At 47.1% G+C, this 101,837-nt stretch overlaps 1 protein-coding gene and 1 long non-coding RNA gene across 2 annotated transcripts; one reads left to right on the top strand and one right to left on the bottom strand.

Moving 5' to 3' along the window:
• The first annotated feature begins 1,733 nt into the window (after positions 1 to 1,733).
• On the top strand, positions 1,734 to 13,453 carry LOC146353129 (uncharacterized). Its single transcript, XR_014787985.1, has 3 exons — positions 1,734 to 1,800; positions 2,558 to 3,028; positions 12,530 to 13,453. It is a non-coding gene; the product is annotated as an uncharacterized LOC146353129 (long non-coding RNA).
• Positions 13,454 to 22,744: 9,291 nt separating this feature from the next.
• On the bottom strand, positions 22,745 to 85,247 carry LOC146353128 (phospholipid phosphatase 3-like). The gene is made up of 8 exons (XM_084835756.1): positions 85,133 to 85,247; positions 51,598 to 51,862; positions 50,755 to 51,266; positions 35,465 to 35,622; positions 34,490 to 34,770; positions 31,908 to 31,965; positions 27,511 to 27,687; positions 22,745 to 23,689 (listed from the first exon to the last, which is right to left on the bottom strand). The coding sequence occupies exons 3-8, from the start codon at positions 50,936 to 50,938 to the stop codon at positions 23,588 to 23,590; spliced, it is 960 nt and encodes a 319-aa protein (XP_084691882.1). The 5' UTR covers positions 50,939 to 51,266; positions 51,598 to 51,862; positions 85,133 to 85,247; the 3' UTR covers positions 22,745 to 23,587.
• Between the last annotated feature and the right edge of the window lie 16,590 nt (positions 85,248 to 101,837).

Raw genomic sequence — 101,837 nt, 5'->3', positions numbered from 1 at the left:
CTAGCTTCATTCCCACAAGTACCTCTTTTTAAAGCTGCCATTCTCTTTAGGCCACTGTCACATCTGTGTTTCTTAGATTAAAATTGGAGGAAAACTTTACTCCAGCCTTCTCCAACCTAGTGCCCTCTAGATATGTTGGACTGCAACTCCCATCATTCCCAGCTAGAGAATGGTGGCAGTTGCATAAGCCCCTCCTACTCTGCCACTGGCTCTGTTCCAGCAGCAGCAGGAAGATTTTTCTTTCCTACTAATGGGGGGTGGGGGGGGAAGACCATTGGACCAGACCAAAAGGAGTTTGGAGCTAGGATGCCTGTGCTGGTTGCCCTTAAGTTTAAACAGATAACAGTGAGTTGGGAGCCGGGATTCTGCCATAGGGATTATTCTTCAGGGGCCTTCCAGACTTGTAATTCTATACCTGAGTGCTGTTTGTGTCTTTGTACAATCCCTGGCAAGTTGCGTCTACTCTGTGTGCTGCTGGTTAGCAGCCAATGATGAGAGCGGGTGTTAGACTTTGCTTTGGGGCCATCAAATGCCTTATGCATTGTGTACTTCCTGTTGTCTGTCCTGAACTTACTGCCACTCGGCTCCGTTGGACAGCCTCCCAGTTGTAGCATTCTTTCTCTGTGACCTTTGTTTCAGCCTGAGGCCTCCCTCCATGAAATGGGGATTACATGAATCCAGACTTCCCCAACCGGCTGTTCTCCAGATATTTTGGACTTCAACTCCCATCAGCCCCAGCCAGCATGACCAGTGGTCAGGAATGCTGGGAGTTGTAGTCCAAAACTTCTGGCAGGCACCAGCTTGCAGAAGGCTGCATTAACCTGATAGAATTGCAGTGAGATAGAATGAGATAAAAGCCGAAGACATTTTGGTGGGTGAGGTAGAAAATCCCCCCCGGACACCCCCCTCCACTACTTTATGCAGAACACAGTCTCTAGGGATTTCTCCTGTACAAGTCTTACTGAAATGAATGAGAGCTCTGCAAGAACATAGTCTGGGGTTTGTGCAGGAGAACTACTCAATGGCTCTGCCTGTCTCCTACTGTGACGGAAGACAACAGTTTTTAATCAGACTTGCAAGGGGTCTGAGGGCTCAACTACACAATATGTTGAAGATGTAGCATGCAGCTTTTGCTCTCTTTACTTACAAGTAAGTGCATGGGGACATGATGCACACCAGGACCACCATGTGTGGCTAGGGAAGGTTTAAACCTTCCCCTCCCAGCTCCCTGTTTTCTAAATCCCCCCCTTGGTGCCCCCCCACATATGCAGAAGCTAAAGTGAGAAAAAAAGCCTCCATCCATGACTTCTCATATCATACACACACATCTCTTTTGTCGCACTGTCACTTCTGGTCAAACACATTTTGCAGGTTTTTCAAAAATACCAAAGAAACAAAACAAAAAATAAAACAAAATCTAGCATAATCTGTTTACCACAGGTGAAAGTGAGAGGAGTCCCCACACTGTATGCAGCGAGCCCTTTTTCGGATGGCCTCCATATTCTGTGGCCCTTCTGGTGCCCCCTGCTTCCCTCAGGGCCAGCAGCCTCTGTGCTCTGCACGTGAAAAGGCCTATGAAAACGAGTAAGAGACAACAGCGAACACCAGTATTGTTTGTCCCTGCCAGGAAGGACCTGGTGGTGCCAGCTTGGGCCTATTTTCCCTCCAGTCTTGGCCCCGGGAGTCACATGTCTTCCAGCACCCACACAAGACAACACATAAAGGAGCCATTCAGAGCGGCCTTGAGTGGAGTCGGCTGCTATCCTGGGAAAGGCTGCTCTGAAGGACAGACTGGCCAGGGTCAGGGAGGATGGCTAAGTAATTTTCATGGTGGTGATGGGAGAGTTCGGCTGAAGCAGGTGGGGGAACCTTGCCTGTGCTGCTGATCAGGATGTCAGATGTGCTCCTGATGAAACCGCAGGCTGGGTTGTGTGCCCTGTTTGGGAATGCAGCCCCTGCTTGGGGGGGGGTGTGTAGTGGCTGGATTGTAGCAGTGGGCCAGGACAGTGCCTTTGTGCCCGAGAGACATAAGCCAGCAGAACAGCCCCTCATAAGCAGCAAAGCTGCAGAGGTCATAGATACACACATAGAGATGCACGCTCTGGAAGAATGCTCTCTAGCAGCCATGCACAACCCATGGCCAGGAAGCTAATAGTGGTGGGAAAACAGTGATCCTGGAGGGGATCGCAGGGGGCTGGGAGAGGCTTTAATCTCCCCACTCCCCAATGATCCTGGCACTGCTGAGATTGCCATTTCCCTGCTGCTAAGAAATGGTATCTCAGTTGGGATGGCTGGGCGGGAAGTTAAAGCTTCTCCCACCTCCCAGCAATCTCTGAGAGTTTAACCTCCCCACCCCGCTCCCGCTATCCCATCTCAGCAGGAGGGGAGGCAGGGCCAGCCTTAGGGGTGGGTGAGTTGCACAGTCGCCCGGGGCCCCGAGCAGAAGGTGGCACCAAGGTGAGCTCAGTGGCTGTGGGTTGTTGTTTTTTAATGTACTGTCTGCCCTGAGCCAGGGAGGCAAAAAGCAAGTGTCTAATCTTTTTTTTTTTTTTTCAAGGTTCTACAGGTTGTTTGGGTATTAACTACAAAAATGATCTTCCTTCAATGAGCTTTCAAGTATGCCTCTTTTCTAGTGTCCGCTTGGATGCAGGGCCCTGCTCTTTAGCTAGGCCTGCGGCCCAACTGTAAGGGAATCTAAACCAATTGCAGCACAGTAAAAACTTTCTTTACGGTTGGCCGGGCAGGCTTACGATTGGCCCAGGCCAAGTAGCCCCGGCTGCAGAGTCTGTTGTGAGGAGAGAAGGGACAGGGAAGGCCTTCCGGAGGGGTTCTGTGGCAGAGGAGGCGGCCTGTTCCAATCACAGGAAGAGGTTCAGGCCCGCCAGGTGAAGAGTCCGAGAAGTGACTGAAGGCGCAGCCAGAAGACCTGTGAGACTGAGCCCCAGGAAGCGGAAAGAAGCTCTGCCAGAAGGGGTTTGGGATTTGGAGGGGTACTCGGGAGAAGCACACCCCAATCTCTATTCCCCAGGTAAGAGAAAACAAAGCACGTCTATCATTCTGCTTGGTCCCAGGGCAAGGAGGAGCTGCACGTAAGAATTCTCAGATGCAGTCTGTGCATGCAAGAATTCTCGCATGTGGCTTTGGACACATCTGCAGGGGTCCTTGGAGAGGCAGGACCCCCAACATCATGCCTGCACCAGGCCCCATACATCCTCTGGGTGGCCCTGCAAAGCTGGGGGGTGGGGCTAGGGCACCAAAGGCATTCCTCACCTGCCGTGTTATTTATCCTAGGGCCGGCCCTTAGGGGAGGTCTAAACATCTGCATCCCTGCATGCTCAGATGTGGCGGGTAGGGGTGGGGGTGGGGAGGAAAAGCGTGTGTTTGCATATATGTGTGTGTGGTCCCCAACCCACCCATTTGGCACTGCATTTGCCCTTGGGGCAAAAAAAATAAATAAAAGGGTGGCCATCGCTGATCTATACAATCATTTACCACAACCACTTGGTATTTTTAACCATTAGCAAAATGCCTGTCGGTATGGTGGGCAGAAGGTCGATCTGGATCTACTGGTAGATCTCTGGTTGATTTGAAGTAGATCAGCAAAGATTCCTCCCTCCCAAGTGTTTAACAATAGCAGGAACAAAATGACTCCCCTCCTGTCTGAAATTATACTACTGCAACAAATTTTTATTCATTCATTCATTCATTCATTCATTTATTTATTACCTTTATATCCCGCCATTTTTCCTCCTTAAGGAACCCAAGGCGGTGTACATAATACTCCTCTCCATTTTATCCTCACTACAACAACCCTGTGAGGTGGGTTGGGTTGAGTCTGTGGTGGGCCCAAAGTCACCCAGTGAGCTTCCATGGCTGAGTGGGGACTAGAACTCAGATCTCCCAACTCCCAGTCCAACAGCTTCGGTGTAACAAGAGTGGATTTTTGTGTGTGGAAGGACTGTGAGCTCGATTCAGTTCTGGTAGTCAGAATGAAGCTCAGAATTCTTTCAATTCTAAGTTTATATCTTTTGCATCAGACTCTGGTTGGTGGATCCTGGGGTTCTAGTAAAAACAAACTAGATTCCACAAGTCTGTCCATGCTTGGCCTAGGTGTTTGGGTGTAATCTTTCAGACCACAGGTGGCAGCTCACATGATTTAATGCTACTTCACACACATATACAACATCCTCTGTGCTTAGAAAACTAGCATCTCAAGGAAAACACTAGACTAGAATCCTTCTCCCTGTAATCTAGTTTTCTACATGGCAGGTACTGTTACTAGTCCTTTCTATCCAGGCTGTCTCTTCTGCACACCTCCCCTAGGAACCTGTATGGTGATGGGTTAAGAATGATTGTGGACCATGAGAGCAGTTCTCAACATATGGAGACAGTGGGCTTGTCCACACGGGGCTTTTATCCTATTATTGAGATTGGTTACTCATAGAAGCTTGTGGGTCCTTTACATGACGTCGTCAGCCTCCAGGGCGTCTCCCACACGAAATGACCTTTATTCCATTTTTTAAAAGATCGGAGATAATGAACTATCAAATTACAGCGTGTTGAGTTCCCTTGTGAAAAGGGGAAATCTCGCAATAAGAGGAGCTTAACCACAGCACCATCTAGTGGCTATATAATGAAACATAGAGAACAACATAGAGAACAATAAGGGGGGAAATGGGGGGGGGCACGTGTAAAGGGAGCCCATCGTGATTCTGCAGAATCTGCAGGAAATGGAAGCAGAAAGCCCCGATGAAGTTGTGGGATTTTAGCCTGGTGTAGAAATGCTCAGAGTACCCCTGCTCACATGCTGTTGCGCAAAAAATTAAGACAGTTGCTGCTGCCAACATGTCTCTGATTTTTCTCCTCACCCATGAATCTTGATGGCTGAATTTACTTTACCGTATTAGGTGGCGGGGGAAGGGCCAATGGGAAACTATAACAGTGCCATAGCCCCTGGTCTGCTGCCCTTACCAATCCTCCAAACAAGCTGGTATCTGCCTTTCCATCTACCTTCTTTTAAAATGTTATTTTATTAGAATTTTTATTGTTAACAATTCCACAAAGTACAACATGGTTTAGAACTCAACCACATATAGGTGCAGAGAAATTTGTTCCAAGATCAGTTCAGAAATGTATCTCCAGAATTTACATTGTGTGTTAGGAGGACCTCTTCTTTCACAGTCCTTATTATCATATGCCGTGAAAGGGAACTACGCCTCAATAAATTTGTCAGGAGTTTCGACCCCTCTTGTTATCCTTATTTTATGCATTAATTTCTCTGAGAGTGCCAACATCCACCTCCGTTCTGAGGGGCCCTCACCTGTTTTCCCTTGAGCTGCCACTTCCATTCAAGCTGCAGCCAATAGTCTCATCAAGTCTTTGTCGATCAGCTGTTTGTTTACTTTAAAGAAGATGGCCAATTAAAACAACGCACCACAAAAGTTAACTGCTTGTCTCACTGTTTCACTAAGAACTCAGAGCACAGCCCACCAGAACATCGGGCAATTATACCACATACATATTAGCATGCCCCGCTCCCCACACCCCCTCAAATGCAAAGAGGACAACCCCAGAATAATTACAGAAAGCCAAATGGGAAAAATGCTAATGCTGTACTCTATTCATAGATGCTTCCTTGGGGCTGAGCACACAGAGGCGCTTTATGATGCATTTCCATTTTAATCTGGAGTTTCATCAGTTCAGGTTTGCTTTTCCCACGGCACACGGTAGCCACTGAAGTGATGTGTACATTAAAAAAAATAAACCCACTTGCACGTGCCAAATGGCATCTGAAACCACATTAATTCGAGGTTGGGTGGCGTCCTGCGAGAACGTCATGAATTACATCGGTGCGGGAGGGAGCTGGCTCCCCGCCCCATTCCTCCTTCCCGAGTTACTTCTGAGTGGACCCATTTACCCAACACCTCTCCTCGCCCCCGCCGTCTCTTGGCAGCAGTAAGGGTTAAATGGGGATATCAGCTTTAAAAATCAGCCAAGTTCTGTGGTTGCTGTTCCGTATAAACACACACTGAGAACAGCAGGCCAGCTCCTTGCCCCTTTCCTCCTCGCTGTGCTCAGTGAAATGCCCCTCTTCTTGTCTCTACCCTTCCTTGGGAGAAGGAAGGATCATTTGGGCATGACCAGGTTTTTAAGGCGACCTGCCTATGTGTGCACACTGAAACCGATAGGCTTCCTCCCCGCCCTCACTCTTTGCTCCCTTAGTCCAAAGTGCAATCGAAGGCAACGTGTTACTTCAGTGTGGGCATGCTGAGCTCAAGTCTACCCTTTCTCAGAGGCAGTGAGGCGGAGTTGGGGATGATCATCCTTTAGACTGCGGTTTCATAGGAAGATATGAGCAGACATTCAAAAATAAAGCCCCCCCCCCCCCCCGCCTCCACCCTTTGCTCTGGTACTCTACAGTGCAATCAAATGCAATGTATTACGTAAGAGCATGTTGAGCTCATGTCTTGAAACAGCAATGTGGAGATTTTCTCAATGGGAAAAAGAGGCTAGATAGTCTGAGTGGGAAAACAGCTAGTGCTCTACTGTGAAGGCTCAAAACAGCGCTGCTGCAATTTTCTCAATTGGAAAGCAGGCTACTTACTGTGAATGGGGAAAGCAGCAACTGCACTACTGTGAACACTTGTGAATGGGAAGTAACGCTAAGTGGGAAGAAGTCTGTGTCCAAAGTCTCCCTACTGTGAATGGGGAAAAAGAGGGAAGGGCGGCCCCACCCCTTGACCAAGTCACTGCCAGGTCACAGAAATAGGCACACCCAGGATTTAATGCAGGAGGATGAGACACACTGCAGCGGAACTGCTTGGGAGCCACTTTTAAGGAAAAAAGACGCACGCAGGGAGTAATCCTATGTGGATAGGCGGCCACCTCCAAACTCGGAGGCGACTACCTATCCAATGCAGGGTGGGCGAAGCGTGCAGGGGATCTTCTCCTCCATGCTCTGGCCACCCTGCATTACCAGCTAGATGGCCGATTTCGGCTGTCTAGCTGGAGCAGCTTGAGGCAGGCTGGGGGGGAGGATGGACGGCACATAGGAAGCCTTGTAAAGAGGCTTCCGCCATCCCCGTCCCTCCCCACCTCTGGGAACACCCCCTTTTGCCCTGCTCTGTGCTGCTCTTACGAGCCCAGTGCCTGGGGACGTTCCGTGCCGCCTATGAGACGGGAGGGAAGGGAGTGGGGAGGCGGTTCTCTGGGAACCAACCAATCCTATGGCCGTCTAGCTGCTGTCTAGCGGCCATAGGATTGCGCCCTAAAAGGACTTTCCAAAAATGCACCTTTTCCAGAGGGACACTCCGGGGTTGCTGCGGATTGGTGACAGCATCATCCATCACCAGTGTCAAAGAAATTGTTACAGCGTGATGAGGCTTCACCTCTTTATTCAAATAAAGTTAAAGAAAGAAAAGGAAGCATACATATGCAAAGATTCCTACAAAAATCCTGTAAGGAGGTTCTCCCTGGCTACATTTCAAACAAAGCTTTTATAAATGAATGACAAGACACAGCTTTGGTGAACACTGATTGGATACAGAACTCTACAGAGGCAGGACAAGTTGTATAATACTTCTGATTGGTTAATAACTGCCACATAGCAAAACAATAAGCTTAGTTGCCAGCGTGATAAGCAGTTCTTACTGTTCCAGTTTTATCTGGCTTTTCAGGTGGCATTGAAGCCTGGGGCATGGATTTCCCCGTTTACCCCCACATTGCTTTTTACCCAGACTTTCAGTCTGCATGCTTTGTTTACTTTCACTTTGCTACATGCAAGGTTAGTGAAATGCAGGGTCAGTGCAAGCATCAGTCTGATTAATGGCTCTTGGAATTTTCTTCCACACCAGTGACCCTGATGTGCTGTCGTTCCACACTAAATTGGCTGTATAGAGGGGGACGTGACTTGCACTGAGATGGTTGTAAATGGGGATAGTGGACCAAATTTGATTCCATTCAGCTTCTGAAATCTGCAAGTCAAGATCTGGTTCCCATTGATGCTTGATCCCCAAGGAGTTGGTGTAACTGTTTTAAAGTAACCAATCACATACCAATCAAACCGTTCCCTTTAGGATGCTGCTTTGACCCACCCATAGATTCTCAAATAAAGCGAGTGACCTGGGTGCACCTCAATCTCCATGTGAATGTACCAACCTGCAGTCCTTGCATCCAAGCCAGTCCATCAAGGAAAATCTGAACTAGAGATGCCATAGAGATTGGTTTGCCATCGGGATCAAGTCCCTGAGATGAAAAATACCTTGGGTTTTCCACAGGCAATACTGTGATATTTTATGTGGGTCCCAAACTTGGGGATGAAGGACAAAAGGAATTAGAGGAGTAAAGGAGGTGCCAGTACCTTGGCAAATAAACTTGGTCTTCATAAACCTAATATGGCTCTATGAAAAGGCTTCTCTGTGTAGGCCATGGAAATTTTTGTAAGTTTTATAAACAGAATAGCCTCTCAAGGAGGGATGTTCTGCAGTATCTGCATTTTCACCCATGGGTTGAGGCATCTCCTTTGATAACAGGAATCAGCTGATGAATTTGAAAGACTGCAAGAAATAATTTGAAATTAGGAATGGACCAACCCCTTTTTTTCTGTTGTCTATACTTTGCCCTTTTGAGAGCCTGTTCCTTTTCACCTGTCTTCTTGAAACCTTGCTCGATTATACCTGGCTGAAAAGAAAACATCACATAAGTTAATGTTATTTTAATAATTGTCAGTATATCAGATGCTGTTTGATGTTCACTTTATGCCCTTGTCCAGGTTGGATCCAGGGCAGGTGCCCCTATTGCGTTCAGTGTCAGTGTCAGGTTGAGCTGCATACTACTAAAGCAGTGGTATGCAACTGGTGCTGTGGGCTGAATCTGGCACCACTCTGAGTTGGTTCACCCTTTCCCTTCTAATGCCACATGGGGACTTCAAACCCCAACCTGGCTTCAGGCAGGAAAAGAAGCAGGCTATAACCTACTCCCCTCTTTACCCAGGTAATGGGCTGATCTGGGGCTCTCGGCCAACGAGGGGTACATTACTAGCAGTGAATGAGTGAAAAGAAGGAGGGAGGTGGAACCACTAGGCCTACCCATATAGTTGCCAATTATTACACCCCCATTCTTGGGATGCCAGAACCAGTGGAGGCCGGTGGCTCCAATGTCAACGGGGTGGTGAATCCACTCTGGGTTGCAGTCAGAACCAGTCAGAATTCTAAAGGAGCTATCCAAGGTGCTTCCACATCTTGGATAGCTCCTTTAGAATTCTGACTGTTCTGATTGAAACCTGGAGTGGATTCACCGCCCCACTGACATCGGAGCCTCCCGCCTCCACTGACCAGAACCAAATCTGAGACCAATGGAATGTTTTTGAACTGTTTTCTTTACATTCCATGAAACCTATGAAGTTCTGGGCTAAGGAACATCTCTTAAAACCAAGGATATCGGGCATCCTCTACTCCCTAAAGCCACAGTACAGCCAGCCCAAGGCCAGCCTGAGAAGCCGACTCCCGTGCCCTGTTGGCTGTTCTGGGCATGGCTCGTCTCTCTCCAGCTGAACCAGGCAGCTCCCCTCTGCTTGGCCCCGAGTTTGTGCTCAGTGTTTCCAAACAGGCCCTTGCAACGACTCGTCCGAGCTCGGCTGCCCTTGAAGGCCTAAACTCAGGGAAGCCAAGGTGGGCTCTCCCTAATCTCAAGGCTGCCCGAAGTCAATAACACCCACATGGCAGGCCTCAAGTCCTCTCTGAATCCAGCCAACTTAACTTGGGTGGAGGCAGAAGGAACCTTTTAAGTGCAGTGGAAGGAGTTTGGACACACATTCGCTGCATTTGTTTTGAGAGTAGAGAATGGTGTACTGAAATTGAAACCACTTCCATTGCCCTTTGGAATGTCTGACTGACTTCATCCTTTGTCCTGGGAGCTGAGGGTAGAAGGCCAGGAGAAGGGACAAAGAAGGTTTGGCAGAATAGCGGCAAGGAGACAGATGCTGTTACAGCAACAAGGAGATAGATGCTGTTCAGGAACCTGGTTCCTCCCGATATGTTGGACTACAACTCCCAGCATGACATCATCTATTATTTCTTGAAGATCCATGTCTGTCGATCTCATGACACGTCAGCTATACCTTGCTGTTAAAATCTCTCTCCCCACCCCCTGCCATCTTTAACTCAGGCCACACAATTTGTGGCCCGCAAGCCATAGAGAACCCACCTTTGTGGCCCACCTAAAGAACATTCAGTCTTTATTTTTATGGTCAATGACCAGCATGACAAATAAAGACACACATGAAATTCATAAAACACACCTAGGGTACATAAGATAAAATGAAATAGGAGAAAAAGCATACAATGGAATAAACATGAAGAAATGAAAGGCAACAGTATTCTAAAATTCACCCAGGAAGATCATCCAGAAAGAGAATTACAGAGGTCTTGAGTTCAGTTCCTGGCGAGATTTGCGTAGTGCTGTGTCGAACCTTGCCCCCTGCTTTCACGAAATTCTTCACTCTCTGCGAAAGAGGCTTTGTTTTTCCTGCCTCTTTCAGAGGGAGGGGGAGAGTTTCGGAGAATTTTCTAATGCAAGCAGCGGGGAGGCAAGGTTCCGTCTACCTCTAGCTGCACTCGCAGCTTAATGGAGGTCTTCACAGTCGGCGTTTAGCTCAGCAGCAGTTCCCGCAATGGCCAGCTTCACATGGCCATTCCAGGAACCGCTGCTGAGCTGAAGAAGCCTGAGAAGGAAGAGTACTTCGAAGAGCAACCCGCCAGCACGAATGGGACTCGTTTTACGGTTCTTTGCAAGGAGGAATGGGACAAGCAGCAATGGGACTCGTTTGCGAGGGGACATTGCAAGCAGGAATGGAACCTTTTAAAGCTCTGAAAAGTAGAGAAATCCCCCATTCCTGCCTGTAAGGTTGGAAGCGCTTGTTTGCTTAAGGTTGGAAGCGCTTGTTTGCAGCATTAGAAACCCACCAGTTTTCATTTCCACTGGTTTTGCCTGTCAGGCAAGGCTGCTAACAGAGGATATGACTGACAGTTGTTTTTTTTTAAGTGTTACACCTCCTTTCATGAATCTCATGCGAGGACTCTTGCGCGCGCACACACACACACTGCAACCCCCCCTCCTCCCAACTCAAGTCACAAATCACCCAAAGCACATTCCCTGCTCAGGAGGGAAGCAGCGGTAGCTACCTTGCTGCCAGAGTAGGGACAGCAAGGCAAGCAACGCTGGCACCTACAGCCAATATTTATGTATGTATGTATGTACGTAGAGCATTTTTACCCCACTCTCTGGCCTAAGACGGCTCCCAGAGTGGCTTACAAAGGCTAATATTAAGACACTCCCTGCCCTCGGGCTTACAGTCTAAAAGACACGACGCAAAAGGAAAAGGGATTGGGAGGGAGGAGGGGAAAGAAAGCAAATCCATCGCTGGCCAGTGTATTGGGCCAGGTTGGTCTCCCCCTTGTCATGATGCTCTTCCTGGAAGGCCGGAGGTGCAGCCTCCCAGCGGCCCTCGGGTCTCTGGCTGAGGGATGAGGCCAGAGTCTGCAGACGCAGACACAATACATTTTCATTCACAATAATTTAGTCCTGTTAAACGCCCATATCCACAGCTCAGGTCATCTACCTGGCCACCTCACTGAAGTTCTTCCAATGTGCCAGTGCCCTGCACCTCCTGAAGCCCCTCTGTGAAATGCAGGACTCAAACATTTCCATACAAATTTGGGCAGCATTTAACACCCTGCTAGCTTCCCTTCAGCATTTATGCAGCTGGAGAACAAGAGCAAATCGACCTATATTTAAAAGTGTCCAGAAAGGCAGCCATAGATGACTTGAGCTCAACATGACTTGAGCTCGCAAAGCACCCTCCCAAGCCAAGAAGCAAGGTGGCTGCAGCTGCTTTTTTCCCAAGCAGGGAGAGAGGCGCCTTTGCAAGCACAGGGCCACCAGCTGATGGCCGGCGTACCTGCGCTTGCAAAGTGCTCCTCCTGCTCAGGAGGCAAGTGGCAGCAGCCATCTCCCTGCCTGAGAAGGGAGCGGTGACACTCCATGCCTGCAAAGCACTCTGCGCTATTCTCGCTCGGAGGGAAGCAGCAGCAGCCACCTCCCTGCCCGACAGGGGAGAAAAGAACCTTTGCGAGCACAGGGGCACCTGCAGGGCCGGATTAAGACACGCGGAGGCTGTGAGCCATGTCGAGACGCAGAGGCCCCGTACCATAAAAATAAAGAGAAAAAGTGTATTACATGGTAACAGAAAGGGTATCGGAAAAATAAATGGTAAACCATTCTATTTGCATATATACATAGGCAAAGATGCAATGAAAAACAACTAAATAAAACATACTTCTTGCAAAAGGCTGTATTTGCACTATCAAATGCTTTATGGTATCTTAATTAGCATATATGAAACTGAAGTTTATTAATTTATAGCAACACAAGAGCAATTACAGAGGTTAGAACTTAGTTAATGGAAGTAGCAATGTAGCTTGTAATGAAAAATTAATTCTGGTGTTCTAAACAAATATGGTATTCCCCGTAGTAACCTATGGCTGCGAGAGCTGGACCATAAGGAAGGCTGAGCGAAGAAAGATAGATGCTTTTGAACTGTGGTGCTGGAGGAAAATTCTGAGAGTGCCTTGGACTGCAAGAAGATCCAACCAGTCCATACTCCAGGAAATAAAGCCAGACTGCTCACTTGAGGGAATGATCTTAAAGGCAAAACTGAAGTACTTTGGCCACATAATGAGAAGACAGGATACCCTGGAGAAGAGGCTGATGCTAGGGAAAGTGGAAGGCAAAAGGAAGAGAGGTCGACCAAGGGCAAGATGGATGGATGATATTCTGGAGGTGACGGACTCGACCTTGGGGGAACTGGGGGTGGCGATGGCCGACAGGAAGCTCTGGCGTGGGCTGGTCCATGAAGTCACGAAGAGTCGGAAGCGACTGACTGAATAAACAACAAAATTCTAAACAAAACATATACAGACTTGCAGTAATTGTGTATGCATTATTTTATACCTTTAAGTGAAAATACCTTATGATTTCTTACTTAGCATATATGAAATTGAAGACTTTTAATGTAAAGGAATACAAACATTACATAGATTAGCACATGGGTCCCTAACTTTTTGGACCCATGGCACATTTGAGAATTTGAGAAACTGCTGTGGGCACCACCACAACATGGCTACCACGGTGGATGTAGCTAGTCACATAATGGCTACCATGGAGGACTAGCTAGTCAAAAGTGAGCTAAAGAGGTGAGGGGGGGGAGAGCAGAAAGAGAGAGAAAGAAGGCTGCTTAACATTTTCCAAGGTTTTCCTTAAAATAAAGTTTTTGAAGGGGGCAGGGATGGGAAAGATTCATGGGTGCCACTGGAGGGCCCAGTGGGCGTCATGGCTCCTATGGGCGCTGCGTTTGGGACCCCTGGATTAGCAATCAGCCTCAGTTTTATTGGCACTTAAAAAAAAAAAAGAATAATTTCAATTTCATGTTTCGTTCTTTTTATCTTTTGTCCATTTTATCACTTGTTGTTCACTGCTCTGAAATCTGTTTAGATGTGGAGGGGTATACAAATGTAGTAAATAATAATAATGATAATGATAAAGTTACTTGCACAGTCACTTCTCTTTGCACATCAGTTTTTTTAATTATTTTTAAATGGATTTTTATTGTGTGTTTCAACAGAATAAAACAAACAGAAACAAAACAAAACATTGGAAGTATAACAACATATTGGAAACCTGTTTCATTACAACAATAGTACAACATTCAGTTTCAGATATTACGACATTGTAGAAAAAAAGGAAAAAAAATAGATTACACATAAACTTCAGTAAAAGCAGACCAAAAATCCAAATATAAGTCCATTCGCAAGTGACACCTGTATACCACTCTGTCAAATGTTGCTAGTGTTAGGTCTTCAATCTACTGCATTACAGGTGGTATGCTTTTATCTTTTCAGTTTTGTAATATCAGTCTTTTCTCAACCAGGAGGTTGCAAAGAATCAAATTTAAATTTAAAACATTTTCTTTTGTGGCTTTAAAAGAGCAAAGTCATGAATGATGTCATCAAATGATATGCTATGAAGCTTATCATTTTCTGTGCACATAATGCTTATTGCAGACAGATTTTCTTGCAGCACTGATGTCCACAGTTCATTCTTTTTCAGCTGCAAAAATGACCTTTTTCCTGAGTAGTTTGTTACCATTAGACTCAAAAGTAGCCGCAATAGTACTTCATTAGGGAAAGCCAGCTGAATCCTATCTTGGAAGATGACCTGATACAGATCCTGGTGGTGTAATTTATAATCAGTCCTTTATCTGAATAACTTTTCTTGATATAAGCATGGAAGTGCCTTATTTCCCCAGTGAGGTTGATATCAACATCATCAGAATAGTCTTTTATCAAAAGGTTTACACCTTCACACAGCTGTTCTTCTGAGGCTTCTAAATTAACCCCAAATTTAATTCTTTTTACAACATTATCGTATATGATTGCTCTTTTCCTCAAGTTGGCTTCAAGGGCATCCATTATAGGAATAAAGGATTTTACGTGGAATTTGCCTCTTGGAGAAAGCCTTTCATCAGCATTAGGTGCCCCACCATCATTGACTTGCTTGTTCTTCACTCTTTTTCTTTTATTCACATACTTGCATTCTACATCAAGCACGTTTCCTTTCTACGAGTCCAATTTCATCAAAACTCTATCTGGTTTCTTTCACGAAGTGCTAGAGCAAATGTGGAAAGCTTTCCCCACGTGCTAAGGCCAATCTATGGATCCTGTAGGGCCCTGTTGGTTTTGTGGAACTGATCTAACAAACGATTCCAAAGTTCTGACACGAAGACAAACTCTAATTCTTCCATTTTCTCCAGAAGAATGCAAGCTTCTCTTCTTATATAACCTTCTTCGCAGTTGTTAAGTGTGGATATGAGTAAAAGCATCCAGAATTGAATAATAAGTCATAGCTATAGCTGAAGTAGCCTTTGCATGTACTTCCCACCTAGTGTCAGGGAGATGTTTTGGTAGTGCGGATTCTGGACCCAAAAATGTTTTGAGTGCTGCCCAGCATTTAGTAGAGGCTGAGAAGAAAGTGTTTATGTGTTGTACAACAGCAACAAAAATTACTGCGTCTAGGCAGCAATCAACTGCAGTACAACCAAGAAGATTGAGTGAATGTCTAGCACATGGAATATATACAGCATATTTATTTTTCTCTAGAAGTTTTTGAATAACCACTTCAATTCCTCAAATGAGCTATTCCAGTGTTGACACTCTGAGGAACCTTTCTGTGTCCAGAATGCAAGTCTACCCTCAGTCAAGATGTTTAAAAGTTCTCTTCATTGTTAAAGTTACGTTTTTGGCTTAGCCAATGATACTATAAAAGTTGTTGTTAAAATGGTTTTCAGATTAAATAAATAGGTCTCTAGCCCCCTGTGGTGTTGTAGTGGGGGAGTTGCATGCTGGGAATTGTATTTAGAGGCACGGAAGGGAGCTGGGAGGAAGAGGAAGTGAGAGGGTGGAGCCAGAGTTGTTGGAGTGGGGCGGCATGGATTAGTTTTCCGTTTTGCTAAGCTCCTGAAAGAAAGAAGCTTCAAGTCTTTATCTCTGGTAGTTTGTAATTCCTACAACATGACACCCTCTATATTTTTGTGGCCCTCAGAACAGTGAGGCTGGCTACAGGCCTGTGTGGTGGTATACGGAGGGGTGGAGGTGGGAAAGTGGTGAGGAAGGGATTAGTGGAGATGATGCCTGGTGTGGAATGGGACTTGAAATTGTGTTGGTAGGCCAGCTCCCATGATCTCCTCTTGAGGTCTGATGTGAGACTGGGCAACCTGTGGATGATGCAAACAGTGCAGCAGCCTTGGAAGGGATGTTGATGGGATTGGGTGTGGATTGGGATGGGGAGGTCAGGGTTCAGAATTTTGGTGGTGGATTTTATATGAAAGGTTATTTTCTTGGATAATTGGAACAACTCCGCATGCTTCCAGACACTAGGGGACGATAATGTCCTGTAGCTTGATCAGTTCCTGTTTCCTGCTCTCTCCTCTTCTTCTTCCTCTGCCTCTGCAGCAGGTGCCATGCAGTCTCACCAGAGAGGAAGAAAGTAACCAATATCACTTACTTACACTCACACACCTAGCGTTAGGAGTTGCTTGCAGTTCAACAGTGTTAGTAGCCTTCTCTGAAAATGTGTATAAAAGTAATAAAGTTGATTTGAACCTCTTTTAAACTCGCTCTAGTCTGCACTTATTGCCTCCAGTACTAAACATTGCGTTGCCACACTTTCTGTACATAAGGCAACTCTGCTGTAAGTCACACCAGACTTTCCAACATATTTAAGCCAAAGCGATTTCAATATTAATACATCTTTGTTATCTCCATCATATTTAGAGACCCCTCGTAATATGAGGCCCTAAGCCATGGCTTCCTTGGCTTGTTCTTAAATCCGGCACTGGGCACCAGCCAATAGCCAGCGCTTCCTGCACTTGCAAAGTACTCTTCCTGCTCAGAAGGGAAATGGCAGCAACCACCTCCCTGCATAACAGCGGGGAGAAGAGCCTTTGCAAGCTCAGGTTATATGGTATGTGGAATGTAAAAAGGAGGAACACACATGCACACACACACCCCTCAGCCAGCTCCTAGTAGTAATGTAAGTGTCAAAGCCACCCCCCAAAAAATTTCTCACACTTTCCCACCATGTTCGTATGTGATTTCTTTTCGACCCTCTCCCCACTTGAATGGTCGAAAAAAAATAGATCCAAAATTCTGGCACAGCACTAGTTTTGCATGCTACAGCACAAAATTTGGCAACGCTAAAAGTAATGGATGCATTTTGGTCAGAGGAATGGAAAAACAAAAAAAGCATCTGATCGCCCTGGCAGTTTTAATAGAAGAGGTTCAGTAATTTTTTAACGTAAATTGCAATAAAAAGAACAATGCAAAAGAACATGAGTCACCGATTCGACCTCTCCAGAGCCACAGGGACACTTGCGTTCGCAGTCGGAGGTTTTACTATTATCTTCCATCCAGAACGGCTGAGGGAAGAACTTTGACGTGTGCCAGTGTAAAGGCTGCACGATGCTTCTGGACCGAGATCACAGAAAGATAGCCTAGAGAACATTAGTTATTGGGCTGATTAGAAATGTAATCACACACACACGCGCACACACACACACAGTCCTGTGTACCCCCACTCCTTTGTGCTTGCAGTCCCAAGTGAACAACAGAAACGAGAGGTTTGTCAACCCCCTGATGGGCAGCATTTGGCCTGATGGGTCACCCTCACAGGCTTTTCAGGCTTAGTTTAAAATGGCTCTACTTCATCTTTTGCACACATTCTGCATCGCCAACCATCCAGAACTGCTGCTTGCAAACCACCTAGCTTGTTCAGCCTACTCCCAAGATTGCTCCCACTCTGGGCTGGATTAATCATTAAACTAAGTACACAGAAGTGCAAGGCCAAACCAAGGCCCCACATGCCAGCTCTGCAATAGTGTCATGCTGCCTCCTGAGAGCCTCTCAAGAAACAAGACTCTGTTTCCGCTCTCAAAAAGTCCAAAAAGAACCAACAGCTTGCGGCTCTGATGATGTCTTCTCTGGCTTGATTCTTGCTTAGGCCGCTTTTACCCACTTATCTGGGAGCAAGTCCCATTGACTTCAATGGGGCTTACATCTCAGTAGACATGTATAGGGACAGGGCACACTGTTTGAGTGTCAGATGTTTCGGTTGAAATCTGAGGGGGGGGCGGTGTGTGAAGAGGGTGGCTGTATCTTTGGGGAACACGTATTCTGCATAAAGAACACCCGAGGCCCAATGTGCAGGACCTCCTGCTAAACTTTAGCAGCTAAGAGGATCTCGAATGGAGAGCTGCTTCCAGCCAGGTTGGCAACACGGGGCAAAATGGACATGATTCACATGTCCCACCAAGCTGTCTCCTGTGCCCCCTTCAGATGAGGGCTGGATTGACACACCCTCCTAGAAAACAGAGATCTGGCAGTGAGCTAGGCTTGAGTGTGGGCTCTGGGCAAAGGAAGAAGCTGGAATGGGGCTGTGCAATGAGGATAGGGAAGACAGACAAGACATAGCAGAGAAGGGGAAGGGGGGAAGGGGCGGCAGCAGGGATGGAAATTGAACATGTCCATGTTACTTCCACATGAAAGGCATAAGCTTGCGCTCACCTGTTGGGCAAAGGGTTTTCCTAATCATGAAGAGCCTCTGATTTGAAATCTTTGGAGCCAACATTGTACACCAGCCTCCAAATTCCCAACTGGCATAGATCAAATAAAAAGATTTCTTCTGAAGAAAGGTCAGTACTTACAGTGGTCCGGAAGTAAAATGCCTGCCTGCCTTCTGACAGGTGTGAAGGAGGATCCACCACAAGCAGATGCTATCTGGACAAGCCAGACCTCGAAATCCCAAAAGCACTCTCCCTTGTGGCTTTGAAGGGCAGCTGGTTGAGACAAGCATTAAAAAAAAGATAATACGCTGCTATCACCTGTCCTGGTCAGAAGCTTAGGGTGCTTCCAGACAAGGCTGTTAATGAGCAATCGCCCTGCCTTGTTCATGGAATTTTACAGAGGATCCAGAAAATGTCATCTTCCTCTTATAAACCCCCCTCCATGTTTTCCCACTGTGGCATCCACCCTTTTTCTAACAGCAAAAAAATCCAGTGAAATGGTTTAGAGAACGGCCCTGGGTTGGATCCAGATGTAGTTATACTTAGAACAGACCAGGAGTGGGCAACTTTTTGGGCCCATGGGCACACTGGGCAATTTGAGAAACTGTCCTTACCACAAAATGGCTGGCATGGGAGGTATGGTTAGTCACAAAGGACAAGTAACCTGCCCTAAAGACTGAGTACAAGGCAGAAGTGGGGGACTGAACACTTACAACTTCTTTGAACCCACAGTTTTTATCACAGAAATCTATGTTACAGGAATCCCAGCTGCTAGTAAAAAAAGGTGTTATTAAAACAACAAAAAGTGGGAGGTGTAGGGTGTCTGGGGCACATTGCTGCCCAGGGGCAGCATGTTGTCTACCCTGGAGTGGACAGATTAAAATCAATGGCATTTGAGTTAGTTATGGCTAGCTTAAGTACCGTTTATTTCAATGAGTATTCTGCAAGAGAAATCTGAAACTGGTTCAAATGACTTCCAATTTCTATGAATCTGACCTGTGGATTCCACAGCAGACAAGCATCTTCTGAGTCATGCACATTCCCTGGACTTGTGGACTGTTTTTTCCTTTCCAGAATTGTTTTTGAATTTAGTCATACAAAAATAAGAACATTGCTGGAAAATACACTAATATATATGCCATTCAAACACACATGAAGACACAATGTTTTATATCTTTCTCTTCAGCCTCTGCTGTGTAGCAGCCTTTTTCGTGGGTATGTGTGTTCTGCTCCTTGATTGTATGCTGAGCTAAGAAAAATACACAATGTTACCTGCCAGCAAAAGTTCTGTAAATTGTGGCGGGCTTTTTGGTGGACTTTTCCGAAGCGCTGGGGGGGGGGGGGATCAAAATCTGTCAATGAGTGATGGAGTGAAAGACACCTGACAGTCCACAAAACACAGATGGAACAGTTAAAAACAAAATCTGTACACCTCTAATTCTTAAGTATGACTTAGCCTGGAATGAACTCCTGCCATTTTTCAGCAGGTGTGGACAGGAAAATGCGCAACTGAAGAAGGATGGGAGAGACTGGAGGGTATGTTAAGGATGCCCCTTCTTTCTCTATTGATTACTCTACACTTCCATTTGCAAGATGTTCTGAGCTTACAAAGCTGGAAGAGATCCCATTTCACCAGCACTACTAACCTCCAAGTAAACATCTGTTTATAGGCTGCAGTCTTCTTACTGGTGCTCAAATAATTTTTTAAAATTAACCCACCCACCCCCAGTTTCACTGCGCTGGAACAGGACCACTCTGCAATTGAGCAAGAGCTGACTATTTTATTATTATTATGTTAGGAAGGTTGGTGTGTGTGTGTGTGTGTGTGTGTGTAACTGACACACCTCTTGTCTATTTCAACTTCTGCCTTCCAGTCTCCCTTTGAAGAAATCAGGTTTGGAAACAATGAATCAAAGGAGCCTCTTCAAATGTCAAGAGAAGGGAGGTGCGGTTGAGGATGTAAGGAAATCCTGCAGTTTTCTAGCCTGCTTGTGAAACTCTCCATAAAAATCAAGAGATGAGTTTGACACTGACCAGAAAAAAGAGGCAATTTCTTAACTGGGTTGTGAAAGTGAATAACCCTCCTTATTCAGACTGCAATCCACTTGTCCCGTGCTGCAGGCGCTCTTTTTTTAAAAAACACACACATCAGAGTGCAAAAAAGGAAATGAGAACCACCCACTTCAAAATGTTGTGAGAAGAGGTATGTGTCAACCATAACAGGTCATAAAAGGGGAGAGGACAACATGGCACATTTGTCAATGTCATGTCCAGTGTGTGGAGATAACATAGTGAGATGCACGCACTAAAACAAGCATCAGACCTCTTGAAGTGTATGCAGTCAGTGGCAATTGAAGGAAGGGCAATGACTGGCAACGTTGGGAGCCCTCTGTCTGCAAGCACCCTTGGACTGTGGGTATCATTTCCCACATATGCTGTTCCCATGCAAAGACTGGAGAACTTTTCCTTTCCTCCCCCTGTCCCCTTTGCCTCGGGAAGACATTTTCCACCATATGCGTTAAATGGGTAGCCCATTTCCCAGGCTAGGAATGCATCTTCAGTGACAAGGCACAAACACCTGATTCTAAATTAGAGCTGACTTTGCACAAATGGCATTATAGGAGATCTTGGAGTTGCAACTTAGCTGTAACATTTGCAGATCTGAACATATACGATCCTGCACTAAGAAACAATTAGTTCAGTCTGCAGAGATACAATTCATGGCTACACCTTCCCTTTGGCCTCTCAGGACACCTGCTTTTCTACTAATAGCTTCTTAAAATAGTTTCCTGCCTTAGGGCGTAACAAATCACATGCAAATGTGTATTAACAATAGCATGATGGGCTCTTCTTCCAAGAAGGAAAAGCAGCTTTGGGAGGGGGTAATTTGGAGGTGGGGGGAGGGAGGGATGCTTAACCCTTCCCCCATGTACACCGGTGGCAACTCCCCAGCTGCTTCCAGCCCCCTGCCCCCTCTGCAGCTGTTCCTAAGGTGGTCCCTTCACAAATGCTCCTTGAAAACCTGTGCTGAGAAGAGTGTTGGGGATGGGGAATTTTCAGTACAAAAACAAGGGGTGATGGAAGGGTTACGCACCTCGTCCCCTTGCCACTTCTCCACTCTAAACAACCCCCTTCCAAAGGTGCTTTGTTTTTCCCTAAAGAGAGGGGCTGTTGGGGTTTTGTTATATGGCTTTATGTATAATGCAGAGTGTGTGTGCTTGGGGGAGGGGGGTGTCCCTCCACTAGATCAGTGGCAGCCAACCTTTTATGCAAGAGTGCCTCAAGTCAAGGCCAAAGTCTGAAGTAGCAGGTGCGCCAGCAACACCGCAGTACAGTCCCTCTCCTGTGGCTGTGCCTTGCAGGGGAAGGTTCGTCACAATGGTAGACAAGCCCTCTTGGAGGGGCGTCTCTACCATTTTTCTTCTTATGGGGGAGCTCCCAATAAGAGGCGGAGGAACCCTGGGGATCCCCCAGAACCCCTCTGAAAACCTAGTGACTCGCTGCACCCCTTTCAAAGACACATACAAACAGAAGGAAGCAAACCAGTTAAGCCTGAACTGGATTTGGCACTTATTCTATAGATTCAGCTTGCAGTTCTGTGTCCAGTTAGACCTGCTTCACTCCAGTGGAATCGAGCATCTGTAACTGTGGAATTACAGTGGAATCGAGTGACTTCAGCACTGCAACTTAAGAGGGACTAGCAAACTCACTCTTTCACAGTGATACCATTGTACACAAGGTTGCATTCTTGGCCTCAGTGGCAAGCTAGAGAACACATTAAAGTGGGCACAGCTATGGGTTCCTCCCGATTTCCCCTTCACTCCTTAGGAGCCCATTTGGCTTCATATTGTAACAAGTGGGACCTGCAACAAACTCTGGCAATGTGGAGCGCTTCTGTTCAGGATCCTCCATTTCCTGAACCTGGTGCCCTCCAGGTTTCGGACTGCAGCTCCCAACACCCCTGACCACTGGACATGCTGGCTGGGACTGATGGGAGCTGAAGACCCAAACACCTGGGGGGCAGTAGGCTGGGGAAGGCTGCTTCATCTCATTCTCTCTTCTACTCATTTTCCCATTTCTATCCTGTTCATCAGCATTCTGTGGCCAGTTTTGTGTTTTTGTCCTTGGGGCTCCCCTGAGCCTGCCAATACCTCTATGTAATTGGCTACATAAGGACGAACATTTGGATAATTGAAATCACTATCAGTATATATGATTCTGTTCACTGCATCTATTCCAAAACCAGTATCTGCATTTTTCAGCAGCTGGAAGATGGTTTCAAAGAGAGGTATGATTGGATGGAAAAACACAGCTGGAGGGAAAGGAAATATCTGTAAGGACTGAAAGCCTACTTTTGGCTTGAGGTGCAAACCATGCGTCTCAAGAAGCCATTCTGTGTCAGATACCAAACTCTGTGTCAGATACCAAAGTCACAGAAAACAAGAGAACCATGCCAGGAGTTTGGCACCACGCACACGTAGCTCGTGGAAATGTTCTGAAGCCCAGGTGCAGCCTATTTGGCATTCCCAACCTGCTTGCCCACCTTCCACCAAATAGCAGCCATTAAACTGGATGATTGTCAGTACCATTTATTACAAAAAAAATACAATTCACATTATGGGGTGGGGGTGGAAGCGGTGATGGGGTGGAGGTCTGAGGGACCTGGCAGCATCTGAGAGCACCAGTGTACTGGTACAAGTCCACAGGCCCGCCCTGATTTTGTAGAGACTCTCCTCCTCTCGTCTCCACCTTCAGAATTTGTGGTTTATTCCTTCATGTGCATGTTTTGGCAAGAAAAACAACTGCCTTTCAAGCAGCAGAGGTGCATTGCTAGAATTCTCCACGATATCAGTCCTCCTCCTAGCAACACAGTCCAAGCAAGTAATACTTTCATGGTGAAATCACCCCAGTACCATTGCGGAGGAAGGGTCTATCTTCCTGAATAATAGTAATAATTAAAAGATGGGATTTCCTTCTGGAGCTTCCTCTGCAAGCACAGTCTAAAAGGAAGCCCAAAGTCAAAGTGGTGATGTGGACATCATGTCCTCTGACAGAGAGGGAGCTCATAAGGAAGTGAAGAGTGGGTCTCGCATGTTAAAATCCAAAGGTAAACCAGACTGCCCTGTACACACTAGGAGGAATCTTTGGTGCTGGCACAGAGGTGCCCTCCAGGGACATTATTCTCTTGCCCTCTGGGTGCGTCCAGCAGTTGGTGCAGTAGTGGATGCTGGCACTGCACCGCGTGGCCCCTAGCAGGCAACAAGGCAGCGGCTGTCCCACCTGATGGCGATGCAATCAGCATGGCAGTGAATGCCAAGCCGCTGGCGCAACTGGCCAAGGCCCCTGCAGCCGGCAAAACAGAGAAGGCCCCCGATTGCCAGCGAGCGTCCCCGAGCAGCCTGTTCCTGGCATCTCCTAGCAATCCGTGTGGCAGTCTAAGGTGGGAGTGACCTTGAGGGATGGAGACAAGGGGTGAAGCTGGTGCTTGCACTGAAACATGCTGGAAACGTGGAAGGCCTGAAAATGGGAGGAAGAGAAAGGCGGTCTGTGAGAGCTGGTCATGCCTCCCCACCTGCTCCCCAGACATGACAGCTCAGAGGTCACTGCAGATGGGATACGCCCTTCCCGCCAGCTCTGCCAGTCCTGGCCCTGAGTCCACAATGCAGAATGTAGCCTTCCCCAACCTGGTGCCCTTCAGATGTTTTGGCCTACAACTCCCAGCATTCTTGACCATTGGCCATGCTGGCAGGGGCTGATAGGAGTTAAAGGCCAGAGGGGCCTCGGTTGGGAAAGGCTGGACTAGTCTCACTAGGGAAACTGCATGTGGCTTTTTGGGATACCCTCCCTGCTGAACCCACAGAAGAACTGGCCTAGTATAACAGCTAAGAGGAGAAGCTATGAGTCAGGAAGTCCTCAGTTCAAATCTTAACTTGGCCACTAATAAGCAATAGATGAACTTAGGAAAGCCACTGTTCTCTTGCAGCCTCAAACCCCCGCCCCCCAAATCTTCAGTGAAGATAATAATACTGGCCTATTTTGTAGGGCTGTTCTACGGCTTACAACGAGACAGTGCATGTGAAACAGTTTTGAACACTAATAAGCAATATATAAATGCTAATGATAAGAACAGCGCTAATAATGCTAGCAACAAATGATCAAAATTCTCAGCTACCAGTAACATAGCTCAGACTTTCATCCCAATTCCAAAGCTGAGGAAAGAGCTCACGAATCTTTCATCAGGGATGCCTGTACTGTGTGTGTTTTGTTTTGTTTTACAAGGAAAACCAAATTTCCAAACAAGTGCAGACAAACCCTTTCGAAAGACATCCAGAATTGAAAACCTGGCAGAAATGTGCTCATTTTGCATAAAACCAGTCGAGCAAAGTGATTGGATTTAACTTGACTGTCAGCAGCCTTCTTGGTTTGTTTGTAATGTGATCTCTGTCATGTACACTGGGATACTAGAATGAAATCTGGTACACATGCTCAGGACGCAAGTCTATGCTGAATACCAGTTCAACCTGTATACTTGGTTTAAAGGATCAGAAAAGGTGCAACACACAGTATAATGCACTGTCACCCTTGGCCTTTAAGTTATTCCCATTGTCTTGAATATTTTTCTTTTCTGTATTTGGATTTTGATCCTGCCACACTCATTGCTGCTGAGCACCTTTCCTGATCTGCCCCATGCGAGGCCGGTTATGCAAATAGAAACAACCTGTTGTAGATACCTCCTCCTTTAGCTATGGCCACTTAGCATCCACCCCTCCCATCTGTGACCTTGCCTCTTCTTTAAAGAAAACATGATTATTATAGAAGAACACCTACAAGCATGTGCAGACCGCCATTCCCTCCCCACTTAACAACTGCAGCCTCTCCCTCACACGCACAGATTTAAGGAGCAGGGTTTCTTTCCAGAGCTCTAGCTTGCAACTTTCTTTTTAGAAAAGAAACACTGGCCTCGCCTCTCTTGACAGCATCCTATGAACAGGGCCCAAAAGGATTAAAAAAAATGTTTTTAGAAATACTGAATGGCAATATTTCCATCACATGGATGAACCTTGTGTGTGTACTACGTATATAATTCGCCATATCCCACTTCCTTTCAACACCATTCAAGAACCCATTCTTCCTTCATATACGGATAAGATTACTGATAGCTGGGACTCCTTGATTCTATTCCCAGCTCCCATAGTAAGAACACGTGGCGGCAGCAAGAAATCTCAGCTCCTGGGTTCTACATCCGCCCCCCCTTGCTGTACTGGAGGCCGGCGGGTGGGGCTGGAATCCCACAGCCAGGGTAGGAAACTGAAGGATTTCCTCCCAGTCTCCTGCACACAATGCTGCCGAGGGTGTGTGCTTCCTTAGTTATTTCCTGGCAGAGCTCTCCAAACCCCACTCCCTTGCTCACCTCCACAGAGCCGATCCTTCCAAATCACCTAGCGTCTCCTCTCCCCAGCCCCCAACCCGACATCCCAACAGTAAGGCAATAGAGCTTCTGGCAATGCTGTAGAGCAGGAAAAATGGTCAAAAGGCTGGAGCACCTTTCTTACAAGTGTTTGCAGCATTTTCACTTAAAAGGGGGGGGGAGATGACAGAGGGGTGGGGGAAGAGTAAAAGAGATCCTTCTCACTTGTCCATCTCTTAGAGCCATTAGGTAGGCGAGTACACGAGACAGGGCCTTTTCTGCAGTGGCCTCACACCTCTGGAATAAGTTGCCATCAGGGGTCTGCCAGGCCCCATCACAGCAGGCTTTTAGGAAGGCCCTGAAGACTTATTTGTTCACTCTGGCCTTCGCCTGATTAAGTTTGAACAGACCGGGTTGTAGCTGCAGTTGTGTTGTAGGTTCTGTCTTATGCTGGTGTTTGTTGTTTCTTGAAACCTTTTCTGAGTTTTATTATATGCATTTTATGCATACACATTTTATCATTGTACACTGTTTTAGGAGGGCCCCTGCCCTGAAAATTTGCCTAGAAATATTTTACATAAAATAACAGAAGTTTACAAAATGATGACTGGTGTGGATCAGAGGATCCCTCCCCCCCGCCCCCCGTAACACTGTAACAGAACTCAATTCAGAATCTAACCCCAGCTAGAAGCAGTGCTCCCTGGATATAAGTTGCTGATGTGCAAAGAGTGGAAAAGGGCTGTTGTCCTGATGTCCTGCTTGTGGGCTTCCTGGAGGCATGCGGCTGGCCACCCTTGGAAACACGATGCTGGGCCAGATGGACCTTGGGTCTGATTCAGAAGGGCTCTTTTCATGTGGCCCAGCAAACACACCATTTAACACAGACATCAGCAGCGCTTGTGGCCAGGTCAGAAGCACAGATGGCATCTCAGCACTCCTCCCCGCAGCTAGAACGAGGCGTGGGAGAGCTGTGCTTCGATGCCAGTGCAGAACAGTCACACAAAATGAGGTCCACCTGGCGCCAACACGGCCATCATCCCGGCGCCAGCTGAAGACGTTCCCCTCTGCCCGGGCATCTGACGGCCCTTTAGAACCTTAGTTTTTTATCGGGTCCTGGTGATTCTATTGTTAGATGTTTCTGACTGTTTCAAACTGTTTTACATTTTTGTACATTAAAGGTTCTATATTATGTTTTATCATGCTGGGCTTTCATTTTTGTGAACCACCCAGAGAGCTTTGGCTACTGGTATAGAAATGCAATCAATGAATGAAATGAATGAATTTGCTGCAGAATCCATGCAGCTCTCAAGGAATCCCACCTTGCTTGCGTGAAGCAGCTTTCTGGCCCCCAAGATGCTTGATCGGATGAGGGAAATGCCTGCTGAAGCCACACAAGGAGGGGTGTTGAGGAATACCTGCAGTGGTCAGAGGGCGGGGCATCAGCACCTTGCCCTTCCCTATGACCCACGGAATAGATTATGCAAAGGAAGAGGAAACTGTACAAATTTGCATAATTTATTCAGGCCACTGAGTCCTGCTTTTCTTGCCACAGACTTTTTTTAAAAAAATGCAGCCAGGCCCCCGCCTACAAGCCACAGAAAACTCCTTCTCCTCCTCTGGGGTTAGAAGAATGCAGTGATACAGGCTCTTGCTGCTCCTACTGCAGCCCTCCCCAACCTGGCGCCCTCCAGATGTTTTTAACTGCAACTCCCATCATCCCTGCCCATTGGCCATGGTGGCTGGGGCTGATGGGAGCTGTAGTCTAGACCGTCTGGCGGGCACCGGGGTAGTGGAAGACTATTCTGACTGAATAACCCAGTAAGGATCTGCCTAGATTTCTCCCCCACATTCTTCAACCAAAAGCCAAGTGACATCCTCCTTTCAGCCCAGACAGCATCAGCTGGACAGGCAAGTGCAGGCTGGAACTCACCACCCAGTATGCCACGACCGCCCCTTGTAGCAGCCCCACGACCACGTCAGAGGGATGGTGCCGATAGTCAGAGATGCGGGTCAGCCCCGTGTATATCGCCAGCATCAGCAGCACAAACTGGACCAGTGGACGTAGCGTCCGAGCACCCCGCCAAGTGAACCGTGCCTGCAGGTAAAACTGTGTGGGGAGAAAAAGGGCGTAAGCGCGCAGAACATTTGCACAAAGCTGTGCCCAGCCTTCCCCAGCTTGGTGGCCTCCGTCATTCCCAGGCAGCCATGGCCAACAGGCCCTAGCCTAGATGGAGCAACAGGCCTTTCCCCAGTTCTCAGAGAAGTGTGCAAGAGGGCGCATGGGCCAAAGGGAAGGCTCAGGCTCAGGTTCAGGCTCCTGGATACAGAAGGGAAAGGGGGCTGTGTGGGATTCTTGTTTAGCAAGGTAGCCTAGAGAGGTCTAGCCAACAGTGTGTGGACAAATCCCAGAAAAGTAGCCACCTTAAGTCTAACAAAGGATCTCATGGCACTTTAAAGATGAACACATTTATTGTGGCACGAGCTTTCATAGGTAGCAGAGAATGACAGGCTAAGACCAATCACTGTACAGTAGACAGGAGCGACAGATTTGGACCAGGGGAGACCACAGCTTGGATTCCCACTCAACCATGAATCTCACTAGGTGACCTTGGGCCTATGTTATAGTGTTGTGGTGGGGATAAAATGGAGCAACCCCTACATACACTGTCTGGAATTCCTAGAAAGAAGGGCATAGAATAATAACCAATTGCCTTGCTTGTCAGATGCATAGAGGATCTATTTTCTAGATGTGTTCCTTTTAATCTCATCTTGTAAAACTAACTGATCTCTCACTAGGCCTGTGTGTATATATTTCCTAGGCTTTCACATTAAGGTCTTGCGGACTACTATCATGCAGTAACTAAAAGACCGAGCTGTGAGCCAGGGACGTCTCCAGCTCAAATCTTGCCTATGCCATGAACTCCCCAGTCAAGCCACTCTTGGCAGGCTCTCCTGGAGTCTATCCACTCCTTTCTTAGGGCCCATTCGCACATAACAGTGGCAGATTATGAGTTACTTAATCCATGATTTGCTGGGGGATGCGCTGCTGCTGCTTTCTATAATCACCCTCCAATGGGCCCGACTGGAGGTTGTTTCTTTCTTTTTTTCTTTTCTTTTGAAACGTTATTAATTTTTTTTCTGGTTACATAATGTTACACAAGTCAAACAAATCTTCATTCAATATCTGACATTTCAATTTCTACCTGGTACTTACATATTAATCAATTTATTACTTTTATTACTCCATGATTCCTTGCTCATAAAACTTGATTCCTGGGTTACCACTGTCACATCAAATTTCATTTCAGACTATGTTAAGAGGGGAGTCATGTTCCCTTATATCTACGCTCTCCAAAGCACTATATATACTAATGGAGGCATAGGCCCATGTTCTACTAAGTTTACAAATTCAATAAATTTCATCCATACCCCTTAAAACTTGTCTGTCTTTAATTGCCCTCGGGCTATCTTTAGCTTGTTTCTTGATGTGCAAACCTGGACACTATGGTTTATTCATGGGTTAAACAACCCACAGTTAATCTAAGGACTAATCGGAGGTTAACAGTTTAACCCAGAAATAACCCACAGTGTCTGGGTTTGCATATGACGAAACAATCTCCAACTGGGCCAATAAGAGGTTGATTATGCCAAGTGGAATTGGCATGTGCTGGACATGTGACCCAGCAAATTCTGGGTTAATTAACCCATGATTTGCTGCCATTATGTGCAAACTGGGTCCATCTGTCTGTTCCACAAACTTGGGTGGCTGGAATTACTTCACAGGTCAGAGGTTTTAGGACAGCCTTCTCCAACCTGGTGCCCTCCAGGTATTTTGGACTACAACTCCCAGCATTCCTAACCATTGGCCATGCTGGATAGGGCTGATGGGAGTTGGAGGTCCCAAATATCCAGAAGGTCCCGTCAGGGAAGGGTGTTTTAGGGAAACCAGCCAGACAGACTGGACCCGAGCCTCACATCCAATCTCTCTCTCTCTCTCTCTCTGTCCTCCCCAGCCACGCCCTGCCACTAGAGCCTCCCAGAGGGGAAGAGGCTCTGTTAGGATGCCATGTCCATTCCTCTTCTAAATATAGGATGATAAACAAAGCAGCATGCGTCAGATTCTCAGAAGCGACAACAGCAGCAATGAGCGGAAAACTAGGAATAGGCGAAACGAGTCAAAGCCCCAAGTAAGCGCGCCAAAACAACTTGCTTGCACAGTATTGCTCAAAGCACTTTCCCACAGGCTACTGGGGCTGAGCCATGCCCACCCCCAAAAAGCTCATGGAGCCAACTGCTCCACAGCCATTAAGCAATTACGCCATGCCCAAGCCCTCGGGAGGAAGACAATAAACAAGAACTTCCAGATTGCAAAAGAGGAAATGGGGGGGGGGTACCAATGAACTGCACTCAGAGCCAAAATCCCCGGATCCCTTTCCCCTTCAGTCTAAATCAGACTTCCCCGACCTGGTGTCCTCCAGCTGTGTTGGACTGCAACTCCCATCATTCCCAGTATGATCATTGGCTAGCAGCTGGGAATGATGGGAGTTGCAGTCCAACACAGCTGGAGGGCACCAGGTTGGGGAAGGGCAATCTAAACTGTTCATATTTCATTCCCCGCCTACCCCCAACCTGAAGATAGATGCACACGTCCTCCAACATTTCACGGAAGAAAATAGAGATGGCTCTTGTGTCCGGTTTGGCACACATGTGCTCAGATAGACAGGGTCCATACTCACAAGGGGCAGGGCACAAGCCCTCCCCCACGCCATAGTAGAAATTGCTGGAGGACCTTCTCCGTTGCTATGCGAAAGGACTCTACAACAGAGTCCTCTGCGCCCCTTTAAAAGCAAAGAGGCTGTTTGTTCTCTTTGGTTACAGTTATACTAGGTTCGAACAACATAATTTTAGCACCAGGGTGTTTTTCAGCAGTTTGAAATGAACCAAACATTTGAAACAGCAGGCTGTACATCCCGTTGTGCCCCGGCGTTCGATGTGCATGGATGTACTTGCATACGAGCACTAGAGACAAGACACAGCTGCCCTCACTCAGGTACTGAACTTTGGAAAGCCAGGAAATGGGCTTAACACCTGAACATGCCTACTCTTAGCAACTCACCCTAACACATTTGTAAAGGGCATCCCCCAAATGTCATCACCAGGCAAAACAGGCTCAGTGATTCATCAGGTACAGCAGGTACCAGATAAGAGGGACCTGTCCCTGGTCAACCACCAGAACGTATGACAACATGGAGCTCTGGCTGTTAAAATGAAGACACCTCCTGCTCTTAACTGTTCTGCTTTAATTAGCTTCATAATTCTTCCTGACAGAAACCCACACAACCAGTATTTAACTCTAGGTAGCTTGGCCAGCAGTGGAAATTAACTGCCCCAACCACCTTTTCCTGCCTTGACGGAAAAGCTCCAGAGTTTCTAGAAGCCTTCCTAGGCTAGTGGCCTGGCACATTTCCCCTCCATGATTCTCCACTGGTAATTCACATCTCAAGTTACTCACACCACAAACATACAGGAGCTCAAGAAATAACAAATCAAATGCATTGGCATGGTTTCTCCCCAAACACCCTGGGAACTGCAGCTTGGTGAAGGTGTGGAGTGTTATGTTGGTGATCCGCAGCTATTCCCTCCAATCTTCAGTTCCCAAAGGTCCCTGGGGACAGTGAAGAACCATTAACCCAGATTAACTTTGTGGTATGGATGTGCCCCACAACCAGGGCCGAATGGGGGACCAAAGAGCACTGGTCAAGTCCAGAAGGGCAAGGGGAAGCCTCCTTCACAATTTCTAGCCAATAAAAGTCTAGACCAGCCTTCCCCAGCCAAGCCTTCCCAGAGCTGCTGCTGCAGCTTTGGGGGACTTCTCTCACAGTGCCTTTCCAAACCATTTTTTCCACCAGTCTGTGGGAGTTTCTGGTATCTGGAATGGCTTGTGCTGCTAGACAGGGCTCTTGGGTCTCATTTCACACACCTAGGCAGCCCAATTCCCCCCCTCCCCAAAAATGGAACTCTGCAGAGGCTGCTCCATATGGCAAGGCATCCATATGATGTGGCTCCTGGTACGATGGCAGCAAGATCCACCATGCAAAGCAAAGCGCCGTATGAGCGCACAGTGATGGATACTGCTGGAACTGTGTAGGGATCAGCTCCCCACAACAGCATAAGGCTGCTTCTCTGCACAGTTGGGCTTTATGGGGCTACACATGTGGCTGCTTGCATGTATGCATCAGGCCTTGTGGCTCACAAGATGGCCAGAAACATGGCTGGCATGACCTCACTGAAGACTTTCCCTTGTCAACTCCAGCACAGGGAACTTACCACCAGGTACATCATGGTATACATGGCAAAGGAGGCATGGCCAGAGTAGAAGGACTTTCTGGAAGAGAAAAGGATGCGCTTTGTTTGAGTAGAGAGCAGGGGAATAATAATAATAGCAGCTAGACTGTACTGATAAAGGTCGGCTCACAGAGCCTGACAACCCAGTCCTCCTAATCTGCTCACTACACCGGTTTCCTTTAGACGCCCCTCACTCTACCTGCCCGAACATGTCGGGGGGGGGGGACATGTGGCCCATCATACCTCAGCCAATAGCCAGGGATGATGGGAGTTGTGGCCCTCCAGACGTTATTGGCCTACAAGTTGCCCACCCCTGTCCTATGTGATGCCTGCTTTGTGGCTCAATTGTATTGTGCCCTTCCTGAACAAGCAGAGAAAGCTATCCACGCCCGAGTCCCACTGAATGAAACACAGCATGACACACTTGCTTAAATCTCTTTCATTTCAACGAGGCCTAGATGCCTCTAACTTTCACTGGACTGAGACCAGAGTTTGGGGAGAGGGTTTTGTTTGGTTAGGACAGCCCCCCTGAACAAGGCATGGCCAGGGATGCTGGGGGTCCAACTCAACTGGAGGGTGCCAGGGTGGGGAAGGCTGGAGTAGGGTGTGAAGGCTGGACCCCTGGGTCCTGGAGCTGCATCTCTAGCGAGGGCTGAGTGGAGGGAGAGGGGCCGGTGCTTAGGGTTGCCCATCAAGGCTGACGAGCAACAAGACCCTGCGGTACAATGTGCACATTATTCTCTAACGGAGGCCTAACTTTGATCTTGCTTATCCAGCCAGCACTCCGCCCTTCCTTTCATCTATCTATCTCCTTCACTCTAGTCAGGGTTAGGAACCACAGCTAGCGGATAGCAAACCTGCATAAATCAGTACTGGCAGTCTCCTGGCATGGAGATAAGGGCTGGGAGAGAGAGGCTGGAGGGAGGGCTCTGCACTCCATACCCACATGTCCCTTTTGCTTTGAAAATGGAACCCCTTGTGCCACACCTGATGTGTGATTGGGGCCGTTCCATCAGACCTGCCACCGTCGCTTCTAGCCTGGATAAACTGTCTCCACCCTCGTTGCACCCTTCGCCTTGTCAGCCAGGATGCCTCCATCTTGTCTCTACGCCTCCAGAGTTAAGAAAATAAATTAGCGCAGCATGCCTGGCTATGCGCCAGAGGGAAGGACTGGAACCTACAGATGGAAGTTCCAGGGGAGGAGATCTTGGCTGAATATTAGGAGGAACATTCCAAAGTTAAGAAAAGTCTCTTCCAAGAGCTCACGCAGGGCCGGTACAAGACATTTCAGCTAACACAGGGCTGGCTTCCCACTTTATCAGCTTGGCCTGTGGGACTGACAGCAGCTGAACTGTGCAATCTGAGATTTGCCCACTCCTAGGTTCATGCCATTGCACGGGGCGCACAGGTTGAGTCACATGCTACTTTACTGGTACGCCCAAAAATTCTGCTGCCGCACACGACTGCTTGAGCAGGCCCTGGCCCCAGGGATGCATAAGAACTGCCCTACTGGGTCAAGACCAAGGTCCAACTAGTCCAGCATTCGCTTTGCAATAGCACCAAGCCAGATATCTCAGAGAAGCTCAGAATTGAGGTGTGAAGGTGAAAGCCCTCCTCTTGGGTTAGTCTCTCTCACATCTGGCACTCAGAGGTACAGCACTTCTGTTATTGGTTGCCAGGCCTCTCTTTGCTAGTTCTCCAAATTCATTTGATTTTCATCTCTAATGCACCAGAATCTTTTCCCTTCCAAGACCTAGCGAAGGTACCCAGATACCCTGGCTCACCTTCACCATTTCCCCCAACTTCAGTTGCTCCCTCCCTGCAGAGAACATCTCTTGGTGAAATCCACTGGGTCCCTCCACAGCTGCTGCTGGGCTGGAAATTGGACTGGTGGCCTCAGCTGCAGCAGAGGCCTTAACAAACCCAGGCCAGGCGTAGGCAACCTGGTAGCCCTGGTAGATGCTTGGGCCTACAACCCCAATCAGACCCAGCCAGCATGGCCAGTGGTCAGGGACGATGGGAGTTGTGCCTTCCAGATGTTTTGGACGACAAGCTTGTCTTCCCCTGACCCAGACAAATCCCTGGTACTCATGCCCCCACAAGGCACCTCCTTGAAAGGGTTTACCTGTTTTCCCGAGTCCTGCTCCCCCTCTTCAAGGTCTAGACTGCCCCAGTAACTCAGCTAACCAACAGAACACACCCTGCTAATAGTGGCATATTTAAATATATTGACATGCAATGCAGCCCATGAAAGACAGACAGACAGACAGACAGACAGAGGTGTGCTTGCAGCACGTAATGGACATAATTACAAAAATGTGTAAAATGAAGGAAACTCCAAACTGCCAGAAGTATGACGTCACACTGTTTGTGATTTCAAAAGCACAGTGAGAGGCTAGTCCATTCTTCTGTTTCACAAGCATGCAATTTCTGGTAACGTATGTTGCATCAACCCAGCGGGGAAAATCATACGTTCTATTTCTAGGGAGCGTGCTGTTTTTTTGGTGAGCCACTGTCAGCAAGCACCCTTTTTCCGGGAGTGGGGGGACTTCCACAATACACACCTAGCCTCTCTTTCCATAGAGGCGCTACCGGTGCAGACGTAGTTCTCCAGGTACCCATCAGAGCAGTTGAGGTGGGTGAGGTTAGGCCGACACGCAGCCAGGAAGTATGGGCGGAGGCGACCCACAGCAACCTTGGTCATGTTGGTGAGCGACTGGCCCACAGTGCAGCCAAAAAGGAAGGCACCAGTTTCCTTGTAGAGGGCGACCACATAAGGGTTGGAGAGTGAGGAGTGTGAGCCCTGGGGCAGGTTGTGCACACGGTAGCTTTCGCCTAGGATAATCTGCATTGGGAGAGAGAACAGAGAAGCTGGCCTGCAAGCGATTCCACCATTGGTAGGGGGGCATTGCACTTTGATGGTGAGCGGCAATTCCCACTGTCCCAACCAACAAGGCAGGAAGCTGACCCTGTGCTTGCCAATGGGAAGTAAGGAAAGGAAAAAGCTTCCCTAAACTAGCAAATGGGTATAACAAGCTTTCGCAGGGAATAGCTTTTGGACTAGCCATGACGAAATGTTTATGGTCAGGAGGAAACTTACCCCTCTGAACCAGGTTTAGCTGCAGCGATGGAGAAGGGGTTGTTTACTGCATGAAAGGGAGATGGGAGATCAATCTATACTGGAGGAAAATAGAATGCCCCCCTGTAGGGAATAGTAAGGGAGCATAATATTAAGGGGTGCAGGGAGTTGGCCAAGCACCCAATAGAAGGAATCAGGATACAGGCATTGTTATGCTCTGCAGGGCAGCCTTCCCCAACCTGGTTCAACTCCCATCAGCCCCAGCCAGCCAATGATCAGGAATGCTAGAAGTGGTGGTCCAAAACATCTGTAGGGCACCAAGTTGGGGAAAGCTGCTGTAGGAAGGAACTTTGTATGGGGATTTTTCCACCTTCAGACTTCATTCTCTAAGCATGAAAGAAAGGGGTATTTAACAGCCAAAGGGGGAAAGCACCTGCTCCCTCCCCCAGCAAAGACTCACCACTAGAGCAGCAATAAGGATCCCCACTGTGATGAGCACCAGGTCACTGATGGTCTCAGCACGCTGTAGCGGGTAGCTGATGCTGCTGTCATTGCAGAAGAAGCCGTGGCGTATAGGGGGGATGACGTTAACCTCACAGATCAGGAATGGGATGGAGGCTGCAGCAACAGGATGAGACAAAACCAGGTCAGTTGTGAAAAGGGAACAGCTCTCAGGTCACCATGCTCTTTCTGGTGGCAAGGCTGGAGGACAAAGGCTAGACAAGGTCCACAAAACCCAGAGCTTTGTAAAGCAGAGAATAGTCATATATATAAAGATTCTAGTCCTCAACATCTCTCATGAGCAAGAAACAGAAACCAGGAAGAGGCTATTTTATTTATTTATTTCATTTCTATACCGCCCAATAGCCGAAGCTCTCTGGGCGGTTCACAAAAATTGCTATGCAAACAGGGGCTGGCTTGATTCTTAATGGCTAGGTTCACTAATGGGCAAGAAGCAGCTTTAGGGGCTATATAAGCAGCTATATAAGTGAATGGCTACCATTCATTTCTATGGGGAGATGTAAAATACTGCACACTTCTCCTCAACCCTTGAAACTGCATGGCCAGGCCCCCACTGAGAGAGATGGAGTGCTGTGTGATGCTATCCACAGAACATACAGAGATGTACTGTACACACACAGGGGTCCTTGCAATACATAAGCCCTTCCTCCACATGTATAATGTCTGTCATAATGATGGGCTAGTAAATAATAATACTGCTATTCCATATTTACACAGCACTTTCCCTAAGTGTTTAAAAGTAGTTTATATACATACATATATACATTTGCTGCATTCACATGTAATACTAAACCACGGTTTAGCACTAAGAGGATGAGCTGTAGCACATCTAGGGCTTGCACACTCCCCGCTCCTCTCCTCTCCTCTCCTCTCCTGGTGCAGCCACAAAGATATTAGAGGCTTCTGCTTTTGACTGACCACAGTTGAGCATGTCTTCCAATCCCTAAACCGTGATTAATCTTAACTATGGTTTATTGAAACAAACCAGCTTCATAAACTAAGGTTTGAAGTTGGCTTGTTTCAACAAACCATAGTTAAGACTAACCACAGTTTGTCTGGGTTCGGATGTTCACTCTTGGATGGATGCTCCATCCAGAGAGAAAGAGAAGTTCTCTCAGCCCATCCTGGATTCAGAGGTATCACTTGGTATGGCCATATAATTCTGCAATTATTTCCAAAGCCATAAGGATACCATTTTTTTTTAAATGAAAGCCAAGATACTCAGGATGCTGAATTCTGTATCAAATTCTGCATGTACACTGCGCAATTGTCTCTGGATGTGATACAGACAACCCTGTTCATCCCCCGCTTTGGAATACTTGAAGGATTTGGCTTTTGGGCCTCTCTGCCTTCTGGGATGGAGTGATAAGTCTCTCTCCTGCTGCCCCCTGCTCATAAACCAGCTGCCTCTGTGACTCATGCGTTTGTTTTCACTCACAGCTAACTAAGCAGATGTAATCTTTTTCGAGTGGTAGGTCTGGCTTGGAAGCAGCCTCATTACATTCAATCCAAATGTACCTTTCCCCCACAGCTCTGAGGGGGGAAAACTGTTTCTTCAAGTTTGCCGTAGAAAACAGCTATACACAGTACCAATAGGCTGGTGCCCATGGTGTCACCAAGAAATCTCTTACTCCAGTGCCCTGGAGCAACGTTATACACACACAAAAAGTAAATAAGGCACAAATGAATGAGTACACATTGTGCTTTGAAAAAGAAAACCATTAAAGCAGGCAGCCAACCTGAAGCATGGGGGAGGGCGAAGGGACAAGACTGAAGGCTGAACAGGCATTTGATTGGTTGGTCTGTACTACTGGTCGTTCAGACGGCAAAGCTGATTCACCCAGCAATGGAGGGACCCGCCATTAAGTTCTCTTTTTATATGATGTCTGTCTTCACCCAGTCACTCTTTCCTCCCTATTTTCCAACACGCTACAGAAAATCAACCTCAGTGACCAAATGCTGCTTAAGGCTCGCAAGAGCAGCACCCTGCAGGCCTCCAAGCTGTTGGAGCATGAACCTCAGCCATCTGAAGCTGCTCCTCCATTTGCTAACGCTAGGCCTTCTTCTACTACATGTCTGTCGGGAGGACTGGGCTGCAGGGAACATGGGCGTGCGAGGAGAGGACTGTGGCTCTCATCAGAAAGATTTCAGAGAACCAGCTACGGGAAGAAAGCAGATTTGGGCTTATCAGTCTCGGCCAAAGGGATGAGCATTAAGCTCCCACATCACGGCTCTGAAAAGAAACAGCTGTAGATAGCCAAGCATCAGCCCAGCCCACAAAAATAAGAGTCTTCTTTCCATGCTCACCAGATTCGGGCAAGTGGTGCCTCCCTGCCTGCCAGCCACATACAGGGCATTGGAATGTGAAACCAGGCATGGGAGCCCTGGGGCATGGAACAAGGCGTTTCAGTTGTGGCTCTTTCTACTCGGGAACCTTGGCATGTGTTTCCTGGGACACGGCATGTCATTGGCCCCAGTGCTGGGCCTTGGCACAAAGAATCCACACCCCACCCCAAAGGATATACCAGTTACCCCACCCAGGGCTGGTCTCAGTGCAACATTTAGGAACCAGAGAAGGACTTTCGGAAAGGATCCCATCGGTTCATGCACGCGGAAAAGCGTGATCAATATCGACTACACATGTAACTTTGCCACATAAATGAAAGGCAACAGGCCTCATTAGTGAATGCAATGCCCAATTAGGTAGTATTCAGAGGCACACTGCCCCTGAGCATGGAGGTTCCACTTCACTGCCGTGGCCAACAGCCGCCAATAGGCCTCTACACATTTGTCTAATGTAACGTAGAGGTTTACACAGAACAACACTTGTAAGTAATCTTGCGGATCATTGCTGATTCATCATGACAGTTTTGATATGTTTCTTCTATAGCTCCAGTGTGTACAAGCATAGGACCTCAAATTATTATAGAACATGCTGCAAGGCAGCCTTTCCCAAACTGGTGCTCTCCTGCTGTGTTGGACTGCAACTCCCATCATTCCCAGCCAGAATGGCCAATGCCCAATTTATCTATTTCTGTCACTGGATAACTCAACTGTTTTTGTGCTCCCTAGACTGACCGGTTCCAGCTTTACCAGCCATGCATATAGGACAGGATCACCATGTGCTCAAATCGCTGCGCAACTGGGCCACTGGTATCCAATTCTCTCCCAAGCTGCTGGGTCCATTTTTCAAGCAGGCAGTGCTGGCCAAACGATGCAACAAGAGTGGCAGTGTGGGAAACCTCTGTGCAAATCCCTCGTTTGGCCATGCTGTTCCCTGGAGGGGCCTTGGGCAAGCCACCGTCTCCCTTGCCCTCAGCCCAAGCCTACTCCCCAGCTTCCAGGGGCACAAGGAGAAGGTGAGTATAAGAAGCCAACCAACCAACCAATGTCCCTGTAGGTGTGTGGATGACTTCTGTGGCTCTGCAATGGGCACACTCACTAGGTCAAGTTGCATGGACAGCTGGGGCAAAGGAGCCGCCAAGGCGGAGAATGCCACAGGCCAAGACAATCAGGGTTTCTCTGTCAACCGTCTAAGCCCTGCGGGGACAGCTGAGCTGGGCACATGCACCCAGGGACCCTGGATGCCGGCCTCCCTTTCCAGGCTCTCTTTGAGAAGGCTCCAGTTTTGCACCGGAAACTGCTGGAAGCCAGCCACTTGGCCCTTCTCAGGGAGGCAGCAAGAGGTACATGGGGCAGGAGAGAAGCAAAGAGAACTATATATAGATGGTAACACAAAGAGCTCAAGGGCCAGAGCCATAGATCAGTGTGTCAGAGATGTTCGAGGAACATGAAACGTGTCCCTTTGGGAGTTCCCTGCTTACCGGAGCACGTTCCTTCACAGAAACTCAGGAAGCCATGCAGTGAATCAGCTCCCATCTGGGAAGGGATTACATAAGGCGGCCTCCCCCAACTTGGTAGCCTCCAGATGCTGGTTGGGGATGATGGGAGTTGCAGTCCAGTGCATCTGGAGGGCAGTGGGTTGGGGAGAGCTGATAGATGGCGTGGCTGGGATTAGGAACACAAGGACGACATGCACTCAGGCAGCTATGAGATCTGGGGGCAGCGTTGCCCTCGCCATAGGTCCTAGAGAACCATGTAGATGAAAAGCGTGCAAGAACATGCATCACTAGTCCCAACTGTGCAAGCAGAGTAATCTCAGTGCTATTATTATTCATGATGATTATGTCTAAGATGCCACATATTGCTAGGTTAGTTAGTTACACACACACACACACACACACACACTTTTTATAAGAAGGTCTTAGTTGGCAGCTCACAGCACTTTCCAGGTTCCCACAATTAGCCCCCTGCTTGGAACCATCACCCCCTCCCCCCAGCTCACCTTATATGGTGCCTCAGCCCTCCCATGCATGCAGATATTCCCTGGCACTTGAAGAGAGCTATAAATATACCCAGCTCTTGGCTGCCTTGAGGCATTCCCACTGCCTTCCTTGGCCAGTTGCCCAGAGCCCAGGTGTTGTGGTCCAGATAGGCAGCAGGACTGGCAGAGGGGGACAACCAGGCTGCAGGCCCCAGTGACAGAGTGACAGAGTTCGGTGACTGGGGTGGCCATGTGTCCTCTTTTGCAGAGGGCCACCTGGTTCAGTTCTGGCTTGAAGAGCACCAAAAGAACTGTTGCCCATCACCAGCGAACACCTGAGATGAGGAATAGATTTCAGGGATTAGACCTGATAGACAGAGTGCCTGAGGAACTATGGACGGAGGTCCGTAACATTGTTCAGGAGGCAGCAACGAAATCCATCCCAAAGAAAAAGAAATGCAAGAAAGCCAAGTGGCTGTCTGATGAGGCTTTACAAGTAGCTCACGAAAGAAGGGAAGCGAAAAGCAAGGGAGAAAGGGGAAGATATACCCAACTGAATGCAGAGTTCCAGAGAATAGCAAGGAGGGACAAGAAGGCCTTCTTAAATGAACAATGCAAAGAAATCGAGGAAAACAACAGAATGGGAAAGACTAGAGATCTCTTCAAGAAAATTGGAGATCTCAAGGGAACGTTTTGTGCAAAGACGGGCATGATAAAGGACAAAGAAGGCAGGGACCTAACAGAGGCAGATGAGATTAAGAAGAGGTGGCAAGAATACACAGAAGAACTATACAGGAAAGATCTGAATGTCCCTGATAGCCATGATAGTGCGGTCACTGAACTTGAGCCGGACATCCTAGAGAGTGAAGTCAAGTGGGCCTTAGGAAGCATTAGTAACAACAAAGCTAGCGGAGATGACAGTATTCCAGCCGAGCTATTTAAAATCCTAAAAGATGATGCTGTTAAAGTGCTGCATTCAATATGCCAACAAATCTGGAACACTCAATAGTGGCCACAAGACTGGAAAAGGTCAGTTTACATTCCAATTCCAAAGAAGGGCAACGCCAAAGAGTGTTCAAACTACCGCACCATTGCGCTCATTTCACATGCCAGCAAGGTGATGCTCAAAATCCTACAAGCTAGGCTTCAGCAGTATGTGAACCGAGAACTACCGGAAGTACAAGCTGGGTTTAGAAGAGGCAGAGGAACTAGAGATCAAATCGCCAACATTCGCTGCATCATGGAGAAAGCAAGAGAATTCCAGAAAAACGTCTATTTCTGCTTCATTGACTACGCTAAAGCCTTTCATTGTGTGGATCACAACAAACTGTGGCAAATTCTTAAAGTGATGGGAGTACCAGACCACCTTACCTGTCTCCTGAGAAACCTGTACGAGGGTCAAGAAGCAACAGTAAGAACCAGACATGGAACAACCGATTGGTTCAAAATTGGAAAAGGAGTACGACAAGGCTGCATATTGTCACCCTGCTTATTTAACTTATATGCAGAATACATCATGAGAAATGCCGGGTTGGATGAATCAGAGGTCGGAATTAAGATTGCTGGGAGAATTATCAACAACCTCCGATATGCAGACGATACCACCCTAATGGCAGAAAGCGAAGAGGATCTAAAGAGCCTCTTGTTGAGGGTGAAAGAGGACAGTGCAAAAGCTGGTTTGAAACACAACATTAAAAAAACGAAGATCATGGCATCTGGCCCCATCACTTCCTGGCATATAGAAGGGGAAGAAATGGAAGCAGTGAAAGATTTTACTTTCTTGGGCTCCAAGATCACTGCAGACGGTGACTGTAGCCATGAAATTAAAAGACGCTTGCTCCTTGGGAGGAAAGCTACGGCCAACCTAGACAGCATAGTAAGAAGCAGAGACATCACCTTGCCGACAAAGGTCCGTCTAATCAAAGCTATGGTTTTCCCAGTAGTAATGTATGGCTGTGAGAGCTGGACTATAAGGAAGGCTGAGCGCCGAAGAATTGATGCTTTCGAACTGTGGTGCTGGAGAAGACTCTTACGAGTCCCCTGGACTGCAAGGAGGTCAAATCAGTCCATCCTAAAGGAAATCAACCCTGAGTGCTCATTGGAAGGACAGATAATGAAGCTGAAGCTCCAATATTTTGGCCACCTAATACGAAGAGAAAACTCCCTGGAAAAGACCCTGATGCTGGGAAAGACTGAAGGCAAAAGGAGAAGGGGACGGCAGAGGATAAGATGGCTAGATAGCATCACCGATGCAATTAATATGGACTTGCGCACGCTCCGGGAGAGAGCAGAGGACAGGAAGGCCTGGCGTGCTATGGTCCATGGGGTCACGAAGAGTCGGACACGACTGAACGACTGAACAACAACAAGTCTAACACATCACGCCCTGGGGACCAGGTTGGGGGAAGCTAGCTTAAACATTGGCCTGCGCTCAGTCCTGCCTTTGGATCAATCCCCCTGCGTAGCCCCGATGCTTTCGAGCTTCTGCCTAGCTTTCCCCACAGACCTGGTCACTGTGCTCTATCCCAGCACTGGTTCCAATCCTGCAGGGAGCCATACTCCGGTTGCTCCCAGGGCAGCGCTGGCACAGGCAAGGCTGGGAAGGCCTCTGAACGCCCAAGCATCCTCAAGGCAGATCCCTAGGCGTGATCAGCCCCACTTCCAAGCCTGCCCGGGCTGCAAATCAGCTGTGGTCATGCCTTCCACCTGTACCTGTTTCAAAGGCACCTCATTCTTTGATTGAGGCTGAGGTCTATACAAACCTACCTGGGAGTAAGTCCTATTGAGCTCAATGGAGCTTACTTCAGAGTAGACATGTATAGGACAGCATTGTGAGTATACCAATTGCTGGGGTGTACTGAGTTTGTACTGGATACTGCAGCGTTCTTACAAAGAACAACTAAAAAAATTGGGGATTTTGAGTTCAGGAGGAAAAAAAGGACATCTAAAAAGACATGGACCCTAAGTTCATAAAATCATGAATGAGGGAGGGAAAACTGGGCAGAGAGACATTTGTGTAACATTCTCTTATAATATTTATTTGTATAACATTCTCTTATAATATTAAAATTTGGGATCAGCCAATGAAATTGATTGGTAGTAGATTCAGAACAGAGAAAAGGAAATATTTCTTCACACAACACACATCATGTGGAATTTGTGGAACACAGGGTGACAGCCATTAGCTTAAATGAGTAGACAAATTCATGGAGAATAAGGTCTATCAGTGACTATTCACCACAATGGCTAACAATGGAACCTCCATGTTTAGCAGCAGTATACCTCCGTATACCAATTGCTGGAGGACAAACATTGTGCAAGAGGTGTTGTGCTCATGTTGTACTTGTAGGTTTCCCAGAGGCATCTGACTGGCCACTGTTGGGTGCAGGACAATTTCCAAAACCCCTTAGTAAAAGGTTGCCCATGGTAACAGCTCCTAGCCTTCATGGTGCACTAGAGGGGGACTATTCCCTCATGAAACATAAAACCAGCGTGCCTATTTTCATCTGACATATGTTGGAGAGTGTGAGTATCGTTTCCTAACTCTGTGTTTATTAAGGATCTATTCCAAATTCCTAGCTGGGACACAAGAGAAACCAGCTTAGTTAATAATTTTAGAACAAATAAAGTCCAGGTTATATATGGGGCCTGGGGACAGAGGATCTTTAGGGAGACACTGGCGCTTAGCTAATTTATGCTCTATGAAGGTGCAAGATGTTTTGGTGCCTGAGGTGGAAAATCCAAATCCCCTGTGCGTGCGCGCACACACACACACAGAATCCACTAGACAGAAGTGGACAACTTCTGGCCCTCAAGATGATTTGACCTACAACCTCCATCAACAATATTAGCCTAGCCAATGGTGAGGGATGTTGGGAGTTGTAGGCCAAAACATCTGGAGGGCCACAAGTTGTCCACCCCTGTCCTAGGATGTCCTCCTGACAAATGTCATCAAAATGAACAGGAGCTGCCCTGAACGTAATGGATTATGCCCCTTTGTTCAGATTTGTTTCCCCACACACTCTGTTGCTATCGAAGCTTCCCAGACGGCTTCCTCTGCTTTGTGGCTGGGTCCCCCCGGTGGTGCTGTCCTCTGAGCTGCAGTTAAAGCTGCTTGCCGGTTTGGGCCCATCAAGTGGAGCATATCCAGAGTGCTCCTTTCTGTAGCTCTTAGTTGGCTGAATCAACATGCCCAATACTTTTGCACAGTCGGATACTACTCCACCCACGGTGTTCATGGCCCTGTCAGTGCAGGCTTTCAGGTGGGCTTCCAAGACCTGTCTACGTCGGGTTGTGTTTTCCTATTGCCATGAACTGGCATGGAAATGGTACTACACGTTTAGCTGGCTTTATTGGCATTGAGTTGGCTTGATATTGCTATTTTTACTGCTATGATCATTTTTACGGTTGTTAGATCTTATTGCTTTTGCTATGATTTATTTATGTTGTTTGTAATTTTGATTTGTGTTTTTTTTCATGGAAGCTGCCTTGTGAGGGCATTTGTCCCAAAAGGTGGTCTATAAATGTCTTAAATAAATAAATACTCACAAGCCACAGTGGGACTATAATGATACCCGTGCCACTCTTTGCTAATTTAAACTGGGGAGCAAAATCCTTTATGCATAGGCAAAGTGGAACCAGTGACTATTGTGTCCTATTCTAAGTGGGCAGAAAAGACAGCCACCTTCTGTCTTCCTTTGGAAAATAGCCTTTTGTTCTTTGGAAGGCAGGTATCCCCTCTCCCGCGCGTGCACACTTCCTGACTTTCCCTCCTTTTAGCATTTCCAGCACATGTGCCAGAGGCCTGATTGCACTTCCTGGAATCAACAGCAAATTGTTATGAACATTTGAAAATGCCTTATACCTAGTCAGATCACTGGTCCAGATAGCTTGGCACTGTCTGGCCCGATCTGGCACCCTTGCTGGCTGGGGATGAGGGGAGCTGTAGTGCAACATGCTTGAGGGGAGCCAGGTTGAAGAAGGCTGGTCTACCCTGACCAGCACCAGCTCTCCAGGCAAGCTTCTTTCCCAGGCCTGCTATCCAAGATCCTTTGAACTGGATTTGCATGCAGGGACCTTCTGCTTGCAAAGCATGTGCTCCATGAGGGAGCTACAGTCCGTCCGTCCATCTCCCCTCCCACCCCGCCTCTAAAAAAGGGGTGTGTGTGGCATTTGGACCAGGAATCCTGCGAATCTGACACAGGCTCCCACAACCAGCACAGCTAAAAATGATCAAGCCAGACAACTCACAAGTCTAAAGTAGCATTCCAAAATGGTTTACACACAAGCCAGCGTACACACAAGGAGGACATAGTTATGCCAAGAAATCTAGAAACAGACTGGCAGAAGGCTGCCTCTCTCACTGGCAGTTATGTATATGAAAGGCTGTTAGAGAATTTTTGGTTGATTGTCTGCCTTTTAACTGGTTCATTGATGAATTAACATTTCACATTTAGATAAATTTATACTTGGCCAAAAGCCTAATAAAATACACGCTCTTTTGAGAAGAAAAGTGTGAGATAACATTAATGAATTAAAACCTTCCACTGATAGGTAGAAGGAAAGGCTGTCATAAGTGTTATCATTCCTTATTACATCAACTCACCAGAACCAAAATAAACCAACATGGTCTTGAGTCTCATGTATTAGTTCATTAATTTCCTAAGTAAAGTTTCTCAATGAATTCTTCCTTTCAAGGCATGATTCTATGTATGTCCTTCTCTAGTTGCCCCCCCTCCAAATGAGGCAAGGCAGGTACCTATAAGAAAGGGGGCCTTTTCAGTGGTGATGCCCTCTTTCCTGGGCATTTTAGGGACCGTTTGTTGTGTGTGTATGCTTTTAGATCTTAGCACTTTCATTTTTCTGCGGGTTTTATTTTAGGTTTCATTACATGCTGCTCCTGGTTTTCCCTCATTTCTTTTATTGCTACTTTGCGTTTTAGATATTTAATTTGTACGCTGCCCAGCAAACTTTGGTTACTTGGCAGTTTAAAAATGTAATAAATAAATTGCTGCACAGAGGCAGCAGCTCACAAGAACAGTGCAAGCATCTAAGCATCAATGTCATGAGATCCAACCATCATATAGCACAGCTGTGCAAAGCATACCCCATTATGCTACTCTTACTCCTTGCATTCTGGCCCTTTGAGGGCCCAAAAGTACAGCCATGAGCCAGGGCTGGGGATATTCTGAAATTCTACTAAGCATCACAGAAGCACAGAATTTGGGATCCTAAGAATCTCACCTTCATGTACAACCCTTCCCATTGCTGCAGCCGCCAGAACCCATAAAGACAGGAAGGAAGCTTAAAAGTTTTTAGGCAATCCTGGAGAAATGTCAGAAAAAAGGAGAGCTGAGCAGGCTTTCTAATGGTCTGTGGACAGCACTTCAGTGGTGGGGTTTTGTTTGGGGGGTTTGTTTGGGTTTTTTGCCCTCCCAATGACTACCACACTCCCCCCAAATAAACCAAGATATATGCACATTTTGCTTAGTTTGCGTAACATCGCCAGGTTGCAGAATTTAGATTTCCTTGGTGCAGAATTTTGACTACTGTTGGGTAAGCACTCCCCTGGGGGTAACAGCAAGGCAGGGGGGCGGTAGTGGTCCCCCAGCAAACAGGGCACAGCCCATCTACTCTGCTTCATTCATAAGGACGGGGTCACATTTCTCATGTAGCAATACAAGTTCTAACTTGCACTGCTGTGGCTCTGGATTGCCGCGATCCCTTTAAAAAATGAACCTACAGTTAGCAATGAAGACTCTCACCCCTGCCATGAACTCACTCGCTGGGCTTAGGCCAGGCATGGGGAAGTGTGCCCCCACCTCAGAGGCTGTGCAATGGCAACTCCCATCAGCCCACAGCCAATGGGGGGGGATGATGCAAGTTGCCAGCCAACAACACCTGGAGGGCCACACGGTCCCCATCCCTGCCGTAGGCAACCTGCTTTCTCATCAGCAGCCCCCACATCTGCACTACTGGAATAACAAGACTGACCTACCTTGCGGGGTTATTGTAAGAATGACAAAAAGATAATGGACGTGCAGCTCTCTGAATGCTCTAAAGCACTGTATAACTGCTAATTATTAGTATTAAAAACAGATTGCCTTTAACAGACAGATGTCTCCTGAGACACAGCCTTCCTTGAACTCACTGTATCCTTACAGTGGCAACAATGGTGCAAACAGTTCCTTTTCTTTGTCCCAATCTGTCCTTCTCTCTTTTGCTCTCTTGTACATGCTCTCATGCTGTCTTGTACATGCTTTCATGCTTTTGCTCTCTTGTCCCAATCTGTCCTTCTCTCTTTTGCTCTCTTGTACACTCCCTCTATTGCTTTCTTGGTCTCCGTTATAGCTTACAGCGCAGCAGACTGTTCAGTTTTTAGTGTGCTTTTTACAGCAAACAAATCTTTTAAACATTAAATACAAAGAAACGATGGCTCCTTTTGAGACAGTCAAGTACTGGATTTCACTCAAGGGCTAGAGTAGCTTTCTCTGTTCTGGTGCCCTCCAGATTTTTGGGGGCCTTCAACTCCCATCAGCCCCAGCCAGCATGGCCAATGGTCAGAAATGCTGGGAGTTGTAGTTCGTAGTCCAACACATCTGGAGCTCTCCAAGTTGAGGAAAGCTGAGCTAAAGAAACAACAGAGCACACAGGGGAAACTGCCCAGAGCTGCCCTCCTTGTGAGGCACTCTGCCTCAGTGTTTTATGTTTTAAAATATAGGCCTCTAGTCCTCAGCACTGTAGAACAGAACTTGGTAATAACATGGCTGCATCTTTTGAAATGAGAAACTGGATTGTTTCCAGTGATCAGGGGATGGGGATGGGGATGGGGATTCAGCATTCTGCCCATCTGGCCCCTCGTCCCACCCAGTTCAGTGCTGGTACAAGCTCTCCTGCCACCTGAAGCAAGACAGCACATGAGCCGCCCCCCATTGCTGCCACTGTGCCTCCCACTGCTGCCGCCCCTCCCCTCCCTTCTCGCCTGCCATGTCTGTCTCCCCTCTCCCTGCATCTGTCTCCTTTCCCCCCTCACCTGCCCCATCTCCCTTCCTCCTCCTCCTCCCCCATTAGTGCCACCGCCACCCACTCCGCAGATTCTCTCAGGGTGGGCAGCCAGGCTCTCTGAAGAGCCGCATCAGCTGGAGTGGCCAGTACGCCTCTTCAGACAGTCAGGCCCAAATGCCTAGCTCTGTGGGGGTCCTTCCTTAGAGCCAGGGATTGTGTGTGTGTGTGTGTGGGGGGGGGTATCGCTGGAGATCACCCACTGTACAGGACCCCCTCAGAGCCAGGCATTTCAGAGAGCTCAGCTGCCCACCACACACTCTCAGAGGACCTGCAGCAAGCAGCAGCAGTAATGGGGTAGGGGGGTAGGCAGGCAGGGGGGCAGAGGTGGGAGGTGAGATGCGGCAGTGGTGGCTGAGGGTGGTGGATGGGTGTGCACGTAGGGGGTAGAGTGGTAGCACTCAATCCACTGCTCCTCCCACTCTGCCGCCTGAGGCGGGGGATTCACCTCACCTCATAAGAGGGCTGGTCCTGTTCCAATCCCCACTGCCTTAGCATCCCATCTGTCCCCCCTATCCAGACACTTTCCTCCCTTTGTGCTCAGCACCCCCCTTGTCCTTCTCTTCACCTCCATTCCAGGCTGCTTCCTCCTGGAACAATGCCAGAAGGTGATTTAAAGAGACAGGAGCCTGAGTGTTCTAGCCAAGCTGGGATTTGAACCTAGGTTTCCCTCACCAAGTCCCAGCTACCCTGGTTTTCCCTTAACACCTGTACAGATTAATCAACATCCTCCAGCACGGGGCTGTGGAATGTGTAGCCCTCCAGATGTTGCTGGACTCAGACTCCCATCAGCTCTAGCAAGTATACCCAATGGTGGGGGTGATGGAAGTTGTAGTCCACCACATCTGGAGGGCACAAGGGTGAGGAAGGCTGCTTTAGGGTTTGGATATATGCTTTGATAATACATGGGTAGTGCCTGGGGAAATGTCAGAAGCCAGAAATGTTGCTGAATTGGATTTTCAGGGGTCGACGCTTGAATGCCCAAGCTCTGACCTTGCCCTCTCCCCATGATTAGCAGAATCAGAACCTGATGTTTGCTGGCAGAGCAAGCCAAAACTGATAAAGGAAGGCCTTTTATTGTCCCTGGGGGCCTGGAACAATCTGCCACAACAATCCAGATCTTCAGGAATAAATTCAATTGGGTTCACAAGGGGGGAATTCTCAGTATATTGTGCCTCATGGCCTAGATTTGTCCTGCCACCTTAAATGGTGACCAAAATTAACTGCCTGATGGTAGAAATAAATGTGATAACCCCATGAATTCTTATTAATGCCAGTGTAGGGTGTGGGCAGCCTTTGCAGGGGAGGACTGGTGAGTAGGAAGGGGGTGTTTAATCCTTCCTTCCCCCACACAAATTCTCCTCTGCAACCTGTTCTCCTGACAGCTGGCTCTATACCACCAGAAATAAGGCTGGCTGGGAGGGAGGGAGGGAAGGAAGGAAGGAAGGAAGGAAGCCCGGGGATGGGGAGAATCAGTGCCCTCCTACCCCCCTATTCTCCCCTGAGGATGTCCCCACTTCTGTATGATAATTAACCCTGAAGTGGGCATAAGGTCTCATTCCACCCTGAAGGCAGCCCCCTCAACTGGACTCAAGGCAAGGCTATTTCTGCTCAAGGGGCATGAGTATGACCGGGATGGGGTTGGTACATAAAAATGCGCATCTTTATCAATTGTGCTAAAACATCTGTCAGGCAGGACTAGATTCCAACAGACAGGAATGCATAAAAAATCGCAGAACTGATCATTTTTTTGTGTCAGCAGATTTGAATCTAGTAACTCCTCCTCATATGTTCATGCAATGGCTTCCAGAATGGAACAGCCAGTGAGCGAGAGGCCATCCACTACAATCCCTCTTGATTCATCCACATGGCCTCCAGATATCCAGAAGGAAGCAGTATGGCCATCAAATTCTGAGCTCCTTTCCCAACAGCAGCCTCTGGCAGAGCACCAGGCAAAAGGGTGGAAGTGAACTTTGCTGCTACTAAGTCTCACAAGCCTGACTCCCAGACAGATAACTTTTAACAGCTTATTCATATTAAAGCTGAGCTAAATGCAGAGGAATTAGATTGGAGACATGATTCTGCCCACAACCTGGATTCCATAACACAGCCACGAATAGCTGTGTTTCAGAGCTGCACCATCTTGTCTTGTTCCCCCCCCCGGGGGGGGATGCTAAGGGCTGGACCAGAGTGCTCCGTGGATTAAATGAATATCCAAGCAGAGATCTGGACCGCAAATTTCTAATTTAGAGAGGGTGCTTCCTGTTTGCAGAACTGGCAGTTTGGCGGACTTGCTAGGAGAATCCAGGACTGGCTACCTTGTTTTCTCAACACAAGCTTGATGCGGCATCGCACCAGATATATAAATATCGGAAGGCTAAATGAAGTACCAAGCTGTGAACTGCAACACAAACTACAAATTAAGCAATTGCAAATTACCAATTAGGGGGATTAGAGCGACTCAGCCTTTGGCTGGATTCAGGCTTTCAGCCTAAGAAGCCTAATTGGTGTGCAGCACGGTTTCCTGCTTTCCAGTGGTTCAGAGGAATGAAATCATATGAGAAGACAGACAACCATTTACCAGCGGGCAAGTTGTCACAGTGTGCATGGGGTAAGAGGGCCCACCACCTCTGTTGCTGAGGGGTGAATTTTACTGTTCTACGGATGCTTCCCATTCCCAGAAGCAGAAATTTAGTAATGTTTTCCTTGGTGGGGCCATTCCAGGCGATCGCATGGCAAGCTGCCCCTTGGTAAATGGTTATCTGAATTCACCCTGTGTTGTAGAAGCTTGTATTTGGAAATGCCAGAACCTCCGTGTGCCCACCCCTTCCTGCCCCACTCACCCACAAAGAGGCACAGGATATCCAAAGCCACCAAGGTCTTCCTCAGCGGAACTCTCCGAGCGCTAAAGTCGCTAGGCAAGCCACATCTCGAGCTCCGCACGGTCACCCGGACATCTCCGTCTTGAGGCCACCCCGAACGCTGCTGGGGCGGAACATTCAGGAGTCCAGCGTGCTCTTTTTGCATGATCTCTTCAGGTCAACTTGCCCCTGTGGGATCAGGCTGGATCCAGTTACTTAGCCCCTGCAAGGAACTCAGACTCCAGAGCCTTGGTTCCCAGGTGAAGAGATCAGCTGGGTTTCAGCCACCGGTTCCTGGCAGCAAAATGAGGAAGGATCCAGACTTCTAGTCCCTGGTGTGGGTAGCAGGATGGGGTGAAGTCCAGCCCTTGAGCATGGGGATGTGGCAGAGCATTTATCTTGGCTCCAGCTTGGCAAGGTCCAAGAGGAGGGTGCCAGTGTCCCTCTGGATTCCAGGCCTCTTGTGAGTTGCGGGGAGGGGAGGGGCAGGCAGCCTGGCAAGGAACAAAAACAGACAAACAAACTCGGCTTTTTCCCATCAAGAGCAGGACGGAGGAATGTTCCCAGCTCTGAGATCCTGGGGGGAAACAAGCAGCCCTGCTGCAGAGGCAGAAGGGCAGATTGCCCAGGGGTTGTTTTGGAGGGGCCCTTAGAGATTCCGCCCCCTTTCCAGAGGCGTGGCAAAGGAGAGGGCAAAGTACAACAAGGAAGGGGGCAGCGCGCGTCCAAGCAGCTCGGTTGCTGGCGCCTAGAGTACCGAACCAGAACAGCACCGCCGCCCCAACCGCGGAGGCGTATGGCAAGGCTCTTCTCAGGGTCTCTTACCCAGCCCCGGCGGTGAGAGGAGAGGCACAGAGCCGTGTCGAGGCGTGGGGCGTTAGCGGGAGGCAGTTGCTTCGGGGCAGAGACCCAGCAGGCCGCTCCTCCTCTCCAAGCCGCTCGTGTACCTGCGGCGCCGGCTCCAGAACGGAGGCGAGAAAGCGAAGCGGCCCGTCGCGCACTCGCTGCCCCCAAGCTCCGCCGCCGCTGTTTTCACTTTCTCCCAGCGAACCAGCAGCCGCTCCGCCCTCTGTCCCGCAGGGCTGAACTCCTGGAAAGAGCGCGGAAGGAAGGAAGGGAAGGAAGGAGCTGCGATCCGACTCTTCCCGCGGACTCGGGAGGAAGCCCCCAGGGCCCCGTCGCGCTTCCTCCCCAGTAAACGTGGCTAGAGGCGGCGGCAGCTGATCCAGCTCCTGGGAGGCGAGAGCTACAATGATCGACGGAGGTGGGAGGACGGGCGAGGGGGGCAGCCTTCGGGGGCCCCCTCTCCCTGCACTCTCCGTGGGCCATCCTCAGGAGCGTTATCTACCCAGGGCCGGAGAGCGATCCCGACGCGGCGCAAAAGGGAGCCGCGGACGGGACGGGGGGAAAACCGTCTTGCTGAATTTCGCCCTCCCGTGCAGGCACGGACGCGCCGGCCCAACCTTGGCGGCTCAGGGACGGCCCCAGGCACGAGACAAGGTCAGGTGGCGGGTTCTGGGTGCCGCCACACCTGGGGAATGGTCCGAAATGACCAACAGGACACAATCCAGCCGGAAGTTCGCCTTCCCAAACTTACTGAAGCAAGCATTTCAAGTTCTAAGTCTGCCCATTAAAATACAGGGTAGATAAAGTGACATCATCATGTTCGCCTTGCCCCTAATTTCCATAATGGTACAGCTTTCCCTGATTCACCCATGGAGTCAACCAGAGCGAAAGCCACAGTTTTTATCTCTCGTTTAAATCACGAGTTAAAAGTATAGCCTTAAGACCCATCAACCCCGATTTCATATTTAATTCTCCCTCCCCTACCAAAATATCAAATTCTGCTTCTCCGCTTTGCCTGTGTGTGGAAGACAGTGCCTTGTCCACCATGCACCGGAGGGAATCCATGGAGGAATCTGTGTTATGCTGCTAGAGTGAAGTGATTCATGGCTGAGCTGGGATTTAAACCCAAATCCAAGCCCAATCAAGTGGTATTTAAATCCACATCCAAGCAAACCATACTGGTCCATCTCTCCATAAAGTGGACTGAACATCAAGGCAATACAGTGCAATCCTATACAGGTCTACTCAGAAGTAAGTTCCATTGTTTTCAATGTGGCTTTCTCCCAGGTAAATGTGCATAGGATTGCAGCCTAAGAGAAGAATGAATTTAAATAAAGTCTCCCATTTGTGCTTTAGATATTTCCTAAAGGGAAAATGGATCAGTTGATATCACTATTAAAACACTGATTTACAATGAAACAGGGCTTCTTTTACCTAGGAAGGTGATTCAAAACTTATGGTAATGATGCCTGGGTGCCACCCTCAGAGGACCCCTGGCCTGGGCTTGGTACTCCCATTGTAAGGACCCACAATCAGAGGCTGCAAACAGCAGAAGAAGAATAGTCCAGCCCCACTGGCCTGGCCTCTGTCTTTGGACACTCGCTACTGCCTCGGATTCTTAGAGCTGTCACCCCTTCACCTGGGGAAGGACATGCATGCCAACAGTAACAAGTTATGTATTATTGGACGCACATTTGTGCCTCCAGTAGATAAGGCAATCAGTCAAAAAAGGTTTCTGTAACGTTAAATGATTTATTTGATTAATGTCCCACCGTTCCTCATAAAGAGCGCAGGGCTGCTAACAACCTATATAAAACACAATACACCAGATAACATTAAAATTATGACTCCAAAATCACAAACATATAGTAAGATACAAGAAAGCCATCAATTCAATCAGTCAAAGAGCACTTGCCTATACCCTGAAAGCCTGCACAAATAAGGGCGCAGCCCTATGAATTGCACCATCAGTGCTTGTAAGCCTCCAAACTCAGAAGCTTATGAGTATCCAATGCAGAGCCAGAGGTGCAGTGGAGGTGATTGTTGCCTCTGCTGTGCCTCCCACTCTGCATGTTAGCTTTTTCACCCATCTAGCTGGGGAGGGAAAGAGGCTGAAGAGGGCTGGGGATAGAGCATAACCTGGCCCCTCCCCTCCCCTCCCCTCCCCATCCACTGGAACGGCAACCCCCTCCCTGAGGTCACTTTTCTGACTTCGGAGAGGCAGCCAGCATGGTTTTCTCCATGCCAGCTGTGAGGGGGTGGGGAATGCAAATTCCCCAACCTGAGGTCAGAGCACTGTCTCCGACATTGGGTCCAAGAATCCGAAATATCCTATGGCCCCCCAGATGCTGTTTAGGGTCCGTAGGATTGCTCCCTTAATGTCTTTAACTACCACCCAAATGACAACAGCATTGGGGATAGACAAATCTCTTTTCAGAAAAGGGTTCCACAGCCAGGGTGGCACCACAGAAAAGGCCCTGCCATGTGTGGTAGCCCAACAGGCCACATTCTTCAAGGGCTCCACAAGCAAACTTGTTATTGTTCCCCACCAAACTCTCCTATGTACTCACCCACATTTCCTGGGAATGATATACACTGCTTAATTGCCTATCATTTAGTTTATGCATTCTCTAATAAAAAGATTGTTCTGTTTCTTTAGAGATGGTTTGAGGAGACAGAAGTTGTGAAAGTAATGGATTTCTGTTTGTACATATGCAAGAACACTGATCTGGACCATTTGCTTGAAGACTAAATGCCTAGATCATTCCAGAAAGGAGTACTGGGAGTTACTGGGCAGATCAGTGTTTTGGGGTGAGATAGAAAGCACATGGCCACATTATTTGCTTGGTAGGCAGAATTATATTACTATTTGAAAACTGATATAAGTAGTATGAGGGCATAAAATATGTATGAGATCACCCAGAGGGGCTCAGAAGACAATTTGGCACCAGAGTTGGAAAATCCAAATGGCATTCTTACTTTGCTTCACTTTAATGACATCCAAAATCTGCTGCCCAAGGCAGCTGCCTCACAGTCCCCAATGGTAGGTCTGACCCTGCAGCCCAGGGGACAACCAGAGGAGACAACCGAAAATTGTGCCTGGATCTTCTGTGCCTTTAAATTCCTATTAAAGGCATCTGGATAAGGATTTAGACTGGGACCACCATGCTGGAGGTAAGACTTTCCCCATATGCTGTTTTCCAGATGAAAGCTGCTCCCCTTCACAAAATTGGGGAAAGGGCTGGAACTCTCTTCCCCTCAAAGTGTAGCTAGAGCAGCCTTCCCCAAGCTGGTGTCCTCCAGGTATATTAGATTACAGCTCCCAAAATCCCCCAGCCAGCTATGCAGAGTTGGCTGGGAGATTCTGGGAACTGTAGTCCAATACATCCAGAGGACACCAAGCTGGGCAAGGCAGAGCTAGGGAACAAAGGAAGACAGGCTGGCTTAGAGTATAAACAGCGCCAACTTGTGGACAAAGAGGAAACTGGTGCATTTTGAAGGAATTTTAAAGGGATGTTTCCGCATGTGTCATGAGCATTCCCCCCACCACGCTCCCCAATAAATACTCTCATAAATGTATTGCTTTGATATGTTGCCCAATCCTACCGCTTCAAAACTTGGGCTTGTTAGACAAGTGTTTGTGGGCAGCCCCTACAATAACAGTGGTGCATTCTTGGCAAGGGAGCCAAGTTTAGCTGGAATGTCCAAACCGCATGTCTACTATTATAGAGAAGCAAAACCAGATTGAAAATAAACACAAGGAAAACACTGGGGAGGGGATGGGCATCAACTTAACATCTCAAAGTATTAAGAGATACACCAGATGTGGCCTTCAATTTCACCCATACAAAAAGATAAAGATAAGCGAAGGATCAGCATTTTCCCCCAGTGATCAGTAGTGTTACCTCTGCTTTTTGTATGTTTTGGAGAACACCAAATTCAGTCATCCAGAAGTGGGATTGTTGTTGTTTTAAATGTATTAATTTCAAAGGACAGATTTATCCTATCATGATTTATTGCATCATGTTATGATTGGTTAAGGGCACAATCCTAGTGAATTAGCCTTAGTGATTTACCCTATCATATTATACTTGATTAGGTAAGGGTGCAATCCTATGCATGTTTAGAGAGAAAAGAAGTCCTACAACTCACAGCATACCCAAGCCAACATGGATAGCTGGAAAATCCTGGGAGTTGCAGGATTTTTTTCTGTCTAAACATGCATAGGATTGTGCCCTAAATTACCCAGAAGTGGGATCTTAAAACTGGAGGAAGTTGATCTTGTACCAGCTGAAGACTGGACTTAATTCTGAGTGGGTTGCATGCCCTTCAGCCACTAGGTAATACCATCCATCTTGGCCTCTATTGATTCCTTTTACCTAATGCAACTCCTAACATTAATCTCCAGGTTTGCCAATATAAAGACTACCATGTTTCTCTTTACTTCTGTGCTCTGTCCCGCAAGGGACCCATGTGTTCTGATCTGAGCTGGAGACAAATCCAAGTAACGGGTAGATTTTATATTTTCAAAATATGGGGAAACAGCCAATGTTGTTTCTTTGTCCCAGCAGTCTCTACATTCTGAAATCAGTTTGCATCTAGCAGGGGCTAATCCAATTAAACCTGAAATCCTGTACCCACTTACCTAGGAGTTAGCCTTATAGAACTCAGTGGGACTTATTCAGAGTAGACATGTATAGGATTACATCATAAATCTGCCTAACACATCTACTGCATTCCATCTTAAAACTCTTACAAACTGTAGGCTTTGGGCTCCAACACTATGCCCAGAATTTTCTCTTCCCTCCCCCTGTCTTGTTTTGCTTAACATCCAACTGGATGAAGAATTCTGGAGAACTCAAAAGCTTGCTCGCTACTTTGTGACATTTGAGTTGGTCCTAATAAAAGTATTATTTATTTTATTTACTTTTTTCTATATTGCCCAATAGCTGGAGCTGTTTGGGTGGGTCACAACATAAAGGTAAAACTATAAAATATAAGGACAATAAAACATAATGACCCAGTTTGTATGTAATGGTGGCAAATCTTACATATATCATTCAAAGTCAGGAGTTAGTTGGTCATCCCTTTTTGACTGCCTTCCAGTTGACCTATTCTCATGAAACACACTTCACCAGAAAGCTTTTGACATGCAGATTCCAAAAATAACAACAGTTTTCACTGTACTTCAAAGTTGGGAGTTTATTTATGTCCATAAAGCCAACTGCTTTAGTTAGATTTGCTTTTTCTCCGCACTTTGCTTGCAGGTAACCAACTGCTTGTTGTGGGTTAATTAATTAACACACAATTTGCTGTGGTGTATGCCAGGCATATGCCATCCCCATTTTGCATATGCAACCTCTGATTAACCCAACTGGAAGTTGCTCTGTGACGTCCAAACCCTAAAAATATGAGTTAATCCTGGGTTAAACAACCCACTCTTAACCTACAATAGCGGCAGCGTGCACCTGACACATGCCATGGCAAATTGTGGGTTAATTAACCCACAACTTGCTGCTGTTACATGTGAATGGGCCAATGTAAAATCAAATACAAATTAAGACAGTCACAGAATAAAATCAAAGGAAAAACCAAAAGCAGAGGGTAACAGCAGTGCTAGGACCTAAGAAGCACAAACATGTTTTTACACTGAGGCCCTAAACATACATACATAAACAAACAGTTTACCTTCAGGTAAACTGGCCCAAGCTGTTTAAGGCCTTAAAGGTTAGTACCATCACTCTGAATTGGGCCCAGAAACAGACCAGCAGCCAGTGCAGGTGGCAGAGCACTGCCGTATTATGATACTGTTTAGTCCCAGTTAGCAACCTGGCTGCACTATTTTGGACTAACTTAAGTTTTCATACTGTTTTCAAAAGCAGCCCCATATGTAATGCACTGAAGTAATCCAACAAGGAGGTTACCAGAATCTGGATAACTGTAGCAAGGCTATCTCTGTCAAGACAGGGTTGCGGCTGATATATGAACCGCAGCTGATGAAAGGCACTCTGAGCCATCAAGGTGACAGTGCTGAATCCATGAGCACTCCCAAACTATGAGCCTGATGTTTCAGGAGGAGTGCAACCCCCTCCAAACCAGGTTGAGCCTCCAAACCATTCAACTGGGCAGACAGCCATCCACTAACACCTCCTCTAACATATCTGGGTTGAGTCTTAGGGTGCAATCCTATTCAGATAGGCGGCTGCCTCTCCAATGCAGGGCAGGAGAAGCGCAGAGGGGATCATTCCGTCTGTGCTTCTCCTGCCCTGCATTTTTGGCTAGACAGCTGATTGTGGCTGTCTAGCCACGGGAGGGCTGAGCAAGGGAGGAGGCTGCTGTAGGATACACTGGATGTGTTGTACAGGTATTTCCACCCTCCCTGCCCTGGAACGCCCTCCAGGAATGCCCCTTTCTGGCCACTCCGCACTCCTCTTGCGAGTGCGGAGGACAGGGCTGCTCCGCCCTGCCTTGGAGGCAGCGTGGAATTGGGGGGAGGTCAGTTCTCCAGGAACCGACCTCAGAGTGCAGGATCTGAGGTTGGTTCCCAGAAAAACAGATATCCTGTGGCCATCTAGCTGCTGTATAGTGGCCATAGAATTGCTCCCTCCATCTATTGTCCCTCATCCAGTCCATTTCTGTGCCCAGACACTGGTCCAGAACACCCACTGCCTCACCTAGTTTAGCTGAAAAGAACAGGCAGAGCTCGGTGCTATCTGCTTATTGATAACATCCACACCCCTGGATAGGCTCTCCTAGCAGTTTCATATAGATCAGTGGGGAATCTTTTTCAGCTCAGGGGTTGAATTCCAGTTTGGGAAGGGTCTCAGGGGCCACACTGCAGCAGTGGGGAGGGCTAAGGGCGAAGCACAACTCAATTCTAAACAAGTCTTCTCAGGCATAAGCCCCAGTGCAACAGCTCTCATGCCTGCAAAAGGAACAGCTCAATTCTATGCAGGGTGCTTAAAGTTTAACTGCTTCCACTGATGTGAAGCATTAATAACAAAATGTTCTTTCCCATTAATTTTCTGCTCCTTAATCCCTCACTCTCTCCACATAACAATACGTATTTTCTCAATCTGCTCCCTTAACAATGGGCAGGCATCCTCTTTGCAACTGTGGGATAGCCCCCGTCTCTGTTTAGTTAGCCAGTGACAATGCAGTCCAAAGTCAGCTCTTTGTGCTGTAATGATTTACCCAATTCCCACAACTGGGTCAAGCCTGTAACAGCTTCATTTTTAACATCAGTCCATGCTGCCTTTCAGATATGTGAGTTGTTGGTGAGACGCTTGCATGATTGCATTACCATGGATTTGACTGGGCTTTTGGCACCCCACACAAATTTAAGTAAAATCCAGGCTGACTTCAGCCCATGGCTATTCAAAACCACAAAATCAGTTCAGCACAGGATGAAGTGACTGACAGCATGGGCTGGGTGAAAACTGTGATGTCATAAGCAGAGATGCATGAAATGGAGGCCTTATCTACCTCTAATGCTTAGAAGTATCAATCATGCACACTGTTCCACATCTGGTAGAAAGTAGGAGATAGGAACAGAAACAAAAATGTTTCTGTTTCTTCCCCCATCCCCTGCTTTTTGTACCGCCTAGCCTGATGAAGCATTCCGGACAACCCAAAAGCTTGCACATTTTTGCACATTTTGGTTGTTCCTAATAAAGTTATTTCTCTGTTGGAAATTCTGGTGTGACTTACAGCAGAATTACTTTATACAGAGAAAGCGTGGCAACACAGCATTTAGCATTAGAGGCAATAAATGCAGGCTAGAGCCAGTTTAAAAGAAGTTCAAATCATCTTTATTAGTGCTCTTATACACATCATCAGAGAAGGCTACCTACCACTGTTTAACTACAAGCACCCCTAAAGCTGGGTGTGTGAGTGTAAGTAAGTGAAGGCAGCAATCTTGCTGCACTACTTTGGACTAACTGAAGTGTTCATACTGTTTTCAAAAGCGCCCCACATGTAATGCACTGCAGTAATCCCACAAGGAGGTTACCAGAATCTGGATAACTACAGCAAGGCTATCTCTGTCAAGATAGGGTCACAGCTGATATATCACCCTAAGCTGATAAAAGGCACTCTGAGCCATCAAGGTGACAGTGCTAGATTCATGAGCACTCCCAAACGATGAGCCTGATGTTTCAGGGGGAGTGCAACCCCCTCCAAACCAGGTTGAACCTCCAAATCATTCAACTGGGATGATTAGCCATCCACTAACAAATGTTAGCCATCCACTAACAACTCCTCTAACGTATCTGGGTTGAGTCTCAGTCTATTGGCCCTCATCCAGTCCATTACTGTGCCCAGACACTGGTTCAGATCACCCACTGTCTCACCCAGAACAGTTGAAAAGGACAGGTAGAGCTGGGTGTCATCTGCATATTGATAGCCCTTTTTCTTTTCTTTTTAAAAGCAAGTTTCTACTCCTTGTGGTAGTGAAAATATACTTGGAAGAGTGTGGCAATGCCTGGGAAAAGCTCAGAAGCCAGTGAAGTGGCTGGATAATGTTTCCTCTGGCTGAAGGAGAGGGAAGCATATCCAGTGTCCTGCATAATGTGTTGCCTCTTCTTTTAAGTAGCAGAGGTGGTACTAAACAATGCAGACTAAATTATGCAAAATTGGAAAATATGCCAGTATGTCCAACTTGGATAATAAATGCAGGTTGCAGAATTCAGCGTTTCTTCATGTAGATTCAACAATGTACAATGACTGGGTTACCTTGGAGCAGAATGTTTTCTGTTAAGCCCAGAGAATACCCAGTCCTGCATGAAGATCCTGGCCTCAAACTGACATATACCTGGTTCACATGTAACAGCGTGCCATGTGCATGTGGCTGCTGCTTTGAATATGCAACTTCCGATTGGCCTGATCGTAGGTTGCTTTGTGACATGCGAACCTGGACACTATGGGTTGTTTGTGGGTTAAAAAACCCAAAGTTAACCTGTGATTAGTTCTTAGGTTAACTTTGGGTTGTTTAACACACAAATAACCCATAGTGTCCAGGTCCACACATCATGAAGCAACCTACGATCAGGCCGATTGTAGATTGCATATTGGAAACAACTTGTGCATGGCATGTAACCCAGTGTGAACAGGCCCAGTGTTAATGCTGCATGAGCCTATTTATTTCATTGGGCCGAATCACAATGAACTCCTACATTGCATTTTCTTTCTTGTGTTTATTTGTTTGCCTGTCACATCTGATCTGGAGATCAGTGGTTATAGAGTGCCACCTGCTGTTTTTTTTCTAAAGCTTTACCGCAGGCAATTAATAATTTTAAAATTACATACATTTATAAGAGCAAACATATAGAAATTATGGCAGCTGTCAGAAAAAGAGGGAAAGACAAATTAATTCCTCTCCATTGGCTCAAATACTATTTGCCTGCCTCCTCTTTTCCCAAAACAGAGTCCATTAGTGGCCATTCCACCTAGTCATTGTATTATATATCAGATAAATGTAGTTGAACTCTTTTCTTGTTTTCCCCATCTTCCTTTGGTGCTATGAGTGTTAGATTGAAATCTATTCTGCCAGGAATGTTCCTATTCTAATATTTGTACAGCTTGGTTGATAAATAAATTACTAGAATACAATATTAGGTTTGACATTTGACCAGTTCAAAAAAAAGTGGTCAATTGACCAGTCAAATTCTGGTCCAACATTGGACAAAGGTTGCTAAACAATAATCAGATATTTAAAGCGTTTGAACTTATTCAGTAACCAGTAACAAAGTAACCAGTAACAAAGAAGAGAGAGCATTAAGGTATTTACGAAGTCTGCTGTACAGCCTCCAAGAGAGTCCTTAGAAGGGGGACTCTACTTAGGGCACACTCCTAGACCTGGAATGAAGAACTGGTCCCAAATCTAACTGGCAGAGCAGGACTTGGTAGGGACTGCAAGATCCTGGCATTACTGCTCTGATCCAGGCCTAGAAAGTGGGAAGGGTATTGCACTGTTTACACAACTGTAAATGATCCTGTATGATGTAAAGGAGCTAGAAAGCCAACCTAGAAACAATCCCAAACCAAGGAAATCTGCTCCAGATGTCTAAAATTCTTCCCAAATGTTTTGTAAAGTGATAGTGCCCTACTACTCAGATTTTATATTCTACTGTAAATCTCTCTCCCCGCCCCCCGTTTTGGCAGATGAAACACCAAAACAAAAACAAAACAAAAAGTTCCACCTTAATGGAACTTGTGAAGGATCGTATAAATAATATTGGGGGGAAGTCTAGGCAAAGTAGCCTACAACTCTGAAGTTTGGATACAGCATGACCTCATCATATTCAAAGGGACCCAAAAGAAGGAAGAGGGAAAAGAAAGAGCACAGAGGGCATACAAGAGGATGAAGGGCTTCTACAAGTCCACCTTAATGGAAAGCTCAGCCCTGCCAGACCTGTCAACTGTCTGTTGTGGCAGTGCAGACATTCAAAAGTATACCTTGAAATATTTTATTCAGATTTATATATCTAATATCCCCTTGTGCATTGGTTTTATTAAATGATTTTAAGATTGTGAATTGCAATATGTTGTAAGCCTACTCGAATCATGCTGGGGCTGGTTAAGAAAACAGTAGACCAACGCCCAAATCCAGTTGATATCAACGAGTTTAAACCCGCCTCCTAACTCTGTGTCAAACCTGGCCTCAAGAGCCAAAGAGCACCTACCCTGAAGTGGGGATGGGCAGATGGTAGATTAGAATGTACCAGCAGATGTCTGGGTGATCTGCATACACTGGTAAGGGTCTCTGACTCCCAAGTGTTTAACAGTAACAACAGCAAAATAACTTTTTCCCACCTAAATGGAGGGAACAATCTTATGGCTCCTAGACAGCATCTGGGGGACATAGGATATTTCCAGTTCCTGGATCTGAAGCCAGAGACAGTACTCCAATCTCGGCGCCAAGAGTCCGAGCTCCCCTCCCCCTCCCCTGCCCACTCACAGCAAGAGCAAATGTGAGCTTGTAAGGAGGGAAAAGGGGCATGCTGATGGGCCGGGAGGGGAGGGCTTACCCCTCCCCTAAGCTTCTGCTAGACGGGCGAAAATGTCCGTCTAGCTAAAATGCAGAGCAGGAGGCACAACGTGTCTCCCGCTCTACATTGGATACTCATAAGCCTCCGAGTCTGGAGGCTTACAAGTACCCAGGACAGATAGAATAAGATTGTGCCTGAAGCTGCTGAAATGAAGAAAGCTTGCGGGGGAGTGGGGGAGGTAACCCGGAGTGGACTTCTGTGTGAAAGGACTATGAGCTCAGTTCAGTTCTGGTAGTGAAAACAAATCCCACGCTTGATGTGCTCAGAGGCACCCTGTTCTTTCATTTTTTAAATGTATATTTTCTGCACCTGGTTCTGGTTGGTGGATTTGGGGGTTCTAGTAAAAAGCAAATCAGCTTTGAGAAGTCTGAAGTTTATCTGCCACTGTCCTAGAGAGAGCCAGATCCTGTCCAAGGTTGTAAGCTCATGTGACCTAATGAAACATTTCTTCCTGACCCCCAGTGGGGCTACCAGTCCCTCATTTTACGCTCAAACCACAGGTCATGGTAGTACACATGTTTGTTTAAAACGGGTGAGCAACTTGTGGCCATCCAGATGTTTTGGCCTACAACTTCCATTAGCCCTAGCCACCTTAGACAATGGTGAGGGATGCTGGGAGTTGTAGGCCAAAACATCTGGAGGGCCACAAGTTCCACACCCCTGGTTTGAAACCAGGTGTGTCACTATCATATCAAAAGGATCTTTCCTCTTGAGAATTCTGGGCAAGGGGAGTTGAGCAGGGCCAGTGGTGATGGACACCCTCTAGTAGTGTATATGCTGAAAGAGCATTTGCCATGTCAGTGTAAGGAAATGGCTGCTTCTCTGCATCATTCCTGGTTGCCACTGTTTTCAGCCTCCTCTATCAGCAATAAAAGATTTCTGAGAGAAAGGCATTTTTAGACATAGTCAAGGGACACCAATAAAGCCTGTGGGATTGTGAAGCTTTAGACTTAACAAAGTCTGAGAAGATGCTGATGAGCTACATTCTAGTATCCCACCATCTCAATATTTCTTGCTGCCAAATCCCCTTGTGTTATCCATCTGTTTGAACCTCCATACTTATAAACCTGTATTTTCTAGTTTGGAGATTAAACATTAGTTGAGAACAAGTTTTGCTGTGGAGTTGTCAAAATCCACTTACGTTAAGATGGTCTCAAGTCAATACATTTAAACACCTCCAGCACCAATAACTGCACCAATGAAATCTAACAAAAGATGAAACACTTCCACTCACAGCCCAACAAAAAGCAAGGCTGGAACCTTTGGCTCTGGTCAACCAGCTGTCATGGCAACAATGACTGTTGGGAACTCCTTTCAAAAGTATACATGTGGGCCGCTGGTCGATTTCCCTCCCAGTTCTGAACATCACTTGGTCCAATGGGACTGACTTCCAAAATGATGGGCTTAATGTGACTTGAAGCATGTGGTTTTATTAACCTATGTATGAGTCCAAGATGATTGGGCTACAGTCTTTCTAAGGAATAAATCCCTTTAATTGCTTGGGATGGGAGCGGGGAAACAAACAAACCAGAAATAGAGGGATAGAGGGGAAGAAAAGTGTAGGGATCCAAAATATATAGATGAGAAAAGGAGGAAGGCTTGGGGCACGTGAAAGAAGGAGGAAGCATATTAATGGGAAGGGGGCTTTGGGACAAGCAACAGGCATGTGGGGTGGAAGGAGTACTCCTAAACTACTTACCTGCTCTTTAACAGGCAGAGCAACTCCATCTAGATCAGGGGCCTGTCTTCATGGGTGATTTGCTGTGGATTGGGATCGTTTGGAGGTCCTTTGCAGCACATGACATTGTGGCCAGTCTGCAGCCACTCTGGAGTTTACCTGTGAGGAAGCTGCACTTTTGCAGGGTACTTTTACTTTGTTGTTTTTCTTTCATTCAGCTCCCTGTAGTTCAGCTGCTGTTTGCCCTTCCCTCCGCTTTAAATTGAGTATGATCTGGTGTTCCTAGGGATGTGTTTTTCACCTGGCCATGACCTTGGTAACTAGAGTAACTAGCCTGCCTTTCCAGCTCGTCAAAGCACTAGAGCACTCTTCCACGCCTTCAGAATTGCACTGTACCTCCTTTTCACCAGTGGGAGTAACTAGCCTTCATTTCCCGGCCTAGCCCAATTGACAGCCATGATTATGCACTTCTCTGATGCTTGTGTTACTTTGCTGCTTCTCTGCACGGAGGGAAAGGGCTGGCTGGAGTTGCCTCCCTCTGCTAGTGCTGCTGCTGCTGTCTACCGCCTCCCTCTCCTGCGTTCTTTCATTTTCACTGTATTGCGGTATCAATGCAGCGAAATACAGGGAGCTGCATTTCCTGGCTGCCTCCTCTCGCTAGATAGCTGGTACCTGAACATTCTCAATGGGGGGAAAGCAGGCAACACAGGCTGCAGACTGAGAATGGATGAAGCAGCTAGATCCCTGTATTTACTCCCTGGAAAAGGAGAAAGTGGGGTGGGAGCTCTAACTCCCCGATTGTTGGCTAATAGCACTGATGGAGTGCTCTCATGGGGAGTCTTCAGATGCTGTTGGGGATAATGTGGTAGCTGGGGGGAGGCCTGGACAGGGGCAGGAAGCAAGCCTCTCTCATTTGTTCAGCAGCACCTGCCTGGTTGATGATGTTCAGTTCTAGTTCCCCCACCCATCCTGGAAGTATGTTGCTTTCAAGCACTGTGTGACCCATGAAAAGTGTTTTTTTAAGGTATGGTGCACTCAGCTTTTCTTGCTTCGTGTGTCCCTGACAGACCAAAGCTGATTCCATGAAAATCCAGATAATACTCCAACATATTCCTCATTCCATTGTAATGAAGATCCCCCCCAGGCCTGATTAAGATATCTGGAGACCTCAAAAGCTTACACATTTTTTGTGATCTCTGGGTTGGCATACACTAATATGGATTTTGGAGCTTTACTTATGGTCAATTTTACTTATTGCTTTCTGCATAGGATTCATATTTCATAGCAGCACTAGTTCTAACCTCCCATCCTTTTTTTTTTTTTTTGAAAGACAGAGGGTTTACTTCTGAGTAAAGTAAAGTTTTTAAAAAATTAATAGTTTTTATTCATTTTTTAAAAAAACTTGTACATACACAAACAAAAGAAAGGGTGGAGGGAATCAGGGGATAGGGGTGGGGAGGGTGTTTTGATATATATTCAGCTACTACAGCAACAACAAAAGATCCATTTCAGCTAACGCTGAATATACAAAGATAAGAAATATTTATGCATACATGTTAATTTGTACGGTCCAAATATCCAAGTAGGTCTCTGAGAGATGTCGACAATGATAAGATGTATATCTGAATAAGGAAGGAGCAGTAGGGTTCACTGGAAAACAGACTGTGGAAATGTGTCTTTGCACTGTTGAAGTATGAGTCTACCTGTGACAACGAGAATTCTCATGACCCATTTCCACTGGCCATCCAATTGCTTCCACACCACAGGGATATAGTATAAGGCATTTGAAAATCTGTAAATTTCAATGTGTTTTCTGGGACAAAATTAATATGCAGGATAACTTCAGACCAGAAAAGAGCCATCACAGGGCACAGCCACATGATGTGAACTATTGAAGCATTGGCAGAAAATTTATAATTTTTTCTAAAGACGTGCTGAGGGGGTCCAATATACTGAACTATAAGGAAGGCCGAGTGCTGAAGAATTGATGCTTTTGAGCTGTGGTGCTGGAGAAGACTCTTACGAGTCCCCTGGACTGCAAGGAGGTCAAATCGGTCAATCCTAAAGGAAATCAACCCTGACTGCTCATTGGAAGGACAGATACTGAAGCCGAAGCTCCAATATTTTGGCCACCTAATGTGAAGAGAAAACTCCCTGGAAAAGACCCTGATGCTGGGAAAGACTGAAGGCAGAAGGAGAAGGGGACGGCAGAGGATAAGATGGCTAGATAGCATCACCGATGCAATTAATATGGACTTGAGCACGCTCCGGGAGAGAGCAGAGGACAGGAAGGCCTGGCGTGCTATGGTCCATGGGGTCACGAAGAGTCAGACACGACTTAACGACTGAACAACACATCTTAATTTCAGATCAACGGGGACACGTCGTATAGAAGCAAGGTCAGTTTTACACAAATGCATATGCATCAGGCATTCCAGTTCCCTCCGGAAGGTCGGCAGGACAGCAGTTCGAGACCCGAGTGCCACGTGACGGAGTGAGCTCCCGTCTTCAGTCCCAGCTTCTGCCAACCTAGCAGCTCGAAAGCAAGAAATTGCAAGTAGATAAACAGGTACCGCTTTGGCGGGAAAGGTAACAGCGTTCCGTGCACCTTGGTGTTCAGTCATGCCAGCCACATGACCACGGAAGCATCTTCAGACAGCGCTGGCTCTTCGGCTTAGAAATGGAGATGAGCACCACACCCTAGAGTCGGACACGACTGGCTGGGGACACCTTTACCTTTTTTCAAAACCTGAACATCTGATTTACTACAGTTCAACAGCTGTTTATATGTTTCTCATGCCACTAGGTGGTGCTCAGGATCCTTAAAAGTATTAGCTCAGGCAGTCAGTACTGATGCAATAGCCTTGCAGTATTAACAGCCTATGGAATTATTCTGAAAACACAAACAAATCCTTGACTTAGATGTGTGCAAATTAATAGATTTGTCCCTCAATTTTCAGAAAGGCTTACTTCTGTATAAACCTGCACAGGATTGCAGGATACCCTTTATCTTCTTCCTCCTTATCCTCTCTTCATCAGTGACCTAATTGACAGGCAGAATATTAGCTGACAGGCAGAATGACTCTTGTTAGCCCCCAATATTATTGGACAGGCAGAAAACTGACAGGCAGAATGACTCCATTAGCCCTCAACATTACCTGAGAGGCAGAATGACTGACAGGTAATGACAGGCAGAGTGACTGACAGGCAGAATGACTCCATTAGCCCTCAGCATTACTTCTATTAGCCCTCAATATTACCTCACTCTTGTCTCAATTTCCTGCCACCCCTCCCCCCACTGTCAGAATGCTGACCAGAGAACTGGACTGGCCATGCTGGGGATAAGAAGATCCCATTGACTTGAATGGACAAGACACTTAACATCTAATTACAAAACAACTACCCTGAGTTAACCACTATGAAATTTAGCCTGTTTACTGGCAATTTAGAAAACGCAGCTTATCCATCCATTCCCAGCTCTCTAACTTCTCTCTCTTTACCATCAGACCTCAGCAACAATGGGTTTAACTTTTATAATGGGAAAACTCCTATGATAGTATATTTCATGCGACAGTTTGTTTAAAATACAAACTGTTTGGTGTTTAAAATACCGAAGAAGGAAGATAGCAAGACAACAGGCACAGTTTGCTGCCTCTGTTGCTATATACACATATTCTGATTTTACCAGATCCCTGTCAATTCTACCAGCTCCCTGTCTAGAATTCAGTGGGGAATTCTACTGGACATGCTTACTTAGAGCACAATCCTATGTAGATAGGCGGCCGCCTCCAAACTCAGAGGCGACCGCCTATCCAATGCAGGGCAGGAGAAGCACAGAGGGAATCGTTCCGTCTGCGCTTCTCCTGCCCTGCATTTTTTGCTAGACAGCCGATTTCGGCTGTCTAGCCAAGGGAGGGCGGAGCAGAGGAGGAGGCTGCTGGATGACACATAGGACGTGTCATATTGGCATTTCCACCACCACCCCCAGAACGCCCCGTTTTGGCTGCTCCGCGCTCCTCTTCTGAGCATGGAGCTGTTCAGTGCTACCTGTGAGGCAGCGCAGAAGAGGGGAAGGTCGGTTCTCTGGGAACCAACCTTGGAGCGCGGGCTTCAAGGTCGGTTCCCGGACGACCAGATATCCTATGGCCGTCTAGCTGCTGACTAGTGGCCATAGGATTGCTCCCTCCAAGTAATAATTATGAACAAGTAACTATAAGCATGGGACAAAAACAAATGTTCCAAGTATCCACACTAAATGCACTCCAGTTCTTTTATTATTACATTTTTATTCCACTTTCCTCCTCAAGGACAGTCCTCAAGGCAGCTTACATGATTCTCCTCCTTACCTTCACAACAACCCTGTGGTGTGGCTGAGAGGGAAAGTGACAAACCTATGGTCATACAGTGATCTTCACAGTTAAGTAGGGATTTGAATCTCACTGTTCCACATTCAGCCCTCCACCCATTACACTACACAGGTGAAAATGATTCTTTTAAAATGAATCATTTGTCCTTTTCCATCTGATTATGAATTAATATCTTTACAGAAGATTCCTCCAGTTCTCTCCACTCTGTTTAATTTTCCCTTTTTGCTAACTTTACTGGCTCCTTACTTCTCCCTCTTCAATCCCATCTTTCCAATAGCAGAGTTTAAATTACAGCATTCTGCTACACATGCCTAGAGGGGCTAGAGTGGGCAGTAGTTGAGATGCCCTCCCCCACCCCCACCACTGCTGCTCCAGGTGCATACCTTGTGTGTCTAGTGCTGATCAATTGTGAAGTGGAAAAAATACTACTTGCATTGTTAGCATGGGAATATGTTGCTGAGGTGCTGAGAGTCACGTAGGCAAAAGGACATAGTGATTGAATTAGTACTAGAGGACGGTGGCTGATTAACTTACTGCGCATGAGTCACAATGCCTAGCAGGGCCCTTGTCTCTGGAAACCGGAAAACTTCCCTTGAAGGAAGGTTGTAGCCCCTTGACTCTGTGCTGCACCAAATACTGACAAAAGCTTACATCATGTGCCTTGTTTACTTGTTTGTATAAATACCAACATCACCTAATGTTCTGGGTTCACTCCCAAGGGGCCATACTGACAACTCTTGACTACACCACACCTTGGTGTTCTGGTAATAAACATCCACTCAAACAAAAGTCGGCGTTTGTTCTCTGGCCGAGCCTGGCAGAAGGGTAAAATTTTGCAACAGTTGTCAATCCCATTCTCAGCAGGTTGCAAAAACTGGGGGAACTTTTCACACATTCTTGGGTGGTCTGGATAAATTCTGAATAAGCTTTTTGAAGGGTCTTCCATTTTTAGCAGAGAATATCAACCAGAGACTTCTACTTTTGTCCTTCATTTAAACTTTTTTTCTTTCTTGGTTTTATTTAAACAGTGCTGCTGTTTCACTATTGTTTTTTAAGGACTTCCGTTTCATAGTCAATATGCTAACAGGACATTGCTGTTCTAGAAGATACTGAGAGGGGCTTGAAGTGAATGGGGCTTACTTCTGAGTAGACATGCATAAGACTGTACTGTTTACCACCTTATTATGGTCTTAGAAGAAAGTAAGCTTGCTAGGCAAATCCCTTTTGATAAATTAATTGATCAGTTTGCCAAAATGAAAGCAAGGAAGTCATTCAAGTAGGCTACTTGTTTAAGTATTAGATGATTCATTAACTGTTGTAATAAAATATTTTTGTTTGAATTATGCAATGTCTCATCATTTCTGCTCTTAATTTTAGTCATCGTAAATAAAGTTTATAGATACTATGATCATTCCTAATTTCCTGAGATTATAAAATATTCCTTTTGCAGTACATTAAAATAGGTTTGCCTAACTAGTGAATTGGCATGTTATAAATTAATTTATCATTAAATACTACATCCGAAACTACATAATAGATTTATTATGTCAATATGCCATGTATTTAAATATGTGGTGTTATCTACTGAAAGCACTGTTTTGTCCTGGGTTACCTCTCTGCTGCCCTGGGTTTGGCTCAGGACCTCTTGGGGAATTGTAAAGCCTACACTCCTGCTCTTGAGAATTTTAGGAATGCAGGAGGGCCAATGGCGATGATCTACTCCAGCCTTCCCCAACCTGGTGCCCTCCAGATGTTTTGGATGACAACTCCCAGGACCCCTGACTATTGGCCATGTTTGCTGGAGCCTGGAGCTGATGGGAGCAACCCATCTGGAGGGCACCAGGTTGGGAAGGGCTCTACTCTGAGGACACCCTCTGGTAGTACATTTGAAAAGGTTGTTGTTTTCAACCTCTTCCATCAGCAATAAAAGATTAATGAAAGGTAATTTTCAGACAGAAAATAACATAAAAACTGTGCTACAAACAAGAGCCATTAATAATTCCCCCCACTTCCCAGAAACTGAAAATTCTATATCCCTGCCTCCTCCCCACCTTCTTCCCACATTGCTAAAGCAACAGCCTCTCCTGTGCCATTTCCATTAATATTTTGCTTCCACAAAATTGCACAGGTGAGAATTGTTATATATGCACATTAGCATAAATTAAACCACTGATTTAAAGAGAAACAGCAATTTAACTTTGAGCTGAGGGCATAAATGTGGGGAGTGACAGAAAACAAAAAAATAGGACTGGCAGTAGAAAGCCCCTGAGGCAGCCTGAGCCAGTGCTGGGGTTTGTGCTAGGCCCTATCTCAGCTAAGCCATTTTGGATCTCCTTGGTGGACTCCACCCACAGACTCGGAGCAAGAACAGAGCAGCTGAGCCCTCCACTTCCTCTCTCCTTCCCTCCCTCTCCCAGCACTGGATGAGGCTCACTTTCACCACTCTGCTAGATGCAGGCAACTAGGACAGATGGAAGCAAACTTAGCAGGGCATAGAGAGCTGGAATGGGGTTGTGAGGCAAGGATGCATCATCTTTCCATCTAAACCAACCCTCCCCAGATTGAAAGATTTTCTTGAAGTGCTTCACTTTTCCTTCTTCCTGCTCCTTCTCCAAGGCAGCTCCAAGGAGAAAGACTTGACTGTTTTTAGGTTCATTATGAAGCACAGCACCTGGGGAGGGAGGGCAAGGGGGTGTCTGGTTAATCAATCTGTTCCCCCCCTCAGGTTTGTGAGGCGCACCCCAGACATTCTGCTCTTTTCAGGGTGTCTTGGGGTCTTGTGTGAGTGTGTGCTGCTACCATGGATTCTATTAATCTGCTTGCAGGTTTGAATGCACCGTGGGAGATCTTGAGGTAAATGACTCCCTTGGTTTGGTGTGAACCTCTGCCGGTTTTAATTTGCTCCATGCAATATGATTTCTCTCACTGTGCTCTTCTTCTCTCTCCCCAGAGTTGAACTGATTCAGACCAGGATAAAGAACCAAGTCCATCATGATGCAGAGACTCTTATAGTAGAAGCCCAGAATTTCTGAGTATTCTGTGGCCATCCTAGATACTTAATACAAATTTTAAAGCTAATTTTTTTAAAAATCTGCAACTGGAAGTGGGAGTGGCTGGTTAAAAGGAGTGCTGGGATCAGAAACTCAGCAGTGTAAAATCAGTAGCCATTCCTTCACTTTAATTTTCAGCATTGCTGAGCTTGCATGTTTCACATTTTGTGACAACAATAAACCCAGTCTTTATTCTAAGGGCAGCTGGTGTCTTATGCCCAAATAGCTGCAAAGTTTGTGGTTGGGGTTAATCCAAGGCAACACAATTGTTTTCAGGTGGCTCTGCTAGAGGAAATTGTGTGTCCTTAATTGATTGATGTTACGATAATTGGAGGAAAGTTCACCAATGTATGGACTGATCATGGCTACATTAACAAATGTTAACACAGATTTTGGGGGGATGATGGTGTTTTATTTGGCTTTAAAGTGCTTAGTGTAAGTATACAGCAGTGTTTGCACATTTCTTTGCCACTGTAAAAACTAGAAAAGTATGAATCTTTAGTGGAAGCTAAGGCAATCACAGTGTCATCAGCCTGGATTTGAAAAAACAACTGAAATCAAATAATTTTGGTCATGTTTGTTTCCAGCTGTCTTTTGGGTTCAGTGTGCTGTTTCTGATGGAGGCCACAGCCCTTTGGAGAAAATGTACATGATGCAGTTGTGCAGAGTTCTGGAGTACCGTTAATTACAATGGAATTTAATTCCAAATGAATTTGGGGTTGCAATTGCACTGCAGCCCTAAGGAAATTGGACATGGCATTTCAGTTTTAGAAGGGCTTCCTCTGCTTCTGTTTCTTTTTCCCACCCTCTCTCACATACCCACAGATGGGAAATCAAAGGAAAGAAGATCAGCACTGACTGACCTCCAAGTGTATGTTAATTAAGAACAGATGCTGCAGTTCCCACAACAAACCCCTCTCTCAGACAATGAGCTGGAGGTGAGGAACAGGGGTTCCATGCAAGTGTTCAGGGAAATCTGTTCACAACAGCACACATTATCCTTTGGTCAATATGGCATTATGAAATCTTCAGGGAGAAGCCTGGATCAACACCCCCACCCTGTGTGAAAAGTTCTTCTCATGTTCTCAAACTATTACCAAATGAACATGAGCAAGAAACTTCCAGCATGAGAAGTAACAGCCATTTTCTCCACTACACTATCCTCTTCCAATTAAACACAAGGGAAACACAAGACAAGACGTGACAATGACCACCATTGGTTTAAGTCAGTGGTGAGGAACTTGTATAGGTGGAGCGCTGGATGATACCCCCCCCCCCGCTGCCCTGCCCACCACGGCCCAAATGACATTGGTAGGTGTGGCCATCCTGGGGACCTGGCTTTGCAGTGTGTGGGGTTTCCCCAGCCGGGCTTTCACCAGCACAGCACAACTACTGAGGCATCGGCGGAGTGCTCCTTCACCTGCCATCCCAGCTGGAGTGGCTTCACCTGCCCTGCGCCTTCCCCCATTGGGGAAGTTGCAGGGTGGGCGAAAGCGAGCTGGCTCAGTCCCTTCACTCCTCCATTGGAAGACAACAGAGGAGTGACTGAGCCGGCTTCATTCCTTGCTTGCATTCCCCACATGGGGAACATGGGAGAGGAACGAAGCGGACGGAGTTGGCTGCACCCAGGCTTTCGCTACATGGGGAAAAGTCTGCATACCAGAGCCTTCCTCCTCCATCTGGTGCCTCAGCCAGGGGCTCAGTTTTGGCACAAGCCAGCTTTCCCCAGCCAGGGAAAGCCCACACGTGCTGAAGGTGCCCTGGTCGAGATGCTGGGTGGAGGCTTCCATCCCATGTCTCGTCCAGGGTGATTTGCCTGCCCTGTGCTTCCCCGATAGGGGAGGATGTGTGGCAGGCAAAGCAGTTAGTGCCCTGCTCCCCTTCCCAATTGGGAAGGCAAATGGTACACTAAGTAAGGGGAATCCCCCTGATTTCTCCCATCCATGATCAGAGGTAAGAGCTGGGAATTCCTCTTGCTGCCATCTCCTCAAGTCCCCAGAAGCCTCCAGGCTAGGGGGTTGGGAGGGAGCCCAAGCCTCTATGGGCTACATGTAGATGCAGAGCAGAAAATGGTAATTGTGATATTCCGCTATAGTACAGTGCCACCTCGGGGTATGTAGCAGGAAAGGAAAAGCTCTTTGTGTAGATCTCAGATCTCAATTCTGTCAGGAAACCGAAAGTAGATACAGCGATTAACGGCCTTGTGTAGAAAAGCTCATCATCTTGCTTCTCATTTGCCCCACCCATATGCTTCCATCTTTTGCCATTATCAAGAAGTGAAGGAAACTTCGTCGTTAAATTCCCTGCCTCGCCTCCCTTCAGGCTGCTGTAGAGCACAAAAAAGCTACAATCCTAGATAAGATGCTCGTACTGAGGGAGTAGTTGTGGTTTTGTGGCTCTGTTCTCTCCTGTGCTGGAAGGGCGGGAACGGAAATGGGATCAGATGGCGTCCTAGATGATCTGAGCTGGTGGAGCATTGTTTAGAGGGGAACTGCCAAGAACAAGTTTAAGCACCAGAAGTTGTAGTGGTGCTTCAGTAATGAGGGGGGAAGTCACAAGACTCAGTTAATGAGTAAAAATATCAAAGTCTGTCAGTTCTGATGACCTCAAGAAAACCAGGATTAAAGAGACAGTACAGGTTACAAAAGGCGAAGTGGAGTAAGTGGGGGGAATCATGAAAATCCAGCAGGACTGTACAGATTATGAGCTGCAAAAGGACAGGGGAGGGGAGAGATAGCATAATGAAAAACCTAGCAGGACTAGACACTACAGATTATGAAATGCAAAAAAAAAAAAAAAAAGGAGAGGGGAGGGGAGGGGATCATGACACTGCACAGATTCAGGTCATGAATTACAAAAGTGGGGGCAGGAAGAATCATGAAAAACCAAGCAGGGCCAAGAGACATTGGGACTCAGCTGCCACCAAGGTGAGGCAAGCCACTGCTGTGGGCAAGCAGGACGGGGGCCGACCCACCTGGTCAGAAAGGGGGCACGGTGCTGTTGCTGGTGGTGCTGCCGAGGCAGAGAAGCACAAGTGGCTACCATGAGCGAGCTGGTGCCAATGCAAAACAAAGGCAGGACACACATGGCAGCACTGGAGCAGCAACAGCGCCCGCCGGTCCAAACAAGGGTACTTGTGCAGTTCCTATTTGTTCCAACAGAGGTGTACTTAAGAGAACTCCAGTCTCTCTGACTCTCAGTCTGCTGCTGATTAATGATGCCCCAAATGTACCACCTGAGGCAGCAGCCTCATTATGCCTCATGGTACGTCTGCTGAAACACAGTTCAGGGGAGAACATGAGAAGAGCACTGCTGGCTCCCTCTTCAGTAAGCGATGGACTAAGCCTCAAGGGAGGCAAACAACAAGATGAAAAGGAAGATCCTCCCATCGGCCAGAAAGGTGTGCTGTGTAGGGATGGGTGAGAAATGTGTCTGGTCTACATTTCAATGCGAACTTATCAAATCTGCACTTTCCAAACCTAAACGCAAATCGGAACGCGGTTTGCCATTGAAATCTGTACATCTGCAGTTCACACACCGCGCACACTAAATGTGTACATTTCAAAACAAACATACACAAAAATGCATATATTTCAAAAATGAACACAAAATGTATATATTGGGGGGGAAGTGCAAAAAATCCACTTTAGTTTTTGAAAAATCACTTGGAAAAAATGCGTATATTAGCAAAAGTGCACACAACATTTTAAAAAAATGTGTACAAAAACTTTTTAAAAAATGCTCAAGAAAATACGTGAAGATTTTTTTTAAAAGCAAGCTGATGTGGAGATGGAACAAGATTAATAAGGAAGTGAAAAATGAGAACCCAAACAAAATCAAACCTTATAGATTTGTCCATCCTTACACTGCTGTCAGAATTCTAAGTCTGAGGGCTTCCCATTCACACTGATTAGTCACCCCCAATAATATTTCTTTTAATTTGTGCAAACAGTGCAAGAAGAACCTAACCAACCACAAGGAGAGGGCAAGGAAATGAAAGTACTTTCCAGCAAATACCATTGCAATTTGACAGTATGTTATTATTAGCATGACGATAATAGCAGAGATTCAATAAGCCATTCATGAAACTGGTACTACATAAACTCATGAGAAGGGCCCTCTGGATCAGACCAAGGGCCTGTCTTGTCCAACATCCCGTTTTCCAGAGCAGCCAGGCAGCCTCTGTGAAGCCTACAAGAGGACATGAGCACAATAGCCCCCTCCCACTCATGTCCCCCAGCTACTGCTATACAGGTGCATATGGCCTATGATACTGGAGAAAAATATATAGCCACTATGACTAGTAATAGCTATTAATTGCCTTCTCCATTAATTTGTGTAATCCCCTTTTAAAGCCAACCAAGTTGGTGGCCATCCCTACATCTTGTAGTAGCAAATTCCATCGTTTAACTATGCATTGTGTGAAAAAAATCCTTCCTTTTATCTATCCTGAATCTCCCACCATTCAGCTTCATAGGATGGTTCCGAGTTCTATTATGAGAGAGGGAGAAAAACCTCCCTACTAAAATGCTGGGAGTAATTATCAATTGCCTACCTTTAAGGGTTATTGTGGGGTACGGTGGCTTAGTGGTTAAGACGCTGAACTGCAGACTGGAAGGTCGGCAGGACAGCAGTTTGAGACCCAAGTGCTGCGTGACGGAGTGAGCTCCCGTCTTCAGTCCCAGCTCCTGCCAACCTAGCAGCTCGAAAGCAAGAAATTACAAGTAGATAAATAGGTACCGCCTCGGTGGGAAAGGTAACAGCGTTCCGTGCACCTCGGTGTTCAGTCATGCCAGCCACATGACCACGGAAGCATCTTCGGACAGCGCTGGCTCTTCAGCTTAGAAACGGGGATAAGCACCGCACCCTAGAGTTGGACACGACTGGTTGGGGACACCTTTTTTTTTTAAGGGTTATTAGGGCTGAGGTGGGTGGAGGTTTGAGCTGTTCCTAAAAACATCTTGTCTATGCCTCTTCCTCCCTCACTATTTCCACATCATACTGGGTGAAAAGTTAGGTTTATAATGGCTCATGTCTATGGTGGTCTCTGGGGAGTTTTCTTTCTGGCTTGCCCTGGTCTTGGAAGTTGCTTTTGTTGAGGGCGAGAGATAAATTGCTTGTTGCATAGGAGCTGCTGGGATGAGGATTCGGAAAACCGGGGAAGTGGGAAACAGCCACAAGTGGGAAGGGAATCCAGAACCGTGTCTGTGAGAAAGAAGACTACATATACTAATCAATTAGGAATCTCAGACACAAGGCTTTCCCAGCAGTTGCACTATGCTGTGGAATTCCAGAAACAAAATGTGCCTGGGTGGGTATTTTTGATTAAGGCGAGCCTTTGTGCCAGGTGTGAAGAACTTTAGGCCAAGGGTCCCTAACTGCTCCTCCAGGGTTCTCCAAATGGACATGCCCCCTTTCCCTGGCCCCACACCATTTCACTTGACCATCGATCATTTGGTGGCTTCTTGGCTTTTCTGCAGTTTTTTCCCCCTATTCTAAAAGGCTGAAATGCTTCTCCTAAGGCTTAATTACTAGCCGTCAGAGCTTTTAGCTACCATATGCTAGTATTTTGTGTGGGTTGGGCTTCATGCCTTTTGCCTTCAGCCCCACCCATCACTGGAATGAACATCCCCCCCACAAGTTTCCCCAAAATTGAATTCAGGCCTTGGGCTGAAAGAGGTTCAACACCCCTGCATTGTGCTCTTTGTGAATTTTTGATAGGGGAAATCATATTGTTACCACTGGTTTTCCTGTATCTCAAGAAACAGGTTGTTTCCTAGACTCACCCCTCCTCTAAAACCCAGGTGCAGATGCAACTATGCCATAAAACAGGGGTGTGCACCTTGTGGCCTTCCAGATGTTTTTACCTACAACTCTCATCATCCCTCACTATTGGCTAGGCCAGCTAAGGCTGATAGGCAGTGTAGGCCAAAACATCTGGAGGGCTACAAGTTGCCTACCCCTGCCATAAAATATCCAGAACTCAACATATGTTGGCAAATTTGTAAGAATAGGGCAAGACAGCTGTCATTTTAACAGTTCATAGGATGAATAGATGTGATGGAGGGCAGTTTGGGGGTTCCTCCAGCACCTTTATCAGGTGTGTTGAAGACAGTAAATTTTGGCAGGCGCAACTTTTCCTACTCCTGCAGCATCCGCGGTAACCCCACCATGGGGTGACAGGTTGCACCTGCTAGACAACTAGAGAAGGTACAACGGCTCTGCACATCTGGTCCCTCAACAGGCATCATGATCTAACATTGGAATCTTTGGCAAATAAACAAGGAGCAAATTCAGTAACAAACCTACTCTATATGGAGAACATATCAAGATCTCCTCCTTTGCTCTTTGTATCTCGTGTGTGCAGTCCTCGCTTGCTAGATTTACCCTTTTACTCTCCAAGTCTGTAGCCTGTGGGCATTTTTCCATTGAGATGAAAGGCCATCATTTGGATCAATGTCTTGCTAAGGACCCTCCATACATTTCAACAGAAGGTCATGGCAAAAGCCACTGATAAAAGCCCTTCTTTCTTTTCAGGCACCAGGCAGGTTTTGTTTACATACTGTTCTCTCCAGGCCATTCTGTGCCCCATCAGGAGGTCTCCCATGAGCTCCATTCAGCTGCAAGGCCACCCAGGCTGACTGTCTCCATCTTCTGTATTCAGCAGATTTCAATGAACACAAATGATAAACAAGGGGTTAGGGTGGCCAAGTGTTCTACTTTACAGAAGACAGTTTTCTATTTAAAACACTGTTTGAGGACAGTCCTCTGTTTGAAGGAATCTTCTATTTGAAGGGTAGTTCAGTCCAAGTCTGGTTTAAAGAGAAAGAACCCTAAGAAAGGAGAGCAGCAAGCCTTGAAGTTGCCCATCGACAGACAGACAGCATCTAGGCCACAGACTGAGCAGGCGCACAGGTCTCCTGGTCACAGTCCTCCCTACTATGGTGAGACATATTGTATTTCTATTTAAAGCAGAGGCAGGCAACTTGTGACCCACCAAATGCTGTGGCCTACAGCTCCCATCAGCCCTAGCTAGCATAGCCAATGGTGAGGGATGATAGGAGTTGTAGGACAAAACATCTGGAGGGCCACAAGTTGCCCACCCCTGAAGGAAATCAATCCTGAGTGCTCATTGGAAGGACAGATACTGAAGCTGAAGCTCAAATATTTTGGCCACCTAATGCGAAGAGAAAACTCCCTGGAAAAGACCCTGATGCTGGGAAGATTGCAGGCAAAAGGAGAAGGGGGCGGCAGAGGATGAGATGGCTAGATAGCATCACCAATGCAATGAATATGAACTTGAGCACGCTCCGGGAGAGAGCGCAGGACAGGAAAGCCTGGCGTGCTATGGTCCATGGGGTCACGAAGAGTCGGACACGACTTAACGACTGAACAATTCTAAATTTGGATCCATAGATATAAATAAGCATACACTGGTGTTTCCTTGTGGCAAATTATAAGAATGCATTTCCCTAGAATGGTGCAAGTCTTATCCCTCATATTCAAAATAACACCATATTTAAGTAGAAAGTCTGTACCCAAACAGTGCTCCTTGGTCTGAGTCCCTTGCCACGATGAACTCCCATACTAAGCAAAGGATGTCAATTTGGATAGTGGTTTGCCAGCTACTCAGTACGTTCAACTTCTGGCCATTTCCCACCCTGAGAACCCCAAAGTAGGGATTTAATTTCTGAGACCCTTGTGATGCTTCCTTCCATAAGGTTTCAGCCACCAAAAAAAGTATGCACCAGAATCAAGTAGGATTTCACATGGCACCCCCCCCCCCAATTTCGTAAGTAGATGCCACTACCTACCACAACACTTGAATGCCTTGTTGCCCCCTGATTAGTAGGAGTAACAGTACTCTGGAAATTAACCTGTGTGCTCTCACATCTAGTAAGTGGACATTCTCATTTGTAGCAGGGCTGTGAGTGAACCCTCCCATCCACCTTGGGGACTGCTTTGGGGCTTCTGAGGCAGGACCAATGAGCTTCAGGCTGATTTGCGGGGGCCCTGACCCACTTCGACCTCTGGAGCCGAAGCGGTATTTGGACATCCAAATCCCCCTCCCCCCAACCAGCCCCCAGCTCCTTACCTGGGCCCTCTGGATGCGCGCCACCAACCATCTTGTTGTTTGGTGGGGGGAGGCATTTTTAAAACGGTGACTCACCATTTTAACAATGCCCCCCTCCCCAGAACAACAAGACAGCTGCTGGCAGACCTCCCAAGGGCCCAGATAAGGAGCTGGGGGCTGTGTGGCAGCAGCACGGCCGGGCTTCTGGGTCACGCCAAAGCACTTCAGAGCAACCCAACCTGCTTCATGACGCTTCGTGCCCCGTCTGGCTTGCCTCGGAGGTGGCCTGAAGTGCCCTGTTTTTACTTGGAGCTCAGGCTTCATGCCTAACAGACCTAGTGTATAGTGTCCTGGCTTCTTGAACTTCCAACAGACTTGACCCTGTGCCATATAGGATGATTCTCCATGAGATCCTGTCCAACTGTGCTTAGGATACCAGCTTTACCTTGACTGGACCCCTTGAGTGTTTACTTGGACTTCCAAAAGGCTTTTGACAAAGTCCCTCACCAAAGACTCCTGAGCAAACCCAGCAGTCATGGAATAAGAAGACAGGTCCTCTTATGGATCACTAACTGGTTAAAGAACAGAAAACTGAGAGTAGGGATAAATGGTAAATTCTCCCAATGGAGGGAAGTAAATAGTGGGGTCCCACAGGGATCTGTATTAGGACCAATGCTTTTCAGCCTGTTCATAAATGATCTGGAATTAGGAGTGAGCAATAAAGTGGCCAAGTTTGTGGATGACACCAAATTATTTAGGATGGTTAAAACAAAAAGGGACTGTGAAGAGTTCCAAAAGGATCTCTCCAAACTGGGATAATGAGCATCTAAATGGTAAATGCGATTCAATGTAAGCAAGTGTAAAGTGATGCACATTGGGGCAAAAAATCCCAACTTCAAGTATAACCTGATGGAATCTGAGCTAGCGGTGACCAACCAAGAAAGAGATCTTGGGGTATGCTAGACAGCTCGATGAAAATGTCAACCCAGTGTGCAGCCGCTGTAAAAAAGGCGAACTCCATGTTATGCATAATTAGAAAAGTAATTGAGAATAAAACTGCCAATATCATACTGTCTTTATACAAATCTATGGTGCGACCACACTTGGAATACTATGTATAGTTCTGGTCACCACACCTAAAAAAAGATATTGTAGAGCTGGAAAAAGTGCAGAAAAGGACAACTAAAATGTTCAAGGGGCTGGAGAATCTCCCCTACGAGAGAAGATTACAACAGCTGGGATTGTTTAACTTGGAAAAAAGGAGGGTAAGGGGAGATATGATACAGGTCTACAAAATTATGCATGGTGTAGAGAATGTGGATAGGGAGACATTTTTCTCCCTCTCTCATAGTAGAACCCAATGGGGTCATCCTATGAAGCTGATTGGTGGGTGATCCAGGACAGATAAAAGGATGTACCTCTTCACACAGCACATAAACTATGGAATTTGCTACCACAGAATGTAGTGATGGCCACCAATTTGGATTTGCATTTTCTGTCTGCAAATGCTGCTCTGGCTCACTCTGCACGAGATGAAGGTTCAAATTGGTGTTCCAAGGCAGTTTTCAAAGATTTATAATCCCCCTGTGTTTGGTGAGACAGGCAAGTACACACTTGCCATGCTCTTCCTTTTAGGAGCAATACCAGGAAATCCACTCTGTCCTCATCAGGCCACCTATTCACCCTGGCAGCACGTTCAAAATGCCCAATGCAGGAGCTCCATTCTTCCTCAACCGCTGAGAATGGTTCCGGCAAAACAGGGTGCCTTGTCCTACCTCCTTCTGTTCCTGAGATTACTTGCTGCGTGTCACTCTCCTCGTTGCTACTTTCATCAGCCATTTTCCCCACTGCCTGCTAAGCTCTGATCCCACATGCTGCCGCCACTGTTATGTATCTTTTTGGCCTACTCCAGCAGCTTCGCGAGGCAAGTTATTCTCCAGAGAGGACAGTGATCCAGTTTAGGAACACAACAGATGCTTTATTTAGATTCTTCTTTTGGAACACAAAACTAGGCCTTCCTTTTTGAAACGGCACTCCGTACACATACAGGCCTTCTTACTTCTAGAACCCTCTCTGGCTTTCTGGCCTCTCCTCTCCACAGACAGCTCTCCTACTAGGGGCTGCTCTTAAAGGTACATGCAGCATAAATTGACTTTGTTACAGTATACATCTGTTCCCTAAAGCAGGGGTCCCCAACCCCTGGGCCGTGGACTGGTACTGGTCTGTGGCCTGTCAGCAACCGGGCCGCAGGGGTGCGCAAAACCCCCTCACCTTGGGTCCGCGGGGGGGGGGGGGGAGGCGATTCGTCCCTCCCCCATCCCCGGAATCCTTGCTGGCCCCGGCTGGCTCTGCTCTGGGGTGAGTCCGCGGAGCTGCTGGCCGGCTCCGGCCGCTGGCGGACTTCCGGCCACTGGGACGCAAATGGCGTCCATGTAGCGGACGCCATTTGTGTCCCTGTTCTACAAATAATAGGCTACGTACATCTTTACGTAGCTGATTACTGCAAAGAATAGGGAAGCAAATGTTGTCCGCATAGCTGATGCCATTTGCGTCCCAGCAGCCGGAAGTCCGCCAGTGGACCCCGCCCCCGGTCCGTAGAAAAATTGGACCAGTCCCTGGCGCCAAAAAGGTTGGGGACCGCTGCCCTAAAGGACAGGACACCTGCCTGGAGGAGAGTGTGTACACACACACACACACTCCATATATCTCAATGTGGAATGGTGAGACAACAATGATTCACTACTGAGTTATCACTATGGGGAAGCACACCACCATTATGGTTAAATGTCAAATAATGTGTGAAAATAGAAGTGACATTTGGAATACTATGCTCAATACAAACATACTTGTTTTCTCTTCCAAGACAGGCTTAAAAAAACGCTATACCAGTTTCTACTGTGATCAGTTAGAACCAGGGAAAACTGGTAGTGAAGCGAACCCACTGGCTAGTACGTGTACATTCCTCCCTCCCTCTCCTAAAGTAGTTTTGCAACTGTTCTTTTCTTCTTCTTTTTTTAAAGCGTATTCATTCTGTTTGTGAACGCAGAGCTAGCACAAGGGTAGGCTTGGTTGGGCACTTGCCCAGATCACATATCCCAGCAGGGGCCTGCCGCCAAGAGCCCCCTGGAGTTGCTCCTCCTCTTCACCATGGAAACCTGCTTGTTCACTGGCCCTTTGCTCTGGTGGTGGTGGTAAGGCGGCGGAGAGCCGCTGCCTGCTGGCTCCCTGGCTCTCTGCCTGTCAAGCAAGCAAGTGGCAGCAATGATAGGAAAGAGGTTGAGGAGCAAGAGCCGCTGGGGACAAAGGCGATGAGAAGGCAGACTCACAGAGAGGGGAGCCCATTGAGCGTGTCTTGCCCAAGGGCCCTCAGAAAGCTGGAGCCGGCACTGTGTGTGTGTAAGGTAAAAGATGGATGTGGAAATCAAAATGTATATATGTGCCACTTTTAAAAATGATGAACCACACCAGCTGTAAGACAACTGGTGCCCTCTAAATGCTTTGGTCTATAACTCCCATAATCTCTGACCACTGGCCATGTTAACTGGGGCTTATGGAAGTTGTAGTCTAAAATATCTGGAGACCACAAGGGTGCCTACCCCCATCTCAGGCCACACTGCTCCCTTCCCCAGAAATGCCTGCCTCTCCTCCAGGGTTGGCTACAGGTTAAAAACATAAGACAAACCCTGATGGATGAGAACCATGGTCCACCGAACCCCGCATTCTGTTTGCAACAATGGCCAGCCAGATGACTCTGGGGAGCTTACAAGACATGAAGGCAGCAATAAACTCTCCCCTGTTGCTTGTCTCCGGCACCTGGCAGGCAGAGGTCTAGTGCCTCTGGACTTGGAAGTTCCATGTAGCAATCATAGCTAATGCCCGACTGTCCTCCTCCTTGAGCCATATGTTTGGAGGCCAGAGAGCAGGGAGCAAAGGGGAAGATGGAAGTGTTTTTCCCCTTTTCTAAGAAACGTCCCTCTCCTCCTTATCTTCTGCTCTTGCACAGTCACTCCAGAGCTCATGCTCATGATGCTCTTGCTGCAACTGATGCACATGCCTGAGCTCAGATAGGAAGGCAAAGGAGACTTCCCATGCTGGCTAGTCACTTTCCTTTTCAGTATCCCCGCCGCCACCACCACCACCACAGTCCTCAGCCACAATTTCACTCCCAGCTTCACATCTTTGCACTTTATAGGGAGCTCTACTAGCTGTGCTTGAAAATATTTACATGTGGCTGCTTGCATGAGAATATAGTCCTTAACTATTTCAGATGGCTTGCTGCCTGCAATACTGTGAATCTCTAATCCTCTTAATGTGAAACAGTAGCTTTAGGCTACAATTCTATGCACACTTATTTGGGAGTAAATTCCATGGGACTTGGAACTCAATGGGACTAGCTTCTGAGTCGATATGTATAGGATTGCACTGTTGGATGATCACAGTACATGACTGTGGGTGAACTGGATTGAGGTGTGTTCCACAATTAAGCACACCGAAGGAGCAGGAATATCAAATCAAATTCCCAACAGGTTACACTAGCATCTTCTAAAATCCAGTCCACTTGACTGCAACTGTATTACCTATGCATAGAGAAGTCCTACAGGATTCAGCAGAGTCCTGTTTTCCCTTCCTCTCTCACATATACACATGTCCTGTAGCAACACATGGGGCTGAATGATCACAGGCAACATGAAGGGGCATTCTGTAGACAATGGGGAGTCTGAGCATACCTCCCATATTCCCACTTAGCCCTCTGTTTCTGTGCTATGCAAGTTATTTGTGCTCTGATGTACGTCTAAACTGTATCATGGTGAGAGGTAGGGCTAGATGGGTTATGTTAGGCATGCACTAATACCATTCCCATTCATGGCAATGCCCTTATGTCTTGCCTGCAAGCGTGTATTCATTTTCATTTAATTAATTTCATTTCATTTATTACTTTTTTACACCGTCCAATAGTCAAAGCTCTCTGGGTGGTTTATAAAGATTAAAAACCTTAAAAATACAGTATTATGCTGTCAAGGTTCCACTTATGACCTGGACCCCCTGAGCAACTCCTTAAGGATCTCTTGCCTCCTTAAGAGTCCCACCTTCCTTCTTTTAAACTTCCCCTTCCCAATAAAGTGGGGCTTAGGCTGTAGACGTGCGGTGATTGACACACCAGACACTGAGTTTAACCACAACAGTTTACCGGTAAATTTAAAGCTAGCAAATCACAACTAAAGGTATTTACACAATAAAGCTAGTGATATAAAAGGCATTAAAAGAAAACAAAAGTTGCAAAATGCAAGTTCCTTTACCCTAGCTGTCCTTAGACATTTCTAGGCTGCCTCTTCCTGCTCACTCTTCAGACTCTGCTCTCACTTCAGGCTCTGGTGGTTTCTGCTCTTATTAGCTCTCCCGCTCTCATGATATACCCTCCTCCCTCAAAACCAAAAGTATTGCTTCAAACCTGAAGAAATGAAACTTAAGTGGAAAAATGAAACTGAAACTTATTGGAGAAATGAAACTACTCCTCTCAGGGTTACCCCTCCCAACAGAAAACACCAGGCCTCTATGCCTGACCTTTTTTCCCTTTGCATCTGTAGGATTCAAACCTTCACATATGCATAATATAAAAACAGTTTAGCTACAGACATATAAACAGAGCAGATACACACACACACACACACACATATCCAAACAATATCCTATGTCCAGATTAAAAACCTATCATATGCTACCAAATGCCTAGGAGTAGAGGTAGGTCTTAAACTGGTGCCAAAAAGATAACAATGTTGGCATCAGGCAGACTTTGCAGAGGAGTTCATTCCATAATTGGGGAGCCGCCACTGAGAAGGCCATCTCCCTTGTTGCCACCCTCCAAGTCTCCCTTGAAGGAGGCACCTGGAGGAAGGCCTTAGATGATGAGCATAGCGTATGGTGTTAAGGAAAAATAAATCCAGTGTTCGGTTGAATAGTCAGGAATTTATTAAAGCACAAGACAGCTTTGGGAGAGTCAGTTGTAACTGAGTCTTCCCAAATACAAGACACAGGATGCATTTATACAGACTGTTAGTTGGGGAATGAAGAAAATACACTATGCATGCTCATCAGCTAATTTAGCTCAGCAACAGTCTTATCAGCACAGCTAGATTCTTATCTTTAGGCTTGAGCTACTTTGGTGGATAGGAATTTCCTGCTTATAATGAAAAATTTACAATTACCTTCTCATGGTCAGACCCATACACATTCTTTCAATACCATCAGGCACCTTGAGTGTTGCCTGAACCAAACCACTTACAAGGCCTAGTCAGGCCTACCTTCACAGTGGGTAGGTTCATGCTGGGAGAGGCACTCCACTGGGTACTGTGCTCCTGAGCTATGTAAGCCTTTATATGTCAAAACCATACCCCCATGCATTCACATGGGGGTGCGGATGGAATGAGGCCCATTATGTTTTTTTCTTATAAAAGTCGCATGGGTCTCCCCCCCATGTTTGGGGTGGTGGTGTCACAATTTCAGAATGAAGGAAATGTAAGATGAGGGTGGGTTTCACCTTGTTAGATAAAAAGTCCTTGCTTTCGGTTTAGAAGAAAAGAATGCCAGGCAGGCAGCAGTGGATCCAACACTATTTTATTGAACGTTTTGCAAAACGGGTGCAGAGCAGTCTGGACCCCGAGACACGTGTGCAAAAGCCCTTTATATCATATCGCTTCTATTGTTCTTACCAGTAACCAATGAAACAGTACATCGGCTCACTAAGTTAATATCCAATAAACAGTCACTATCAGCTTACCAAGCCGTTAGTCATGAGTGCGTCAGTATGCTTCCCTTTTTGCTCCGCCTATATTTTCCCGCCACTCGGGCTCTTACGTAACTTGAGACGCCAATGGTTATGGAGTCTCCTTTTTTTTCCTAACAATTCCCTCCTTTAAGTCTTTATTCACGTCTTAAAGCATTTAAAACGGAGTTTCTTTATCAGCACAATAAAGCAAGAGCATCTGTTTTGACAGAGCGGTTTCAATTAACCGCTGGGATAAGCCTCTAGCGCAGGGGATAATGCAACAACCAAATAACACTAAAACTCCTATCATCACTACAAGCGAAATAAGGATTGAGGCTGCTAGGTGTTTCCATTTTCCAAACCATCTCTCCAACCAGTCAGTCACGGGGTTGTTAATCCCTGAATTCTCGGCTAATTCTTCAGACAAGGCGGTGAGACCCTGCAAAGCCCTTGTTACCGTGCCATCTGGGGCAGTGTTGTTAGGGATGAAGGTGCAACACCGTCCACCTAGCATGACACAAACCCCTCCTTTTTCTGCTAACATCATATCAAGAACACGCCGATTTTCCCAAGCCATTTGGCTGGTGGCATCTAGCTGCTCAGCCAATCCTTTTACAGCATCTCGAGTATAGTTTATAAACCTCTGTTGATTATAATAAACGTAATTGATCCAATCTACATTTTTGTTAATGGTCACCCACCAAAACAGGGTAGATTCAAATCCTGCAGAAATTTGATTTCTTCCTTTGAACTCATCTGGCACTCCCCTTGGTACTCCTATGGAGTCAATATATATTTGATCATCAAAAGGGGTTACTGATCGTTTCTGCCGGGGTTGGCCAGTCTTCTCTGCTGGATGGTATGCAATTGAAAAGGGGACTGCCAACTGAACTAACCCACAAGCTCCGGACCAATTGGAGGGCAATACCTCATACAACTCTAGGCCACCACAATACCACCAGAGATCAGCTTGTGGGATTGAAAGGGAATTATTCCTAAAGCGGGTAGAATTAACACATCTTACTTTACTCGTCAGGTTCCCTATACGCCCCTCTGTGTCTGCAAGGTTTCGGTGTATGCATCCGGTATGGTTTCTTCTTTGCAGGAAGACTGTGGAAGGTCTGACACGATCCTTTGATTTGAGTGGGGGGTATAATTTATTGAGGGTTTGGCATTCCTCCTCTCCCCATGCATCAGGGTGTTGGAACAAACGGATCACGCAGGTGAGGAGGGAAGGAGTGTCCCATCCCAGTGGAAAGGGCAGCACCTTTGCTACAGATCTCCCTGTGGCACAAACAAAACAGTCAGACTTATTTAAAGACTTGGCTGTATACTTTATCCACTCTAACCACACATTATCAGTTTCCTCTGTTATTGGGATCCCTAACCTGGTTCTCCAGGGACGCCTCTCTTTCTCAGGGATCTGTACCAGAAGTGGTCTGAGGGGTGTTGGTGTGACATTTCGGGGTTTTATCTTAAAGCTGTCAAGCCCAAGTCCTTGAGGTATTAATATTTCCACGTTAATATTTCTTTAACCAACATTACCAACACCACCCACAATACTTGCTTCATATTACAAGTTTTTTGTAATTCGAACCCGAGCTTTTCCCAGATGTTGTGACTTGTATATTACAGGCGATTGTGGCTCCTGGATGGCTTCTTCGCCTGTGTCCTTGGCAGCTTCCAGAGGGGTGCCAGGGAGCAAAGGACCGTTGCTCTTTCCAAGTGACAGAAGGAAGCGAGGGTCGCTTAAATGGCTTTATCCGGCTGCAATGTGTCCATTTACTAGAACCCACAAGCTTTACACACGAGTGGCTGGTTGGTCCCACCAAATAAGGCCCCTCCCACCCTTCCTTTAAAGCTTCTTTATTCCACTTTTTCAGCAACACCTCGTCTCCCGTCTGGAAGAGATGGATAGGTGCATCTAACGGCAGTCTCTGAAATGGAACGGAATAAGCTCGTAGCTGTGAAAGAACAGACTGTAGAGAAGTCAACTGATCCCTTAGCATCTGATCACCCACCTCCCACTTGACTTCCTCCCTCCTTCCGCAGTGTACCCGAGGCGGGAACCCAAACATCAGTTCAAAGGGGGACAATTTTATGTCCTTTCTTGGCATCCTTCGAAGCTTCGTTAAAGCTATTGGCAGAGCCTCAACCCAAGTGAGTTTCACCCCTCGTTGGAGTTTGGTTAAAGTCTCCTTGAGGCTCCGATTGATTCTTTCAACCTGTCCACTTGCCTGGGGCCTCCAGGGGCAATGTAAATGCCACTCTACTCCCAGAGCTTGTGCCAGCCCCCGTGTAATAACTGAGGTGAAATGTGAGCCCTGATCGGACTCTATAACTTCGGGCAGGGAGAACCGGGGCACCACCTCCTGTAACAATTTAGCAACAACAGTTTTAGCTTGGCAGTTCCTACATGGAAACGCCTCTACCCACCCTGTCATTTGACATACTATTACAAGCAAATACCTGTAACCCCTACATGGTGGCATCTCAGCAAAATCAATCTGCGCCCTCTGGAAAGGATAGTAGGCCCATGGTCGCCCTCCTTTTGGAGGAGGGGGTGCCCTGGGAGGGTTGGTTTTCTGGCAGACTTCACAGGTTGCGGCTAGTCGGTGGGCGCATACAGTTAAGCCAGGGGAGACAAACAGCCTCTTGCAATAGTCGATCATGGCTGATGCTCCAGGGTGTCCAAGAGAATGGTGAACTTGCTCTAGAACAACCCTCTGCAGGGTCTGTGGAAGAAGCAGTCTTCCATCTGTCATCTGGATCCATCCGTCATCGCAGGGACTTATTCCGTGTTCTTGTGCCATCCGTAACTCAGCAGGGGAGTATGTGGGGCGCTCTTTTCTTTTGGGTAGAATGAGGAATGTTCCTTGGATTCCCTCTCTGGCTGCTCTTTTTGCGGCCTCATCTGCCTTCTGGTTTCCCTGTCTCCATTTTTCCTCTTTTTCTTTCCCATGGGCTCGGACGTGGACAACAGCTACTTGTGAGGGTAGCTGGAGGGCATCCAGAAGATCCACTATTAGGCCGCCATTAGCCACTGGAGATCCGTTTGCTGTAAGGAATCCCCTCTCTTTCCACAGTTGCCCATGAGCATGCACAACGGCGAAGGCATTTTTGCTATCGGTATAAATATTTACTCGCTTTCCCTTGCTGGCTTGCAGGGCTCTTGTCAGGGCTACCAGTTCAGCGGATTGGGCGGAGAAATGAGGAGGCAGCCTTTCCTCACGCACACTCTCCTCTAGAGTAACGACAGCCGCGCCTGTGTAGCGCCTTCCATCCAGCATATAGCTAGATCCATCTACAAACAGATCTCTGGCTCCCTCTATTGGTTCATCCTCAAGGTCCGGTCGGCCTTTGGTGTCTAGGTCTAATACTTCAAGGCAGTCATGATCTGGGAGTCCTGATCCGTTTGTGCCCAGTAATGTTGGCAGTAGTGTGGCGATATTAAAGCTGGAGCAAGCCTTAAAAGTGAGGTTTTCGTTTGTTAGTAAACCTATTTCATATAGGGAATGCCGGGCTGGGTTGAGAAATTTGCTTCCTCCTCCTGATCCCAAAATTTGTGGCACTCCATGCGGCACCCAAACTTCAATGGGTCCTCCCATTGTCATTTTCTCCGCTTCAGCGCAAACAAGAGCCGTTGCCGCTACTGCCCTCAGGCAACTTGGCCATCCTCGTGCTACGACATCTAGGACCTTGGAGTAATATCCCACTGGTCTCCAAGAGGGCCCTTTTCGCTGGCAAAGCACTCCCGAAGCTATGCCCTTATTTTCATGCACATAAAGTCTAAATGGCCGGCTGGGATTTGGTATGGCTAGAGCAGGTGGTGACACAAGAGCAGCTTTAAGACTGAGAAAAGACTTATTCATTTCCTTAGTCCATTTCCATTTATCCAGTCTATCTTTCTGCAGCGCCTCATACAGCGGCCGTGCTGTCTCCCCGTAGTTTGCTATCCATAGTCGGCAGAATCCGGTCAACCCCAGGTAGGCCCTCAATTCGCGGGGGGACTTAGGGACAGGAGTGTCACGGATGACTTCAACTCTTTCTTGCCCTAGGCTCCGAGTCCCTTTAGTTATGTGGTAGCCTAGGAATTTTACAGTTGGTTGGGCCAACTGTACTTTTTCTTTTGACACTTTATACCCCCCCCCCCTGCTAGATAGTTGAGGAGGGAAACCGTCCCACTCAGGCACGCATTCTTGGCCTTGGCTGAAATCAGGAGGTCGTCACAGTTCTGGAGGAGATGCACCTCTGAGTGCTGCTGGACCCAGGGTTCGAGATCCTTTTGGAGCTGCTGGCCAAAGACCACCGGTGAGAGATTCAGCCCCTGAGGGATGACTGTCCATGCTAATTGAACTTTTGACCCCCCCCCCTGGGCTTTCCCATTCAAAGGCGAACAAAGGCCTTGAATCAGGGTGGAGGGGGATGCTGAAAAAGGTGTCTTTTAGGTCTATGACAGTGAACCAGGCGTGCTCTTCCGGAATTCCTACAAGGAGGGTGTGTGGGTTGGGGACCACAGGATGGGGGGCCTCGATCTGCTGATTAATGAGCCGGAGGTCTTGCACTAAGCGAAAGCCCTTGCCCCCCCTCCCCTTTTTGGCACAGCGATGATGGGCGTGTTATAGGGGGACATTATCTCAATGAGCCGGCCTTCTTCTCGGAGCTTTGTTATTACTGGTTGTAGGCCCTCCTTTCCTTGGCGGGAAAGGGGATACTGTTTCACATGAACAGCCTTGCTCCCTGCTTGAGGGGAATTTTGTATGGTGCTGCCGACTTGGCACGAGAGGCCCCTCCAATCCCGGCCCAAGCTAGAGGGTTGACTCTGTTTTCTATTAAGCTCCAGTCCTCGGTGGCCTCTGGGGTGGATTCTTCTGCAACCTTCAAAAGGGCCATTTGGTAGTTACTACTCTGCTGTTTAGGGAGCCGTATCTCCATCCTTCCGTCAGGAGTAAAAGCAATCTCAATTTGGAGTTTAGTCAATAAGTCCCTCCCTAGCAATGCTACCGGACAGGAGGGGGTACAGACAAATGCATGTTCTAGGTGTGTTTTCCCAACCTTGGTGAACAGGGGACGAGAGAGGGGCACTTGGGTTGCCCTTCCCTCGACCCCCATTATGGTGGTGAACCCCCCACCTCCCGTTGGGGGCTCACTGAGGGGGAGGACGGACAGGGCGGCCCCTGTGTCCACAAGGGCTTTGTAGGAGCAGCCCCCAACCTTTATTTTGACCATGGGGTCCCGTCTTGCCTCAGAGACGGCTAAGAGGGGGCCGGGCCCCGGTCTGTCCTAATCTCTTTCCTGTTCATACAGAACTCTCTGCGCTTCTCCCGTATTTTCCCCTCTCTCTTTCTGCTTCAAAGCCTCACAGTCATGCTTCCAGTGCCCCATTTTCTTACAAAAGGCACATTGATCTTTCCCCAGGGGAGATCCTTTCCTTCCCCCTTTCCTCCCCTTCCTAGCTCCCTCCTTGTCAGGTTTAAGAACCGCAGCAAGGAGCTTGGCCTGCCTCTTGTCTTTTTCTTTTCCTTCTTCTTCTTCTCGCCTCTCATAAACCTTTTGAGCTACTTCAACTAAAACTCCTAAGTCAGCTGCCAACCCTCCTTCAACTTTTTGCAACTTCTTTTTGATGTCCTGGCAGCTATTTCCCACGAACTGAGTCGTGAGGATCCTTAAATTATTTGGATCATTCAAGTCAATGTCAGTATATTTAGCGAAGGCTTCCCTCAGCCTTTGGAGGAACACAGCAGGAGGTTCGTTTTTGTCTTGCTTTAGAGTCAGGACTTTTTGCAAATTGGGGGCCCTTCTCGCGGCTTGCTTCATGCCTGCTAAAATGAGTCGAAAATAGTCAGCATGTAAGCGTCTATGTGCCGCTGTGGCCACCCCCCAATTGGGTCGCCCTGTGGGCAGAACCTCCACCGTCTCCTCCTCAGTTGCTTGGGGATTTTCCTCCCTATACTTGGCTCGTGCCCCCGCAAGGATGGTTGGCTTTTGGCTGAGAAAACAGGTGTTCAATAGCATTTGTGTATCGTCCCATGTGGGGTTGTGAGTAAGCCTCACATTCTCCATCAGAGACAGGAGTGGGCCGGGATCCTCTTCAAAGGAGAGGTTAAATTGTTTCCAATTATACAAATCAGATGTTGTGAATGGGACATAAACAAACATCGTCCCTTGAGGATGTTGGGCGGTAGGGTCGGGGACTTCTCTGATGGGGAAGGTGAACTTCACCGGTGGTTGGGGGTCCTTTCGCAGGTTGTAGTTAGGTCCCCCTTTTGCCTCTCTCTGTAGGACCTCCAATCTTTCCTCTAGGGAATATAGACGATCTTGGAGAGTGTCCTGGCGTTCAACTAGAGGGGTGGGGTCCTCTGGTACTATTTCATGAGAGGGGTCCTTCTCGGGGGCATCTAACCGCTGGGCGGGCCCCTCAGGGGAGGGTGGTGGTTGCAACGAGCACCCTGCGACGGCTGTCCCGTAGGGAGGAAGAAGCAGTAAGTCCTCCGGTGCCGTGGCCACGACCCTGGGTGGTCCTTCTTTTGGTGGTTTCCTTTTGACCACCATGGGAAGGGCAAGGGACATGCATTTAACAACCCACGGAGCAGGCCTGCCGCCAAGGGGCACACAAGTTGCCCACGAATCAATATAAGGGAACTGGTCCCAACTTCCCCTCTGTGCTACTATTGTTCGCACATCAGATACCAAGGTTGGGTCAAAAGACCCCTCGGGTGGCCATTTGGGTTCTAATATTGGCCATTCCCGGGTGCAAAAAAAGACAAGACGATCCTTTGTCATCTTAGTTCCATAATCCTGCTTAAAATGTGACCAATTGCGCAAACAACACTCCAAGGGCGTATGGGACTTCTTCGCAGACTTAGATTGGGACCCGCCCATGACGGTGGGAATTTCAGTCAGCAATTCTTGCGCTTCGCCCTCCTCTGACCTAGCCCGTCTCCGGGGTAAGGAAATGCAGATCGGGGCTCCTCACTCGCTTCGCCCGTAGGCGTCTCACACAATCACAAACACGCCACCGTCCCGCGTTTATCCCCTAATGTAAGCTGTTTCACTTACCCCAAAAGCCTCTTCTGTCCCGCCCGCAGCTGCGTCCAGCTGCTTATTGATCCACTGCCGGTGCCTAAAAGAAGTGATCACGTCTCCCTCTTCCTCTGGCGTTGGTCCCCAGGCGCTTCTGCCGCCACCGTCGTGAGGAGAAGGCAGTATAAAACAACCGCCTGTGGCCACTTCTCCTCCGCGGCCCCTCGGCTCAGCGCGAAGGGGACGCGCCCCGAAGCAGGATCCGAGTCACGGCACCAAATTGTTAGATAAAAAGTCCTTGCTTTCGGTTTAGAAGAAAAGAATGCCAGGCAGGCAGCAGTGGATCCAACACTATTTTATTGAACGTTTTGCAAAACGGGTGCAGAGCAGTCTGGACCCCGAGACACGTGTGCAAAAGCCCTTTATATCATATCGCTTCTATTGTTCTTACCAGTAACCAATGAAACAGTACATCGGCTCACTAAGTTAATATCCAATAAACAGTCACTATCAGCTTACCAAGCCGTTAGTCATGAGTGCGTCAGTATGATTCCCTTTTTGCTCCGCCTATATTTTCCCGCCACTCGGGCTCTTACGTAACTTGAGACGCCAATGGTTATGAAGTCTCCTTTTTTTTCTAACAACCTCCCACCACAGACTTGCCCCTTTTCTTTCTAACAGTCTTCCCCAACCTGGTGTCTTCTGGATGTGTTGGATTCCTGAAAATTCCTGACTTGTGTGGCAGATAACTTCCTCCTACAGAAAGTAGAGGAAGGAACTAGAGGATCCTTAACTTGATCCTAACCAACAGAGATGAGTTAGTAGATAAAGTAGCAGTTACAGGAACTCTGGGGGAAAGCAACCACGTTGTACTTGAGTTCTTGGTTCTTGGAAGCAAAAGCCAAGTGTAGTCAAATGCGTACCCTGGATTTTAGGAAAGCTGATTTTAATAAACTCAGAACAATGATCTGTAAGGTCCCATGGCAAGCGACTCTAATGAGAAAAGGAGTCCAAGATGGGTGGGAGCTTTTAAAAAAGGAAATTCTCAAGGCACAATTACAAACAATTCCAACAAGAAGAAAAGGTGGAAGACAACAGAAGAAGCCAGTGTGGCTTCACAAAAAGCTTAGAGATGACCTGAAAACAAAAAAGGACACCTATAGGAAGTGGAAAGAAGGCCAAGCAACAAAGGAAGAGTACAGACAAGTAGCACAGAATTGCAGGGATGGCGTCAGGAAGGCTAAAGCTGAGAACAAGCTGAGGTTAGTGAGGGATGCTAAAAGCGACAAAAAGGCGTTCTTCAGCTACATGCATAGTAAAAGGCAGAGGAAAGAAATGGTTGTTCAGCTATTAAATAAGGATGGCAAAACGATAACAGATGACAAAGAAAAGGCAGAGGTGCTCAATTCCTACTTTGGCTCAGTCTTCTCCCAAAAGAGGGTCTATGACCCCCCTGGCAAAGGCGAAGTACAGCCTGAAGGGGCAGGACTGCAACTTGAGATCTATAGGCATATGGTCAAGGAACACCTAATTACTCTGAATGAGTTCACATCTCCAGGGCCAGATGAACTACACCCTAGAGTAATAAAGGAACTGGCAGAAGAACTCTCAGAGCCGCTGTCTATTCTCTTTGAGAAATCATGGAGGACGGGGGAAGTGCCAGATGACTGGAGGAGGGCTAATGTTGTCCCTATCTTCAGAAAGGGTAAAAAGGAGGAACCTGGGAACTACAGACCAGTCAGGCTGACATCAATCCCTGGGAAAATTCTGGAGCAGATTATAATGCAATCCATCTGGAAGCACCTTGAAAACAATGCCGTGATTACTCGAAGCCAACATGGATTTGTCAAGAACAAATCCTGCCAGACAAATCTGATCTAATTTTTCATCAAGTAACCTCCCTTGTGGACCGTGGGAATGCTGTAGACATCATATACCTTGACTTCAGCAAAGATTTCAACAAAGTGCCCCATAATATCCTGATGAGCAAACTAGCTCAAAGTGGGCTAGATGAAACAATGATCCAGTGGATCCACAGTTAGCTACAGAATCGGACTCAAAAAGTGCTTATCAATAGGACCTTCTCAAACTGGGGAGAGGTAACGAGCGGGGTACCGCAGGGCTCAGTCCTGGGCCCAGTGCTCTTCAACATTTTTATTAATGACTTGGAGGAGGAGGTGCAGGGAATGCTGATCAGATTTGCAGATGACACAAAATTGGGTGGGATAGCTAATACCTTGGAAGACAGAAACAAAAGTCAAAGTGATCTGGATAGACTGGAGTGCTGGGCAGAAAACAACAGAATGGCATTTAATAGGGACAAATGCCAAGTTCTGCACCTAGGAAAAAGAAACCAAATGCACAGTTACAAGGTGGGGGATATGTGGCTCAACAACACTACAAGCGAGAAGGATCTTGGAATTGTTGTCGATCACAAGCTGAATATGAGCCAACAATGTGATGTGGCTGCAAAAAAGGCAAATGCCATTTTGGGCTGCATTAATAGAAGCATCGCTTCCAAATCCCAGGAAGTACTAGTTCCCCTCTCCTCAGCACTGGTTAGGCCTCATCTGGAGTACTGTGTCCAGTTCTGGGCACCACACTTTAAGAAGGATGCAGACAGACTGGAGAGGGTTCAGAGGAGGGCAACAAAGATGATCAGAGGACTGGAAACCAAGTCCTATGAAGAGAGACTGAAAGAACTGGGCATGTTTAGCCTTGAGAAGAGAAGACTGAGGGGAGATATGATAGCGCTCTTCAAGTACTGGAAAGGTTGTCACAGAGAGGAAGGCCAGGATCTCTTCCCGATCATCCGGAGTGCAGGACACGGAATAATGGGCTCAAATTACAGGAAGCCAGGCTCCGGCTGAACATCAGGAAAAACTTCCTGACTGACCAATGGAACCAATTACCTAGGGAGGTGGTGGGCTCTCCCACACTGGAGTCATTCAAGCCAAGGCTGGACAGCCATCTGTCAGGGATGCTCTGACTTGGATTCCTGCATTGAGGGGGTTGGACTCGATGGCCTTGTAGACCCCTTCCAACCCTACTATTCTATGATTCTATGATTATAACACCCATAATCCTCAGCCAGCATGGACAATGGCTATGCTGGCTGGGAATGAATGGGAGTTGGAGTCTGACTTATCTGGAGAACATCAGGTTGGGTAAAGCTGCTTTAAAAGCTCCAGCGCAGGGATATATTCCTCAATGATAAAATAATACCTCCTAGTCATGGAGAAACAGCATCCCTGCTATGTGCTATGGTTTTCACATATTTGAATATCAAAGATCCTAAGGGCCAAAATATATTTTACGATATTCGTGTTTTGAAGGGGGGGAGCAATATGACCACTTTTAGTCTGAAGATAAAGCAGCCACAGAAGCCTAATCCAGATGGGTGTCTGAATTAGTTTCCTGTTGAAAATTGCCCCCTCCCTGGTGGTGGTTTGCTATTTTTTTCAAAATAAAAATGATCTGTTAACATGTCAGTTTGGCCTTAAGAGAAATGATTGGGGAGCTAGGGCAGTTCTCTGAAGCGCTGAAGTCTGGCAGTGGTGTGATGAGACTGCAATGAGGTGAATTTGTGAATGTAAACCCACGCACCTACCCACATACACACAGAGGCAGATACCCACACACACAGAGGCAGATACATATGGACAACACCCTTTGTGAATCTCCAGGCAGGAGTCAGCCACATGGTACAAATACAATCTTTTTTACGCCACACTGAGCCATCAAACCTCTGCCTGCTTTTTGGGGTGGGGGGGCACCCTTTCTGGATGTATTTGTTTCTTTGTCATGAAAACTGCTTCCCCTGCCTTTCTCCAATATTTCCTGGCAACAGCCAAGAAAGGAGTTGATAAGCAGATGGGATTCTTAATGGGCTGTGGAGTCAGGGCCCCCTAAAATGCCACTGCCATCTTATTCACCAATCCTGCAGTTATACTGTTACAAAAATTGTGTTCTTTCCCTGGTAGACTTTCCAATATGTTTACCAAGAATGAGAGGAGGCAGAGATCTGGTCCAACACAATTTTATTCTGCAGAATAAGGCAACCTTTGGGGCTAACGCTCCAACAAAGATCACAATCAAGTAATGTGATCCAAAAGTTTATATAGGCAAGACCTTTGGGGGCTGTCTTACGGTGGCCTTCAGGTGGGTCAGCTTCCGGTGTGACCCTCTCTGGTATAGGTGATGCCTTTATGCGGGTGTGATGGATCCATTTCTTTCCTCTAGCGACCTTCATAGCTATGTGAGTGGTGAGTAGAACCTGAAACGGACCCTTCCACTTCTCAGTAAGTGGTTTATCTTTCTACGACTGGATCAGCACCCAATCACCAGGACTGAAATTATGCACTGAAGCATCCAAAGGCAAGGATTGGTATGGTGCTGCGAACCTGTGAAGACAAGACAAAACAGACTGCAAGGCAGTAACATATTCTTGGATCTCTAAAGCTCTTACTTTGAAATTCACATTTAAGCTATCAGCCATAGGTAATATCTGAGGTAGGTGCCCATATAACATTTCAAAGGGTGTCAATTTAATACTTCCCCTGGGGGTGCACCGTATTTGAGTCAAGGCGATTGGCAAGGCCTGTGGCCATTTCAACTTAGTCTCTGAGCAAATTTTAGTAAGCGTGTAGTTTCCAGTTGACTTGTAGTGCCTGAGCCACTGCTCGCGTCACCTGTCCAACAAAATGGGGTCCCTGGTCTGATTCAGTCTCCTCAGGTAACAAGAACCTAGGGACTACTTCTTTTAACAGGATCTTGGCTACTATTTGTGAAGTGGCTGTGCAAGTAGGGTAAGCCTCAACCCACCCAGTCAATTGGTCTACTATTACTAATAAATATCAATATCCATGAGTCCGGGGCAACTCTGAAAAATCAATTTGAAGTCTCTGGAAAGGATAGTAAGCCCATGGGTGACCTCCCATTTGAGTTGGGGGTTTGGATGTCTTTGGGTTATTTTTGAGGCACAAGGGGCAATTAGCCACCGCTCTCTGGGTCTCAACATACAATCCTGGGGCCACAATGTGTCTCACAAGCAAATCCCCCATTGCAGTTCCTCCTAAATGTGTAGCCTGGTGCAAGTCTCTCACTATAAAGCTCAAAAGAGGCTTGGGTATGAACACTTTGCCTCCTGGGACTATCCACCATCCATCTTCAGTTTGCTTTGCCTTCTATTCAAGAGCTCTCTCATTCTCAGCTGGAGAGTAGATTGGAACCAAGTCTGTACTCAAATATGGGATTAGGGCTCCTTCAAAATGCACCTCCTCACCTCCCATCCATGCGGCTTCCTTTGCAGCCTTATCTGCCAAAGCATTGCCTCTTCTTTCTTTGGGATTGGCACTCTTTCCATGCGCCTTCACGTGCATCACAGCTACTTCTTTTGGCTTCATTAGGGCATCTAAAAGTTCCATGATCTGGGATCCATTTGCAATACTCTGTCCTGAAGCAGTAATGAAACCCCTTTCTTTCCACACCACTCCGTTTGCATGTACCGTGCTGAAAGCATATCGCAAATCTGTAAAGATATTTATTTTTTTTCCTTCTCCTATTTCTAGGGCTCGAGTCAAAGCTGTTAGTTCTGCTGCTTGTGCTGACCAATGGCTGGGAAGACGCTCTTTCCATAAGGCCTTCTCGAGAGTAACTACTGTGCATCCTGTGTATCTTTTTCCATCTATCACACAGCTGGAGCCATCTACAAACACCTCAAGGTCTGGCTTTGGTAACAAGGAATCAGTGAGGTTAGGCCTGATCAGAGTCACATGACTAAAAATCTCTAAACAGTCATGACAATTTAGATCTGGCTTAGGGAGCAAGGTGGCAGGATTCAAAAGATTGCTCTTCTTATATGTGAAGCCTGGGCTTGAAAGCAGGGAGATCTCATAGCGTGACTGGCATGATGGATTCAAAAACTTATCTCCATTCCTTCCCAGGATCTGAGGTACGCCATGAGGAGTATGCACCTCCATATCTGCTCCCATTGCAATTTTCTGGGCTTCTTCCACTAAAAGCGCAGTTGCTGCCACGGCCCTCAAGCAAGCAGGCCATCCCTTTGCAGTTGGATCCAGAGTCTTGGAGTAGTATCCTACAGGTCTCCAGAAAGGACCTGTCCTTTGGGTTAAAACCCCTGATGCCACTCCTTTATTTTCATGTACATAGAGCCGGTACAGTTTGTTGGGATCTGGTAAGGCCAGAGCAGGTGGTGACACTAAGGCTTGCTTCAGCTCAAGAAAAGCCTTTTCCATTTTATTTGTCCATTTCCAGTGGATGATATTTTCCTTTGTCAAAGCTTCATACAGGGGCTTCGCCTTACCTCCATAATCAGGTATCCACATTCTACAAAACCCGGTGAGCCCAAGGAAGGCTCGCAACTCTCAAGGGTCTTTAGGCCTCGGTGTCTTCTGTATGACGTCCAACCGAGCAGTGCTCAGGTCTCTGGTTCCCTTCCAAATCTGGTAGCCCAAGAAGGTGACATGGGTCTGGCAAATCTGAGCCTTTTCTCTTGACACTTTATAGCCTTTCAAGTTCAATTCTTGCAGGAGGGAGATAGTTGCTTCAGCACATGAGTCCTCTGTCTGGGTGGTCAGAAGAAGGTCATCTGAATATTGAAGCAAGGACACCCACGGCTGGTCCTCTTTCCATTGCCTCAGGTCATTTTGCAAAGCACCCGTGAACACTTTTGGACTCATGGTCAGTCCCTGCAGAAGGACGGCCCATAAGAGCTGAACCTTAATATGGGTATCAGGATCTTCCCACTCAAATGCAAATATTTTCTGACTGTCCTCATGTAAAGGGATTGAAAAGAACGCATCCTTTAAGTCCAGCAGTGAAAACCATCTGGCCTCTTTGGGAATTTGGGTTTTAATGGTGTGTGAGTTTGGAACCACAGGATGATCTGCACTAATAATATTGTTGACAGCCCTTAAGTCATGGACTAAGCGGAACTCAATCCCCTTTCCAGGTTTGGGGGGTTTCTTCACTCCAATTATAGGGGTATTAAAGGGTGAAGTTCCTTCTTTCAACCAGCCATATCGTTTAAACTTTTCAATCAAAGGTTTCAGTCTCTTTCTGGCTTCTAGTGACAAGGGGTATTGTCTAATCTTTACTGGTTGAGCTCCAGGCTTGATCTGCACAGGCTCAACAAACTTTGCCCTTGCAGATGCCTTCCCTGCCCATACATCTTCAGGGGCCCTTTTTGCCACATCGGCTCCCCAGTAGGGATCTGCTGTATGTCACATGTTCTCATCCACATAAGCTTGCAAACACATCTGATAGTTAGATCCTTGCTGCTTTGGCAACCTAACAACCATCTTGTCATCTCGAAAGAAAATTTCTGCTTGTAACTTTGTCAACAAGTCCCGACTGAGAAGTGCAACTGGGCACCTTTCAGACACAACAAATTCATGCTCCAAATGACAACTTCCAACCTTCGTGAGAAGGGGAAAGGTATAAGGGACCTTAGTGGGTTGGCCTTCGATCCCTTCAATTATTACAGTTCTATCTTTATTAATTTGTGGCTTTGGTGCTTTTGGCAGCATGGAATAAGTTGCTCCTGTGTCAATAAGTCCCATTATTTCTCTTCCCTCCACCCTTATTGTAACCAGAGGGTCCTTCAGAGCCAGACAGCTCTTCAGGGTGGAGGTCTCAGACCCTGGTCCCCGTCAATCTGATCCTTCTCCTTCCATGGCCACCATTGCCCCCCTCTTCTCCCCCTTTCGCTTTGGGCAGTCTTTTTGCCAATGTCCCCTCTCTTTACAGTAAGCACATTCATCTCTCCCCAAACGCGGCTTTCTCCGAGTCCTAAAATCCTTCTTCAAACCTTTATCTGCCCAATCAGGGGCTTGCCCTGTGACTGCCATTGCAATCAAAGCTGCATTCTGTCTGACCTTCTTATCTGCTTCATAGAATAGTAGTAGGGTTGGAAGGGGCCTACAAGGCCATCCTTGTAGGCCCCTTCCAACCTTCTTCTCTACTTTCTCACGATTCACAAACACCTTATAAGCAATCTCCATCAACTGAGGCAGAGGCATCGCCGCTGCCCCATCAGTCTTCTACAACTTCCTCTTAATGTCTGTTGCCGCTTGAGCAATAAACATCATGTTAACCATCCTTAAATTCTCTTGAGCGTCAGGGTTAATATCACTATACTGATGGAATGCATCGAACAACCTCTGAAGGTATGCACTAGGGTCTTCAGTCAGTCC

Source organism: Heloderma suspectum, chromosome 2 (genome assembly GCF_057233095.1).
Source record: "Heloderma suspectum isolate Gila_16-S chromosome 2, 16-S_ref, whole genome shotgun sequence".
Classification (NCBI taxonomy): Eukaryota; Metazoa; Chordata; class Lepidosauria; order Squamata; family Helodermatidae; genus Heloderma; species Heloderma suspectum.
The sequence above is the reverse complement of the archived record's forward strand: the minus strand, read 5'-3'. Positions and strand labels throughout refer to the sequence as shown.

What these genes read in the sequence shown, in the direction of transcription:
- LOC146353128 (XM_084835756.1), bottom strand. Translation starts at nt 50,938, where the DNA reads ATGCAAAAAGAGCACGCTGGACTCCTGAATGTTCCGCCCCAGCAGCGT. An exon ending in TATCCTGTGCCTCTTTGTGG is followed by an intron (nt 35,623 to 50,754) that starts GTGAGTGGGGCA and finishes CTGTTGCTGCAG; the next exon opens with CCTCCATCCCATTCCTGATC. An exon ending in CGGTCGTGGCATACTGGGTG is followed by an intron (nt 23,690 to 27,510) that starts GTGAGTTCCAGC and finishes TCCCATTTTCAG; the next exon opens with GCCTTCCACGTTTCCAGCAT.